Below are 144,179 nucleotides of genomic sequence, written 5' to 3'. Positions count from 1 at the left end.
TGAATGGACCGTGAACCAGTCAAGTGATTCATTCAGGAAATGAAGCAGTTGCTGGTTCGGACGTCACATGTCACGTGATTTGAAGCAGTTGCTGCTTCTGACGTCATATGTCACGTGATTTGAAGCAAGCTTCGAAGCACTGCTTCTATGAAATAGGAAGTCCAGGGTTGAAGCTCCATTCGAAGCTTCAGTGTCAAACTGCCATCACTACTGCTTCCTCCTCAATCTGCATTTGGCTCCTATTTTTCCCCAACCGTGACAGTCGCAATTAGCCTGCAAAAGTTAACTAGAGTAGCTCATATTTTTGCAGCACTTCTTCCCAAAAAACCAACGCTGGGCTTTATTTAAACATTGCATTGCAGCTTGCCAAAGCTCTGACACAGCTTAAAGGGCCCATGTCATGGCCATTTCTACTGATCATAATTCCATTGTTGAGGTATACTAAAATAGATTTATATTGTGCAATTTTCCAAACTCACATTGGTTTCTCAAAGTATCTGTATTCACCGGTATTCACTCTCTGTCCTAAACGGCTTGTTGGAGCTCCTGCCCCCCTCCCTGTGAGCCCAGTGTGCTCTGATTGGTCGGGACGTTGAGAGGCTCGTTGCTGCGATCTGCTGCGAGGAGCGGACAGGCTTCCGAGTCGGTGATAAAGCGAGAACAAGATAAACTCATCCTGACCACACACAAACACTCACAGCCGAAGTAAAAACAATAAGTGTGGCTTGATATTGAGTAAGAAAAAGGTTTATAACGCTGTGAGAATGGGTCTGCGGAGAGCATTTCTCCGCGATCCCAACTCAGCAGCCCGAAAAGCGTTTACCCATTTAAACAGTCGTGGTATATACCTTGTTTGTTTTAAACATCATAAATACACAAACAACAATGAATACTTACAGGTTGTGTACCCGAATCTCCCGCTGTTCCAAACAAAGTATGAACAGCATCGTTCTTCAGTGCCCTACGCTGTACATATCCGGCATGAATCGCTGAAAGGTTTGTGAAGTTTTGTTTCGTGAAAGGCTGGCAGAGGGTGTGGCCTCTGGGTATTCACACGGCACAGTACCCAGGAAGTAAACAATGGAAAATGATAAATCTCCAACGAGGCGTTTTGGGGCAGCATAGACTGGGTGTACTTTGAGGGTTTTTGACTCTGCAGACCGTTTACAAGGATAAAAACCTTCATAACACACAAGGGGACGGGTAATAACCGGAAAAGCATGACATGGGACCTTTAAGTTTTCTTTGGTGTAACTCTACAGTGTAGAGCAGGAGTGCCCAACCTTTTTTGAACCGAGAGCTACTTTTAAAGTTGGCAGTATTTAATGAAGTATTCATCGTACAAAGGTCAGTTTTATACAAGTAGAAGTGTGTATTTACCTGGCTGTCAGTAATGGCTACGCCTCTCTATTTGGACTGGTAGATCTCGGCAGATCCTTTATTTTACCTCTTTCTAATCTACACACATACAAGTATTTAACTGTTACACAAGTTACACAACAGTGTTGTTGATACAGAGTTGGAGTTTATTAACACGTCACATACTACAGTGGGTAATGTTTTCAAGACACATTGAACAGTGCTGCCACATATGACACAGGGAAAAAAGAAAATACTCTGAACCCTTTCTTTGCCATTATAATTAGGCTTACTAATAAGACAACTCAGATCTGAAACTACACAGGAATCTGCTGCCAAAGTGCAATAAAAAACACAAAATTAATAGAATTAAACCCTTTTTTGTTGCATTTTAGTAGATTATAAAAAGAAATGCCTTTTTAAAATAGGATGCAAGCAACACTAGTTTCTTAACCTGAATTGATAATAGACTATAATCAATTTAAGTTTGCATTCTTATACCATTTTGTACAATAATTATAATGAGGGCGGGCCGCGGTGCATTCAAAGACCTCAGTAGAGAGAAGAGTCACCGCAGCGCGCGCTCCTCCACAGGCTTTCCTGCAGACGAGGGAGCGCAGCACGACGGAGACGAAGGGAGATTGATTGATTGATTGATTGATTGAAAAGTTTATTAACAGCTTGTATATTGGGTACAGTACAGTACAGCTCAAAACATACAATTGTTAAGGGGATGCAGACCAGAGAAAGACTTTCGTCTTGTTTACATCAGGGTCCCCCATTTCCAATTCATCATATCATTTAAGACATATAAGACATATTTGACATACAGATGGCTTATTTACAATTTACATACAGGTGGTTTTTTACATACAGATTGCTTGTTTACAATTTTCATTTTAGATTTCGTTCTAATACATCCTAACCGGACATTTAAGACATACCAAGTCTACAGATATACAGTTAGTAACAGAGTCTAAAATGCGAGTATATACATAGATGGGGGGGGGGGAAGCTGTCCATTGAACGACAGGTTGAGATTTGTACCATTACCGGGGCCAGTTTTGCAATGCTCTCCCCCGAAGGTGCTCTTTAAGAGAGGTTTTGAAGGTAAGTATAGTTTTACTTTCCTTTACAGTTGTGGGAAGAGCGTTCCACCTTGATGTGGCATAATTGCGAAACGTGTATTCCCCCTTTTTTGTGCCAAATCTGGGTTTCACATGATTTGTGGAGCTCCCTCTGGTGTTATGATCATGGTATTCCTTGACCTTTGGGAAGAATTTTGACATGTACATGGGTACCATAGAGGTGTAGTGGATCTTGTAGACCAGGCCCATTGCAAGTAGCTGTACTCTGTCGTCTACTCTAAGCCATCCTAGGTTGTCAAAGTGGGCAGAGGTGAGGTGACTTTCTAGATGAAAGGTCAAGCAGTAGTCTGACCAGTTTATTTTGCGATGTTTGAAGTTTTATTTTTAGCGCCTTGGAGGTGCTATGGTACCATGACGTGCAAGCATAGTCATAGTACCCTTGAATGAGTGCTCCTGCCAGAGTTTTCAGGGTGTTTTTGTTTACCAGAGAGGAGATCCGGTATAGGAATCTAGTTCTTTGATTGACTTTTTTTATTACATTGGATGCCATTTTGTCACAGGAGAGCTTTGCCTCAAGAATAGATCCTAGGTATGTAATTTCCTTCTTACTTGTGACAATAATGTCGCCCACTGCAACTGAGAAGACGTCGGATTTGCTGAGATTATGTTTCGAACCGAAGACAATGGACTCTGTTTTACCCAGGTGTAATGATCATTTATTATCGGCGAGCCAGGTGCAGATTCTGCCGAGCTCGGAGCTGAGGGTTTTTTCAACCTGCAACCTGTTCCTGTCAGAGACCAGCAGGGCTGAGTCGTCCGCGAACAGGAACAAGTTGCAGTCATATGCTGATGACATGTCATTTACATAAATTAGGAACAGTAACGGACCTAATATGCTTCCTTGTGGAACACCACAGCTCACTGGGAGGGGGGGGACAGAGTACCGTTTACCTCCACCATCTGTTCTCTCCCCTCCAGGTAGGATTGCATCCAGCTCACCGATAGTTTATCAAAACCAATTGCTTTTAGCTTGTCAATCAGAATGGGGTGATTGACAGTGTCGAAAGCCTTTTGTAGGTCCAGCATCACCATGCCGCAGTACTTGCCCTCGTCCACCTCTTGTTTGATGTGGTCGCTCAAATAAAGAAGGCATGTGTCAGTGGAGTGGGATGTTCTAAAGCCAGATTGAAATTCATAGATTAGTTTCTTTTCCGCGAGGTACTTTTCGACCTGTTCATATACTATTTTTTCCATGACTTTCGAGATGGAGGTAAGTATAGAAACAGGGCGGTAGTTGCCTGGGTCCAATTTGCTGCCCTTTTTGTGCAGGGGGGTTACTCTTGCAATTTTGAAGTCTTTGGGTACTTTTCCCTGTTTTATGGAGATGTTAATTATGTGAGCTATGACTGGTGAGATGGCGGTTGCTGTGTCTCTGAGGAATTTGGAGGGGATATTGTCTTGGCCAGTGGCCTTGTTAGGTTGGAGGGCGCTCAGTTTAATGAGTACCTCTGCTGTTGTTACCCTTGCTAGACTGAAATCATCTTTGCGTACCCCTAGGTTTTTGTAGTAGGTCATGATGTGATCTACTCCAAAAAGCCCTGAGTGGGAGGGTAATTTATTTACAAGAGTTGTGGCTATGTTTGTGAAAAAAATGTTCAAGTACTTGGCCACATCCAGTTTGTCTGTGATGAGCCTGTTATCTGTCTTTATGTTTAAGTTAGAAAATCTCGTTTTGAGTTTTTTACTGCAGCCAAGCTGGTTATTGAGTAATTTCCAAAGTTCACGGGGTTTATTTTTGTTTTCCTCAGTTTTGACATTGATGGTGCCGGCACGGAGATCCCGCGCCCGCGGCGCCCTCCACCTCTTCGGCTCACCCCGTGGAACCGGCGTGCGGGCACTCACGGGGACGGGCTGCCCGTCTTCACGGATCTGACTGGGAGAAAATCTCTCCGCCCGGGACGAGAGGGCGAATCTCGCCTCTTCCCTGTATAATGCACAGATCACTACGTTTTGTAAAAAGAATGAGGTTGATCTGTATCCAAATCTAAGTGTCTTTTGTTTCCACAAATGCTACACTTACACACAATGTTAACCATACAAATTCCCCATTCGCTGCCTCAGCTGGAGGGCTAGTGGGCATGCGCAGATGAGAGGGATGAACCGCAGGGAGTGCTGTCTAAAGGAAAGCGCTATGCGGGTACAGGGGCATTATGGCCGGCGTATTACTGTATACAGATACCAGTGGCGAACCGTGGCTATCACAACTGGACCTTCTGTAGACACACCCACCCCCAATGTCCATCTTTTCACTGAATTGTCGTCTTGAAAAGGGTACTCACAACAATTCCGCAACAACTTCCTCTTCACCTGTTGCACTTGTCATTTCAACGTTAAAAACAATAAAACGGCATGAATTGCTTCGTCGCATTCATCTAGATCCTCTGTCTCGAGCCAGTTACTAGCGGGTCTTCTAGAGTACCCTGGAACCGAGGGAAACTGAAAGAACACGCCCATTGGCTACAAATCAATATATGATTGGTTGATCGCTTCAGCTGATTCAAAATGCTGCAGCTTGTGTACTAACCAGAGTTAGGAAAAGGGACCACATTACTCCTGTTCTGGCTGCCTTACACTGGCTCCCTATCGAACACAGGATAGAATTTAAAATTCTTCTTCTCGCCTACAAAGCCCTTAATGGGCAGGCGCCATCTTACCTTAAATAACTCATTATACCCTACTGTCCTATTAGGGCATTGCGTTCCAAGAATGCAGGGTTGTTGGTTGTTCCTAGAGTCTCTAAAAGTACAATGGGAGCCAGGGCCTTTTCTTATCAAGCTCCACATTTGTGGAATCAGCTTCCAGTTTGTGTTCGGGTGGCAGACACCCTATCCGTTTTTAAGAGTGCGCTTAAGACCTTCCTTTTTGATAAAGCTTATAGTTAGGGCTGATTAGATTCAGCCCCTAGTTTTGCTGATATAGGCTTAGTTTGTCGGGGGACATCTTACTTCTTCCTTCTCTCTGTCTATACCTGTGTACTCTCATGTTCCGATTAACCCAGCTTCCCCAAATGTCTTTCTTTTTGGTGTCTATATACGCCGGGATCCGGAGTCATGGATGATCCTGCGGTCCTGTGTCCTGGATCGCGAGCCCTGGATCTTGAGTCGTGGCTGTGGTCCTGGATCATAGGTCCTGGATGGATATCCTCGTGGATTCATCTTCCTATTATACACACCTGCATTTCCAAACATTTGGACTACCTATGTTGCAAATGTATTATCTTTTCAATTTACACACGGCATCTATTGCACGTCTGTCCGTCCTGGGAGAGGGATCCCTCCTCTGTTGCTCTCCCTGAGGTTTCTCCCATTTTTCCCTTTAAACTGTGGGTTTTCTCCGGAAGTTTTTCCTTGTACGATGTGAGGGTCTAAGGACAGAGGGTGTCGTATTGTCATACTGATATTCTGTACAAACTGTGAAGACCACTGAGACAAATGTAACATTTGTGATATTGGGCTATATAAATAAACATTGATTGATTGATTGATTGATCAAACTGTCAGTCCAAACGTACGCTCTCATTCAGTGTAACGGCCAGGGCATTCTATCAAGGATGTAGAATACCTTGGTTGAAGGATATTCTACCCAGAGACCCAGAACAAGATCTGATTGGTTGCTTTCTTTTCTAACACAAAACCCCTGAAATGCGTAGTGCATGGTCCGAGAAGGACAAACAAATCAACGTAACACTGTAATTACAGATCAACAACACGGATACGATTCTCATGTATTCATTTCATATACATTTTATTACATTTTATTTATATAATTAAATCGATTTTTTTGTTTGTTTTATCTGAGTGTTCCAGGGTATTCTCTGAATACCTTGAAGGCCCTGACGGTTCACCACTGACAGATACATACAGATCTATTCTAGATCTCAGCAGCTTGAATCGCTACATTGCCTGCAGAAAATTCTGCATGTTAACTATAAAACAGTTAATGGGGCTAGTGCAAACCGGGCGATTGGTTGACCACCTGAAAGACGCATACTTTCATGTCGAAATTGCTCCAGCAATCTGCGTTTTGCCTTCCAGGAGATAGCCTACGAGTACAACAGATTACCGTTCGGCTACTCCCTATTCCCACACACGTTCAGTAAATGTGTGGCCACTGCGCTTCAACCGCTGCGCGCCCACGGCATGAGAGTTTTTCTTTTACCTAGACGACCTCAGGGCGGTAGTGTTATTCCTCCAGCATTTCATGCCCCCAATTCAAGGGAGACATGTAATGGTCAGGAGCGACAACAGCACCACAGTGGCTTATATCAACAGGCAGGGCGGAGTCCGCTCCGCCGCCTTGTTGGCCACAGCGGTCAACAACGCCAGGCCCCTTCATAAAGTTTTATCTCTTGGATATGTCTGTCTCTTTCTCAGCGTCTGTGCTTGCTGGGGCAACACAGGACTGGTGAGGAGGGGGGGGGGGGGCTGTGGGTCAGTGGGCATCTGACCCCCTCCCCGGGTGTAAATGCGCTTACATTTCTCCGGACCCCTGGAGGGTCGCGGGGTGACGTAATACGCTTTGGGCCCTTACAGGGCCTCCGGTAAGGGCCCAAAGCACTTGTATACACACTATGGTCTGTACACACTCTGCACGGGGTCAGTGTCTGAGTGTGGGGACATAGGGGGCACTTGCGTTCTCCCCGTGTTCTTTAGGGACTCAGGAGAGAGGGTGCATAGTGAACCCATACAGGGCTGCGGACTTTCCCTGTCTGCCTATAGGCGGAGGCAGGGGAGCCCTCAGCCCTGTTTTCGAGCACACTTTTTTGCGTGGCAAGCGCGTCAGGGTGTGCTCTACCGGCCGTAGCCCAGACTTCTCCACGGTTACAACCGAGGGAGAGGTGAGTGAAGCGCAGCGGTTGCTAAAGAGTGGTGTAGGATGATGGTCAGGAGGCGGGGCCTCCTTTTATACAGAAGTGAGATGCGCGCGCATTCAGGTAGGCCCGCCCCGGGGCCGGCTACGTCTATAGAAATCTCAGTAGGTGAATGCTTGCATGATAAGGTAGTACCCATAGAGTCCAGTAGAGGGCTCTACCTGTGTTAATATAACAAGGGTTACAATACGTAACCCGGCATTATTAAGGATTTTAATATAGAGAGTTAAACTCAGACTCAAACAGCGTAACAATGTGGCCCTTGATGCTTTTTCAATAGCTTTTAATTGTTAAATAGGATGACAATTTAGCTCTATGGCGCAGTGGACATGTTGTAAAATGCTTTGAAATATACACAAAACTAAGAAGGTGCAGTTATTTTTGTTTTTGTTCTGCACATGTCTATGACAGTAAGCACAATATACAAGAACATTATTTCAACCAGCCATATACTTTAATCAGACATTGCAAAAATAACAGATAAATGCCAATTGATCACATACTATTCATATAGCCCAATATCACAAACGCATTTGCATCAAGGGGCTTGACAATCATTTTATTTTATTTTGACTTTTATCTTTGTAAAGTTTATTTGAGCGCCTATAAAAGCTCATGATAAATACGGTAACATGTAATATAATTATCCTACGGAGCATAGAGGAAAATTGTTTCTGTTTCAGATTGTGGTCAAACACCTTGGTAGTTAGTGAGGCAATGGTCTATCTTAATTATTTTCAGCAAAGCACCTTTTTATTGTTGTTTTCTTCTTCTCAGTCATTTATCTGCTATACTGTAAAAAAATTAAAACAGTTTTAAAGTCCTGAAGTAGCGGTAATTCAGGATTATTCAGTGCCATTATTCATTCGTTACAAGGCTTTTTAATTGGTTTGAAATCGGATATAGGGAATATAAATTGGCCTATGGACTTGATGTGGTACTCCTAGGCTAGTTTAGGTAATGATTGTTGATTATAGGAAAACTGTGGTAGGAAGTCTCTCCCACCATCTTGCTGCCTGTGAGCAAGATGTTATTATTACTGATGGATATTATTAGGCCGAGTTCAAGTTGTAATTAACTGGAATGTTCTTTTATATTCGGGATCAAATCCTCATCGGCAGTAAGAAGAGCTCTGACTAGGGCTATATTAAAGTCTGTGTATTGCTCGATTCTTATGAACAGGTATGCAGAAAAGCAAAAAGGAGCACAGATCTACATCATAAACAGATGGTGAGGAAATATAAACAGAATCCATCCATTACATTTGTCTGTTCTTGCTCATGTTTCTTCATCATCTGTGAGCACTTTTGCCCAGAACTGGAGTATATAGTGATTTATTTGTAACTGACCAAATGGGAAATCAGATAAAAGGTTGATGTAGGGAATAGAAAATAAAATAATTGGACTTATCTCTGCCTATCATCATGTGATCTGTTGGCTGTCATGTAAACAGTGCACATTCCTCTGCAAACACGTCAGTTAGAAATAGTCTCCGTTCCAACACACCACCCAAAAGCTACAGTAAGACCTTGAAAGCACAAACCAACACACATTTGCAAGTGAAACATAGATTTGTGATTCAACCATAACAAAGTATGATATTTGTATGATACAAAGTATGATATTGCCATTTTAAGAGGAAGGTGTCATTCCCATCGTTTTTGGGTGGGAGTGATTTTTTTCAGAACTGGTCCTGTGGATTCTCTACATGTCAGCTGTTTTGTCACTGACAAAGCCCATGTGGAATGAGCAGAGATGAGTGATGTAACAATGTAGTTTTTCTATTTTGCACCTCACAATAAGGACTCCTTCTTGCTTTATATCTGTACACCAGAGATGGCAAAAGTACACACATCCTTTACTCAAGTAGAAGTACTGACTAAACTTCGTTACTCAAGTAAAAGTAGAGAAGTATAGGCTTCGAAATGTACTTAAGTAAAAAGTACCCATAACTGTTTTAAAGAGTATACTGACCTCTGTTACGGTGTGCAGGAAGCCGGACCCAAATGCAGATTTAAGTGACAAAATAATTCCTTTATTTCAAGGCTACAATATTCAGAGACAGAACAGAACACTCACGTAGGCCACCAGGGTGGGTGGAGGGGGGACCGGAGGAGGGACACAAAACTAGGGCCAACAGGGTGGGTGGAGGGGGTCTGGAGGACGGGCTTGGGCTGACAGCCCAGGGGCAAGGCAGAGCTTGAAAAGGGGGTTATGGAGGGGCGAAGGTAGTGGCAGGAAGAGTCAGGGGGTCGGGCCCGAGGGCGAGGACCGCGGCACTCAGGGGGCAGGGCTCGAGGGCAAAGACCGCGGCTCTCAGGGGGCCGGGCTCGAGGGCGAAGACCGCGGCTCTCAGGGGGCCGGGCTCGAGGGCGAAGACCGCGGCTCTCAGGGGGCCGGGCAGAACCCGGTGTCGGCCGGACAGGAACCGGCGCTGGTGGGACAGGCCTCGGCAGGATCCCCCACGGAAGAGGACCAGGAGTTGGCAGGACCCCCGCCAGGAGGGCAGTCGGCGGGACCCCCAACGGGACAGGACACAGGATTGGCAGGACCCCCGGCAGAAGGGCAGTCGGCGGGACCCCCAACGGGACAGTACACAGGGCTGGCAGGACCCCCGGCAGGAGAGTAGTTCGCGGGACCTCCAACGGGACTTGACATGGAGCCGGAAGGACCCCCAGCGGAACCTCCATCGGCATAGGACATGGGATTGGCAGGACCCCTGGCAGGAGAGTAGACGGCGGGACCCCCAACGGGACAGGACATGGGATTGGCAGGACCCCCGGCAGGAGAGTAGACGGCGGGACCCCCAACAGGACAGGACATGGAGTTGGCAGGACCCCCAGCGGAACCTCCAACGGACCAGGACATTGGGTAGGGACTTGAGACGTGACTCAAGTAGGGACTCGAGAGGAGACTTGAGAGGAGACTCGAGAGGGGAACCAAGGGGGAACTCGAGAGGGGAACCAAGGGGGAACTCGAGAGGGGAACCAAGGGGGAACTCGAGAGGGGACTAGAGGAGAGACTAGAGGAGGGACTAGAGGAGGAACTAGAGAAGGGAACTTGAGAGGGGAACTAGAGAGGGGACTCGAGGAGGGACTAGAGGAGGGACTAGAGGAGGGAACTCGAGAGGGGACTCCAGAGGGGACGCTAGAGGAGGGACTAGAGAAGGGACTCGAGAAGGGACTCGAGGGGGAATTGGAGAGGGGACTGTGGCAGCTGGGGCCGGGACCATGGCTGCTCGGGCCAGAACTGGGGCTGAAACCATGGCTGCTGGGGACCGTACTAGGTCTGGAACCATGGCCGGAAATATGGCTGTATGATCCAGTTCTGACGCCGGAAACATGGCTGTATGGGCCGGCTCTGGAGCCGGAATTGAAGCCAGAATCATGGCTGTAAGTTCCGGTTCTGAAGCCGGAAACATGGCTGTAAGGTCCGGTTCTGAAGCCGGAAACATGGCTGTAAGGTCCGGTTCTGGAGCCGGAAACATGGCTGTAAGATCCCGTTCTGAAGCCGGAAACATGGCTGTATGGGCCGGCTCTGGAGCCGGAACCATGGCTGCTAGGACCGGTACCTGAGTACGAGCTGGCTTCCTGACCTTGCGTCTTTTAGAAGTCTTTTGGAGGCTCCGTGGACCTCCAAACGCCAGGCGGGATCCCAAGAAAGGGTCAGAGAATGGAGACTGGCACTCAGGGCTGCGTGAGAAAACTCTGAGAAACTCAGGCAATGAGCCTCTCAACCAAGGCATGTTGTCCACCTCCATTTGTGCCTTTTTGAGGACAGCCTCTTTGTCCCTTTTAGCCAAGGTTCTACTCCATTCAGCATAATGACACTGAAGAGTGTACTCTAGGGATAACAAGTCCAAATCAAAATTAAAATCCGCTGGGTCCATTGTTGGTCGGTTCGTAATGTTACGGTGTGCAGGAAGCAGGACCCAAATGCAGATTTAAGTGACAAAATAATTCCTTTATTTCAAGGCTACAATATTCAGAGACAGAACAGAACACTCACCGCAGTTTACTCACAACACAAGACGAACCGACATTGAACACAGGAAGAGACAAGACTAAATACAGGAAGGGGTAATCACAAGACGAGACACAGCCGAGCAGGGGAGAGAAACACAAGGGCCACAGGTGAAAACAATCAGACAACTAGACACACCAGGGAAACTAACGACGGGAGGAAAAACACAGGAAGAAGGACCAGACAACAACCTCCCTTTATATGAATAGAACAATAATGCACTCAAATATGTATAGGGCCCCTAATTTGTATTTAGTGTCTCTACTGTAACATGTCTCCATGCTTTAATGTTCAAAAAGCTCTTTATTCTTCTCATACTGCCTGTGCTGCAGCACCTCTTTTCACCCTCTGTCTGAAACCAGAGTCCAGTCCAATTGGTTAGCTAGCTTGCTGTTGCTGTTGTGATTGGTCAACTCCTAGAGATGTCCTGCCTATCATGTACAATGTGTTGGAGCGCTAGCCAATAGAAGTGCAAGTGTTACAAAGTGATTTCACTATGTCACATAAGAAACTCCTTCTGGAGGGAACTTTGGGATTTTAGCACTGCAGACCATTTGCACAAAAACACACTACAGGAAAATCACAACCCAAAAAAGCACAACAGGGCCCCTATAAAGATATCTGGAATATATATTAAAACTAATTATTTTAAAGTAAAACCAGCTTGTATTACAACCTACATTTGAAACACTGGATTTGGCAGCATCATCTTGTTCCACTATTGATTTAAAATGTGTTGTTGTTTTTTAAACGACTTATCACCTACATTGCATATTCAAACAAAGCTACCAGCTCTGAAACCAACTGCTGTTTTCGTTCAAACAAGAGGTGAATAACAAACATCAGAGGTGTTTTCCTCTACACAGTGAGTAAAAACCACATCCTCCATGCTGCAGTTTACTCAATCGTGCTTGCATAGATGAACTATAGCAACAATTTGCTCTGTGTGCCTCCCTGTGTGTAGATGGGTGTGCATTTTTTTTCTAAACTTACTTGATGCATAATGTTCAGGCTGACCAAACTTCTCACCAGCAAACCCCAGAAAAACCTCAGGGTGTATCACAAAGAGTTTCTGTCACATTGCTATGTGATGCCTGACTGCAGCTGTGAGCCCAACAACGTCCGGTATGAGGCACCTAGAGGCCCCAAAATTGTTATTTCATTATTCTGTGATTTGATCTATTGTATAATTTGTTCAAAAAGTGTTGATTTGATTAGATTAGATTTGTATTCTTCTTCTTCACTCCGTTCATTTTAAACTTATAAGGTACACTTTAGAGTCCCATGACAGGTGTGTGTGCGGCAACATGAAAGCATGTTGATTTTTGTTTTAATGCTTTAGGTAGTAGTGCATATTGTTTTAACACAGTAATGTGGTGTAACACTGAACAGAGCTAATGATAAGAGTTGGCAGTCACATAATGGTTAAGTTCTAAGTGTGTAAGCAAGGAGCATATCACTCAACAAAGTGTGTGTTATATTGCTGTGCTACGACTGTATGCAAATGTGTTTGCATGAAGCTGGTATCTTCCAAACAAAAGTATACTTAATGAATTGTGAGTATTAAGTCTTCGGAATTGGATCAGGAGTTGAGGATACTGTAAAGAAAAACCTGCAGATTTGTTTTTATCTATCATTTTTCTTTGAATGGATGAAACTCCTTACAGCTCTTTCATTTATTATAACCACCTACTGATTCTCATATCTAATTTTGTCTTTTTGCACTCTTCCAGTTTAATGATAATATTAAAGCACATGTTTTCGTGAATGTAGACGGAGGTTAAGTAGGTCACCGTTCAGTTATGAAATGCACCTTCTGCTGTGTGAAGTTTTTCTGGGCTGGACTGAGCAACAGCTGCAGTAAATAGGGTTATATAACAACATCCCAAATAACTGGTGTTGTGGTACAAAGTGGTACGTAGAGAGAGATATTTTAAATAGGAAAAAAGATAGAGAGAGACAGACAAAGGGCATTATTTGTAGATGGCTTTCACTGTTTAATAGCAAGAACTGGAATACAGGAGGCAAACGAATGCAGAAACTATAACATTCCCTTTAATATTAACTTTAGTTTATCTAAAATAATAAGAATAATAAGAGTCCTCATTTCTATTAGTTATCATCTAAGGCAGGGGTGTCCAAACTTTTTTCACCGAGGGCCACATACAGTAACATATACGAAGGGCTGGGGCCGCTCACTAGAGGTAATTGCCTCATAAGTTATAAGTTAGAAAAATCAATCAAATGTAGGTCAATTATGGTTGATATTGATAAAAAACAGACAGCTCTCCGTAGGGTTTCATTTATTGTGTTGGCAGCTCATTCCTTAAAACAGGAGGTTCAGATTGCTTATTTTAAGAGGAAATATGAAGGGTATATTTCAAGGTTTTTATGTAAATGTGTTATTGGGCTTTTTTCTTATCAACTAAGATTTGTTAGAAAATGTTTTCAACTTTAAATGACTGAATTTATTAAAACATTTGGCTTATTAACCTGTTAAGCCCCAAGCCTGTTTTTCAGGTCTCAGGCTCGAAAATGACATTCCCAGAACATTAATAATCTTTTTTCTCAAAGCAATGATAAACCTGTGAGTTGGATGTAGAAAAGTCAGAATTAATATAGATGTTTTATTTTAAAGTAAATTCAGATTTAACATAGTAAAAACATGTAAATGATAGTTTCTGTCCAAAAAAAAACCATTACTTATAGTGAAAACCACCCTTGAATGATGGGATAGTAGATTAAAAGCTTTAGGAATCCAAACTATAACATATAATAAGTACCCTGTATCAAGATTGATGCAAAACAAGTGACATTTGATATTTTTAGAGAGATTTTGAAAAAGAAAAACACTTCTGGGGTAATTTGGGTGGATTTGCCATATCTCTGGAACCCTTCGGTCAATTTTGGTGATTGACACCTCGTTTGAACCGTTAGAGCCAATAGTATCGAGGGGAAGTCCATCTTAAATCCATCTAAACATTACCATTGGTGAATGAGAGTGATGCGCAGCCAGCATGCCCAAAACCGGAAGCTGGGTTACGCTCTATCGAAAACTCCGTTATTGCCATAAATATGATGATGGTGGATTATCAGTAATCATTTCAAAGTGACACAGAGACATTGGATTAACCTTCAGCAGCGTTTATATGCGTTTTAATCCTTGATCACAACTTTTGATCAGAAAACAGCAAAGGTAAGACGTATTTGCTGTTTTGGCCCCGTAAAGTGAAGTTGTGTGTTGTCTTTGCTTGCCTTCGTTGCCGTGGGTTCTGGTTGCTCAGTGATGATACTTATACCATTGAAATCTGTGGAGTCTCAGCTTTCATATGATATCTTGTTTGTGCAGATCCGATGAAGTATAAAATATGTCTACCGTGAGTTATGTGCTAAGTGCGTTAGCACTATTTCGCTTAGTGCTTATTCAGACGCTCGGCTTTAGAGTTGTGTTTTGTTTAGGTAAAAATTGTTCATATCGTCGGTTTGCTGAGTTTCTTCCCGTTAAGTTGGTATGACACATTAATAGGTTGTTAAATGTTAAGAAGCCCTGAGACACAGTTTCGTGAATATTGTTGTGTTCCCACAGGGATTTTGGGCTTTTGGGCCCCATGAAAATATATCACATTGGTCCCCACCACCAGGCCCAGGCCACGCCAACCAAGCACAATGCTGTAACCACACCTCCAGAACCCAACCGACTCATTTATGCTTTAAATAACTACCTGTACAGGCTTGCATCTATCTTGTAGTCCAATACTAAGTGCACAATATTTACTGACACTGAGCTGTGAACATATAACACTGTGCAGACGTGCAACATTCTACTGCAGTAGAATTCACTATTTTATATAACACTAACATTCCTGACAATAGATCTCAATCTTTTATGGTGTACATGCCTTTTTAATAACATTTTTGAATGGAACATTAAAAAATCAAAATAAATATAACTTAAATATAAATGACCTCTTAAATTAAAATAAAGTGAACATTAACACCAATATTATCATTTATAAAATGCTATAACAAAAAAAAAAACATAAGCAGATTTTTTAATTAAATATACATACCAACTACAAAAGTGTAAACGGACAACAAAACGGAAATGGAAGTGAAAAGGCCGGATGGTGGTGAAAATCAGAGCCTATTACCTGTTCTCAGTCTTTTTCTCATCATGCATCTTGTGTGTAGTGATCCAATACTGTTACCATAGCCTTGCCCTTTAACAGTTATTACGAGCCCTGGCTCAGCCTTACTCACCAAGAGCCCAGCTCCTAGCCTTCTTACAGGCAAAGTCACTGATCAAGTCCTTGAAGTCCAGCTTTCTAGCCAACTGGCTTTCAATGGACAGCACGGCAAGACTGCAAAGCCTTATGGGGGGGACAGGGCTGCGGAACCTAAAGATGGATCTGTTGGTCCTGGCACCAGGGGGAGGGACAACTGATTTAGTATGAATAGCTGCTAAAAATGTACCTGCATTTATTAAATGTCAGCTAAAAGAGGAGTGAAATGAAAAAACCTTTGAATTTTCTGTGTAGATATTAACAGTACTTAAAGGTGGGGTAGGTAATTTTGGAGAAACCAGCTCGAGTGCGCTAGAATTTGAAAATACACAACCGGAAAAAATCTGCCACTTCCTTAGAGAGCCCCTCCTCCAACACACACGAACGCGCACATGACCAATGAGGGCACGAGATAAGTTTGTGCACAGATGGAAGGCTGACAGGCAGGTAGGCCATCCAGTTATTTTAGCAGGGCCGGCTAAAATGATTGGTCGTGCTGTTTACAGCGCGACGGCTTCCACAGATGACATTTTTTTATGGATTTTTTGTTAAAGCACTTAAGATATTCATTGCTATCGGGATGTTAAGAGCATTCCATGCAATATAACAAAAAGTGTATCTCGAGCCGGTTTCTCAAACTTACCTACCCCACCCACCTTTAATGTCAGCAAAACATTACAATTATTATTTACAATGGACTACGCTTAGCTAACAGACTAATTTCCACCACTCATGGACCACACCCACCTTTTCTTTTGAAAAACTGGGTGACATACTGTCGCCCTTTAGTCCCTTCTTGTCTTTCTCTCCTTTATTTTCTTTCTTGAAAGCCTGACTTTGTTAGTTGTTGAGACATCGTACACACGTAAGTACTAGCATCCCTGCTCACATGCTCTCACTCTCTGCTAGAAAGGGCCGGTGCCGCACAGCGTTTGAAGGCAGGACCAAACCATTACATGTAAATAGAGGGGGGTGTTTGATGCTTTGGAAAATCAACTTTTGGAAGAAAATAAGTTAAATGAATCGTAAGTTTAGTAAGTACATTATCAATATGATATTATATTAATGTTAATTATTGATGATTGATGAAAGGTTACTTACATTTTTTTTTCTTAATATTCTAAAAATGTTTGGGGCCCCTGTCAGTCACGGGCCCTTAGAATCGTCCTAACTTTTCACCCCCTTACGGGGGGCATGGCGTTTAACAGGTTAACACATTAATACTGTGTTAAAAAGTTCACTAGCAGATGTTGAATATGTGGGCCATATTTCATTATACTTTTTGAATTTGCTAAGGGCCGATTCAAAATGGTCCGCAGGCCGCATTTGGCCCCCGGGCTGTAGTTTGGACACCCATGCTCTAAGGTAATTTCTAATGTGACCAAGGTATGTCACAAGAACCGATACCTCGCAAAACTTGAAAGCACTTGCTTTTCTACAGTACCACAGTTACCACCAGGGCTCGGGACCAACAGCAAACAATGATCTTGGGTCAGTAAACTCTCTTTTGATGCATGCAAAATGCTGCCACATTTGTCTATATTGAGAACTAAAATCTGTGTTGAAGTGGGACGGAGGAGAGCCTGTTAACATTAGCTGCTAATAGTCTGACAGAGGTTCCATAGAGTTTTGTTATAATCTATTCAAGCTCTATTTGATGTCAATGACTATTCAGAGGAGTCCAAATGTAATTTTGTAGATTTAAGTAAGGAACTTGAATGAATTCAGTTGTTTAAAGGACATGTTTTCACAGCAATTAAATAGAGAGGGAATTATAAAAAAAAGTGGAATGCAAATGGTAAAAATTGAGAGTATGTTGAAGTGCATGGGATTTGTTGTTTTGTTTTATTACAGTGGTATCGAATTGTTATTGAGAATTGTGTAATTTTTTGGGTGTTGGTATCCATTATTAAATGAAACTGTTTTAGGGCAGCTTGATGGCTCAGTGGTTAGAGCTGGCGGCCCATACACAGTTTTCCATATGAGGTTTCCACTGCCCAGGAAGCGGGTTCAACTCTGACCAGGCAATGTCCTCCATCACTCCGCTTTCAACACTGCATCTTTCAATAAAGGCACTATCTGGCCCAAAAAACAAAACAGGTGGTTGTATGGTGGAAGAGATGGTAACCCCCGTCTCCATTCTCTCCTGGTCGATTAGGTTTGAATCCATTCCCACTCAATGCTGGTTCAATCTGGTTTAACATCTTGTTTAGGCAAAGATCAAATACAACCACGTTTTATCGAGTGACAAATGTTTCATTATTTGGTTGTGTAATTACAGTAAGTCATTTCAGACTGTGAGATGAGGTCGGAAGCTTTGGAAAAAGCTAGTAAGTTGACAAGCTCTGAGTTTAATAATGACTTTTGATGCTTAAGTTGTTATAATATGACTCCTATTAATTTAAACAAATCTCCCTGTGAAATTGACAGCTGGCCAAGTTTCTTTTTTAGAAGTCTATAGAATTTCAGAAAAAACAATAACATAAAAAGATACCAATATGAGCACAAGTCTGTTATCATCACAATCGGTTGGACCATCTACTACAGTGTTTTAGTGTATGTTCTTACGTGCTGCCACTTAGTGATCTCAATTATACTCTGACTTAGATTTGGTTGAATTAAGTCTAAACATGCTTTCAGCTGCTAATGAAAACTATCCAGACTGTTTAGAGGCTTGGCGTGTCTGTGTGTGTGTCCTGCATGTTCAAACATACTATGAGAACCACTTGACTGTATAGCTACAGGTGTTTCTTATCCGTTGAACACACTCTGAACACTCTGTGTGCATCTGCTGTATATGAGCCTGATGTGACTATAAACAAGCATGCTCAAAGTTTGTGGACCCATGAAAGCCTGAAACATATTTATGTTAGAGGATAAGCATCTGTCTGATGTTAAAGATCCTAAACGAATAGAACAAACTGACGAGATGGGAGCAGACAGAGTGTGTGTGAGAGAGACCGAGAATACATTGGCATATGCATGAGTTTGAATGGGTAAAAATGGAGCCAAAAAACTGATTAAAAAGACGTGATGTGCATAAACATTCCATTGCATTAACTTTTCAGAACATTGCTTAGTCCAAAATATATTACATTGATTCGGGTTACACATTTAATGCATGTCAATAATCTTCAGGAGATTTATATCGCTGCAAGAGTCAATAACCAACCAGTTAACAGCTTTTTTCCCCAGTTGTGATCGGTAAACATGGCTATCATGTCTTCATTTGGATACATCTCACAATACACTGCATGTTGTGCTCTGTGAACACAGTGCGTTAGTTTGGACCATATAGTGCAGTTTCAAATAGCAGATGGCTGCAAGGCCCTCATCGGCCATAATCGTAATGTATGCACATGTCATAATGCCTTTCATATTGACTTACATTGAATCATTAGCCCAGTACTTCTTTGCCAACTACCCCAGAGGTTAAAACATAATGCTACCCAGATCCAACCCTCTTTGTATTGGTCCCTTGACCAACCAGTTTCCACTGCAGGCCTCGCTCGGCCTCGCTCGGCCTCGCTCGGTTTGGTTAGGCCTTATTAGGCCCGGCTCACTAAATGTGTCCCAAGCCTATCGCGTACAATGGGTTGAAGCACAAGCAAATATTATATTATATTCTTATCAAGCTCCACATTTGTGGAATCAGCTTCCAGTTTGTGTTCGGGCGGCAGACACCCTATCCGTTTTTAAGAGTGCGCTTAAGACCTTCCTTTTTGATAAAGCTTATAGTTAGGGCTGATTAGATTCAGCCCCTAGTTTTGCTGATATAGACTTATGGCGCGTTTCCACTGCAGGCCTCGCTCGGTTTGGTTAGGCCTTATTAGGCCCGGCTCACTTTAATGCTGCGCTTCCATTACAGTTTAAAAGGGGTTTTCGCCTGCCGTCTGTCTGCAGACTTGTCAAAGCAATAATTCATGGTTTTTACTAACCGGTATCAGTATGTTGTTACTTCGGCATAATTTTGAAACGTGTATTGCAATTAAATCACGGTCAAATATGTTCATCTTGTTGTAGTTGTAGCCCCCTTGCCAGCGATTCTCTCTAGTTTAGCATACTCAGCCCGACTCAGCCTGGTTGTTCCTGGCCCTAGAACCACGATTTAGTCGGGCCAGAAAAAAGGTGAAAAAGTAGTCCCGGGCCAAAACTAGGCCAAGTGGAAACGCAACCAAAAACGGGCCCCGCACGGCTCGGCACGCTTAAAGCGAGCTATCCGCTGCAGTGGAAACGCGCCATTGTCCATAGTGAAGTGGAAAAGGATAATATCACTCCTGAATTCCCACCAACAAATATCATTAATTGAGCCCTTTCTTTGCAGGGGTTTTTGCTCCCTGCAACACCTGTATTTCCACGTTACCAGGAAATGCTGTACAGTGGTACCAAAATATACGTTTTGCGCTTTGTAAAGAGCTCCACAGAGTGTACAAAGTGAACTGAAAGAACCGTTTCGGGACTTTCAAAATGTTTTGGGGGGAAAGTGTAAGAGAGGGAAGAAGGAAGGGAAGGTAGCAATTGATGGAGAGCGGTTAATAAGAGTGGAGGAAGAGAAAGATGGGATACAGGTTTGCTTAGGGATTGTTAGTGGCACCAGTGAGTTTGAGGACATCTGCTTTATGTTAAAGAGTGAACTGGGCCTCTCACATGATGAAACCCAGCCTGGTGCTCCACAGCACAGTCAGATACTGCTATGTGTCTATCCCCCTCCTCCCCCTCTAACCAATAAGAAGCAAGCGGACCCTGAGGAGACGTTACACCAACCACGCAATCCGTCCTCCTCTGGACACTTCATACTTCAGGAACTCTCTCCTTTAGGGGAATAGCTGAATGTTCATACATTTAATGCACATAAAATAACATCACATCATGTCTTTTGACTGTCCATATGTTTTTTATTTTATTTTTAATCACACTTGACGTAGGCTAGTTGACTAGTTTGAATAATAGTAGAGGAGTAAATAATATATTGCATATATATTTACATATAGTTGTACAACAAGAAGTTTTTGTTCATGCCATTGTCCAAATATTTGATAACCTGTGCTTCTTTTTGTGCTTTTACAAAAAATTCCTGAAGTCGTATAAAATCAAGCAAGCAAGGTTTACTGCATGAGAGCAGGCTCAAACAGTATCTACAATTTCCTCATAGGACTTGAATGCAACATGAGCTGGGCAACAGCTGTGCGGGTTTCCCCCTCTATTGCCATGGCGACCAGAATCCCTCACAATAACAAAGGGTAACAATTTTTTTCTCCCTTGTTTTCCCTCCTTATGGAATCACTTTCTCTGCTTCACATTTATTCCATTTCAATGCATAGTTATGTGCATTATATACTAAGTTAAAAACTCAAACATAAGAACAGATGTTTAGGAACCTTGTTAAAACGGACAATTACTTGACATCTCTTATTACTGACTGCCTGTTTTACCTGACTACAAATTGTCACTAGTTGCACTGTTTGTTCTAGTTTGAGACACAAAGAAATGCATGTTTATTATGCAGATTTAGGCATAGTGTATAAGGTAATACAAAAAAAGCTGTACTAACTTTATCAATAGTTACATCACGTTTAAAGGGAGCCTTTATCATGGATGTCGATGGGAAAAACTAAAAGGGTGATATATAGAAACATATGCTTATCCTGTTAAAGCAGTTGTATAATGTCATCTATGATAATGTCATCTATGATAATGTCATCTATGGTCTGGGGAACCTTTGTCAAGTCAAATACCATGGATGATGTCATATTAGATGCTTTAATCAGGAAGGGAGGCAGCACAGAAACAAGCAATACAACTTTTGAGATATAGCATCATGGGGAGTGTAAAACTGTTAAATTCAAAGTTCAGAATATTTCTTCTTCTGCTACATCCCAATTGAAATGATTTGTCTATATATTTTTATTAAATAAAATATATCTGGACTTGCTAATTATTCCCAGGTGGTTTCGACACTTAAAGTGGCTGTTGGGAATATGCTATAGTGGGGTTAAGGGGTTCTTAACCGACTTTGAGAGTTTTTGTGTGGTTGCTTAGGAGTTATAAGGTGATTTCTGCGGAGATGCCTGGTGGTTTATTAGTATTTCTGTAAGGTTTATATGTGGTTCAGGGTATTGTGGTAAGTTTGTAGGATATTAAAAGATGGTTTCCATGGTGTTCTTGGTGTTTGCTGGTCAAAGCAACTTGCGAACTGAAGCCACCAGACTATCACAGAACACCGGAGTAGCTGATCTACTGCTTCCTGGGTTTTTAAAACAATCGCCAAATCTGACCAAACTGGCCTTTTTTGGGAGGGAGTTTAAATATATTTGGGTCTGCTCACGCCAACCACTTTGCTTCATTGCAGGGACTGACTGCTTCTCTAAACTAGGGACGGGCCGACCACTATCTCTCCCTATTGACATCCGCTCTGCTGTCTCTGTAGAAGCTTTTAAAAAACTATACTGAAGACCTATTTTTTTACATTGGCTTTTGTTTATACTTGAGATGGGTGTGATGTGTTCTGTTATGATGTTTTTTCTTTTTGGGAATTTACGTTGTCTGTGTTTTGTTTTTATGTTGACCTTACATTTCTGCCTCTTGTTGTTATTGTATTCATGTTTCTGTGGTCTTCATTTTAACTTTTGTTCTTTCCTGTGAGGCACTTTGTGAATTATATTTCTGTGAAAGGTGCTATACTAAATAAACATATTATTATTATTAATATTATTATTATTATTATTATTATTACATATCACTGAAATATCCCTTACGTTTGATTTGGGTAAGCTAACCAGCACTGCCAATGGACTTTATTGCTCTGTACTTGCTGACTGGAACTGCAGCTTTCTCGCCCTGCTCCTAATGAGAAAGAGTTGCGGGTCACTATGGCAATACACAAGTCTTTGTTACTCAGTAGTTATTGAGTCCCTTGATCACTTGATATTCACATGACTTGTTCGTAAATTAAGTTATTGTCAACTATGATATTTAGCTAATTAATTTTGTTGACTAATTCCTATGGTGCGCACCATTTTCCTAACCTTAACCAAGTTTATTTTATGACTAGACCTAAACTTCCACTCTCTATGATGAGAGAAGTTTATATCAAACGTATACATTTATAAAATGTGACGGTTACAAGAGAGGTTAATCGCTTGAAGATAAGTGCCACATTTACCATTTTGTTTTGTTTTACTTTATTGAATGCAGCCATCATTTTCCATTTCATACAGGTACAGTTCTTTTTACTAAACACAGCACTAACTAAATACAATTTCTGCAACTCATAAAACTCAAATTCATGTTGCGAAACCTTAACACCAAACATAAATTTGGCAGCAATATTTAGTACATGTGATTTGTTTATACTACAGCTGTTGGACATTGTGTTTTATTGCATCTCAGTCCTGACATTAGTTACGTTTTTATTATCTCTATTACTTTTTTCCTCTCCTTTTCCTTCTTTCCCACACTTTGCTCTGTCCATGTCTTGCTCTCGTTGTGTGCAGTGTTACATCATGTCATCGTTCAGTGTGACGCACTCACTTAGGTCAGAGCATTCGCAATTTTATCATCACATGCATACAAACACACAGCTGGGCCTGAGCTCATTCTCTCTAGTGGACTACATTGGGTCACTCCCCCTGTCTGTGTGCTTGAAGATATGTGTGTGTTATACTCCCTGCGTGGTTAAAGGCAGCATTTGACCAAACCCTGTTTATCTTAAACAAAACCTGTCTGTCCATCTATTCACAGATTTTCTACAGTTCCACCAAAAATGCTTGAATTTCTTGAAAAATGCAAGGCAGGCAACGTTTCATATTTGTATTTCTGCCCCATGTGCTTATAATGAAATGAACACTTGCAAACATATCAGGGTGTTAAGCTAACACTTAGGCAGCCATTGAGTTGGATGAAGTCATATTTTTATCTGCCAGATCAGTGAAGCTAAATAGAAACAACTGACAATCGTCCATAGGATTTGGAGGTATTTTGCTATTCGCAACTCATAAACGATTAAAAAGAAGACCAGAGTTTTATTTCTGGTCAGGTTAATGGGGCATTGAAGCTGAAACTAGCGTAAAGTATGTACAAGGCAGTTAAACACATGGACATTATAGTGGCCATTCAGGATCAGGTTCATCATCATTTAACCCTCCTATTGTCTTCGTTCCCCCCCCCCCCTTACTTTGGTGTTCGCGGTCAAATTTGACCGGTCCTGTTTTAACTGCTATTACATTAACACAAAAACCATTAATCATCACCAAATTTAATTTAACACCCTTTCAAACTGTAAATATTGTATAAGACTACTGGTATACATGAAAAACTGCAGTATATATACAAAGAATAGACACTGAACATGTATTGCATGTGCCAGGTGTGATCCATGTGGGGGGATGGGCACATAAGAGCGGGAAATGTATCAAATTGTTCTGTGTGTGTGTGTTTGTGTGTGCCAGGTGTGATTCACATGGGGGGATGGGCACATAAGGGGGGGAAGACATCTAGAGTATGTGTGTGTGTGTGTGTGTGTGTGTGTGTGTGTGTGTGTGTGTGGGGGTGTGTGTGTGTGTGTGTGTGTTTTATCTGATCCGGATGGTTACTTATTCCTTTTCTGTATGGCGGTCACGGGAACACCATGGGTGTTACAAAGTTGACTAAATCATCCAAAATGCAATGAAAGTGGTGATCAGCAATTTTACATGTCTACAAATGTACTGTGAAGGATATCATAACGCCTTAATGCAATCGAATGTAAAACTAAAAAGTTATGATTGATGAAAGTAGTAAATTGGTCAGATTTGACCCGAAGAGAACAGGAGGGTTAAATGGTGCATGTAAAAGTTAGACATTAACGTTTGAAGACTTAAAGGGGCCCTATTATGCTCATCTTCAGGTTCATACTTGTATTTAGTGTCTCTACTGTAACATGTTTCCATGCTTTAATCTTTATTGTTCTCATACTGCCTGTGCTGCAGCACCTGTTTTCACCCTCTGTCTGAAACCAGAGCCAAGTCTGCTCTGATTGGTTAGCTGGCTGGCTCTGTTGTGATTGGTTAACCACCCGCTTAGAGATGCCCGCTTAGAGATGAGCACTAGCTCATAGAAGGGTAAGTGTTACTATGTTACGGAAGTAAACAAAGGAAGGGGGGGAGTGTGTGAGAGAAACTCCTTCTGGAACTTTGGGATGTTATCCTTTGCAGAACATGTTATCCTTTGCAGAACATTAAATGCACTAAAACCTATATAACACAATACACAAAGGAAAACTCCCAAAAGCAGAATAGGGCCTCTTTAAAAGATGCTAAAACTCTCCACAACAGCGATCAAATCTACATGCTGCATGTTGTCCCCCTCCTATCTATCTCCTGCACAATCTAGCTCAGTAATGTGACAGGAATGTACGATTGCAACAAACGTTCAGTGAGATTAAACTTTTTGCCAGATGACCTCATTGTTTTTTTTCTCCAAACACAGCAGATGCCAACAAACTCCTGAGACTGATAAAGTACAGGTGCAAACATCTTCCAGCTGAGTCAGATGTTTGAATTTGAAGACTTAGACATTTGATGGCCTGAAATGGCAGCCTAAGACAGTATTAAAAAATGGTATATTAAGATTTACTAACAAATAATTAGACCTGCTTGATTCAAACCATCAACTGATAAATCAGAAAAAATCAGGGACCGGCGCTTGCATAAGTTACAGAGGTTATTTAACATGACAATCTGCGTAGCAATCTTACTGCATAGGTTAAAGGAGTCAGTGTGTGTCTATAGGTGCATTGTGCATCTGTATACGTGTGTCAGTGTACAGCCCCAGCTGCATCTGACCACAATGGTAGGCCACACCTGCTGCCGGTGCATCTCAGTCACACTGCGGTTTAGTAATGGGGACATGAACCAGTGCACTGCTGTGGTAGATGGCACCCATAGCACAAATCTGAAAATCCAGATGCTGTGACAGGTGTTGTTTAAAAGAGCTCTCACTCCTAGAAAAAGGTCTCTCTCTGACAGTATAGCACATTAAAACACACACTTTATATAAAATGTCTTTGCCCTAGTTTTGGAATACAGATTGTTTATACTTCTTTTTGTGTCAATGGGTTTGTATCTGCAACATGCCATGTGACATATTGGAGGTATCAAATGAGGGCAGTGCAGAATTTAGAGTGCAAAACTGAATTGTAATTACAGTAAATGCATTCACTTTCATATCTTCCCTGTATAAAATCTGTAATACAAAACGGTCTTAAAGTCACGCAGAATGTACTTAAAGGAAATGCTGAATTAGTGCTGATTCATCTTATGCATGTTTCTGTTTACACCCTGATCTGTAAACAGAAAGAAGGAAACCAGAGGCCGGTTCCAGAAGCATTCTATAAGTTACATTAGCACACAGGTTTTAGTTTAATCTTAGATGAGTGTATTTGACTGTTTCATGAACACCAAAAACTGTTTTCTTTGTGATTGTTACACACAAACACAACTCTTTTTGCCTGGTATCTACACACTTTCTTTGTGATCTTTCTTACTATGTTCTTCTGAGTGTCCTAGGGGGGGTTTGTTGTCCCTGAGTGCTACGGTAGTTCCCTGTCATACAGGAAAGGGAAAACCCCCAAAAGCATATAAGGGACCTTTTAAGCCATTAGAGTCTTGCACATCAATCTTATATTTATCGTAATACAAGGAAAAGCTGGTAGAGGAATAGTCCCGGTGTATGGAGAGTTAGTGCACATAATGTACTATAAAGGGGAAGAGTTTTGATTCTACACCTGATCTACACTGTCTTTCATACAATACGTGCTTCACAGGCAATAGTAAACACAAAAAAATACAACAGAAGAGCAGTTGGGTCATGTCATGGAAAACTCATCTAATCCCATTAAAGGCAAATGTTGCATAAAATGGTTCTAATGTGCTCATAGTGTGTGTTTACAGTTGTGCAGATGACTTGTAATAAGTAATCAGCAACACATGGGGTGCTTCTTTAAACCTCTTTGTTATGATCATGTGTTTCCACTGACACAAAGGTGCAGGAATGTAATTGTAACCCAAAAATTCTCAAGCATGAAAATGGACACATGTGGCCATTTTCAGAGAGGGATGAGAAGATATTTCAGGGGTGCTGAGGGGAATTTGTGTCCTCAATGAACTTTGTCCTGAGATATCTCATGTCTCTTTATGACACTAGGTACAATGTTTTTGCAGCATACAGCTACACAATGCACTGACTCTAATAGATACAGACAGGATTGTGATTGGTCGGTCTATTTTGTTATATTAGACTCTTTTGTACTCTATTTCTTATGCTCAGTCTCTTTGTAAGATGTTCCACATGGAGCCCTACCCCCCAAGTGTTGCTGCTCCAACAGGTGCCATTTAAAGACTCCTGACTACTATTCTATTCCCCCCCCCCCACACTCTTACACTCAACAAGCTGTGCACAAAAGCTATTTTACGAATGTAAATATCCCTGCACACTCCTGCAGAAAGACCATGGCATCCTGCCTGTGATACAGCTTAGAAGGGGTCAGGGTTGATGGTAGGGAGGGTTGAGGGTAGAAGAGCAGGCAAGCCTCCATGAGGGCATGCATTGTAGGCAAGGCAAGGCAAGGCAAGGCAAGGCAAGGCAAGGCAAGGCAAGGCAAGGCAAGGCAAGGCAAGGCAAGGCAAGGCAAGGCAAGGCAAGGCAAGGCAAGGCAAGGCAAGGCAAGGCAAGGCAAGGCAAGGCAAGGCAAGGCAAGGCAAGGCAAGGCAAGGCAAGGCAAGGCAAGGCAAGGCAAGGCAAGGCAAGGCAAGGCAAGGCAAGGCAAGGCAAGGCAAGGCAAGGCAAGGCAAGGCAAGGCAAGTTTATTTATATAGCACTTTTCAACACAAGGCAATTCAAAGTGCTTTACAAAAAATGAAAGACATTAAGAAAATGGCATTTAAAATCAGTCATTAAAAAGAAAAGCTAATAAAATAAACATTAAAAGAAAAAATACATGGATAAAAGTTACAGTGCAGTCTAAGATATGAATAGTTCAATTAAACATTAAAAGAAAAAGTACATGGATAAAAGTTACAGTTCAAGTAAAAGCAGCGACAAAAAGAAAAGTCTTCAGTCTGGATTTAAAAGTAATCAGAGTTGCAGCGGACCTGCAGGTTTCTGGGAGTTTGTTCCAGATATTTGGAGCATAATAACTGAACGCTGCTTTACCATGTTTAGTCCTGACTCTGGGGACAGAAAGCTGACCAGTCCCAGAGGACCTGAGAGATCTGGATGGTTCATAATTTAGCAGGAGGTCAGAAATGTATTTTGGGCCAAAACCATTCAGTGCTTTATAAACCAGCAGCAGTATTTTTGAAATCTATTCTTTGACACACAGGAAGCCAGTGTAAAGACTTCAGAACAGGAGTGATGTGATCCACTTTCTTAGTGTTAGTGAGTACTCGAGCAGCGGCGTTCTGAATCAGCTGCAGCTTCCTAATAGATTTTTTAGTGAGACCTGTGAAGACACCATTGCAGTAGTCGAGTCTACTGAAGATAAAAGCATGGACAAGTTTTTCCAAATCCTGCTGTGACATTAGTCTTTTAATCCTAGATATATTCTTTAGGTGATAGTAGGCTGATTTAGTAACTGTTTTAATGTGACTGTTGAAACTCAGGTCAGAGTCCATGACTACACCTAGATTTCTGGCTTTATCTGTTGTTTTGAACATTGCAGACTGAAGCTCAGCGCTAACTTTTATACGTTCTGCCTTGGCTCCAAAAACCATTACTTCAGTTTTATCTTTGTTTAATTGGAAAAAGTTCTGACACATCCAGTCATTGATTTGTTCAATGCACTTACTCAGTGTTTGAATTGGAGCATAGTCTCCTGGTGAAATTGTTACGTAAATTTGTGTGTCATCTGCATAGCTATGGTAACTTATTTTGTTGTTTTTCATTATCTGAGCCAGTGGTAGCATGTAGATGTTAAAGAGAAGAGGCTCCAAGATGGAGCCTTGAGGAACCCCACATGTCATATTTGTCAACTCAGATGTGTATTTACCTATAGAAACAATGTTTTTTCTGTCCTTTAAGTAGGATTCAAACCAATTTAGAACTGTTTCCGAAAGTCCCACCCAGTTTTCCAGTCGGTCTAGTAATATGCTGTGGTCAACAGTGTCAAACGCAGCACTGAGATCTAATAATACTAACACTGAAGTTCTGCCACTGTCTGTGTTTAAGTGGATGTCATTAAAGACCTTTACAAGAGCAGTCTCAGTGCTGTGGTTTGGACGAAAGCCTGACTGGAACACATCGAAACAGTTATTTAAATGCAAGAAATTACTCAACTGTTGAAAAACAACTTTTTCAATGATTTTACCTAGAAATGGGAGGTTTGATATGGGCCTGTAATTGTTCATTACTGAAGCATCTAGATTATTCTTTTTTAAGAGCGGTTTAATGACTGCAGTTTTCAGGGCCTGTGGAAAAATACCTGAGTGAAGAGATTTGTTTACTATATGAAGTAGATCTGAGGCTATGCAAGGCAAAACATCTTTAAAAAATCCTGTTGGAATAATATCAAGGCAGCAAGAGGAGGATTTCAGAAGTTGTATAATGTCCTCTAGGTTTTTATCATTAATCTGATGGAATTGTGTCATGGTGTTTGAATTGATTTTAAGTGGACACAGAGACAACACATTTGCTGTACCTGATGCAGAGGCACTGACTGCTTGTCTAATTTTCTGAATTTTGTCAGTGAAAGGAGGCAAAATCATTGCACGCCCCGGTGGATAGAAATTCAGAGGCTACTGACACTGGGGGGTTAGTTAGTCTGTCGACGGTAGCAAACAAGGCACGTGCGTTGTTTTTGTTTTTGGTAATGATGTCAGAGAAGAACGATTGTCGTGCGTTTTTCAATTCCAAATTATAAAGGCCAAGTCTCTCTTTATAGATTTCAAAGTGAACCTGGAGATTTGTTTTTCGCCACCTGCGTTCAGCTTTTCAACATTCTCTTTTTTCTGCTCTCACGCTCATGGCCTTTCTCCATGGAGATATTTTCTTGCCAGACACTTCCTTTACCTTAGTTGGAGCAATGGCATCTATAACATTTTAAATTTTTGAATTAAAATGATCTACTAGCTCATTTACTGAGATGTTAGCAGGGGCAAGTGTGGAAGAGAAATTCTGAGTAAACATTTCCCTAGTGTTTTCAGTTAAATATCGCTTTGTGGTTACCTCTTTTTGAACATTTTTGTGAACAGAAATAGAGCTCTCAAAGAAAACACAGGAATGGTCAGAGAGTGCAACATCAGTCACCACAACCTTAGAGATATTCAGACCCTTTGAGATAATTAAGTCCAGAGTGTGCCCCTTATTGTGCGTGGGCTCCGTCACATGCTGAGTCAGTCCATAGTTATCAAGAACACAAAACAGTTCTTTAGCCCCTCTGTCCTGGGGGTTGTCAACATGGATGTTAAAATCACCAACAATGACTAGACGGTCAAAGTCAATACACACTATAGACAGCAGTTCAGTAAAGTCATCAAAAAAGCTTGCACAGTATTTGGGTGGTCTCTAGATATTTAGGAACAGAGCTCGAGAGGAGCATTTCAGCTGATGGGCCACATATTCAAAATAATCAAAGTTTCCATACGATGTCTTCCTGCATTGAATGGAATCATTGAACAGAATAGCAACTCCACCCCCTTTCTTATGCATTCTTTCCTGACTCATAAAACTAAAGTTGGGAGGGGTTGATTCGATAAGAACAGCTGCACTGTTATTTTGTTCAATCCAAGTTTCTGTTAAAAACATAAAATCGAGATTGTGCTCAGTGATAAAATCATTGATTAAAAATGTTTTTCCTGCCAAAGACCTGACATTTAATAAAGCTAGTTTAAGTTTGTTAAACACACTATCAGTCATGTTTTTTGTAACAAGCTGTGGCTGACATGGAATCACATCAATTTGATAAACTCACACAAACTTTTGAGCGCTTCCTGTTTCTAAGATGATTCACCGCTCTTAATCTATTACCTATCAACACAGATATCGGCAAAGCTATAGGCAGGCAGGGCCCCGGCATGTCCTGGAAAGAGTTGAGAGTGCCATACGCCCTTGAGCCTGGACCCAGGCTTGTAAAAGAACATCTTAACACATCATGGAAGATCTGAAAGGTTTTACCATTATTTCCACTTGCATAAACCTCTGATTTCTCATAAAACAAAGAGGGATTTTTAAGTACTAATTATGTATAACTTCAAGTCTGATTATATTCTATATTTATCTTGTCAACAAATCCTACTTGCAGACTCAAACTGTGAACTAGTATCGTGTGAATAAAAAGCCTTGTATATCTCTTGTGTATGAAGATATTTCTCCATATTTAATGACAAATGCGTACTAACTGACTCCACATAACAAATAGGTTAAAACGTAATTTTGTAATCAGTTGGATATATGTTAAAACAGTTTCAAGACTGTTGTTGGACTGATGATGCATCGGGTAAACAAGAGTCCTAATATATGGTAATCTTCAGATTCACGGTTTTATATTCATAAAAAACCTGAAATATTAAACAGATTAACGGCCCAAGCTGACCGATGACATGCTAATATTGCTACATGGCAATTCATGGGATCCCAATCAAAAAGGCAACGGCAGTGCAAGATGCGGCTGCCAGAAGCTATTTTGCCACATCATTGGCAGAAATACACACATTAACATCAGAAAAGTGCAGAACATTTTGAATTGATCACAACCCACAAAATATTCTGCCCAACAGCCTGATGTGGCAGACCGAATGCCATTAAATGCAGTCCCATTTAAGGCAGCGGTAAGAGCTAAGCTAATACAGTTAGAACCAAAGGCTAATCCACTATGGAGCTCCCCAGGGCTTTGTGCTCAGCATTCCTCAGTTAAGAGAACTCTGTTGTAAAGTTTGTAATGACACTTTAATCATTGCCTGGACTACATAAATAAGGACACTTCATATAGAGAATAAATCAACCATCTTGCCACTCACCACCTGGTCAAAAATTGAGGTTTTCATCCGAAGAGGAGGTCTGGACACTGAAGCAGATCCTGCAAGAGAACCCAGTCCTCAGGCTAATGTATGATTTATTCACTGTTCATAGCCTTTCTGCAACAACATAAAAACGTTGTCCTGAGGCCTGATTACCTGAATTTCTCTAGCAATTTGATCTCCAGTTGAGTCTCACCCATGTTTCAACTAGCCAGTAGCACAACCACACCCCTCTGCTACAACTTTATATCTTAAACTTATTCCTTTTCCTGTATCTTGATTAGCACCTCAAGCATTTGCTCATGACCCAATTTAGCCAAAGTCATTGTGAGGGCCTACACACTCTACTGTGTGACTGGAGTTAGTGTTGAACATGTGTCAGGACTACTAAGGGAGCAGGTTGGTAAGGATGAGTCAGTCAACCAGTTAAAATTCCTGCGGGCCAGGTGGAACTCTATAAAGCATCACACAGTAACTTGTTAATGTGCGCTGTTTTCCACTCAGCTGACTTTCTGCAGCTCCCAACACACTGCTGGTCCCCTGCCAAACAATAAGAACATCTCCCCGTGTGCCCATATAACTCAGTCATTTTATACAGAGCAGGTTTGCAAGATTCAAGCCAAAAACAAGATGGAAATTCCCCGGATGTGGGTCCATATTAGGAGTTCTGCATTGACTACAAAGTATATATTCATAAGGACCTCTAAACCACAAGTTATCTTTAGAATTTCCTTATGCTCAAAATGGAGACTCATTTGAGGCTAAGGAGGGAAGTGTGTATATTTCAGGATCACTCGCCCCTTAAATCCAAACTATGAGTGAAGCGGTCATGGAAAACTTCAATTATAACCCACTGGGAACTACACTGATGTAGGTAACATTTTTAATGCATGCTCCGTAGGACTGAACAAAGCTTTTTAAAACCTATATTTGACTTTCTACCCAGAAACTTTGACGAGCTTGTGTAAAAGTTGTTGGAGAAACGGTAGGCTAATATCAGTCATTAATGGAGAAGCAACACATTACAATACAAACAATACAAAAACAGTACTTTAAAGTGAGGATGAATGAACTAGTCTTATTATAATATCCTGCTCCATCACAACTGTTTTATTAGTTGTGAAGCACAACGACTTCTCTACATCAAAGTACCAGCTTTCATATGTTAAGACGGGTTATACTGTAGGCTGCTGGTAGCTGCGAGCCTATTGTACGGTGGCCGACGGGTTCATTTTACAATGTGATCAGATGATTCCTTGCAACATTACAAGGCTAGGTCCTTGGGTAAGCTAGGTTAGCTGTCCACGAACATAAACAAGCGTCCCGGTTCCACACTCTAAAAAGTCATTCAGGGGACCTTTGACCACCACTTAATTAAATGCATGGTTGCAAGATACAAATTTGGATTAATTGATTTAGATAAACATTTTAAGTTGCAAACATTAATTTATAAGTTGTGTTGACGTAATAATGTTGGTAATTACATCAACTTAATATTGTGTGTAATTAATTTAAACTCTGATTTCTGCGTTAATTGACTTAAAACAAAATTCAAGTTGTAGTAAGTAATGCAATTGGCTTGATAACTTAATTGTTCTACACCTTCAGTTAAGGATTTCAAGTCCACTCCCACTTAACATGCCTGGACAAGTTCCGACAGTTAAGACAAATAGAAATATACAAAGGACATTTTAAGGTGAGTGTCATCTCTTGTCATTCAAATACAGTAGATAGCCTTGTAGTTGCACTGCATAGGCAAATTGCTGTTTGACCAAAATTAGCAGCCTTTGAACTGTGAATAGTTCTGTGAGAGGATACAAAGTAGTAGAGGCTACTGTGAGTGTAAAAATACTTTGGTTACTATTGTAATATCACTTTTTATTCAAAATGAATCTCGGTGAAGCAGATCAAGGACATGCTTCTTGAGGTAGGATCGTTATTTAGAGTTGTCATTGAAATGCAAGTTGTTGGCAGTCACCCATTCAGAATATATTCATTTAGGTCATTTCTCTTTTTTTCCTTTTTCAAAAATAGCACAATACAATTGAAGTGTGCAGAGAACTATAGCCATCCGCTGCCTTGTCGTGTACCTTGGAGAAAAGGAAGAGGACCTTTTCAAGGAGTTTAGCGACGTAATTAAAAATCTTGAAATAAAATAAAATCCACAGGACAAAAGCACTGCTCTCTGTCAGTTACATTTTGAAGCATATTGCACTTTTGGCCACACCCCAATCAATAATATCTTAGCAACGTTCAGCATGGATAGGTGTTGACAGCAATGGCATGGGAAAAGGATTGTGTAACATTTGAAAAGTGGCTTCTGCTCTTCACTTCTTCAAATATTGTATGGAACCTGCTAAAAAGATGAGAAGATACACTAAAACTTGCACGGTTGTGATTGACAAAATCTGTCCACATGAATTTAAACATTAGGCAAAGTACTCAAAACCACCTCTGTGTGTCTTCAGGACCACATTGCCATGACGACACACACATGCAGACTCAATTGGTGAAAACAATACCAGCGTTTCTTTAGCAGCTGGTAATAATGGCTCTGAATGAGCTAAGAGTGACAGTTTAAAAAGTATGCATTACCTAATTCATTATCTCTTATGCGCTAACCTATTATTTAATGTGCTTCAAAAGGACTTGAATATCGCCTTCATCAGTGACCGGTCCACCCAGGATCTGTCCATACGATGGCAACCATCGTGGTCGAGGGAAACAAATGAATGAGCAAGCATTCTGCGTTAAATGTGTTCATACTGTTTGAAATAATGACTGTCGGCAGTGTAAACATCTTTGTTACATCTTTTGTAAAGTTGATGTGTGTGATCTGCAGACTGGTGGCCATTGAGAGTTTGTTTCTGTAGTTTTACAAAAAACTTTACAGATTTTACATATTTGGCACTGGTTTTAAATATGCAAAGGCCTCTAACTTCGATGTGATGGCAGCATGTATTTGCTGTGTCCCCATGTCCCATGGTAATATGGCTCATGTGTTTATTTATTATTTGTGGGGCAATTTAAATTTGTGTTATTTATCTTTTTTTTCAAGATTTAAATGAAGCTCAGTGAAAGTTCTTCCAGGAAGACTGGGTGTAAATACATTCACTCCACAGCTACATATAATCAGCTCATCACAGGCGTTCTCTTTAACCTATTACATTTCACCTCATTCTCCAGCAGCCAATCACTGTGCTGCAGCCCAACTATAAAATGGTTCTCCTCTCTCCTGCAGTCAGCTGTGATTTCAGGTGTTCATGCACCTTATCATATGGCATGTGTCAATAAATGTTCAAACTAAATGAATTATTTCCTGATTGAAACATCATGTGTTGAAATAAACAACTGCAGTTCAAAATAAAAAGTGAATTGCCTAATATTTTTGTTGTGGAATCAATTGATTTCTTTCTTTAAAGGCAAAAACATGAAAAAGCTAAGAAAAAAAACTATTGAATACAATATATTTGGATCAACTTAATTTATAAATGGTTGTTCACAATGATGGTAATTAAGTACATACAACTTAAAATTCCTTTTAAATCATGCGGTAAAACAAGTTGGAACAATCAAGTTGAGTAATCAACTTCAAAACTTGTGTTTATGCTACCAATTATTAAGTAAGTGGTAATTACAAACACCTCTGATTGTAAAGGAAAAGCCTTCTCCCCTAACTCAAATACGTTTGTTGGTTTAACACAATTTCATAAGAAGTTGTCATAACTCCAAACATTGATGCAAACTGTTGCGTTGATTTTCTTTGTTGAGCCAAAGCATTTGTTTTTAGAGTGCAGCTTTGTGCATCACTTTTTAGTGTCCCAATTTTAGTCGTGTTTGGAGCTGCTTGCAGCGTTTTTTAATTTGTAGAATTTTGTATCTGCAGTGTTTTGTTAATGCAGCTCTTGAGTAAACGCTGTGCATGTGTTGTCAAGTTGGTGTTTGATGTTTCTTCATTTGCATGTGTTTTGGCACATTTGTGTTTTATTAGCATCGTTTCTGAACCTGCTGTGTGTTAGTTAGCCACCATACTGTTGGACTTTAGCAAGTTGTTATGGTCAATAGCGTCCGCTAAATACATGTTAAACGCATCTGGACATGTAAAGTTCGGCAACAGGTATGATGGTATTTGGAGTTTCCTTATAATAACTATGTTTCGTTTAACTTTTTTTATTTATTTTGGCACTCTATTCTGACCTGTCCAATTTTTTAAAGATATCTCACTGTGTTCATACATTTTTTAAACAATTGTCAACTGGGTGACAACAGCGTCATTGTCCCTGATATAAATAATGGGCAAATCTACAAAATAAGTCCCTTAAAAGGTCATATTTAAGGTCATATTTAAGGCCATATTTAAGGCCATATTTGAGAGCATTTTCTGCAAAAAAACACAAGGATTCGAAATAAACAAAGAATGGCATTCTATTCTCCAAACACCAGCTCTTTCTTTGACAGACAAACAGCCTTGTTCCAAGCTGTAGCATACATGGAAAACATTCCTGCAAAAGGTCTCCACCCATAAGCCATCAGTCATCTGTGAAAACAAAAAGCAAGAGGACAAAGCAAAACACACAGGCTTGAACACACTCCATAAATTAAACACTGTCTAATTACGCAAATTAGGCCTAAGGCAACAGAGCCCCCTCTTCTTATATACACAGGGTTTATGACACTCCCATTGGATAGGTTTATCTTTGTTTTGGCATGGAGGGACTCCTCTCCTCTTCCCTCTTATCTTTTCCTTTACTTTACAACCTTTCCTTTCTTATATTCTTTTTTGCTCCTCTTATTCATCCTTATACATCTCTCAATATAAAGGCTTAATTATACTTCCTTGACTTGCTAATAACAACTACACATGCACACAGATATTCATTATAGTAGAATTGTTTGACTTTTTGTGTCTACTTTGCAGTGTGTGTGTGTGTGTGTGTGTGTGTGTGTGTGTGTGTGTGTGTGTGTGTGTGATGTCATTTTATTACACGAGTTGAGTGCCAGCTTGCTCTCTCTCTATGCCAGTTACAGAGAGCTGTGACGCACATGTGATGAAAGCTTAAAACACACACACACACACACACACACACACACACACACACACACACACACACACACACACACACACACACACACACACACACACACACACACACACACACACACACACACACACACACACACACTGGATTTCCCCCTTTCTATAATTCTGTTGCCTGGGACGTGCAGTGATTTCTGAGTATAAATCACAGCAGACGAGCAATCAAAGTTGGAGTTTGTTGATGAGAGACGTGCATGGAGCAACTCTCCACTGTGACGCCTGCAGGTTTTAACACTTGCGAAAGCGAGCCAAGCATGGCTGGATTCCATCACATCCTTTCGGCTCTCATTGTTTTGTTAGATTACATCAAGCCAGCCAGCATTAGACGACCACACACACAAACCACTTGAGCAGAGGAATTCAAAAGTAAAGAGACATGGGAAGAAAATGGGATGTCATCTCAACTCAAGCTGGATGTTTCTTGTGAATCAGATTTTCAAGTTACTAGTGGCTGGTTTTTGAACATTGTGCACGTCACCTTTATTTTTACAAACTAAAAGCTGTTTGAATGAAAATGTTTTCAATACTTATTTTCCTGCTGTCACACCTGCTCTTTTATTTCAGCAACAGAGCTGGACCCATACACTGCGGCTCCGTGGCACAGATAGTGGTCATGTTCTTTACTTAAGTATATGAACTAATCCAACAGTCTAAATTACTCCATTACAAATACAAGTCTTGAGGTAAAAACGCTATTTAACTAAAAGTACACAAGTTATATCAGCTAAATGGGTATTGCCCACAGTACATGACCGTTACATGTATGATATGTGTGTAATGTGTATTTGTAAAGCGCTTTGAGCATCTGGAAAAGCGCTATAATAAATATAAGGAATTATTATTATTATTCATTAAATGTAATCAAGATCCAAAAGTTAAAGTACTGAATGTGCAGAATAGCTTTTCTAAAAGAGGTTTATTTGTATAGAATATTATTTTATTCTGTTTATAATATGAGAAAATACATATTAGAGTTTTTCGCTGTCATTTGTGGGACACATTTTGGATACATTGTGTACTACTGAGTAGATTAATAGTATTTAAATCATATAAACACAACATGTTATTTGTGTAAAAAGTACCTAATAACTACAATTGTAAAAATAAACTATTGGAGTAAAGTGTACGATATTTCCCTTTGAGATGTAGTGGAGTAGAAGTATAGAGTAGCATAAAATGGTACCCCAAAACTATAGTACAGTACATGAGTAAATGTACTTAGTTTCAACCCCCCATTGGTCAATGCAAAGATGGAAAAATACACAATTTTGCACGGGAAAACTCTAATGACGTAATTATCCAGTCAACATGAGTAAGACCAGAGATTGATTTTGAATTGTGCTGCATGAACAGGGCTGTTGACTCATAACCAAGCAGATACTTTCACATCACCATATGAAGTTAAATGAGAGTAAGCTGCATGGAGGTCTTGTTATAGAGGCCTTCACATTAAAGCATGTAAGCAGAGAATACAAAATAAATTATTCTGACTATGTCACATTTAATCTAAGAAAGAGTGTTAGGAAGACACAAAGGAAATATTGAGTAATTAAATCATCAGGGATCTCTCTCACACACACGTCACCCTCAGTCTGATCATCAGCAGAGCAGCTCTTCTCCTTTTATACCAAGCCCTGAAATAAGAGCTCCCTGATTGGCTGTGACCGTTCTCACCGAATCGCATGCAACCAATTAGAAAGTAGCACTTCCTGTTCTGCAAAAGATGTTTCCTGTTGATAGTAGAGTGGCGCTGTGTGTGCATGTCCCTGAAGTGTGTATGTACATTTGTGTGTACAGTTGGCTGTGTATTCTGGACTGGTGCTGGTGTGCGTGTTTCTGTGTGTGTGAACTCTGTGTTTTGGTCGGAAAGTAAACAGAGTAATGAGGAGTACGGCACATGAGGCACATCTCACTGTCCTGTAGTCCGCCTAACCCTAGCCTTTGTGTGACTGCATTATGATCACAATCCAAAATCTTTTGTCTCATCACAGGGAAATGTACATTGTTACAGCAAAGGGGACAGTGCAGATAATAAAGGTAAATACAATAAGAATAGTACATTTAGAGGTGAGCACATGTTTATAAAATCAAATATCACCGCGTATACTGTATAGTAAGAAGATTTTTTTAAAGAGGCCCGTATATGTTTTTTGGGTTATCCCTTTCCTACAGTGTATAATATAGGTTTTTGGGCATATGGCCTGCAAAGGCTAAAATCCAGAGGGGGTTTATGATACATATACAGTATATACATATTATTTCAAATATTCTTTATTTTCTTCGATGCATTCATCAAGAAGTTCAGAGAAGTAAAAGCTGCATCTATAAAATAACATGCAGGAGAAAGGTATATTATTTGTATGATGTTTTCCTTTCTCCAGATGGATAATTTTATAACTGAAAATGTCATACATGCCTATATCAAATGTGGACCTTTGATAACTAGCTGATAATACAGAAAACATGGTTGTATTTGCTAAACAAATTAGCTAATCTGGTATATCAATACACTTTGCTGATATAAACTCCATGACATACTTCAGCCTTTGATATCTTTGGTAAATAAAGGTGGGGAAATTCAAACGACTTATAGCATTAGCTGCGAAGTGACTGATATTTGAGATAGCGTTTACTAAGTAAGGTAGATGTAGAGGTTTATGGTTTGTCTATGTGATAGCGAAGTGACTCATAGTGAATGCATGTCGAATGCATTGTTCTTATCTGGTGCTAAAATGCCGTGGAAATTAGAAAAGGTATTTGTTAAACTGATTTCAGTGATGTTGTAATAATTAACCGTGGGTTTGTGGGTGAATGTGATCATGCATGTGTGTTACGTCTTTAATGGGACATACAGTAGAGAGTGATCACATTCACACAGCACAGGAACTGGTTAAATAAGCAATATCTTTTTTTTCTATTTGTGAACCCACTTGTTTTGGTTCCAATGTATCCAAACACACAGTAAAGGTGTTGTCAATAACATATTATTAAATTGAGGTTGAGGTCAAGGTTAATCACTGTAAATGAATCTGACTTTAGAGACACTGTCACCTGTCACAGCTGGCAAGAAATAACTGCATCACCAACTGCCACCAAAACCACCAGGTTTCATTTTCTATCTCTAAGCATGTTTAACTTACAAGAGTTGTTGTAAGGTCAATCGATTCCCTTTGGACAAAGTTAGGCTAGCATTATGCCTCTGACTCCAAACTGTGTGCTAAGCAGCTGAGTGGGTCCAAAACCCACCACAATCCTTTAGCAGTGTTTCCCCTAGGTTTACTGCTTTTGGGGGGGGGGGGGGGGGGGGGGGTAATTTTTAAATCCTCTGGAGCAGAGAGAGGAGCTGTGGATTATTGTTATTGATTAATGCATCAGTGTTTCTTAGGGTCAAAAACACTAAACTCACAACTTAAAATGAAAGTGTTTAGTTTATTTAATAAAAGAGCACATGTTCAATGTGAAAAGTGACAGTAGATATAGATTAGTTGCAATTTGGTGCTATATATATATATTAAAAATAATAATAATAATACAAAATAAAAATAAATATTTCTTTTTTTAAACACCTTGAATTTCAGGGGGGGCGCGGGGCTCCGTTAGCGGGGCACAGCGCCCCTCTAAGACAATGGTAGGGGAAACACTGCTTTAGAATAAATGATATCTGAGACCTGTTTGCAATTCACAAAGAAACTGTTGGATCTGATTCTCTCTGTTTTTCTCTTATTCTTGTGCAGACACACACACACACACACACACACACACACACACACACACACACACACACACACACACACACACAACACACACACACACACACACACACACACACACACACACACACACACACACATCACACACACACACACACACACACACACACACACACACACACACACACACACACACACACACACACACACACACACACACACACACACACATGGCATTTAGGTCACAGTGAACTCCTCTTGGCCTCAGTGGTTTTCACTGCACTTGTATTCAACTTTCAACTTCAAACCAAAAACAACTGCATGAACCTCAGAAGCACCAAACACACACACCACACACACACACACACACACACACACACACACACACACACACACACACACACACACACACACACACACCACACACACACACACACACACACATACATACATACATACACACACACACACACACACACACACACACACACATACATACATACATACACGCACACACACACACACACACACACACACACACACACACACACACACACACACACACACACACACACACACACACACACACACACACACACACACACACACACACACACACAAACACTACTTAAAATATCTCTCCTTCAACAAAAAAACAACAACAATATAATGTTTTTTTGATCATAAGTGTGATAATCCTCATGTTGAATTAACAATACAATACATTTAGCTAAACCCATGAGTGTATGTCTACCATGTAGAATTAAAGACACTTGTTGCCATCCAGCGATTTATGAATGAGAGATAGCCTGGCTTGAGGCTAATTGCAACTTGTTGGTCATCTTGCCTTTTTTCAGATGGTTTGAAGGTCTGCTGCTAAATGCAGCCCGTGCCAGTCCACTCAGACGTGATTGATGTTTGAGGCAGATATACTCAGTGTTGTGCAAATGCTTTGTTACTGAAGTGCAGTCTGTCAAAGGTCACCTATCAACTACTGCACACTGGGATTTTGGGTCCTTACCAACAAATAAATGGAATATTTAAATTAAGATATGGTGTTTTGTGTATTTACATACTGAAGAAACAACATTATCAATGACATTTAGGAGCATGACATGCAACAGGAACTTTCACAGACAAACACACTCAGAGGGACACAGTACTCAATCTCTTTCTGGAGGACATAGATAATGCTGTGGCAACCAAAGATGCTAGTTATTAATTAATCATAAAATAAATCTGCACCCCCATGTCTGTTTGTAGACTTGCTGCGTCACACATCACTTTCAATGTAGAGATCCAGTATCCCTGTATCACCCCGTCAGCCCCCAGACCAGGAATCCAAACCACTCAGACCACTTCTTCTGCAAATCACAAACAGTTGGACGATGACAGCAAGGAGAGCGAGGTACAGGGAGTAAGAGAAAGATGAGTTATATGTTGTTGCATTCTAGTATCAGCAAATAGTTGACATTTGAGAAGAGCAGGAGAAAAGTATAGAGATAAATGGTGATCTAAGGTAGAAAAAGTGAAAATAGGATCCTTCCTACGGTCGAAATTGTTCACGGTGAACAACATGCAGAGTACTAATGGAAGTATTCAAAGTATCAAAATTGAGACAAAGAACTGAAGTTAATTGGAGTCAGAAAGAAAAAGAGACAGACAAAGAGACAGGGTAAAAGATGGAGGAAAATGCAGGGAAACAGAGAGAGACATACGGAATGTAACAGCGGGAGAGAGACGCTGATTCAAACGAGAGTAAGATTGCAAACAGTCATAAATCAAGAATTGCCCCTAATGTTTTGATGGCAACGGGCGGATTATGAAATCCTTAGGCAATTATGTCTCCATAGATACGGTTTTGGCATCCTGCATGCTGCAAACGGCTGGAAAACACACACAGTGACGTTATTTGATGCGGGAGCATGGTGTTTCAGACCACAGTGAGGCACACAGAAAACAGAATGTTTTGATCAGAAACAGAAGGTTAAGAAACTGGGTGGTGGGAAAAGACTCCCACCAACTACATATCAAAACACAGACCTGCCATTAATGCATGTTACCTTAGCAGAGTGTATTATTTTGCATAACCTTAATCATACCTATACCTTTAGCTCATTCCAGACACTCACATCAAGGTGTTAAACATTCAAACTGTGGAAATGTTAAAAAACATTCATAATTCACATACACCAAAATGTTTATATAGACCTCTTATTGTTACCTGATGGACATATGGAGATCATTAGAGGATTTGGAACAAGTGATGACTTCCACGCCTGCAGGCTCTATTTAACATACCATCACCTCCATGTTTTCGTGCCGAACATACTGTTGTTGTTATTGTAAATGCCAAGAATCTTAAAAATGTCGACATTGAATGTGAAAAGAAACATTGTCATTGAACGTAATGCAGGGCTCAAATTACATAGACGCTTTTATCCAAAGCGACTTACATACTCAATACTGTGGGCAATCCCCACAGGAGCAATTTGGTATGAAGTGTCTTGCCCAGGGACACAACGACATGCTGACTGCAGTGGGGTTTGAACCTGTGACCTCCTGATCCGAATACCAACTCACAACCCACTGCACCACACGCCTCCTCCAAATCATCCAATGTCGATGTTCCTGTCTGGAAGAAGGTTTACGTTGAGACGGAGTTCTTGGAGAGAGATCAGAGAGGAGAGATACAGCAGGAGCCGGCTGAGAAAGCCGCTTATTCACCCGGACTTAGTGTGGACATTCAGATCAAGTAGAATTATATTATAATTATGTATTTCATTGTTTATCTTTTGACTTTAATCAAGTAACCAGATCATATGACAAAAAAAACAAATGCTTATCTTATCCACTGAAGATTCCACTGCAACCAAACATTGCCTTCTGATATCTTAAAAGTCTTCATCTTAGATACAAATACATTCTAATAACAAGGTTGTCAACAAGGTACCTTACTTTAACTTGTCCTGTTAAGGGGCAGTTGTCAAAATATTTTTTAAATCCCTCCAGTTTTTTTCTATATATTATTCATGCTTATGCAATTTTACATTAAGGCCACCTATAATAATACAAATGTAGGGAACGTGGCTGACCCAATCCAGTCTTGACAAATAATGTCTCATAATGCTTCAGGAGCAGTACTTTCAATGCATTCTTTAGTACAGAATTATTTCAATATGTGTCATTTCTCAGGATTAAGACACTTGCTCAATCCATCACCAACATACTAATTAAAAAGTGAAGGTTCAAAAACTACAATTTTCAATTGTTTTGCATTATGTAATAGGACATATTTATGCCGACTAAAGCAAGAATGAATGAATCTTAGCTGTGTGTGTGTGTGCGTGTGTGTGTGTGTGTGTGTGTGTGTGTGTGTGTGTGTGTGTGTGTGTGTGTGTGTGCGTGTGTGTGTGTGTGTGTGTGAGAGCGTTTATGCGCGTGGTGGCATCATTTACCCTCCTAAGCTTTATTTACAGTGCCTTAATGACAGGACCACAGGCATGATGATGCGTCACTGCCACACACACACACTCACACACACACACACACACACACACACACACACACACACACACACACACACACACACACACACACACACACACACACACACACACACACTTAGAGGGAGACTGGCAGAGGGTCAGTTTACATGCCTGTTGTGTCTGTGGTGTATTTAAGTATTTAAGCGTCATAAACAACAAAGCCCACAGCGGGGCCAATCTCTCAGATGAGAGGTAAAATTGCCCTTAATGGAGTGTAAAAGACTGCAGTTGCAAACAGTGAGTCTGCAGGCTAACGTCAGACACCGGCCTAAACACTGTTTTAGGGGTTGAAATTACAGTTTAGCTGCTGCTCTGTCTACCACCAACACACCAATTTCAGGAACCTGCAGCGTTGCGAGTTTATTCATTCATTCTCTGGGTCATTCATCTCGCATTTTAACAAGGAACAACACTTTACGAGTGGAGCCTGCAAATACTGCTGATTATAAGTCACATCAACAAAATGTCACGTTATGGTTATTTGAATATTTTCTTGGCTGATAAATGTTTAAAAATGAATAGTGTTATGAGCATAAGATCCTCTTACAGCTGAGAATAAGCATCATAGCTAATTAGGATGGGCGCATGAGAGAGTGGGTTTAAATGGAAAACCAGGAAGTAACTAAGGCGTGCTACAGAAGGTGTTGGTGTGGTTTAGACTTTATCCAGACGGGATATGAAGCTGGATATCAGTGAAAGTAAAAAAGTAAAATATTAAAAACTGTAAAAACGTGTTACAAGGTCAGAAGAACACAAAGGCTTGTTTTTAAATCATGATGAATCCAGGTACCCCTCCACTAACACACGCCTGCTTGCAATCCTGGCTCCAAAATAGTGGAATGAGCTTCCCATCGACAGAAGGACAGCAGAAAGTCTACATATCTTTCATCGCAAACTGAAAACCCACCTGTTGAAATCATGACCATGAAATCATGACCATGAAATCATGACCATGAAATAAAATTAAAAAAAGAAAAACAGAGAAAAAATCTGAGCACTTAATCCATTGTTGCCACTGATGCACCATCACTTAAATGGTTTGGCTTATTTGAAGGGAATATATCTGCATTTTTCAGTTTTTTCTGATTTTGTACCTTTATGTTTTATTTCACTTATAGTAAGTCGCTTTGGATAGTCTGCTAAACGTAATATGTTATGCATGTGTCTGCACACGGAAACTGGGACAGCATTGCGTGTGTGTCAGTATCTGTGCACCTGGGCCTTTGTATGCCATATCCTTCCACTATAGTTAATCTGTTTTCTTATCAACGACTACTCAACCACAATCAATGCCAATATGGGCTGCTATCTGCTTTACACTCCCTCCATAGGTCTAGACTGAGATAACATTGCTGCTCAGCTATCGTTAGTGCTATACCTACACACATTAGACTATTATTAGTGGTTAGCTAACAGCTATGTGTGGCCTTAGTTGAACTAGGAAAGCATTTGTTTTACACATAAAACAAACACCAAACCTGATGACTAATGAGCCAATGTCCCATAATGTCATGAAAGAGAGAGATTAGTGCATTTTACTATTGATTTTAAAATGAAATAATATTGACCAAATTATTATATTATATATATAAACTGCAATTCTGCTATTTCCAAGGTAATCAATCAAATAAATCAATACATTTACATAATGACGTATAATTGTACGGACACAGTGATAAAAGACTCAAGTCTATGGATGGCTTTATTTTAACAAAACAAATCATTTATTATTTTAGTATTGATTTATTTTAAATAAACTAACATAAAGAATAAGACAAAAAGAGGTAACAATATTCATATTTTCTAAATGTATTTATACAAAGCACATTATTTATCATGAGCTCTGGAGTGCATCATATAAATGTGCCAGATTTAGCTAAAGAGGTTAATTTTCATCCATGGCAGGTTGATGACATAACAAAAACTACATTAGCATATAAACACAAGCAGAAACATAAATATATAATACTGCACAGCTAATAACTAGATGATTTACGTTTTTTTTAAATGGTCCTACATTTGATGAAGCACAATTTGATGCGGTTTCCAATCTACCTGGACTTGTATCGACAGACTGAGCCGTCTGGAGGCCACACTGAGTGTTTGCTGTGTGCTAAGTGAATGTGATGGCAGCGTGTAGGAGCAGGGTAATTATGGTGATGTATTACCAGGAGCTGTTATGATTGGGGTTGACAGCTGAGGCCAAACATTTTCACGCAGACCTGTTTTGGGGAAGTGGAGACGCTGTCAGGTTTGTTTAAGCTGAAGGAGCTTTGTCGCAGTCTTTCATAATGTGTCTGTGCCTTCGTGCCCCCTCTGCTTCTCTCTGTCTCTCTCTCTGTCTCTCTCTCTCTGTCTCTGTTTCCTTTCTGGGCCCTCTCTGGATGCACTGCCTCCACCTAGGTGGGCTGTGGAAACGCTTCACCTCTGCTGCTTTTATTATTCTCTTCTTTCTTCCCTTTCTTTTCCTCCTATCACAGGTGTAGACACTTAATTATGGTATGAGCACGCCACGAGTCAGTCTTCAGCTTCCCCTAAAATGATGCCATTTAACTGTTCAACCATGTTTGCCCTAGCCATGTTTGTGTGTGTCTAAAAGTACTAATAATACACTGTAAAATACTCCATTACAAGTAAAAGTACTGCATTGAGAATGGTACTTGAGCATAATTATCTAAGTGTGATTATGAAAATGTACTTATGAGTCAAAAAAGTTATTTCAGAAAAAAAGTTTTTAAAGAAAATACTGAAATGATTAAAATGAAAAGCAGCAAATATTTACATGGAACTGTGAAATGTCTTTTATTACAAAACACTATATTTTCCTCTGAATTGTAGTGCAATAGAAGTATAATGTGATACAGAAAGAAAATACTCAAGTAAAGTACCTCAAATGTGTACTTAAGTACAGTACTTGCGTAAATGTATTTAGTTACTTTCAACCACTGTGTGTATTCATCACATTCACAGTTTTGTATTGGGATGAATGTATGAAGTGCATATGTCTGAGTCTCTGTAGTTGTAAACATCGAAATAACAGCAGATAAAAAGAAAAAATGACCCCTACCACTTACTCCTACTTACACACACAGCCACAAGCAAGTCCTTTAATGACAAAGAGGAAGCTAAAAAAAACAAAGAGCGACGCTAGATAGACACGTGTCCAGAAAACAAGGTGAAGTCTGCTCAGAAGTCAGAGTACATGCAGCTATTAGCGAGGTGGAATCCTCCCTCAGAAGAAGACAACACAGAGCCAGAGTTGGCAGAAATCTTGAAAATAAATCCAAACTAAGCAAAGAAAGTAGACTTAAAGGTCACCTAGCTTTCTGTCCCCAGAGTCAGAACTAAACATGGTAAAGCAGCGTTCAGTTATTATGCTCCAAATATCTGGAACAAACTCCCAGAAACCTGCAGGTCCGCTGCAACTCTGACTACTTTTAAATCCAGGCTGAAGACTTTTCTTTTTGTCGCTGCTTTTAATTGAACTATTCATATCTTAGACTGCACTGTAACTTTTATCCATGTATTTTTTCTTTAAATGTTTATTTTATTAGCTTTTCTTTTTAATGACTGATTTTAAATGCCATTTTCTTAATGTCTTTCATTTTTTGTAAAGCACTTTGAATTGCCTTGTGTTGAAAAGTGCTATATAAATAAACTTGCCTTGCCTTGCCTATCATGCTATTTCAGCAATAGCATACGTCTCAGATATATAAAAATATATAAAAAACATGTCTATGAAGTGTTTTGCTCAAAAATCCAAACAGATCACCCATTCTAGCCATGCCTCATATCCCTCTATTTCACTTCCTGTTTCAAAAGTGCTGATTTTGGGTATAAAAAAAACATTTGATCAAAAAGAGGGGCGGAGCTTATGCCTGCTCATGCGGGAGATTCTACCGGCAGACACTGCCCTGATGAAACGCCATATCATGGATTATTTCTGAAACAGTATGGAGCTCAAAGGCTTTCTCTCTTGCCGGTTATACACAAGGTGAGTTCCTTTTTATTTCCTGCTTCTTCACACACATGCTCTCCAGTACAGGTTAGCTCTGAGTGTTAGCGATGCTAATGTAAACACCGACTATATTACGTCCAAAACAGTCGGGCATTGTTTCTGATAGCAACATTTCTGATAGTGCTGTGGGTCTGCATTGCCGATATGACGTCATATCGGACGCAAATCTGGATCAGCGCCTCCGTACCCCCGTTTTTAGAGATTTGGGTACAGAGGTAAAGAGAGAGGGTTTTATTTTCTGACGCTGCGTGAGTTCCCTGACACACCAGGGACACATATTTATGTATAAAAGACATAAAAAAGTGCATTTTGCATGATAGCTCCCCTTTAAATGACGTGAGCCAGCAGGGCCAGCAGGTTGTGTTTAATACTTAATTTTCTCCAAAGAGTTTGTATTATATTTTATTTTGAAGGCAATTGGATTTCAAGTCGGCAGCAACATGCCTTTATTGAATTGTTATGAGCCAAATGGACTTCATGTATTTTGCTTTGTATAAAAACAGTTTTTATTATGTTCGATTCTATCTGAAAATATGTATGTCTGAAGCTGGGGAATATTTGTTGTGTTAAGAGTAACAGCGTGGGCTTGGGAAATGTTTATTACTTTAAAAAAAAAAAAAAAAAAAAAGGTGTCAGGCAATTCTATTGACTGGACTTACATTATTGGAAAAAGCCTACTTATCAATAAATCTAAATCTACATCCCTTGATGATGTAATTTGTTATGTGGCCTTACTATAATTTGTTAAAGCTTAATAATAATCACGGATAATATTTGAACCGAATTACTCCCATTTGTCCGGAAGATATCTCACCCAGGATACATTGACCAATACCTTTCTTACAGGATTTTGCCAACATTAACTATACAAGAAAAATAATATCCATCCACTCTTATTCAATGAATTGGTAACTTTGTACTTTGTAGTTTTATGGTGGATCAAAAGGTCTCCGTCCAACTGTAAAGAACGATTCTCTTAAACAAGTGAGCTGAAATAAGTGTTGTGTAATCTCACAGTCTCCCCTCTTCAGACAGTCTGTCACATTATGAGAGACTCAGTGGGCGGTTAAGTAGGGGCTGTTTTCCTACACTCAACTCATTTCTCCTCTCCCATGAGGGTCTCTCTTATCCTTTATCCTACTCCTTCCTCTTGCCCTCTGTGTATTCCGAAGATTTGACGGTAGTTCTGAGGTTAAGTTACAGCCATAGACTGTATAAAAACAGACGTAGTTTTCATGATGTCACCCTTAGGTTTTTCAAGAGCTGTTGTGAAAATCAAACAGGACAACTACGGCAATGCCACTGTTTATCTCACGGTTAGTGTCTGTGTGTGTGGTGTGTTGTGTGTGTGGTGTGTGAATGTGTGCCACAGTCGAAGGGATATTTAGGATAATCCAATGTGCCAAGCTCAGATGGCTCTATCAGTGGTGTTTGTTATAATGATGAAGAGGATAGTGTGAGAATTAAGGACCAGGACAGTTTAAAGGGGCCCTATTGTGCTTTTTGGATTTCCCCTTTCCTGTAATGCTAAAATCCCAAGTTCCCTCCCCCCCCGAAATGTCTTGATTAGACTCCTTTGTTTACTTCCGTGACATAGTGACATCACTATGTAACACTCACACTTCTATTAGATAGCACTCCAACACATTTTACGTGATAGGCTAAGGGGCGGGACATCTCGGAGCGGTTGAACGATCACAACAGAGCTGGCCAGCTAACCAATCAGAGCAGACTGGGCTCTGGTTTCAGACAGAGGGTGAAAAGAGGTGCTGCAGCACAGGCAGTAGGAGAAAAATAAAGACCTTTTTGAACATTGAAACATGTCAGAGATACATAGTAAAATGTCCGGATTGTTAAATTGTGTTAAATTAATACTTAAAGAGTCAATTTTAACACTAAGAGCCAGTGAACATATGGTCCTTATCTACAGTGTTAAATTAACACTCCAGATTTTAATGTGTACAAAATACAAATATGAACCTGAACATTTGCATAATAGGGCCCCTATAATTATTTTTTAATATTATGTTAATTTTGTTTCATATCAGGAAGAAGTTTGGTTTGATCATATTGATTAATATCGGATACCATAGGAATTGACCAGGTTACCATTGTGTTGTCTTGTGGTCACATGAGGCAACTCTTAAACTTTCTGAACTGTGTGTGTTTATCCAACATATCACTGGTTAGTGTAAATACAGACAAAGACATGTAAGTCATCATTTTGTAAATATATATTTGCTCACATTTGCCATGTATATATGAATGCAGGTGCAAAGTAGAGGAACGCTTTCATAATAAACACCTTAGTGAGGTTAGCTTACCGGCCATACTGTTGTGCTGGAAAATGTAATTGAATGTGTGACCTAAGAGGTCATGAATATAATAAGTCAACAAGCCTGAGGGAGAATAATGTGCTGGAAGAACACAGTGATCAGTTGCAACGTCAATTATTTTGTCCTAGGTAATAAAAAGTCTGTACATCCCGGTAACTACAAAGACAGAGATCTGAGAAAGCTGCCAATGATCTGTCAGTCGGTGTTAGGCTGAATACCCTTGTACTTATAACAGAATTCAAAGTGTGGGAAACCATGAACATCACTTGTGGTGTGTGTGGGGATGCGTGTGTGTACACCTTTTGAATATATCAATGTTGTTCTCCCTCAGGCTGACATGACTCATTGACTCATACAACTCATGTAAATTATGTAATTATGTGTATAAACCGTACCAATTACAAATAATTTCACTAGATTATGTTGCTACACCTTGACTGCGATCAGAAGAACAATAATAAAATATGTTATTGGAAGCCAGTAAGCAAAAGGACAGATTTCACTTGTCATCATCTTAAAGAGGAAATATATCTAAATTGAACATTTACTCTATTTTGCAGTTTAGAACATCAGGATCAATCACTACTTGTTTACATGAGAAATTATTTTTGATAATTTAGTTCCGCATTTTTGATACAAGTGCAGTGTTTATTCCACTAGAAGATAGAACATGAGATTAAGAAAATGCAGGGAACAGCTTATTACCTCAGGGCAAAAATCAGTGCTGCCTGAGCAAGGAGATAATTCTGACTAACCGTATAAAGAATTGATATGCCAGGGGCCATTTTACAATCAACTGAAAAGTATCAGGAGCTGAAAAAGAAAGTGACCGGATGATTTGCCAGTGAAATGTGAGGTTGGTCGCACAGACGGCCAACAATGGCCATCAGAAAATATCGATATGTAGCATTCAAGAGTCAACAGTCAAATTTGTTCAACATTCCTTCTAACAAACCCAAAATGTGATACAGGGGTCGTAAAATACTGGACTTAAGAATCATTTGGAGGATATGGCGAACGGGAAATTGGTTAAGGTATTTATCCCAAAGGGGGTATGCTTTACTGTGTTGGTAAGGAACCAGCTGGATGGTTTTATACTTTCTGAACTTCAAAATAATATCTCTTTCACATCATACCTAAGGGTCAGACCGGGATAATCTGACCCATGTTCAACCCTTCTTTTGTCATTTCAAACCATGCTCGTCGATGTCTTCATTTCTGGTCATGATAATTCAGATACAACATTGGTCACCTCCCGGAAATAAAATGCATATCACTTACCTCTCATGCTGGAAATGGGACCTGAACCACCAAGCCATTTGCAGGATGTTGGAGAGGTCGCTGAGAGTCTGGCGTCCATGTTTTGCAGCTTCCAACACTTCCCTTCACTTTAGCATGGTGTTGAATTGTCCAACCGCAGGCAGGATTTACAATGTGGCTAAAAGGAGAATGTAATAAAGTGGAGGAGAGAATAACTGAGAGGGACATGGAAAGACAGACAGCGAGATTTGTTGAAAGTCTTACTGCAGACGTCTGAGAAGCTGGCCAACATGGAACAATTCTGGCTAAACGGGAAGCTCTCAGGGTAGACCACTAAAACAAGACCTCACAAGAAAACCGATATGGTTAGATATAGAATTCAACAGAAACAATAATAGGATTGAAGGGGAAAAAAATCCATCCATCCATTTTTGATTATTCATTGCTTTTATTGTTTATTCCCCTCGAGGGTGTTTTGTGATCATTAATGTGGTTCACACCTTTTGAATATACATTTTAAATACAAATGTTTACATGTATTTTAGACTTTTCTTTTTATAAAGTAAAAAGGAGACAGTATATTGATGTGTTGGTAAAAGATGACACTTTTATCGAGTTTACATCTGTGATTTATTATTCCTGACAATATCAAGTTTTAGTAGTAATGATCACAAAGCCTTTTTCTTGCTAAACTCTTTCTGACAAGATAAACACACAGTTTAGTTCTTCATGACCTGGTGTCAGCCACCAATTGAATTTCTTTAATGCATATGTTGCAAAAGACAGTTACTGTACTGTCCATGACATGTGTATTCTCCTTGGTTTGTTTGTAAAAGGTCAATAGAAATAGAACCTATTATTTAAGTTCCAAAATACAATATGTTGTACAGAAATATAAAAGTAATATGTATAATTAGAAAATGACATGCCTCCCAAAAAGTGCAGATTGTAGACTTCATTTTATATTCTTCTAGAGTAAAGACCCCCCTCAGAATATCAAAAATGTAAACAAATATATACCTCCAAAATATGGGACTGTAATTCACAGTTAAACCAACCTTTGTTTGTCTTAATCTCTCTGTAATAATGACATTTGAAACACAATATACAGTATGAAAGTTCTCAATTCCCATGTCAATGTTTAAGTGATTCAAAACTCTTTAAATATAGTGGTACAAATGTAAAACCTAACCCGTGTCCAGCTCTATTTGCAGCTGTAATAACTCCCTACAGTGGAAATACCTTACTTTTTTATTTCTTGTCTCATACCACCCAAATAGTCACCAATAAACTTTACTTTGCCTCTTGGAATACGAGTCTTTGATAGTTCATGTGTAGCTAACCTTTAAAAGCTGCTTTCCTTTTTTAACATCTTATTTCTGGCACTAACGTGGCATTCTACATTATGTCAAGTTTGGGATCCAAACTACACAGAGAAAGCACATTTCACATGAGGAGTGTTTCTGCAAAATTATTGTATGTCATCTCGGAGACTTCCCAGGTTGAACAAAGCACAGCAGTCGTGCCAGACACAGAATTATTAGCAAAAATAAATTTTCTTGAGGCGGAAATCACCCCAAGAGGGAAAACTCTGCCGTGTGATGTGTATTGAAGAAGAAAATACATTGTTGCCAACTCTGCTGGCCGGTTATGTATTATAATGTAGAACAGTTAAAAAGCAAAGCGTAGTCATAAGAGAAATAAGTTGAGTCCATAATATACTTGGTATTTTCTGTTTTCTGTGAACTATGATGAAAACTGACCGGACCAAAATCTCAACTGCTGACCTCAACCTGCTGCTCACTCAAAAAATTGAAATGTTTGTCTTTGATTAAAATGTTATTTGGCAACAGGCTCACGTTATGTAAAAGGTAAGTTCAGAACAGAAAATATTAAAGGTAGGGTATGTAAGTTTGAGAAACCGGCTCGAGATACACTTTTTGTTATATTCCATGGAATGCTCTTAACACCCCGATAGCAATGAATATCTTAAGTGCTTTGACAAAAAATTCATAAAAAATGTCATCTGTGGAAGCCGTAGTACTGTAAAAAGCACCACCAATAATCTGAGCCGGCCCGGCTAAAGTAACTGGATGGCCTACCTGCCTGTCAGCCTTCCATCTGTGCATGAACTTATCTCGTGCCCTCATTGGTCATGTGCGCGTTTGTGTGTGTTGGAGGAGGGGCTCTGTAAGGAAGTGGCAGATTTTTTCCGGTCGTGTATTTTCAAATTCTTTAAGTTAAATATAAATTCAATGTAGTATTTTTGCTTAAAGAAGGGCGGGAGGCAGAGAAAGTCCCTCTGGGGGGAACTTTGGGATTTTAGCCTTTGCAGACCATTTACATGCACACAAACCTATATAACACACTACAGGAAAGGGAAAACCCCCAAAAGACATAATAGGGCCCCTTTAAAATATGCCTAATCATTATTTAATGTGTTCAACCTGTACTTTTTTTCAATGATAAATACCATGTCGTTTTTTGACACATTTTGTATTACTTTATTCATAGTTCTCTCAGTGTGACTTAGGCAAGGAAGCCGCAGATAAACAAAAATCGCTCAAGCATTTACTGCCCGTTTTAAAGAACTGACCTGTGTCTGTGTTGTTTTGAAGAGAGCTTAACATAGTATCTATTGGTATTTGTTAACGGATTGGTCTTAAGCTCCTGACGGGAAGTGAATTGGTTCAAACCATGTTGGATATCCAGTCCGTCTGTGTTGAGACCTCGGTGCACAACAACTCATTCTACATATACCTGGTTCTCTCCAACAACACACCATTCAGCAGCCGGTATTTAACAAGAACACCTGGCAAAGGCTGCTGGTCACCAACACAGCTGTGGTGTGGTGTGCCTGCACCTTCCTCCAGACCTATGACCCCTAAGTCTTGACCCTGACCTTGACCTGTCACCTTTGCTGTGCCTCTTGCTTCGTCATGTGACAGTAGATGATCACCTGTTTCCTGCACCTGTAGGAGACCTGCTGTATTCCCCCCATACTGTGGGCTGGAGGCTACAACCCTGAAGTATACAATTGAGCACTCACCCTGAGCTTTATAAACTGCCCTTGATCCAAGATAAACAGGGAATTGAAAGCTGGTGTTTTGGTTGAGGAAAATGATCTATGTGATTGCTTGTTCATTAAAGTGTATTCTTGACTTTGTGACAAAATCTTAACTCAAGTACAACTTCCCAGACTTTTCAACAGCATCTATATATCGGCAAATTAAGTTCCTGGCTGAGTAGTTTACTACGGGCCTATTCATGGTGGTAATTAGAAGGACACAATTATGATAGAGAGACAAGGAGGTTGGTGGGGAATTGTATAGAAAAAAGAAGAGGATCCATGATGGAGCCCTGAGGGACCCAAATTGGACTAAATTTGATTAAGGAACTAGACTATATGTAACCTTGATTTTGCCTTTGGAAAAAAAAAATGTGTTTGCTGCCATAACTCACTCAACCCCTAACCTTTAAAAGGAGAAATGTATGTTTGGGCTGCAGTGAGAGACTCTCTTCTTTTTGCTGGAGGACTGTGAGGGCATGGCAGTATGTCCTGTGATACAAGAGAACAGCCTCATTGCTAAAGGGTGTTAACCACTGCTGCTCATCACTTCAGCTGAGGCACTACTCAGTGCCTGACTGACTGTTCCCTGTTATGCATTTCATCATCTTCATTAACGTCATTCCTGTCATCACTGTAGAAGGACCATCAACTCAAGATGAGCTCACTGCTGTGCCTGCATATGACATATAAGAGGAACAACCACACTGTAAACTGATTGAACGATTCTCCCACACACACACACACACACACACACACACACACACACACACACACACACACACACACACACACACACACACACACACACACACACACACACACAATTCTTCTGCCCAGGGTATACTTGAAGACATAATAAAAAGGACTTTTAAGTTTGAAAAAGAAAGTATGCATGTGTTCCCTGTTGCCAAGGGAAATGAGGCAAAACACAGAGAGGAGAGGGAGGAGTTTGACACACAGTTAATTTTTCCCCTCTCAGCAACCACAAACATTCATTCATTCAACCCAGCTGTACATTCTACACATACACCAGCACATAGCACGAGCCAGGTCGGGCGCCCTCTCGGCTTCTCCGATCCCTGGAGAGGCGCAGGCGTGTCCAAGGAGGTTTTTCCAGCAAAACGGGGTATTTTCCAGAGCTGGCCTCCTCTCCATTAGCCTGGCTGTCTACAAAAAAGCTCTGGCAGTAAATCAACTGCTCAGCTTGTTATGGCGCAACAGCTCTGACAAGGAATACATGTCACATGGCCGTGCTGCCAGACCACAGCTATCGGCTGGCTAAAGAGGGGAATGAGAGCCAAGAGGGGATTCCTGCAACACGTCACCACAGCCAAGGTGGAGAACGGGGGAGTAATGGAGAGAATTGACAAAGGAATGTAGGAATGATTTAATCCCATGACCCGCCCCGAGTGATGAATAAATGAAATGGGTGATTCTTCTTTATTATAATTCGGATCTTCTATTTGTAATTTTGAATAAATGACATTTTACTGACCAAGTTGACAATGATGACCTCACTAAAGAGACATTTTAAAAACAAACACGATTAGTGAGAGGATAAGACAAGTTAAACCATCCCCAGCTGGCTCAATAAGGTAAAAAGGAGTAAACAAAAGCAAACATAATAATTGTTACACTTTGTGCTAGACTTTGAAGCTAAAAAAACTAATTATTTTCACAAGACCTAAATTGAAATAAACTGAAATCCTACTTTTTCTTTAGGGATTGAAGGATCATATATTGTCATAATAAAAGACAGGGCTGCACAACAAAATGCAGTTTAACTAACAGGAACCAAAACCAAATAAACATCTTAAGCACAATTGATATGTTATATGTAACCATACAACATATCAATTGTTTTGATACAACATATACAAATCAAACATTTCCAGAAGGTTAAAGTAAAAAAAACAACCTTTAAAATCTTCAGTTATTTTTAAATATATGACATTAAAAAAATTCTTAAACAATGTTGATCAAACTGGAGAAAATAGAGGCCCCCGTGGGACTATTTTCAACAGTGGATGAATTACGTCTGGGTCTCTGTGTTTCATTAAAGCTCGGGTCTGTGTGTGTGTGTGTGTGTGTGTGTGTGTGTGTGTGTGTGTGTGTGTGTGTGTGTGTGTGTGTGTGTGTGTGTGTGTGTGTGTGCGTGCGCGAGAGAGAGCGTACCGGTACCGGAGATCGTTGTTGTTAGTTTCTGGTGCTAGCGAGCTACGCTAACGGATATAAGGAGTTTTTTCAACAACAAAGTGGAGGAGAGTCCTCTCCTGTCAGACTGAGAGACTCAGTGAGCTATAGGACTCTGAGTGTTATCTCAGTGGATCTCAAACGTTTTGGTCACCATTAATGTAAACAATTATTTCCGAGGCACACGTTTATATGATCATTATAGTTATAAAATAATAAGAGAATAAATGAAAAACAGCTATGAAATACTATATGACAGTAAAAAAAGAATAAAGTTTAAAAGGGTGATTTGTAAAATATCCATAAAGAAAAAGTAAATCTGTTTACAGTTCTGTTTCATATGGGTGAGAGATGTATCCATAGATCTCTTCATGTTGCTCTCAAAGTGCACCAGATTGATGCTTTTAACTTCAATATTTAAAAATAAATCTTCCCGGGGGAGCTTGCCCCCGGACCCCCCTATGTGAGGTCCACACACCACCTATAAAAATAGCACTTTACCCCTGCTTACACCTATATGCCGTGAGCTGATTATCGAGCCTTCATTGTAACAGTCACGGGTACACTATATGCGTGGGGAGTGTTGCAGTAGAAAATTCAACTGTAGCGATCGGTACATTAATGGGAAACCCTAAATGTTTGAGCACCCTCTATGAAACATCAAGCTATTCCAAAGCACCCCCAAAATAAATCTCTGGCGCCGCCACTGAGCCTGACTATTTGTGTTGGGGGGACCCGACTTTTTTTTTTCTCCAAGTCAGGTCCCCCCACCTGACAGAAAAAGTTTGGGAATCACTGACTTACACTACAGCAGGTGTATTTTACATTGAGGGAACCTTACTCAGCCTAGCAGGGGGAGCAAGAGCCTGCCCCACCACTTTGCTGCATTGTTGTGATCGAATACAGAGCTTAGACGTCAGCATGAAGCCTCACTTAGCAGAGTATGGCATATGTCGTAGAGGAAGGTAATGTGAATCAATAAAGGCACATCTTATTTTAAACACTGTACTTATTTACGCCCAGGTGTATTTATCTTTTTCTTTTTCTTTGAGAATGCCTGGTAAGGTAACCTGTGGCCAGGGGCGGACTGGGGGGAAAAAGTGGCCCGGGGATTAATTGACGGACAGGCCCACTTAATGAGCGGCATGTATCGGCCGGCCGGCGACCAAAGTATGTTACTTAACAAAAAACCCTATGCATTTTATGTTATTTTCGACAATTATTCATATAGTAATCACATTACCTGAGCCCTTGAGTTGCCTAGAGCAAAATAGTTACAGCATATATTTAGTGATTTTAATGTTAACAGATCATTGATGCAATAACATTTTGACCCAATTTGCCCCCTCACTCCCATTGCTCCGCGGGCGCTGTACAATAGCTGCCCACTGCTCCTAGTACTAGACTCCTGGTACTAGGATGGGTTAAAAGCAGAGAACACATTTCACTGTGTGTGCTGTGTGCTCTGCATGTGTGACCATTAAAGAGGGTTTCATCCCTCCCATTCTTCTTCTTCTTCTTCTTCTTCTTCTTCTTCTTCTTCTTCTTCTTCTTCTTCTTCTTCTTCTTCTTCTTCTTCTTCTCTTCTTCTTTTTCTTCTTCTTCTTCTTCTTCTTCTCTCTTCTATTCTTCTTCTTCTTCTTCTTCTTCTTCTTCTTCTTCTTCTTCTTCTTCTTCTTCTTCTTCTTCTTCTTCTTCTTCTTCTTCTTCTTCTTCTTCTTCTTCTTGTTCTTCTTCTTCTTCTTCTTCTTCTTCTTCTTCTTCTTCATCACCCATATAAAACAGAACTGTAAACAGATTTACTTTTTCTTTCAACATTTATTTGAACAGCAAGTGGAGGCAAAAGTGACTGCACCCAAAACAATAAACCTGCTAGCTAACTAGCCTAAACTCAGTAACAGAATGTGGGCAACACGTTCTTCTCCACAGCCTCGCGACCTCTGAGTCAGACGTCACTTCCCCCTTTTCTATCCTTCGGGTACAGCCGTACAGCCACTCCCCCTGAACCCCGGTTCCCTGCCAAGCCCCCCCCTATGCAAGCCCCTCCCTCTGAACCCAGGGCTCGCGACAATACTATATACTGTATACACAAACTATACAAAAACGCCTTTACGCTTTGGAGCTTGTTTATCCATCTGTAAGCAACTGCCAGCTAGGTCTCTCAGTCCCTCACTCCTGATCGTTCACTGCGCAGTGACAGCTGCTACGGGCCTGATGTGTGAAATTGAAACTGATAGATAGAACAAAGGTAGCCTATCAAAACGGCCCAGCCCAGCCCAGTGGGCCACACCCCCCAGCCCAGTGGGCCACACCCCACTGGGCTGGGCTGGGCCAGAACACTTACAAATGTGGGCCGGTAGGATTCAGGCAAAAAAAAAAAGATTTTTTTTTTTTTTTTAATTAAGTTTTTTTTTTTGGCCCTCCGGCCCACACACAGCACCGGCCCACCGGGGAAACTCCCGGTATTCCCAATGGCCAGTCCGCCCCTGCCTGTGGCCTAAACTAGCCTGTGGTGAAAATCCTAGCATGTATTATACAGACAGTATATTAGATCTTTGGCGGTTATCTTGTTTGTCAGTTACTCTTGGTCCCACACGTGTGTTACTCTGTGTTTGTTTCTTGGTGTTTTTTTGCAACATGAGTGTGTCCCACAGACACTGGCTGCTGTCTAGACGACTGATCCCACTCATGTCCTCTCCCAGGATCCAAAAAACAAATATGTTGCATCGTTTTTCTCTAAAGTGACATGGTCTGGTTTAAAAATGTAGGGGCTCTTCATGAGCTATATATAAACTGTCACATGTCTACTGTGATATTTTTGCAGTTTCACAAAACAAACATCAAACATTAAAACAAACGTACCCCCTTAAACACTTTAATTCTGGTGCTGCCAATTCTATAGGCCCACCTTAATTGGTGAATACAAACCAGCATCAATGAGAACTCCACCTGCTCTTACCTCAAATAACACTGTTACAATAGGACATGCTGGTTGCTTACATGGAGAACACAATAGGCTGATGACATTTATAAAGCATAATGGTCTGAGTGACACACTATGAGAGCATTACAGGCTAAGCCACAGGCACGCTTGCTATGCAGACATCAGATGATTTGTAGCGGCTTTGTCCTGTCGCTCTGTGATAGAAACATCCTGCAGCTCGTGGGAATCTACTACTGACGGAATGCAGAAGAACTCAGGAATCCTAAGCATGCAGCTCACCTGAACAGCACAGCCAGACATAAAGAAGAGAAAAGAATAGCAATCTGTTTCACAGGCCCCCTGTCATCAAACACTCCATTAAGGTGGAAACACAAGAAACATGTTTCGCTGTCTATTGATTCTAGGGACCCAACAAGACCTCCGCAACTGATGGAGCTGTCAGGGGTTCCACTGCATACTACAGTGGCAACATGGAGAATATTGACTTTAATGGACGTATTAGTCCATGTGAGAGGAATAATATTTTCTCAACAGCCTTCAAAGGATTCAAAGGGAGTCCGGTTGCAGCGGTGCGACTAGGTGAGGTTGAGGCATCATGGGAGGCAAAGTGAGAGGATGGGGGGGAATGAGGATAGTGGGACAACCAGTTTTATTAAACAGAATCATCGCTAAGCAGTGCAAGATAATGACCGTAAAAAATACTGTAAGCTGGTGATTTTATTTAGTTATCCACGGCTAGTAATGAAATGCGGTGGCACTGTGTAACCTGATTTATAAGTGTGCTAGTCAGTAAGCAGTTAATGCAAGGTTGGCGGCCGCTACTGTAGCAGTGCAGGATGGTAGCCTTGAGCCCTGGTGTAAATAACCCTAAAAAGGGTTTATGATGAGGTGTAATGTTGGTTTTGTGTGTATTTTTCGGATTAAATTAATTGTATTGAATGTATAGCAACATATTGAGCCTGTGTAACAATTGTCCGTGCACACTGCAATAACAGTGCCTTTATCAATATAAGAATACAATATTTACAGCATGTATCGTACAGAGAAAACCAGGATTGGATAAAGGATGAATCCATGTGAGACAAAGAACACCACCCTGATTATTTTCCAGGGGTTCTTCACTCACACAGGTTAAGAATCACCAATCGACATCACCTTTGCTTAAGAATCTGGAGAAGAAAACGTATTAATCAGATTGCGAAAATAGAAATATGGGAGGAAAACGGAAAGGGCAGCGAAAAAGAGATACGAAGTAAAGATGGGAAGACACTGGATTTCTGTACTGTAAATACTCAAAGATATTTGCTTAGACGATTTAGTATGTGTGTATGGTGTGTGTGTGTGTGTGTGTGTGTGTGTGTGTGTGTGTGTGTGTGTGTGTGTGTGTGTGTGTGTGGTTTAGAAGAAGATCAATCATGTTTTATGCTCAAACATCAGAGCAACAGTCATCCCTCCCCCCCCCCCCCCCCCCCCCCCCCCCCCCCCTGTTGTGTGAACATGTTCACCAACTGCGTCATGCATGTCATACTTGTGCTAATAAATCAGAAGGGATTTACACGGACAGGAACATGGAGAAACTAAAGAGAGAAAACAAAAAACAGGATGTGTTTGGAATCCACTGTATACAGTTTTCATCCAATTACAGGGTTTCACCATGAGAGGGCGCTTACTGCACACAACACACACACACCAGGTGAAGTACACTGAAGAGGTTTTCGGTCTTTTTATAGGCCATGGTTGACAGCATCTTCCCCCTCAGTTGGATAGTTATAAATCACATATTAGCATTATCTTTGTCAGGATATGTCCTTAACCCCCACATTTCATAGTAATGCTATTGCTGTCTTTAATTTATATTTCATTATTCACTCTTTTGCTTTATTTTGTGATATTTCAATGTTTGATGTTATCATATGTCCCTTCCATAACCATAACCCTGTGTGTGTGTGTGTGTGTGTGTGTGTGTGTGTGTGTGTGTGTGTGTGTGTGTGTGTGTGTGTGTGTGTGCGTGCGTGCGTGCGTGCCCCAATGAATCAATGTTTCCTCCAAGGTTTAAATATATGGTGAACAATAAAAAGTAGTTTATAATGTAAAATTAGAGGTACAATTATATAATTTCGATTTTCAAAAGTACAGGCTAATTACAATTCCGTATTTAATATCTGGTCAACAGGTGCAAACGTGCTACAGTGTCCCAAAACATTTACATAAAGAGAAGCACGCTAAAGCTTCAGAAACAATGAAAATATGAAAACACAAATGTGCCAAAACACATGCAAATGAGGAGACATCTTGTCACTTGACAACACATTTACTAAAAGCACTGCACAAACAAAATGCTGCAAATACAAAACATTGCAAATAATAAAACACTACGCTTGTTTACGTTTAAAAGTTAGCGCTGAGCTTCAGTGTGCAATGTTCAAAACAACAGATAAAGCCAGAAATCTAGGTGTAGTCATGGACTCTGACCTGAGTTTCAACAGTCACATTAAAACAGTTACTAAATCAGCCTACTATCACCTAAAGAATATATCTAGGATTAAAAGACTAATGTCACAGCAGGATTTGGAAAAACTTGTCCATGCTTTTATCTTCAGTAGACTCGACTACTGCAATGGTGTCTTCACAGGTCTCACTAAAAAATCTATTAGAAAGCTGCAGCTGATTCAGAACGCTGCTGCTCGAGTCCTCACTAACACTAAGAAAGTGGATCACATCACTCCTGTTCTGAAGTCTTTACACTGGCTTCCTGTGTGTCAAAGAATAGATTTCAAAATACTGCTGCTGGTTTATAAAGCACTGAATGGTTTAGGCCCAAAATACATTTCTGACCTCCTGCTAAATGATGAACCATCCAGATCTCTCAGGTCTTCAGGGACTGGTCAGCTTTCTGTCCCCAGAGTCAGAACTAAACATGGAGAAGCAGCGTTCAGTTATTATGCTCCAAATATCTGGAACAAACTCCCAGAAACCTGCAGGTCCGCTGCAACTCTGACTACTTTTAAATCCAGGCTGAAGACTTTTCTTTTTGTCGCTGCTTTTAATTGAACTATTCACATCTTAAACTGCACTGTAACTTTTATTCATGTATTTTTTTCTTTAAATGTTTATTTTATTATCTTTGCTTTTTAATGACTGTTTTGAAATGCCATTTTCTCAATGTCTTTCATTTTTGTAAAGCACTTTGAATTCACTTTTGTTGAAAGGTGCTATATAAATAAACTTGCCTTTTTTAACATTGAAGTCAATGGGAGATGAGCCAATACTTTGACTCTCCATAACTCGTTTACTTTCAGCTACGTTCAGGGATTATAAAGTAGGTCAACTTGTAGTAGTAGTCAGTCTGTTTCATAGTTGTAAGGGTTTTGTCAGTGTATTTGATATGACTACGTTAGCTACGTTAGCTAGCTAGCATACAGCAGATCTGCAAGAACAGTCAACACAACTTACATTTTAGTACCTTTCTAACAACAGTGACAGTGGGCCAACCTCACAATCCCGAACGTCAACAAGCGCTCCGATCCCAGCTGTGTCCACCGGAGCTTATTTGTATTTTCATTTGACAATTCTACACTGGAATGGATTACTAAACTATGTTAAAGGCCAACAAAAACAAAAAGTACATATTTTTTGTATCATGCAACTTTACAGAAGTCCTGGCTAAAAGGCTACATGGGTCAGTGTTGTTTTCCCACCGCTGCTTGTATGTTCAGTAGGCCTGAAGAACAGTCAAAACAAACACATTCCTGTGCAGTTGTAACAGGTGTGTGCAGCTACTGTCAGCCTGGTAGGAGGAGCACAGCCACCAGTAAGCTACAAACACTGGAAGCCTGTGTGTTTTCCACCGGGAGGCTGTTTGATCAGGAGACGGTGGCTCTTTGATCTCAGCGCTGTCTCACTTTTTCTGTTTAGTTCGCCCTGAGAGCACAGGGAGAAGGAGTGGACTTTGCCCTTGTTTCTGTAACATAGTCAACATGTTTTTTGGCTACTTAAAAAAAATCTGTGTTTTTTATTTCTAAGTATTCTTCTTTGCTACATTGGCTGGCCAAATGTCAGGGGCATGAGGCGTCCTCTGGCAATTAGGCAAGGCTTAGCAGCAGAGGTGGAAGAAGTACTCAGATCTTGTACTTGTACTTACTGTAAGTAAACGTACCAGAGTGTATGAATACTCATGATTATTGATGCATTAAAATGTTCTCAAAGCTGGTAAAGGTGCAGCTAGTTGTAATGACTTTGTATAGCCTACTGCAGGGTAACTTGTGAATTTACTCCAGGTGGAACTAAAGTCTGATTTAAGTGTTGATTATATTTCACATTATCAATCCAAATCGGGGACTGAAAACCAGCCCTGGACTCTGGGAACACAACAATGGTGGCATGCCATGCAGGTGTGTAGTGTTTACTGGTATTTATTGTAGTAATTAACACTCACAAACCAGAACTGGCACAGCAGGAGTCAATAAAGCAGTCTGAATTCATTGATCTATGACTGAGTTTTGGTAATTCTCACAATGTCTGCGGGCCCACATCTGGTTTATAGTAAAAGCTGCTTCCCTTCCAGGGGCGGATCTAGACAAATATTCATGGGGTGGCAAGAGGGTGGCAGGAGATTTTGAGGGGTGGCATCCCCTGGCAGAAGTATATGCTGATTTAAATCGCAATCATATCAATCAATTAGGGGTGTAACGTTACACGTACCCATACTGAAATTATTCGGTACGGGCTCTTTGGTTCGGTACACGTGTGTACCGAACGAATATAGCGTTAAACGTAAAACATTGAGAACATGAACAACTTTCTAGAAGTAATCTCAGGTATATATCATAGAGCGAGCAAGTCATTTCATTGGACGAGAGGCATACTATGAGAGCTGGTCAGAGGGATACGTTCAAATGTAGTCAGTCATTTGAGGAACTGTCGAAATGGCGAACGCAGATATAGTTGAGCTCGAAAATCCTCCAGCATAATTGAAGTCTCCGGTTTGGGAACATTTTGGTTTCGCAGTTACGTACAAGGATGACGGGCAAAGACAGGTGGACCGAACCAAAGCTGTTTGTTGGCATTGTTCAACTAAAATTGGTTACGCGGCTGGCAATACATCAAACTTGCACACTAATTTCAAAAGGCATCACCCGAACGTGAATATCACCGGTACCAAAAGAAAAAAGACTGAAGTGCAAACCCAACTCCCACTAGCATTTAAGCCTCCACCACTCGCAAAAAGTTCAGACCGAGCCAAAGCTATTACAAACGCCAAATATCCTTATGTTGCCGTGTTAGCAAAGCGCTATCTGGCTGTATCTGCTACCTCTGTCCCTAGCGAGAGGGTGTTCTCCAGAGCAGGAGACATTGTTAGTGCCAGCAGATCTGCCCTTTCGGCAAGCAATGCGAAGTGGACAAGTTAACTTTTCTTTAAAAAAACATGAAAATACAATGACAAGCAAGTCCTAATGTCAAACTGGCTGCTTAGGTGCTAGTACAGTACAGTTCAAGTACAGATTATTTCAGTTCATCGAAATGCTGCACCTTAATGTTTATTTTATTATATTTTGTATTTATTTGAATACATTATTCACAGTTTAATAATAATTAAAAATATATATATATTTAATGTTTTGTGATAATTTTTTCTGCTGTACCGAAAACGTACCGAACCGAACCGTGACCTAAAAACCGAGGTACGTACCAAACCGAAATGTTTGTGAACCATTACACCCCTACAATCAATGTTAACTTGGAAAGCCACAATATTAATATTTTAACTCAATGACATAGGTGATATTATTGTGGCACATCAGTAAAGCCTTACATATATAAGGTGGCAGACGTAATTTAATGAATTTTAACTGAACAATAACTGAATGAGTTTGTATCACTCTTAGACCAGCAGGGGTACCAAATCTATGAAGACTGCTGCAATAAGTACATTAATTAATTGTCTCATCGATGTTTGTCTGTATGAATATGATAATATTAACAATCATATTATTCCTATCAGCTGTCAATCACTGTTAATAAATAATAATAATAATAATAGATTTAATTTGTTAGCGCTTTTACAGGTGCTCAAAGACGCTTTACAGATATAGTGAAGAACTGTTATGATTCACATATTCATTTAGTATTGAATAAACTATATTTTTTGGAGGAGTTAATGATGAATGTTCATCAAGATGCTTGCTCACCCTCCTTCAAATTTGAAAAACAAGTAATTATATCATTATTGATATACAGTTACAACCTTGACTTTACATCAGAAAGAACAAATATTAAAGAAGTGACTAACTGCATCAGTTAGGCTTAAAAAACGTGTATTCAGCTAAAACATCGCTGCAGTTATTATCCAGTGGAAGGTCCTTACCTACTGGCCTAGTTAAATCAAAGTGGTTACTTTTTTTTGGCTGGGCAGTGTAGTTTTACACACCGTCTTATTTTACTTTCTCAGGACTTAAAACTGTTTTTTGGGGGCAGAACCCCACAAAGAAAAAATATATATACACGCATACAAGGTCATCATCTTAACAATTTGTTATTCTCATCGAGTCATCCGTGAGCAGAGCATCAAGTTGGCATGCCTATTACAGCTGAATGCGGCGATTACTATTTTGTTCAGCAAAACGCCTCACAAACTTATTAAGATCAACAGCTGTAGTGCGTTTTGATTCAATGCTGAGTACAGCCAAACTTGACATTCTCTTCTCTGTCATTGTAGACCGCAAATACCTCATTCCTTCCGTCTACTTGAGTCCGAAAGGCTTCTCGTTTTGCGCCGTCCCCCCGTTCAAGTGAATTCGCCACCAATCATATTTCCACTCTCGCGCCTGGGCCGGAGGAGGGGTTACAAGACTCGCGTCTTGTGCTGCATTCACTTGCACTCGGACATTAGAGATTTTCTCTCATAAATGTCCGATGAGCCACAACTTTTCTTTCAAAACAAAGATGCCAACTGGGGTGGCAAGGCTATTGTTTAGGGTGGCAGTTGCCACCCCATGCCAACCCGGTAGATCCGCCCCTGTTCCCTTCACAGCCCTGCCGCATGTGAAGGCAGAAACAATGTCTGGCCACTGTAGGTTTTAGTGTGTGCGCTTTAAGTATCTAACTTTATATTCTGCTTTTTGATAAAGGAGACATGGAGGGTGGATCATAGCCTTTTTCCAAATTGAAAAAGTAACTTTTTTTTGCATAGTGGACAACGCGTGTGTACGGCCCCCTATGTGAGGTGAAATATAATCCCATACTATTATGTAAAATATCTTTACCTGGCATTAGCATTAGCCGCATCTCAGTGTCAAACACAAATGTTGATGTTAAATTAAAGGAAACAAATCTATATAAAATGTTGTGCTTCCCCAGAACACACAGGTGGCCAGTCCACCCCTGGTATCACATGTAATGGTTTAATCATCCACTAGGTGGAGTAATGATGGAAGCTGACTGTTGCAGATTCATTTGTTTATATCATATCTGACGTGAGGAAATGTGCTTGCATTTAATTATTAATAAATGATCATATCATAAAGCTTTTTTTGTCAAAATAAGGATACAGATTGTTATTGTTACAAATTAAATAGATGGGTGAATATGACACGCTGTAGGTTTAGATACTATTCATTATGTCTATATAAGCTCTAATAATGCTTTATTAAGCGAGATAATAAGATAATAAGATGTATTAAAGCAATTCCAGTGGGGAAATAAATCATTAACCGTAAAAACATGTGCAGGGACCCTCATTTAAACAGTTGATTTCAGTGTTACATGCAACAGGCCGGGGCTGACTAACAATGCCCCTTCCCCACAAAAAATCTCATTTGTAATGTTAATAGTTTACAATTCTTAAAACCTCTATTCACAAAGTACAAGTACAAAAAATGTTCTCAAGAGTGACATGAACAAAGGCCCTGGTGATTTATGGAGAAGAAGTGGGAGCCGTCTGAATTATGAAATAAGTATACTACAGCACTTTTGAATATTTAAGTCAAACATTGAGACTGTAACTTAACTGAGTCTAACAGTTAACTCTTTGTAATCTTTTTCTGTCAGCAATGGGCTTCTCCCATTAAGAGTAACGGCCCGTCCACACAGCGGTGTGCGTTGAAGCTTCCAACGCTTCTGCCCATTCACTTTGAATGGGGTGACGTCACTTTTAGCCGAACTGCATCGTGGGAAGCGACGCAGAGCGTCGCTGGCGTGGCTCGCTGCAAAAGTTGAGCAATGTTCAACTTTTGACGCCTCGGCAGAAGCGTCAGCCAATGAAATCATATGCCAGTACAAGCTCTAGCCAATCAAACCGCTGCTTGTGTCAGGGGCGGGAGATTCATGTGATTGGTTGTTGGTCGAGTGTCAGACACGCCCGCCGTCAAGCGTCAACGCACGCCGCTGTGTGGACGGGCCTTTTAAGACTTTTCTTATCCTATGAATGTCATTGATGTACTTTCTATAAATATTTAAGAAAGTGAAGGCACATTTGTAGTCATAGTTCTATTTATTAAGGTTATGTCTTTACAGTGTTTGTGGAGTAGAAAATACAACAGATTTCATATTTAGGGATTTGTGATGTGGGGTTTGTTTTAGAACTACGGAAAAGGGACAGACTAACAACTCCAAAGCATGATTTACACAAGAAAGTCACAATAACAGCATTGAAGAGCCAAAAAGATTGAAAAGTCACCATAGTTTTTATTTCGCGCTAGTTATATTTACTTTTATACATTTTATTTTAAAGAAGTTTTGAGGTATCTAGCAGTGAGAATTCTGACCCCACCCACAGTGAGCACTTTTGGTGGATCTGTGGATAATCAGTCGGGAATTATGTCTAAAAGAGCTGTTATTTTCAAAATTGTATTCAAATAATACAAAGCATTTATTGTATTTGTTTTATATTCTAAATGTGAGTTAACTGACGCAAAAGAAAATTCAGGGAAAGGAATGAAAACAATAGAATCCAAATACAAATTATTTGGAATATTTATTTCATTAACAGTTGACACTTTGAAAATCACTGCCTTAATACTAATATTGCTTATATTATCAAGGTTTAACCATGTGTCCTATGTTTTTCTGAAGCTATCCCACTGAGACTGCCTGAGCAGTTGTTATTACAAAATGAAGGAGGTCTGTTGCTCCTTTTAGAGACTGCTAAAACACTGATCATAAAACATTTCACAACATTGTCTGAAACATTGGGAGTGAAAGAGTGAGTGCTACAAACCATATTTTTTAATCGACTGTAATTCAAATTAACCCACGCTTTTTACTGTGAACCAAACGGCTTTTCAGGCTTCCTAAGTGTGGTGGCACTTTGTATCGTCCCTCTGAGGAGGGAGCCAGACTGCTGTCTCTGGATTGAAAACTGCAGTGAAACATTAGATCCTTGGTGGAGGTGTAACGAGGAAGATGAGGAGATGTCTGACGATGTTTGATGAAATCATTCTGTTGGAGGGGCCTCCGGAGTTTCCCGATTGACTGAATCAAAAAAAGAAAGAGAATATTAATGACCGTAATCCAAAGAGCACAGTAATGTTGTGTTTCACAAAAAGTACATTGATTCAAAAAGCATAATCCAATCATTTGAACCAATTCTTGCTCGATTAAAGAGGACATTATGCTCATTTTCAGGTTCATATTAGTATTTTGTGCCTCTACTGTGACATGTTTCCATGCTTTAATGTTCATAAAGCTCAGACTGCCTGTGCTGCAGCACCTCTTTTCACCCTCTATCTGAAACCAGAGCCCAGTCTGCTCTGATTGGTTAGCTGGCCGGCACTTGTGACTGGTCAACCGCTTAGAGATGTCCCGCCCCTTAGCTTATCATGTACTATGGTTGCAGTCCAATAGTCCGTTTAGCTTAGGAACCTTCCTAACGGAGTGAAATGACCCGGAAGTCCCTCAGTGGCAGCCATGATAAGTGCCGTTTGAATTCTCTAGATCAGCGGTTCTCAAACTGTGGTCCGCGGACCTACTGCAGGTGGTCCGTGGAAAAAAGCTAAATAAAATCCACTTTTTTTCGGGGACCACCTCATATGTAACTAGCTCTATCAAAATCAGTCGCATTGACCCGAAGACACATTTTGAGCTGTATACACTGTCGGAAAGAGGAGATTCCTAGCTTTCTAATGATATCAGGCAATGGGGTAGTGGTCGTTGGGCTCATCGGACATTTATGAGAGAAAATCTCTAATGTCCGAGTGCAAGTGAATGCACCACAAGACACGAGCCTTGTAACCCCTCCCCCGGACCTGGCGCAAGCGTGGAAATATGATTGGCGGCGATTTCATTTGAACAGGACGGCGCAAAACGAGAAGCATCCGGACCCAAGTACTGTAGACGGAAGGAACGAGGTATTTGCGGTCTACAATGACAGAGAAGAGACTGTCAAGTTTGGCTGTACTCAGCATTGAATCAAAACGCACTAAAGCTTTGGATCTGAATCAGTTTGTGAGGCGTTTTGCTGAACAGAACAGCGGTAATCGCCGCATCATAACAGTGATTGACAGCTGATAGGAATAATATGATTGTTAATATTATCATATTAATTCAGACAAACATCGATGAGACACTTAATTAATGTACTTATTGCAGCAGTCTGCATACATTTGGTACCCCTGGTCTAAGAGTGAAACAAACTCATTCAGTTATTGTCCAGTTAAAATGCATTCAATTGCTGATTAAATCAGCATATACTTCTGCCAGGGGATGCCACCCCTCAAAATCTCCTGCCACCCTCTTGCCACCCCATGAATATTTTTCTAGATCCACCCCTGAGTAGGCTATATTTTTCGTTTCGTTTAATAAGTTAATTTCAGGACAACTTTGGGAATTTGGGAGTTTGTTTTGAGATTTAAATAGATTTTGAAAGTGGAGAGAGAGAGAGAGAGAGAGAGAGAGAGAGAGAGAGAGAGAGAGAGAGACGAGAGACGGAGAGCTGAGTGAGCTCGGACGAGAGAGCGAGACGATCGATATCGAGATCTCTCGAGAGTAGAGCTCCTCTCTCTCTCCTCATCTAGGAGATCTCTCTCTCCTCTCTCTCTCTCTGAGTACGAGGTTCTCTCCTCTGAGAGAGAGAGGAGAGAGAGACAGCGCTGTCTGCTTAGTAGCAATAATGTAGCTCAAGCCTTTATGCAACTTAGGCCGATACATTGTTTATGTTACTTATGTGTGTCCATGGTTTTGAGTCTGTGTGTGTTGAGCGCAGCGCCGTCTGCTTTTTGCAGCACAGTAACTAAAGCATACCGGTAGTTTTTTGTAGACCTGTCTGCCCGTTTTGTGAGTGCACTGCACGCGTGCGCACTTGTGGCATTGTTTGGGATGACCTAATTAAAATGCCGTCCTCTTTGAGAAACATACACAACGCAGACAGACACCGGTCACAAAAGTATCAGATAGGCTTCAATTTACTTTTGATTGTCTATAATTAACTATAAAAAAATATCTGCGTTTTAACACTACGTTTATATATGTACTTATTTGTATGGTTTGCATATGAGGTGGTCCGCGAAAACCCTTGATAATAAATAGTGGTCCGCATAAACAAAAAGTTTGAGAACCCCTGCTCTAGATGAAAGGAAAGGAGGTTTCAAACTTCCTTTATAACCTCCTTTAGCTTAGGAACCACTGGACCTCCCTAACCGAAAGGAGAGGAGAAAATGCTGCCCCACAATGCATTGCAGCCGCAGCATTTACCGTCGCACAACATTCGGCCGTTCACGGAAACAACCGATTATGACCGAGAAATGATATCATGAACGTTATGGTGCTTATTAAGCATTTTAAAACGTATGTGGTAAGTTGCCAAAGTGCTTTGTTTTAAACGTTCATCAGTATTATAATCAAAAAGAGAAATATGAATGTTAGTTTTTACTGAAATGATCAAATAAAGTCAACATTTCACAGTCTTTACTGAGCTGTGTGGGGTTTGTTCAACTTTTAAAAGATGTTTGAATGGTGATATACACAGTGATAGGTGTTAAGGACTAACGTTTATAATAAATACATTTGTATTGATTTTAAGATATTTTCATAGTTCATACAATCATACGTATTGGGATCGTTTGTATTAATGTGGACCGGAGGGAGAGGGTGACGAGCATAAGTTTCACTTTCCTTTTTTATTTCAATTCCAACTTTGGTCATGAAGAATATGTTTCTCTGTTGTCCACGTTCATAAAGCATAAAGCAACAGCACCAGAGCACGGTGCAGAGTCTCTAGATGAGTTTACAGTAGTCCCTCGTTCTTATTGAACATCCATGTTGTAGTCTGCTGTATAGAAAACTGTAGTTTCCATAGTTTCCCCACAGCAGCAGACGCACATTCATGACGTCCGCTGGGGCATCATAAACACGTCGGATAGTGAAAGTGCATTCGGATTCTCTAAAGTACCGCGGTCTCTTCTCCTAAATCCTTTTGAATTCTCCTATCCACTATCCCTTAACCCCGTGACGTTTCACTCAGAGGTCAAGGAATAGACGATAGGGATAGACGTTAGGAGCTGATTTTTTGACTATTCGACCGCAAGTGTTGGAGCGCTAGCCCATAGAAACACGAATGCTACATAGTGATGCCACTAAGGAGTCCAATGGAGGCAGGGGAGGTGTGTGTGAAAGAGAAACTCAATCACTTTGGGATTTAAGCCTTTGCAGACCATTTACATGCACTAAAACCTTTATAACACACTACAGGAAAGAGAAACCCCCCAAAAAGCACAATAGGACCCCTTTAAACAGTAAGATTTAAACATATCATTTGCCCCTTTTCTTTTTTTATGCATAGTTTTTGAAAACACCATCCTTACCAACAAATCTAAATTTTAAAAAGATTGATCTTATATTCATCTAAGGGGAACAGCGGTGTGTTTTATTTAAGCATCCCCTATTGTAATTTGTACCTTTTATAAAAAAAAATGTAAAGTCTTGGTACCTTCTTCTCGCGCCTTCATTCGCGCAACAAAGTTGTAGCTCTTGTTCCTGCGATAGTTCTCGTAAGGGTCGTCCAGTGACACCCCGACACCTTTATACTGGTCCCACTTATCCCTGATGTCTCCTCCTTTGATGGGGTCCTGGATGCCCTGCTCTTTGGCCCCCAATCCACCTGAACCACTCCAGCCTGCAGCAGAACAAAAGGAGAAAAGCTAGAAATCAGTAGAAGGTATGGTTTCCTTTATCCCAAGTGCCCTTAAACATCCTGTACATTTCAGGATTGAATAAACCTTCAAGCACCTGTATTATTCTTGTTCATTAGGAAATAAAAGCAAGAGCATACCCATCTTCATCAGCAGCTGATGGCCCTTGTTCTCTTCCCCTAGCCTGCTATCTGCAGGCAGTTTGGAGGGAGCGCCTGCCACCACTGATGTGGAGCTGTTAAGAGAAGGAGAGAAAGCCATCTTTAATGCAGTAAGCATAACAGGGGTCTTTTTAAAAAAGATGTACTAAAATAACAGAAAAGGGGGCTTACGGAGGGGAATCGCTCTGGGTTTTGGGGCCATGGCGTGTCTTGGAGGGTGAATGTGAACGGGATCTGGATCTGGAGCGAGAGCGACTACGGGATGACCTGGATCTGCTCCTGGACCTGAAGAGAGGTAGGCAGAGGCACACTCGTAAGAAAAATAGACAGAAATATTTAAAAAAAACATGTCCAACAAATGCTTGCTTTACTTTCTAGCCAACAGTGAGAAAAGCCCCTTGTCGTGTACACATATTTACACATCAACAGACAAATATCCGTGTGAGGGGGGTGTAGTTACAGACCTGGAGCGTGAGTAGGAGCGGGAGCGGCTCTGAGAGTGGGACCCAGACGAGCGGGGACCGTGATCTGGACGACTTAGAGGAGCGGGAGCTGGAGCGCGATGAAGATCTGCCTCTGCTGTGGGACGGACTCCTGGAGCGGCTATCTCCCTGAACACTGAAAATATATAAGTGAGCCATAGAGGGTGGGGGGTTAAAATAAACATCATAAACATGTGGGTTAGGTGTCTCTTAATTCACCAACAGTGACATGTTCCCTATGGATGCCTTCTGGAATCTTTAATTGTCATAACGTCACCAAAATGCTGATACAAAATGTAGCTGGTAAATGAATACAAGTGGCCGGTAACATTTGGAACAAAAGTTCAGTATTAATGGTATTGGAGACAAAAATCGCCATTAATCGCAATAAACCTATTTCTTGGACTTCTACACTTTCTCCTTAGAAAAAACGAAGGACATGGATTGCTGTATATTAGGGCTGTCAATTTAACGCAAAAAAAAATTAACGCCACTAATTATTTTAACTCGATTAACACATGTGTATTTTTTTTTTCTCGGCCGCCCCGTAGTTTCAGAGCGCATCGAGTTTAAAATACCATCTACAAGCTGATGCTGACAGCCCCGCTCCTGCCGCCCGCTTGTGGCAGACCACACTTCCACGCTCACCGGCAGGCACCGACTGGCCATCTGGAGGACCGGGAGGGTGTGTGTATGTGTGGCCCGAGCGAGCGAGAGAGAGACCTTAGGTGCATTGTTGTTGTTAGCATCTGGTGCTAGCTAGCTGCGCTAACGGATATAAGGAGCTGTTTAAATGAAAACAGAGGAGAGACATTTCGCCACAACTGCGCTGAGCACTTGACTTTATGCAGGAAGCCAGACAGTGGGACATTGTACGAACAGTCAGCACACTCAGCACGGATAGTGCAACATGATTGCAGCGTCCAGGCAGCTCCCGTTCGAGCATATATATGCCTGGAGTTGCACATAGCTCCAACGATCCATCACACACACACACACACACACACACACACACACACACACACACACACACACACACACACACACACACACACACACACACACACACACACACACACACACACACACCACACACACACACACACACACACACACACACACACACCACACACACACACACACACACACACACACACACACACACACACAACACACACACACACACCACACACACACACACACACACACACACACACACACACACACACCACACACACACACACACACACACACACACACACACACACACACACACACACACACACACACACACACACACACACACACACACACACACACACACACAGGTTGTTGTGTTTAATGTTTAATATTCATGAGAATATTTGTCATTGTTCAAATGATAATAAACATTAGCATAAAGCATATTTGTCCACTCATATGTTGATAAGAGTATTAAAAACTTGAAAAACATTCCTCTAAGGTACATTTAGAACAGATAAAAAATGTGCGATTAATTTGCGATTAATCGCGATTAACTATTTTAATCGACTGACAGCCCTAGTTTATATATATCGAACTGTGATTATGCAAACTTTAATATAAATACTATGCGACTCAAAAAGTAAATTTCCAACACTGCTACAATACTACCACTGCCAAACCGCATAGAATCGGAGGATGAAACCCTCTTTATTTGTCACACATACATGCACACAGCGCACAGTGACATTTGGTCTCTGCTTTTAACCCATCCTAGTACTAGGAGCAGTGGGCAGCTATTGTACAGCGATGCAATGGGAGGTGGGGGGGGGGGGGTTGGGTGTCCAGTGGCCTTGCTCAAGGTCAACTGGGATCTCTCCAAGTAGCAGTACACACTCCATATTTTAAGTATGTTCAGGGACTTGAACCAGCGACCCGACGGCTCCCAGCCCCTACTGACTGAGCCACTGCAGCATTCTTGGTAGAGCTCGCTCTCTGTTGATGTTTGTGTTAGCTTTGGCACCCAAATGACGCCTTTACTCTAGCATTACTAGGAGATGCAAATGTCATGGCAGGTGCATTGCTGAGGACCCAAGGAAGGGCATTTTCCACAGGATACACATTTTGTGTCTTTGTCAACCACAAAGCCAGAAAATTCCAAATGAAGAGGAACTCACCTGTTGCGTTTCTCGTGTCCCTTTTTCCTCTTGGCTCTCATCTTGGCCCTGAAGAACTCGTACAAGCCATTCTGCTCCCAGCCTTCACTGTAGGACAGCGAAACAGTCAGCTGTAGAATAAGACCTTTGACTACAGCGATGGCTATCAGAAGCTAGCAGTGAAACTAACTTGAGGATTTCAGGGTGCGCCATAGCAAAACGTATACATTGTTCATGTGAAATTTTTTTTTTTAATCCTTAAATATAAACACAGAACTGAAAAAAGCCTTAATCTGAGTGGGCATAATTGATAACAACAACATCATTTGTTGAACAAGATCTGTCACACAAAAAAAACACCATTGAACACCACTTGTTAAACATTTCAATGAAAAATGTTGCTTGTGATAGAATAAATCAGCTGAATTTTTATTTTTTTTCTAAGCAATGTCAATAATGAATTGGAAACATTTCTTAATTCAATATGGTTTAAAATTCAGCCAAATAAATAAATCTAACACTCTTTATGTGTGCATTTATCTCTGCACCGAAACTTACAGAAATGACAGAAAAGTGCTTGCATCTGTTTGGCTAATATCTGAGGTGTGTTTGTACCTGTTCCGTGGCCGATCATGGGATGGAGGGCTGTAGAAAGCTTCCACAGCAGCAAGCAGGCGATCGCTAGGTGGCATGGGAGGGGGCAGCCGGATGTCTTTAGGATCCAGGGGTTTATAATCAGAGTCCTCAAGCTGATCAAAAGACATTCAAAGGATGGTGTTATTGGAATCATAGACATATAATAAAGTGCTCCAAGTCATGCCATGAGTTTATCCTTTAGTTTTCTGAGAAGGGGCCAACTACAGTGCATCCGGAAAGTATTCATACCCCTTCACCTTTTCCACATTTTGTTATGTTACAGCCATATTTCAAAATTGATTAAATTCATTTGTTTGTCAACATTCGAGACACAATACCCCATAATGACAAAGTGAAAAATGCTTTAAAATAATTTTTGCAAATTAATTAAAAATAAAACAGTCAAATTTCACATAAACATAAGTATTCACACCCTTAACTCAATACTTTGTTGAAGCACCTTTGGCAGCAATTACAGCCTCAAGTCTTCTTGAGTATGATGCTTGGCACACCTAACTTTGGGCAGTTTCTCCCATTCTTCTTTGCAGATTGTCTCAAGTTCCATCAGGTTGGATGGGGAGCGTCGGTGCACAGCCATTTTCAGATCCCTCCAGAGATATGCAATCGGGTTCAAGTCTGGGCTTTTGCTGGGCCACTCAAGGACATTCACAGACTTGTCCTGAAGCCACTCCTTTGTTATCTTGGCGGTGTGCTTAGGGTCGTTGTCCTGTTGAAAGGTGAACCTTCACCCCAGTCTGAGGTCCAGAGCGCTCTGGAGCAGGTTTTCATCAAGGATCTCCCTGTACAATGCTGTATTCATCGTTCCCTTGATCCTGACTGGTCTCCAAGTTCCTGCTGCTGAAAAACATCCCCACAGCATGATGCTGCCACCACCATGCTTCACTGTAGGGATGGTGTTGGCCAGGTCTGGTTTCCTCCAGACATGATGCTTGGCATTCAGGCCAAAGAGATACATGTTGGTTTCATCAGACCAGACAATTTGTTTTTCTCGTGGTCTGAGAGTCCTCTAGGTACTCCATGTGGGCTTTCATGTGCCTTTTGCTGAGGAGTTAGGGCTGCTCGATTATGGCAAAAATCATAATCTCGATTATTTGGGTCAATAATTGATATCACGATTATTAAAAAACGATTATCCATTTACTTACTTGGAGAAAAAAAACATGAACAGTATGTTTTTAACAGTTGATTACCCTGAACTTTAAGTATAATTCAACTGAAAAACCAAAAAAAGATTATAATTAGAAAAAAAATATATAATAATAATAAATAAATAATCGTTTTATTTCGATTACGTTGTTTTCGTAATCGTTGCAAGCCATAATCGTAATTGCGATTAAAATACGATTAATTGAGCAGCCCTATGAGGAGTGGCTTCCTTCAGGCCACTCTACCATAAAGGCCTGATTTGTGTGCTGCAGAGATGGTTGTCCTTCTGGAAGGTTCTCCCATCTCTACAGAGGAACACTGGAGCTCTGTCAGAGTGACCATTGGTCACCTCTCTGACTAAGGCCCTTCTCCCCCCCCCATTGCTCAGTTTGGTTTGGGCAGCAAGCTCTAGGAAGAGCCCTGGTGGTTTCAAACATCTTCCATTTGCAAATGATGGAGACCACTGTGCTCGTTGGGACGTTCAATGCTGCAGACATTTTTCTGTACCCTTCCCCAGATCTGTGCCTTGATACAACCCTGTCTCTGAGGTCTACCGTCAATTCCCTGGACCTCATGACTTGGTTTGTGCTCTGATATGCACTGTCAACTGTGGGACCTCATATAGACAGGTGTGTTCCTTTCCAAGTCATGTCAAATCTATTTAATTTGCCACAGGTGGACTCCAGTCGTTATAGAAACATCTCAAGGATGATCAGTGGAAACGGGATGCACTTGAGCGCAATTTTCAGTGTCATAGCAAAGGGTGTGAATACTTATGTACATGTGACATTTTATTTGATTATCTTTAACACGTTTGCAAAAAAATCTTTAAAAACGTTTTGACTTTGTCATTATGGGGTATTAAGTGTGGAATATTGAGGAACAAAATGAATTTAATCCATTTTGAAATAAGGCTATAACATAACAAAGTGAACAAAGTTAAGGGGTATGAATACTTTCCGGATGCACTGTATACTCATGGTACACAAAGTCTCCCCATGCAAGGTCATGTGTAGATGATCACACCATGTCAAAAGGTACATTGTTGTGTTACATATCATTGTGTAATGGTGCATTTCCACTGCAGCGCGTAGCACGGTTTAAGCGTGCCGTGCCAAACCCGGCCCGTTTTTTATTGCGTTTCCAGTTTTCACTAGGGTAGTTCCGGCTAACGGGTACTTTTTCACGATTTTTCTGGCCCTCCAAAATCATGGTTCTTTCCGGGCCAACAACCGGGCTGAATATGCTAAACTAGTGAGAGAATCGCTTGCAAGGGGGCTACAACTACAATAAAAGGAACATATTTGACCGTGATTTAATTGTAATACACGTTTCTAAATGATGCCGAAGTAACAACATACCGGTTAGTAAAAACAATGAATTCATGCTTTGACAAGTCTGCAGACAGACGGCAGGCGAAAAACCTTTTAAAATGCTTGTTTTCTGAATGGAGATCGACTAAGCTAACGCAGTATATGCTCCGACCGTCCACACTCACAACAACGGCCTATACAGACATAAATAAACCAGCGACTGTATTCGCCATGACACAGACAGTCTGTGGTTTGTACTTGTTTAACTTTTGTCCAGTTTCTGAACAGATATGAGGAGCTGTGAGCTCTGAGTGCTAACAGCTAACGGCTGATGTTGGTTTTCTGTGGTTCGCATTGAAGATGACGTCACGGCTCCGCCTACACTGCGTTACTATAGTTACTGCCCCAGTTCCTAAACTGTAATGGAAATGCGCCATAAGATCCAATGGTGTAGTTCCACTCATGTTCAAAAGGTGTATAAATACTGTAATATTCTCTCCTTCTGTAGACATGTTCTCTGCTCATGTCATGCAAGGGTAATCTGTCTCTTATACTGTTGTACAACAATATAATATTTTAACTTCAACCACTTCTGTGTCTGTGTTTTAATGTGTTTCTATTTGGTTATTTGGTTATGTTGTGAGTGTTTAAGATATCGGATCCACGACAATGGTCAAAAGAAATGCAAGTGATTGGCCTTTCCCATTATTATTGTTTTTCATTTCTGTCTACCCACTCTGTCTGTTTCCTAAGATCTCTTAAAAAGAGTTCTGTAAAGGACTTCTTCAGTCTCCTGTGGTAGTATTCAATCACATGGCTGTCTTCTAGCAACAACACTCTTACTTGATGTCATGCTCTTGTCGTTAAAGAAGAATCAGGTGGCTTACTTTGACGAGAGGAGCCATGAGACCAGCAGGCAGGTCAAAGTAGGGGACGTTAGGCACCAGACTGGGGTCGTCCTGCACTGGATGTTGCCGATGACGTACGTGTGGGGAATGGCCGTTGAAGCCGTGTGGGGGTGGGCCAAAGTCCTGGTGCTGGCTTCCACCCCAGGGAGGATGTTCTGGCCCCATGCCTGGTGGAGGGAGCCTCTGATTTTGATGGTGGTGGGGAGGAGGACCTGGCATCTCTACAACAGGGAAAAAGAAAAGTGTCAGAGTGTCACAATACCAGACATTTCAAAAAACATTATGTATTTAAGTTTCCTGAAAAACGACATTGTACAAAATAAAATGTTAACACACCATGATAACAGTTTAATTAGCCTTTGTCCAATACTTCATTTACTTATTAAAGCATGAATGCATCATAATTCAACTCAACAAAAGCTTGCATCATTAACATTAGCTTTTGACTTCAGGACTGTGTTGCCCAGGAGATGCTAACAGCTAATGCTAACCGGCTCTCTTCCTCTTCCACAGATTTTAAGGCGGATTGTGATATCGCTGATTCAAAAAGCAGAACTCTTTCCAGATGCATTTGAAGCGCAGGACTGTAATGACACTTTCTGTCTGTCTACTTACACACACTATGATCATGCACCCCTTGCACATCACAGCAACAAGCAGCTAGCTTGATAGTTGTGAAGACTTCAAATTGCTTTTTTTATATTCAATATGATATGTTTACATTGATAAGGATTAATGTAGGGGAGGGGCTTTGGGGGGATGTGAGGGGCTGTCATTCTTGCCAACTTGGCAACAGTTTTTTGATCTAATGCTGCTAGCTTCTTTCCTTGGAAGGAGCAGGCAACATTGGTTTGGGGTTTTTCAGTCGACTAATTGTAAAGGTCTGGCTTTATTATGCTGGCTTCTCCAATCTCTTATCCAGCCTCGCATTAAAGGTCTCCTATTATGCTATTTTTAGGCATATATTATGGGTCTCAGATATATAAAAACATGTCTATGATGTGTTTTGCTCAAAATACCAAACAGATCATGCATTTTAGACATCCCTCATATCCCTCTATTCCAGGCCTGTTATGGCGCATTTCCACTACAGCGTGGAGCGCGATTTAAGCGTGCCGTGCCCGGCCCATTTTTGGTTGCGTTTCCACTAGGCGTAGTTCCGGCTAGCAGGTACTTTTTCACAGTTTTCTGGCTCTCCAAAATCGAGATTCTTTCCGGGCCAACAACCGGGCTGAGTATGCTAAACTAGAGAGAGAATCGCTGGCAACTACAACAAAATGAACATTTTAATTTAATTGTAATACACATTTCAAAATGATGCCGAAGTAACAACATACCGGTTAGCAAAAACCATGAATTAATGCTTTGACAAGTCTGCAGACAGACGGCAGGCGAAAAACCTTTTAAAATGTGTGTTTTCTGAATGGAGATCGGCTAAGCTAATGCAGTATATGCTCCGACCATCCACACTCACAACAACGGCCTATACAGACATAAATAAACCAGCGACTGTATTCGCTATGACACAGACAGTCTGTGGTTTGTAGTGTTGCACGGTGTACCGATACTTGAAAGGTACCACGATACCCTGCCGTTAAAAACGGTACGATTCCTCAGTTTCATTAGTATCGGTACTTTAAGAATGACGGGGAAAAGTACTCCGGTGAGAAAGCGCCGTTTTAATAAGAGCCGTGTGTGTTCAGCGCTCTGCTTCCACTCCCTGCACTGCAGCCGTGCCTGCAGTCCCGCCCCTCTCAACCACGCTCTAAGTGCCTCCCCTCTCTCGTGCACGCGGCCACGCTCGAGCTGCCAGAGCATGTGAGAAAACGAGAAGCATGGCTGCAAGTGGGAGTGCAACTGCCGCTGCGCCTCGGCTTGTTGACAAAAAAGACGCCAGAAGCGAAAAACAAAAAAGTTGTTTATAGATGATGCTTAATTGTATTTAATACAAATTCTAGTCATTTATTTTATTTATTGTTCTCATTGTTTAAAAGTTTTGGTTTTGGTTATGGTGTGAAATAAAGCACAATAATTACATTTAAGACTGTTTCCCTTTTTTTAAGAAAAGTATCGAAAAATAATCAGAATCGCAATGCTTGACTTGGCATCGGTATCGAAACCAAAATGTTGGTATCGTGACAACACTAGTGGTTTGTACTTGTTTAACTTTTGTCCAGTTTCTGAACAGATATGAGGAGCTGTGAGCTTGAGTGCTAACAGCTAACGGCTGATGTTGGTTTTGTGGTTTGCATTGAAGATGATGCCATGGCTCCACCTACACTGCGTTACTATAGTTACTACCCCAGTTCCTAAACTGTAATGGAAACGCAGCATAAAGTGAGCCTGGCCTACCAAGGCCTAACTATACCGTACTAAGCCGTGCGAGGCCCTGCAGTGGAAAAGCGCCATTAGAGAATGGCTGATGGGTCCTTAGCTTGAAAAAACAAACAAAGAGGAGGGGGAGCTAATGCCTGCTCAGAATTCTACCGGCAGTTACTCAGTTAAATTCTGCCGTGATTAAACACCATCCTGTTCCAAACCACATCAAGGATTATTTTTTGAAACAGTATGGAGCTCAAATGCTTTTTCTCTTGCAGGTTTATCACAAGGTGAGTACCTTTTATTATTTCCTGCTTTTTTTTACACATACTCTCTCCAGTACAGGTTAGCTCTGAGTGTTAGCAATGCTTGCTAATGTAAACAAAGACCATGTTACTTCCAAAACACGCCAGGCATTGTTTCTGATAGCAATTTTCTGATAGTGCCGTGGGTCCACATTTCCGATATGACACCGTTGTACCCCCGTTTTAGTTTTTTTTGGGAACGGAGGAAAAGAGAGAGGGTATTATTTTCTGACACTGACCGGTGTGACAGTTCCCTGACACACCGGGGACACATATGTATGTATAAAAGACATCAAAAAGTGCATTTTGCATGATAGGTCCCCTTTAAGTGAAACTCCCGATGAATAACTTTGTGCCTTATAACTCACCTCCGGGAAATTCTCCCTGAGCGTAGTCAAAGCGGTGGGGGGTGTACGGCGGCCTGTCATAGTGGTGTCTGGGGGGAAAGTCGTCCTGCATGAAGCGCGGCGGAAAGCGTCCGAAACTGTGTGGAGGTGGGGGCTGGTTGAAAGGAGGTGGTTGCTGGTGTGGAGGGAAAGGCCCTCTGAAATGAGGAGGTCGCTGTAAAAATTGGGCAACGAGATACAATCATCAATCAGCAACAAAACCATGTCTTTGAGGCAAATACAAATAAAATCAGGTTAAATAAATGCAAAGCCAATGATCATCTACCACAAACCTGCATGCGTGGAGGAAAAGGGGGCTCCCTTTGGCCCCATGGAGGCTGGTCAGGCTGGTTCCCCCATGGTGGCTGCTGGTCATATGAGTTCCAAGATGGAGGGCCTTGGTCAGACCCACCTGGCCCGCTCCAGGGGCCTCCTTCTCTGGGAGGACCTCCGCTCCAGTTTTCTTGGTTCCTTTGCTCGTTCCACATCCCCTCGTGGCTGTTCCAGGGCGGGCAGGGAGGGGGGGGCTGGTTTGGGTCGAAAGGAGGCTGGTGAAGCACAGAAGAGTCAGAAATAGCATGAGTACTAGAAAAACCTCTGAAGTTGGGCCGGATGTCTTCGAGATCTTCACAACACTATGTTTACTGAAGATTTAGCAGAGCACAGCAAACACAAGTCGTTCCATGGAGTGACTGCCTTCACAATTTTCAGGCTTCTTTTATTTTAATCAGTTGTTATGCCTTTTTTTAATGTGTAGGAGGGTCTCAGGACACTAGGAGGCTCTCAGGCCCTCCTTCTTGACCTTGACTTTCTCTATCACATAGACACCATTGTTTCTTCCACCATCCTGAATTCCCCTATTCAATCATACTTTTGTTTGATCATTTTTAATGGTGTTCTGACCATGCTATCTTTATCTGCCAACTCCCTTCCTAACTTAACAGGTGCAAGGATTCCCATAATGAGAACACTCCACAGATGAACAGTTAACGTATGCGTTTCTGAGCATGTATGTTTTCAATGCTTAGGGTTGTTATTAGGGATGGGTATCGTTAAGAATTTTAACGGTACTGCTACTTTAATCGATACCGCTTATCGATTCGGTCTTTTAGTTTAACGGTACTCTTATCGGTTCTTTTGGAGAGAAAAAATAAGGTAAATTAACTAAACAAATTGTGAACAAAACTATTTAAATTAAATAAATAATATTTCACATCAAAATAAATAACAATGTTTTAACAAATCGTATTAAATAATCTGATGACAGAACTGTACACAGAATAGCTGAAACATTAACAATAAATAACTGTTACCTCTAATCATTAACCCATGTTTGAATAATGAGTTAACTCTGTGTTGCTGCTAGCATATATAACACCTGACGTGGAAACGTTACTCGTGGATGGAGCTACAGAGCTGCTAGAAAGACAGTGGAACCCGGTGCATTCCTCCGTCTGAATGTGGAGCACTTTTGCTAAATGTTTAGACACATTGCTCGTGTTACCGCCCTTACATGCTAAACTCTTATTGCACTTTGGCAACGAGCATTCTCCACATCGAGACGGGTAAAGTTTAACCACACCTTGGAGCGCGTTCTCTCCGCCATCTCGTCCGTGTGTGTGTGTTGCTGAATGTAGCAGCTGCGTGTGTGTAAACAGCCCCGCCCCCTCGCACACAGACAGGGGAGAGAGAGAGATCTCTCGTCTGGATTGAAAAGATCGAAAATACTAAAAATAATCATAGACGCATTTTGCATGCTTTTTGGAGAAACAGAGTTTGCGACACTAAAACTGCAATATAATGTTTGTGTAGCAGTAATATATACAACATCTTTTTTTAGATGTCTCCAGTACCGATAAAAAGACCAATAACGTTGGAGCTTAACGGTACCACGGTCTTTAATAATTCAGCCCCGGGGCCCGTTTAATACCGGGGCTCGGTACCCACCCCTAGTTGTTATATAATATATCCCATACACACAACAAAATATATCCCACAGTACTGCCTTAAATCACACATCTGCGGGGCTGGGGCTTCCCACTAAACATTGAGCCGAACCATCAGTCGAGGGTCTAACCCTGGAGACTAGCACAGCACAAACTCATGTCTCTGAACTCATGAACTTTCAGTTTTTTTACTTTTTTGTTCCCTATAAATCAGCAAATGCACACACTAACACACATACACAAATACACATATTTACCGGCTGGTTGGGGTTCCAGGGGCCCATGTGTTGGGGATCATACCACCCAGCCTTGTTCGAGGAGATATCTGAGGGTCCACTTGGGTTGCTGGGGTCCTGTGGCCTGGATGGAGCCCCATCAAAGTCCCCTTGTGGAGGACCCGAAATGGGCGGCTTCACATCCCCTTCACAAAAAACACACAGCAACACATTACAGCGCGAACACACATGCACTGGAGCAGGTCTTAAACGTATACAGCAAAACTTAACAAGACAAGATAAAAAAAAAAGTCCATACATTGAATATTTTTCTTTAAATATAGCAAATTACATAAAAAAAATTCAGAAATGTTCTTATAATCCCCCATTCTTATATGAGCGAATTCTAGTATTATTATCTAAACAATCAGTCTGTCGTCATGTATCATTGTGTGTCTTCTCACCAGCTTTTGTGGTCATAGGCAGGGTCTTTTCAGGCTCAGCGGGGGTTCCTAGCTGTGCTACAGACGAGGGCTGTGGCTGCTGCTTTAGGCTGGAAACAAACTCTTCATGTTGGGCCTTTAAAGCCTGGATCTGCTGTTGGAAGGCCAGCTGGATCGGCTGCACCACCGCAGCATACTCTGTGATCAGAGACGCCTGAGAGAGAGGGCAAGGGATTGAGATTAACCACTATCACAGGAGTATCATTCAATACAAAAACACACTAGTGCTTTTATTTTCCAGGAAAGCTAAATCTCCAGGTGCAAAACAACAAAACAAAACAGTAACAAAATAAATTAGGATAATATAACTATAACAGAGTTCCTCCCATTTCTGGCTTTGCACAGGCAATAGAGAAGAGCCTTGAATCTTATTCCACTCACTTGGTACTGGCCGAGGCCCAGTGTAGGATTCTGGAGCATCTGGATGGTCTCATCGTTAAAGTACCCGTTCTTTTCCCACAGCTGCAACAACTTGAATGGAGCAGAATGGGAATACAAAAAAAAAAATAAGTTCAGGGTTAATAATATTCAATGAATAAATAGCATTACAGGCAGGAAGTCCTGAGCCTTTTTTTAACAAACGCTGTATAATTAGATATTTATATAATAGAAGTTGGTTGACATTGTACGATCAAAATCAAGACATACACAACTGACATACCACTACAACATTAACTAACAAAAGCAAGCCCTACATTTAAACTGCCTTGAACTAAAAACTGGACAGAATATTATTCATTCAATTACATTTTATGCAAGTATTATTTTTAATTATGAAGGTGTTGATTAGTGTTCCATAATTGTACTGCCAATAATAATAAAAGCTCCTGCAATCTGTTAAGGTTCCTAGTGGACACAAAGCTGTCCATGTGCTTGATGTTTACCCTGGTGATCTTCTGCTGCTTGTCTTCCTCTACAGCCAGAAAGCTGGTGCAGTAGATGGGAACCACGACTTTCTGCAGCGCTGCCAACAAATCCTTCTGCTGCTTCCGCTGGCTGTGAGAACACATTTAAACATGTTACAGATGAAATACACTGAAAGCTGCTTAACACCAACCTCTCATCTAATCTGTTATAATGCTCTTTTACCCATTTTAATGCAAGATTTGTTCAAAATGTAACCAAGGCTGGCCTGGAACAGGTGTTTATATTCACTTTTGTTCAATGCGGTTCATTATACAGTCTATTAAATTAAAAAAACTGAATTTAAATTCACATGGTAATTAATCATCAATTGGTTCCTGTAACTCAAAATGAATGCTTGTTCAATACGTGTACAGTGGAATCAGACATAAATGAAAATGTAAGTGGTTTTACACATTTAACATCATAAGAGATCATGTTAATTATAGGCTTATTGGAGCTATATTACACTCCCTAAATCAGGGGTCTCAAACTCAAGGCCCGGGGGCCAAATCCGGCCCGCGACTTCATTTTCTGTGGCCCTGCAAGAGCTTGCAAAGAATATAATATGTTTATTATACGGTTACATGCCACTTTACATAAGCAGGTTTCCCATAAACTAGATGTCCCACAATGCATCTCGTTTTGTGACATGCACACTGAAGAGACTTGCAATTATTTGCCCTGGACTTCTGCTTTCAGACGTAGTTAATTACTAAGTTATTACCCTATCCGATAATAATCCAATTCAGAGGCAATAATGTAATATAATACATTATTTGATATATATATTATATAGTTACAACCGGCCCTTTGAGTGCAACCTTTATGCGAATGTGGCCCGCGATGAAATTGAGTTTGACACCCCTGCCCTAAGTGTAGTAGTAAAGTGGTATTTGGGTTTGTGTACCAGTGATGGAGAACGTCATTGGTTAAATAGATGAGATGCAGGCAGAGCTCAAAATGCGCTCCATCGGCAGTGATGCGGTTGCGGAGATGTGATGTCATCAGTTCACAGTGCTGCGGAGTCTTGGCGTTGTTGAACATCCAGTTTTTACCACCCTGACAGAAAAAAGGACACATGTACATCCGTTTTAAAATGAATTTAGGAATCTACGAACATAAGCATATCTAAAAAAAAAAATCTCTACTTGACAAGCTTACAGAGATGGCGTCTTTGGTGCAGGTGTCTATGATGGGCTGCAGCAGGTTGTCAAACTCTGTGATGTCCAACTGGGTTTCAAGCAGCAGTTTCTGGGTCTGCTGCTCCATAGCCAGAGCAATGGCTGCAGTCACTTGTTCCTACATTGAGAAGACATTAATAAAAATGCTATTAACCATTGTTCCTTTTCTGTTGTCATTAAGTGTAACAGGAGCTTAACAGGAAGGAAATAAAACAGAAGATGCAAATTCTTGTCAGGGAAGACCAGTGGGCGAAAATAATTTTGACCTAAGTATAGTAGTTAAATACATTGTTCAGGTACTTAACTTAATTTCAATCTTATGCTACTTTATACTTCATTTTATACTGTTAGTACTACACTACAATTTGGAAGTAGATATCTTACTTTTTACTCAACACATTTTTTGTATATATATATGAAGAGAGTGAGAGGGACCCTCCCTCTGACCATTTACATTACATGCACAAAAACCTATACAACACACAACAGGAGGCAAAACCCCCACAAGCATAAAAGGGTCTCTTTAAGATGACAGACACATTAATGGATCACTTATTATAAATCTGTTATATAATATTTATATAGCAAAAAATGCCATTCTGCAAAATCAGTTATTTTAGCTTTGGTAATTTGAGTGTATTGATGCTAACATTTTGGTAATTATAATTAAGTTACATTTTAATGACACATTTTTACTTGCAACAGAGCATTTCTAAACTGCAGTATTATTACGTATACTCAAGTAAAATTGCGGAATACTTCTTCCACCACTAGGGACATTTAGAACAGACAGAAAGATGTAACCTAAATAACTCACTTTAATGATTTATCTTGCCACGTTAATATCGATTATTTGGCTTCAATGACTTTCTTGCTGTTACCTGTCTGAGTGTGTGCATATGCTGCTCCTGCTGCTGCAGATTCCATTGGCTCTGTTGGATTAGGTCCTCCATTGAAGGTGCAGCAGGTGGAGGATTCGGAAGCGGGGCAATCATTGCCATTGGTGGAGGAAGGATATCAACCACGTCTTTGGAGCCTTGGTACATCTCTGCAATAATAAATAAAAAGGCAGGGAATATGAAAATGTGAAGTCTTGGTGTTGGTAATTCTTTGATTTTGGGGTTGAGGCTGGAGAGATGGAGATGCCCTGCAGAGAAAGAGTATACAAAAAAAACACAACAGGCAAAGATTGGCTGGTTTGTTTACAGAAAATGTAAAACGAAGAAAGAAAATGCTGAAAAGAAAACACGTTAGCAGCTTGTGATTATAGAATATGGTTAGAACCTGAAGAAAATCAGATTCACCAAGGTTTGTAAACAAAGAACAGAAATGTTGGATCACTAGGCCTACTTCTGTTTGTCTTATGATACCAGCTTCAAAAGGAAGGATGAAGCACATTTTGATGAGCACCATCAATGAAACATATCTGACACATTAAAAAGGAAAACACGAATCAAGAACATAAAGGAAACGGAAAACAAACCTAATAAACTTTCAAGCATCAATATGATCATGTCCAGCAGAAATGTGCAAAATAAAAATAAGAATGTCACTTTCCGAATAGAACTCTGAATTTGTCTGGCACATCTGGTTCCAAATAAATACCTTCAGATGTATATTCCTCCCCATCGTGGGCAGAGGGATCTAAGTGGAGAAAGCAAACTTTAATACATTTCAGTGTTATTACATTACTGACAGAAGAACTCCATGCAACCCTACACAACACCGTGCTGTAGTATTACCAGGCAGTGTATCAGCTGTACATCATTAAACAAATGTTATGTAACCTTCATTATTAATCTGTGGATTTCTGACTTTGACCAAGGGAGCATTTTCCCTTCCCTTGGAGTATTGTTGCGTGTTTCGAAGTATATGTAGGACAAGAACTGGTGTGTGTCGCTCAGTTTAAATGTAAAACAGGCAAAATATAAAGAGGCTGGTCCCAAGTTGAATCACCATCAGCTGCGGGTGGTAGAGATGGTTTGGTAAAATGGTGTGCCTTTACTTTGACATGTTCACATGCTTTAATGTTCAAAATGCGCTTTATTACTGCCTGTGCTGCAGCACCTCTTTTCAACCTCTCACGCACAGTGTGTTAGAGTGCTAGCCAATGGAAGCGTGAGTGTTACATAGTGATGTCACTATGTTTGGGAAGTAAACAACGGAGTCCAATGGAGGCGTTTCAGTCGGGGGGGATAGAGTGTGGTGTGAGGGAACTTTGTGATTTAAGCCTTTGCCGACCATTTACATGCACAAAAACCAACTGCACTACAGGAAAGGGAAACCCCCCAAAAGCATAATAGGGCCCCTTTAAAAACCTGTGGTAATTATAAAATACAAAGGGGATGTTGTTTTTGCACTGGTCTGGGTGGAACTTGGTAAAAAAAACATCTATAGAATAAATGATTTAGAAAAATAATTGCATTTTCTGTGCTACCCTGTTTGCAGAATGACAATATATTTTCCTTGATCCCTTAAATTTGAACTATTACAAGTTACATTTCAATTAAATTCCATTGATCCTTTACATTAAGATCTCAATAGCAATTGAAAATACTTAGTATCTAGAACACTAAATTAACTAAACATTCCAACATCATACAGACAGATACGTGACTGTGGACTTTTACATTAACTACATACGCTGCTGATGCTCGATTGCAAGCTTGCACTTGTAGTAGCTGAAGTAGTCTCCCCCAAAGAGGAAGGAGAACTTGGGGTTGTCCTTCTGTTTCTCCATTGTCATCTTCTCAAACTCTGGCCCATTACGAGCGACAAACTGGGCCAGCTTGTCTATTACATTCTTCAGTTCTTGATCTACAAAAGAAACAAAGAAAATAAGTAAAGAGTCAGAACTGTTGGTGAAATGTCTTAAAATGCTAAGCAAAAGACAGGAAGAACTTATCATAACGTGTGCTTTACTACACGTTATGAACATTTATCCTGACAGCACGTGCCTTGTCATCATTATATTACAGTTATAAAACAAACAAGCCTTTTTACTAGATAAATATCCAGGAATCCTTGAATGAAAACAACTATTTTTTACAGTTAGCCGTTTTAAAAGGTGTTTACAGAATCCTCAAAGCCATCAATGTCAATCTGAATGAAATCCTGAAGTCCTTGTCTGTGTTCATAACCCGATACAGTTTGCATTACTTTTTCGCACTGAGAAAAAGCAACATCTACGTACTTAAAGTGGACCATTTGTTGGTTTTCTGTTCATTTTGTTTAATAACAAGGCAATGTGTCACTTAAAGACTGCAATATGTATCATGTTTGGATTAGGAAACACGTTGTAATTTTGGAAAATGCATGCAGCAGCAAAATAGTATTCATCCAGATTGTATGATGAGTCTTTAAGAATACTAAAGTTGTGTCAAGTGTAGGTAAGCTATCATTTAAATAATTGTTTACTGGATATTAAGCTTTCAGAAAATCATAAGAGGCATTAACCAATGCTTATTCAAGTGATATTCATCTAAGCAGATTTATGATGTACATGTTAAACACCACATTAATGTTAAAGACCCACAGATTAAAAATGTGTAACAACACCGTTAGCTGCTGGTGTTAGATGCTAAATGCAGCTAATGTGTTGTGTTTAATAGCAGTAGCGTAGCTCCAGGTAGCATGTGTGCTAGCTAGCGTTCATACATAGCAGCGTTACGTTTCTGCTCACCTTCGGGGGAATTGGGGATATCCATGTTTGGCTTCACTTACAGCGAACCCGCTGCAGCTTAATAGATAGTCCAAAACTGTATAATTGTGTAATGTTTCCCTAAATGGTTTATAAAATCGACAAAGAAGACAGGCATTGCCCATGTATCGTAAACCGGAAGTATTATTGCACACATAGAAACAGCGCCTCGGAACATTGCTGTCTGATTTGCCAACAGCGCCCCTCCGGGTTTAGTGGAAGAAGAAAGCATTGCAAAAATCCTCAGATGTAACCATAGCCTGTAAACTTAAAGGATGTGTCGGAGCTCATGATGTACTGAGATTTGTGGCAATACTCAATTTGAAAAGTACTTTGTTACAAGTTAAAGTCCTGCATTCAAAATATAAAACGTATAAAAGTATCGGCATCAAAATATACTTTAAAGTACCAAACGTAAAAGTACTCCTTATCAGAAATCAGAAATCCTGTATTAGTCCCACGGCAGGGACATTTATATTGTAGTACACTTAATATACTGTCTCCTGCTGGATATTATGACCAAATATATACAGTATGTCAGCATGTATTTAATCATTGTTTCATAATTGTGTAAAAGCTAATTATCTAAACCCAAACTTAGTAACTAACTAAAAGCAGTCAAATAAATGTAGTGGAGTCAAACATATTATATTGGTTTCTAAAATGTAGTAAAGTAGAAGTGTAAAGTGGCATAAACTGAGAATACTCAGCTAAAGTACAAATATCTCAAAATTGTAGTACAGTACTTGAGTAAATGTACTTTCTTACGATCCAGCTCTGGGACTAGTACAGTATTTTATGTCCTTGCCTATCTATTCAAATTATAATTTAAATACAATCAAATTAAAACAGGATGGAATAAATCTTTATTAAGAAGAGCCAGGATTCTGCTTTTTTTCTGTTTTCAAAATTCCTACCAATTGACACCCAGTTCAATCTAAACCAAGGTCTTATTTCATGTATAAAGATTTTTAACAGCAGACAACAGAGTCTTAGGAAATAGCAGTTTATTAGAAAAATTGTACACACACATGCTCACCACAGGGGATCATCCTTCCCTTCTGCCTGTTCATTCAGATGACTGCATATACCAAAGGTCTGAGAAGGGACACGGCCCTGCCCTCCATGCTTCGAGCGCTTTGGCAATGCGCTGCTGGAGTTTAGCACTCAGAATTACCATTGTAAATTAATTTGGGTGAACTGAAAAAAAATCCAAGCTTTTGTAATAAATCCCGGTTGTTTTCCACTTGTCACCTCATTGATTTGGTTTGGCCCTTAATCAAATTCCAGGTAGTGTTTATGGACCAAACCCTCCTAGATGATGTTGATAGGCCTATATATAAAAATGGTTTCTTAAATTAGAACCTCTTTTATTTTGTTATAGAGTTTGAAATTGCACATGGACATGTTCCTATAGACTAGCTCCTTCAAGGATGCGTGACATCATTCTTCCTCGGCTTCACGTTTCCAGCTTTCAATTTTTTTTAAACAGGGAGAGAATCTGTATTGTGTTTGTTTATGGTTCTGTTAAAGTGAAACATTCCTCTTGGGATTAGGAAGGTCAATTTTTCAAAAAAAATCAAGTTCCTGAGAACTGAAAGTGAAATTGTTCAAATATATTTGAATGCATTTGCTGTTTCCTAATCCTACAGTGGTGTATGATTGACAGTCAGCTTACAGTTTTTCTCGATTGCTAACACACTTTTTTTTTTTAAATCGCTCAGTTTCTCAGAACACTAAACACAATTCACAAAACCACACACCCAAAGTGCAAAACTCCTAATTTCTCCTGCTAAGTGAAGAACTGCACTCAAAACTACATAAACACTTTCCAAATGCAAACTTTAGCACCAAATATAACTTCATTTATAATACTAGATTGTTTGACCACCCAGCTACACACTGCTGAGCATACTCTAAAGCACTTTCATCTGTTATGGGCTATGCTCTGTACAGAGAGGTTTCAGAGAAAGATTGCTTGAGTTTACAGAAATACAGTAAATGAGTTGTTGAAAAATAAATCACATTTTATCCAAAGATAACATTGTGCAACATGCATCTCAGCACATAGTTACTATGCTTCGGATCTCTCTAAGTGTGATGCATTGTTTTCCAAAACCCAGTTTGTAACTGCTGCTTCCTGTGCCTCATTGGAAATCCTTAGCCTTCCACCTCTTTGTTTCTCAGTCCTTCAGATAAACAACAAAGATATAGTGGTCGGTCAGTGTCTGTGTTGCATAAAAGTAAGTTTACCACAGTACATTGTGCAGGATTTCTGTAAAGTTATAGTATACAACATGCCAACAATTCAATTACAGTAATGAAGTAAATACGTTTCACACAACAGATATAAGCACTGATATATCATGAACTATGCAGAGCTACAAACTGGTAACTAACCTGTTTTCAAGTCTTGGTGTCCGGATTACAGAGGCGACAGTACATCGGCTTAGATTAGGCTGAACCCTCTGTCCAGCCTCTCTCATCGTCAAACCATGGTTGATAACATTTCATTTCATTAGAGAGTATTCTTCTTTGTCCACGTCCTATCCCTCCACCTCTACCTCTCATTCTTCCTCCTCTCACTCCTCTCACTCTCACTCTCAGCCCAGCTCTTGCTCTTGCTCTTGCTCTTGCTCTTGCTCTTGCTCTTGCTCTTGCTCTTGCTCTTGCTCTTGCTCTTGCTCTTGCTCTTGCTCTTGCTCTTGCTCTTGCTCTTGCTCTTGCTCTTGCTCTTGCTCTTGCTCTTGCTCTTGCTCTTGCTCTTGCTCTTGCTCTTGCTCTTGCTCTTGCTCTTGCTCTTGCTCTTGCTCTTGCTCTTGCTCTTGCTCTTGCTCTTGCTCTTGCTCTTGCTCTTGCTCTTGCTCTTGCTCTTGCTCTTGCTCTTGCTCTTGCTTTTGCTCTTGCTCTTGCTCTTGCTCTTGCTTCCATGTTGGCTTCCATTGTTACTGTAAGAAAGTACTCAGCTGTGGTCTTTTTATAGTGCTAACATCCTGATTGATGAGCCAACAATGATGCTATCAGGTGTTTGGTCAGGTGGAACGTGTTTCTTGATCATTGGTCCATGTGTGAGGCATTTTGAATATCAGTGTTTTAAACCTGCTAACACGTGACTTCATGTCAGATTCCTGTGTCTTACGTGGAGAAACGTGTGCAGTGGTTTGCAAAAAGTGCCATGTTGATTTGAAAATTGTGTGAAAAGCTGAAAACGTGTTTAGAGTTTTGGAGATTTGAGCCGATGTTTTGCTCTTTGAGTGTCAGTTAAAATAATTGTGCTTTATGTATAATTTTAGTGTGTTAGCAATCGAGAAAAACTGTAAAATGTGATTTTTGTTCAACAACTCATTTGTATTTCTTCATTTACTGTATTTCTGTAAACTCAAGCAATCTTTCTCTGCAGAAACCTCTCTGTACAGAGCACAGCCCATAACAGATGAAAGTGCTTTAGAGTATGCTCAGCAGTGTGTTGTTGGGTGGTCAAACAATCTAGTATTATAAATGAAGTGTGTTATATTTGGTGCAAAAGTTTGCATTTGGAAAGTGTTTATGTAGTTTTGAGTGCAGATCTCTTCCTCCGCAGGAAGACGATGGGAAGGCCATCATGCACACCTATCGCAGAGTCCACAGATGAAGCTCCAGCTCCTTCAACCCTGCGTGATGCACCGAGGATGGGCTCCAACAATGCCACACGCAGATCCATCCAACTGAGGGAGACCTTCAGCTCCTACTTCAATGAGGAGGGTGCAGTGCGATGGCAGAAGAATGTGGTGTAGGGTGAGGGTCACCATTGTCTACAAACCAAAAGCTCTTTTAAGAGCTACCCATATTTTCTTTAAAAAGCAAATATTCCAAATGAGCCATTTTAAAATAAAACATTCCTAATAAACATGTTTCTTGAATTGATATTATTATATTATGATATGACTAACAACCTTTTTCCTTCAGCCCTGTTTTTACTGATAAACCACCCATGATTACAAAAGGTTTTCACCTGAACAATTACAGAAGACGGCACATTATATATCGACATACATGAAGCTTCTGGTATGTTGCAACTGACAAACTACATGAACAAGTGAAGACACAGTAGAGCCATAACATACTTTAAATAACTTTTATTTATGTAATGTTGTCAGTGAAGTGTGTGATGAGTGTAAAAACATGTAATGTGGATCAGTATCAGTAATACATTTTCCTCCTGGTCTGCCTCTAAAACCACCTTGTGAATGTCAAATCTGACTCTTAACTTCTTCTGTCTTGACATCACTCTCATGGTGGGCAAGAGACTCTTGAAGAATGACAGGTCCTCGTCCTCCTCCACCACCACTGGTGGGTGTGGTGGTGGCATGGCCAGAATAGGACCGACGGCAGACAGCAAACTTTGCTGAAAGGAGGACATCTCACTTCCCCTTTTCCCCCGGATCGCAACACTCGCCTCCTCCTGTCCTGTCTGCTCTGCTTGCTGGCTGTTAGCTGGCTGACTAGCTGACTGACTGACTGGCTGGCTGGCTGGCTGACTGGCTGGACTGGCTGGCTGGCTTTCCTGGCTCTCTTCCTCTGGCACCAGGGTGGATGGAGGAAGGGTTTGCCGGGAGACATTGCTGGACGTCTCACGGTCAATCATGAATGGGTTTAAAAAAGTCATGACTGCCGCGAGATGCCAGGGCTTATGTCCCCCCGAAGACCCTGCACCGCTTCTTTTCCCCTCCTTTTCAATTTGTTTCTCCTTCCTGTACTTGTCCCTCAGTGTCTTCCATTTCTTTCTGCACACTTCGTCTAATAAAATGAAATGAAAGAATACAGTTAATTTCTTTAATTTACGAAAATTATTCCTCCATTAATGAAAACCTAATCCCTTTATCACTGTCAATTGCATAAAAGGTTTTGTCACACTTTATCAGAATCAAAATCAGAAACAGGTTTATTGCCAGGTAGGTTGCACATACTAGGAATTTGACTTGATGTCATGGTGCATATATAAAAAACAAGAAATCTAATATAAAACACAATGTTTTACACCGTAATAAAATACAGTTAAATTGCAATAAGATAACAATTACATAAAGCAGTAATTTACATGGAAATAGAATGCTATGAATGCATTTTTGCATATAAACTAAGAAATGTGAAATCAGAATATGTGCATAAAGGAATATGACATTGTGTGCATTAATGTGATGCAGATATAGTCTATGATGTGGCAGAGGTAAAGTGTGGGAAGGGCTATGATGAACATTTATTTTTTGAACATTTTGAACATTTATGAGATTAATGTCTATGGTGCTATTTTATGCTACATTCCATGCTGGCTAATGATACTGTCTGCTTGCTAGCAACGAAGTAAACTAGCAACGAAGTAAACTGGATATAAAATCCCCAAACAAGCGAAAACCTACCAGTTTCACCCACTGCCTCTGCCACCTCCCTCCATGCCTGGTTCCTCCGGTTTGTATCCCGGTAAGTAAATAGGGACTGGTCATAAAGAACCGGGTGATTTGCTACCGCAATAACTAAGTTCTCCTCCATTTTTGTGGAATATAGAAATGAACTGCGGGTCTGGTTCTCCCAGCTTGCACGCGGTTTGATTGGCTAGCGCTTGAACTGTCAGATTTGCATAAACGGATCTGATTGGCTGTCGCTTCCAGCTCAGCCTCAAAAGTTGAACATTGTTCAACTTTGGAATCCTGAACATCCTGGAAATCCTGGAAATCTTCGCCTCGCCCCCCCCACAATGCAGTTCGGCGACAAGCGAGGGAAAGTGATGTCATCCCCATTCAAAGTCAATGGGCGGAGACGCGCTAGAAGCGGTGGACAAATCGCCAAAAGCTGCTGTGTGTACGGGCCGTAACGGCTCGTCCACACAGCAGCTTTGAACAAATCTTGAAAATCTTGGAGCTGGGCGTGTCTGACAGCTTGGGGATTTTTTGCGAGCAACACGACCAACAACCAATCACATGAATCTCCCGGCCCCGACATACAAAGCAAAAAAAAACGGGGATTTTATGCGAGCAATATATATATATATATAAACTCCCCAAACAGGCGAAAACCTACCAGTTTCACCCACTGTCTCTGGCACCTCCCTCCATGCCCGGTTCCTCCGGTTTGTATCCCGGTAAATAGTCTGGTCGTAAAGAACCTGGTGATTTGCTACCGTAATTTCTCGTTTGGAATATGAGGAAATGAACTGCGGTCTGGCTCTCCCTGCTTCCACACGGTTTGATTGGCTAGAGCTTCTACTGTCAGATTTGCATAAACGGATCTGATTGGCTGTCGCTTCCAGCTCAGCCTCAAAAGTTGAACATTGTTCAACTTTGGAATCCTGAACATCCTGGAAATCCTGGAAATCTTCGCCTCGCCCCCCCACAATGCAGTTCGGCGACAAGCGAGGGAAAGTGACGTCATCCCCATTCAAAGTCAATGGGCGGAGACGCGCTGGAAGCGGTGGACAAATCGCCAAAAGCTGCTGTGTGTACGGGCCGTAACTGTTTGCAATCAGCTGTACCTCCATTTCCTGCTAAACCAGTGTCTGCTCCTTGTGATTCTTCTGATGTGGATTTATCTGGCGTACCTGAGGTTTACCACAAGCTGAGGGAAGTTTTCTGCAAGGATAAGGCTCTTTCTCTCCCTCCTCACCGTCCATATGACTGCCCCGTCGATTTGCTTCCTGGAGCGCAGTTACCAACAAGCAAACTCTATAATCTGTCCCGGCCTGAGAGAGAGGCCATGGAGAAATATATCAGTGATTCTCTGGCTTCTGGAATAATCCGTCCTTCTTCCTCCCCTCTGGGTGCGGGGTCTTTCTTCGTGGACAAGAAGGATAAATCACTACGTCCCTGTATTGACTCCCGTGGATTGAATAACATCACTGTGAAGAACAGTTACCCACTTCCCCTGATTAACTCTGCTTTTGAGCCTCTCCAAGGTGCCACCATCTTCTCAAAGCTGGATCTCAGAAACGCTTACCACTTGGTTCGGATCCGCCAAGGTGATGAGTGGAAGACCGCCTTTAACACTCCCCTTGGCCACTTTGAGTACCTCGTCATGCCCTTCGGACTCTCAAATGCCCCAGCAGTTTTTCAGTCCCTGGTGAATGATGTTTTACGGGATTTCCTCAACCGGTTTGTTTTTGTTTACATCGACGATATCTTGATCTTTTCCAAGAGCCTGGAGGAACACCAGAATCACGTCAGCCAGGTTCTACAGAGACTGCTAGAGAACAAGCTGTACGTCAAGGCTGAGAAGTGTGAGTTTAACCAGGAACGTGTCAGCTTCCTTGGATTTATCATCAGACAAGGCAGGCTGGAGGCGGATCCTGGAAAGATTCTTGCTGTCTCCGAGTGGCCAGTCCCCATGACGCGGAAGGAATTACAGAGGTTCCTGGGTTTCGCCAATTTTTATCGCCGGTTCATTAAAGACTTCAGCATGATCGCAGCTCCACTCTCCAGTCTCACTTCCATCAAGGTCAAGTTCTCCTGGACCTCTGAGGCTAACGAGGCCTTTCTCAGACTCAAGTCTCTGTTCACTTCTGCCCCCATCCTCATCCAGCCGGACTCCAGCAGACAATTTGTTGTTGAGGTTGACGCATCTGACATCGGAGTCGGCGCTGTCCTGTCTCAGACTGCAGGGCCAAACAACAAGCTTCACCCGTGTGCTTTTTTCTCTCGCCGTCTCTGCCCTGCGGAGAGAAACTATGATGTGGGCAACAAGGAACTGCTGGCAGTGAAGATGGCTTTGGAGGAGTGGAGACACTGGCTCGAGGGCAGCGAGCAGCCATTTCTGGTTTGGACGGACCATACAAATTTGGAATACATCCAGTCAGCCAAGCGGCTGAACTCCCGACAAGCTAGGTGGGCTCTCTTCTTCGGCCGCTTCAACTTCTCCCTCACCTATCGCCCTGGTTCCAAAAATACCAAGCCCGATGCTCTGTCCAGATCGTTCTCGTCTGTGAGTCCAGCAACCTCTGCTGACTCAATACTCCCCCTGAGTTGTGTTGTGGGGGCCATCACCTGGGAGATTAGTAATTCCATTCAAGAGGCCCTTTTGGAACAACCCGACCCAGGAAGAGGTCCGCCTAACCGTCAGTTTGTTCCCGACTCTGTTCGTTCCCAAGTCCTGCAGTGGGTCCACAGTTCCCGTTTCTCTAATCATCCCGGTGCCAATCGAACACTTTCTCTCCTCCGAAGACACTTCTGGTGGCCTAGAGTCAACAGAGACACAAGGGAGTTTGTGTCAGCTTGCACAACCTGTGCTAGGAACAAGGCCTCCCATCAGAAACCCGCTGGGCTGCTCCAACCCCTTCCAATCCCTAGTCGACCCTGGTCACATATAGCCCTGGACTTTGTCACCGGTCTGCCTCCCTCTCAGGGGAACACAACCATTCTGACAGTCGTCGATCGCTTCTCTAAGTGCGCACACTTTGTTGCTCTACCCAAGCTCCCTTCAGCCCTGGAGACCTCCAAGCATCTAACCCAGCATGTTTTCCGTCTACACGGTATTCCAGCTGACATTGTCTCCGTCCACAATTCACATCTCAGGTTTGGAAGGCTTTTTGTCAATCTCTTGGAGCTTCAGTTAGTCTAACATCTGGCTTTCATCCCCAGTCCAACGGCCAAACTGAGAGGGCAAATCAGGACCTGGAATCTGCTCTCCGCTGTGTGGCCAACAGTAATCAGAGGACCTGGAGCTCCCATCTACCGTGGGTGGAATACTCTCATAATTCCCTCACCTCATCTGCCACGGGACTCTCACCCTTTGAAGCCTCTCTGGGATACCAGCCACCCCTGTTCCCCGAAGAGGAGAGTGAGTTGGCTGTTCCTTCTGTCCAGCAACATGTCCAACGTTGCCGCAAGATCTGGAAGGACACCCGCTTGGCTCTCCTCCAAGCTTCCGCCAGGAGTCAACAGTCGGCCAACCGCCGTCGAAAGGTTGCTCCCCCTTACGCCCTTGGCCAATCGGTGTGGTTGTCCGCCAAGAACATCCCCCTCCTCACCGAGTCCAATAAACTGTCCCCTCGGTTTATTGGTCCCTTTCCCATTGTGCGACTCATCAATCCCTCTGCTGTCCGTTTAAGGCTCCCCAGAAATATGAGAATCCATCCCACTTTCCATGTCTCTCAAATCAAGCCAGCTCTCATCAGCGACCTGTGCCCTCCGGCCGTTCCCCCTCCTCACCCCTGTGTCATCGATAACCATCCAGCCTACTCCGTGCGGCGTCTCCTGGATGTTAGACGCTGGGGTAGGGGTCTACAATACTTAGTGGACTGGGAGGGCTACAACTTGGAGGAACGTTGTTGGGTTCCTCGTTCTCGAATCATGGACCCAGTCATGGTCAGAGAATTCCACAGGGCCCATCCTGACAGGCCTGGTGGTCGCCAGGAGGCTCCCGTTGAGGTGGGGGGGGGGGGTACTGTAAGGATTTGCAGTACTCCCTCCTTCTGCTTCCCTTTTTGTTTGTTGTCTGTTGTTGTCAGTCTGTCTGTGTTTGTCTCCCGGGCTGGGCGTGGCTGACCTACTTCTGATTCCCGCCAATTCATCTCCGCAGCTGCTTCTCATTCATCCTGATCATCTACTCATCCACACCTGTTTATTAACCCGGTCTCCTCATCCAGTCTTCACCAGTTCGTCGTCAAGATTACACTGAATCCATCATCACCTCCTCCGCTTGCCACGTCCAGCCACTTCCTCGTCGGATTCATCCGCTCTCCACGCTACCTGATCCAGCCTGCTCGCTCCCCTCGGCTCTGAAACCCCTGCTCGCCACACTCCAGTCTGGTAGGACAAACACAACTCCAACTCCAACCAACTCACTCTCGGGAGCATAAAGACGCAGGCTCAAGCCACCTTTCGTCTGCCTGGCGATATCCCCAGCTCACTCCGGAGCCTCGGCTGAGGATCTCCATTCCCTCGCTGACTTATTCCCTTTCCTGGAATATATCAACACAGTTAGTTTCCCCTGTCACCATTGGAAATAAAACCTTTTGCTGCAAACTCCTGTTTTCTGTCCGTGTTTGTATTGTGGGTTCAGTTCTGAAAAGCAATTACGGAGCTTAACAGTTACAGGCAAAATGTATCAATAAACACTTTTTTAGTAAAGAGCATTTGATTTCGATTACATTTTTGCTTCTTTAAAAGTATCCACATGTTAAGCTTGTAGCTTACAAGGTTTGAGTTTACAAAGAGTTTATTAGCAAACATTATGTATATTTAGTTTTTGTATTTAACAATTAAGATACAGCCTAAAAACAGTGCTAAGCTCATTTGTATTTTTAAAAAGCGTTTGTCTGCTACTAAAGTGTAAAGCACAGTTGAAACCAGCAAATGAGACAGTTCAAAATATAACACATTTAGGTCAGTTTTAACGATGAAAGTCTAAAACCAATATAGAAAAATGTACGTTTCAGAGTATGGGTGTTGCTGCCTTGTGTACTACCCGACCAATAGAAGAAAAACATGTGTGTTCTTATTTGCAGCCAATCAAATTTATGAGGATATACAGATTATTTTTGCTAATACAATATATTTTTCCTGGATTTCAAACCATTGCTGTTTAGAACACTACGGCTCATTCAGGTTTACCAGAAAATCCCTTATTTCTCGGCACATGCTGTCCCTGCCTCTGTCTCTACTCTTCTCCAGTTCTTTGATGCTGTTCTTACGAAAGAAGGATTGATGCGGTATCTCTGCTGCCTTCATGTGATATCGTATTGACATGTTGCTATTGTGTTTTTCGAAATATAAATATTTTGCATGTTGTTGTAAAGTATTTGTTTGTCTGCAAGTTCCAAATCACATTCTAGCAGTTCCTGATATATCTGATCAGCTTTAGCCTGACCATCATATGGCAGTGCGTATATCTGAGCTAGGTCTATTTTCTTCCTAAGTGAGGAATCAGGGTAAAGATCAATCACCTTCTCAAGGAGAAGGATTGCTCTGGCTATTATGTCTTGCTTTGGACGACTGTACTTGTCACCGAAGATCTTCCAATGGTAGCAGCGTGCAGCACATCTCTTCAGATAACGCTCATCTGGATGGTTCTTCAGAGCCTTCTCTGCCAAAACAATGGCCTCATCAACAGATATATACTTTGTGTAAACCCTGAGCAATGGTTTTAAACCACTGTAGCTGCTGACAGGACTTCTCAAAACCTTTGTGGCTAACTCACATGCTTCAGCTTCTATTCTTTCTCCTCTCTGAGCACGTTGATCAAGGTATTGAGCAGCAAGGTACAAGTTCTCTGGATCCTGTTCTTGGGCAATTCTCATTTTCTCCAAGATGTCATCTTCCAGCCCTGTGCTGCTGTGCTTAGAAGCATACATTAAGGCTAAGGCATGGCTAGTGTTCCACTCTCGTATGCCTGGCTGCATCTCGATGGCTCTCTGGAAGTTATCTACAACAAGTGTTTTGTCTCCACTGACCGTCATCAGCGCATAGGCTTTTTCAGCGTAGGTCTCCGGGTGGAGCTCCTCCTGGGATGGAGAAGGGTATTTTTTAATCAGGGTGTCGATCTTAGACAGGTAGGCCTCACTTCCTGCTTGGTCTCCCAGGTGGTGGTGCAGCCAAGCCAGGTTCCCGTAGTTCACCACTAACCAGGGGCCCTCACCTGCACTTGTTATCTGGCTGAAGGCCTCTGTAGCCTTGTTGAAGAACTTCTGGGCTTCTAAATTGGATCTCAGCTTGTACTGAATGAACCCCCGCAGGTTGTAGATGTGACCCAGCATGGGGTTTCCATCATTGGTGCCAATGTCCTCCAGGTTGTCCTTGCGATGATTAAGTAAGGACGTACTGATGTCAAGATCCCAGGTGAAGTGGCACTGCTGGGCTTCAAGTTTGGACACCAGTGTTGGACTCTGGGCAGCACTGATGGAGAATAGAAATAACAAATATTGAATATTTGGGTTATTGTAATATCCCTTAATGTCTGCTAATGTGTGATATAACCACAAACCACTCAGTGATATATGTAATAGACTGCTTAGAGCCCAACATGTTTAAAGACAGCACCTATTGAAGCCACATTGTGTTCATCCTGCTGCCATCTGGCAACGATACTGAATAATTAGAACAAACTACAGGCGAGCTTCTCTCCTCGCTGTGAGACTCTTGAACTCATCCTCCATGCAGCACAGATAAAGAGTTGTTGATCTTTTTTGTAGGAAAACGTCACTACAACTTACATTTACCATAACCCACACCCTGAGTTGTAGAATGAGAATATATGAACTTTAAACGTTGAACCTTTGATCTCATTGAAAGAAAAATAACAAGAATTACAGAAAATAAGGTCAATGTAGAAAGAAGGGAGGGAGTGAACATCTTGTTGTTGACTAGTATGATTCATAATGCTAATATTTTGCGCTCAGACTCAATAAAACATTAAATAAATCCGTTTTGGGTTTGTGTGCTCTTAAATTACTCATACAATGAAATTAAATTGAGAAGCAGCTTCTCACCTCATCATTCAGCTGTTTATTCAACACATCCTCACTCCCAGGTCGGCCTATGTTGACGTTATGTCAAGTCCCCTGTCGGCTTTCTCCAACGCAAGGGGGGGGCCTTAGCGTCCATTTTCAACGCAAGGGGGGGGGGGGCCCTTAGCGTCTATTTTCAGCTTTCCGGGATGTCCATATGCTTCTATAGACGCTCATGGAAGCACAGCATTCGTTTGTGTCGGCTGCCCTTAAAGGCAATGTGAGCGTCCATTCTCATTGGATAACGGAGAATTGTACACCCGGAAGTAAGTATTCCCCTTACTTTCGATTGATTTTACAGTGATATCTGCACTACTCATCGACTAAAAAACACCATATTATCCTTGTTAATTACACAACATTGATTGGTTTAAATTGTGTGCAATGCTTTTGTATTTTTCCCCTTCGATTCGGAGAAACAAATGTGTTTTCGGAGTAAAGGATGGCAGAAGACACTACACTACCCAGAATCCCCAGCTATCATTTGGACTACACCATGTGCTCTGTTTGACGTCACGTGATCTTCAAATTTCTCCCTCAAGAAAAAAAAACATGGCCGAACTTCGTTTGATTCTCGATGGAAAATGCCTATTTTAAAGTTAGTTTGGCCATTAAAATGCGTTTTGATGTCATTTGATGCGAGAAATATGAGTTGTTATTTCAGATTATGTGTGCAGTGGATGTACATGATCTTTAGTTTGCTAGTTATTACGAAGATTACTTCAGGAAATTGCGTCCATAACGTTTTCATTGTTACCAAGGTGGTTGCTAGGGACGCTGCTATCGATATTATTTCTGTTATGTTGTGTAACTGTTTAATGGTGTTATCTTTATTGCTACCCCCTTCCCCGTCAATGTATAGTGTTCGTCCACAGCGAAAACATATTAGTTTAACAAAATCCGCATCTAAAGATAGCCTACGTTATTTCCCCCTGTGCAATTCCAGTCTCACATCTCACAGCACATCGTCATTAACAAATAACGGAAACAGACCGAAAACATTGAAAAAAAATACAATAATACTTTATTCCGAGTGTGCTTGCTTTTCTCTTTGGAAGTCACATAACGGCATTGTAATACACGGTTCGGCTGCATTAAATATTACATATCTGCCGTAGTTCTGTATTTATAGAGCCCTGATGAGAAGACTTCTAGACAAACATGAGGAACTGAAAACGTGACGTGGATCATAAATATATCAGCCATTAAACAACATCTTACATTTCTTTTCACACTTGGATCAAATATAAAAGTCAGCCGAATTAGTGTTAATACTGCAAGGAGACGTAATACGTCTCCTTGCAGTATTAACACTAATTCGGCTGACTTTTATATTTGATCCAATTGGTAGATAGGCTGTATTTACACCATAAAGGTGCACACCTGATATAAAGGGACACCTAGTGGTTAAAGCATGTTATTGAATTTCATTATTTTTATCATTAGATATTAATAGGATCCCTATAAAGTATATTAATTACTCGTTATTCTCTACTAATAGTTCATTAAAGACTGTATATAATGACTATTTTGCACATCCCTTTCAAGATTTCAAGATTTTCTAAGGTTTATTGACATATCATATAGGCCTACACAACTATGGTGTAGTTATGCATTGAATGAAAAACTTGGGTCGCAGGTTCCTCAATAGTGCATTACAAGACATCTATCAATATTTGTGCGTACCTCCAGCAATGTTAACTATGTTGAAGCACTTATTTTAACTGATATTATACATAATGTATTATACTCTTATAAGATGTATGTAGATATTTCATCTCCGACCTTGTCAGGTATTGAACAATCAATAAATAAAGAACACAGAATTGTTGAATATAAAACACAGAATTTGTGTGATTATACTAAATGATTTACAAATAAACACCACTGCATATTTAACCGTTACACATGCTGATGTAACGCAAATGTTCCAACTTGAGATCAATAAAGTATATCTTATCTTAAGCTGATCGATGGCTATACTGCCATATTTGCTAAATGTGCCTCTGAACCTTAACAAGTGCATGTTTCAGGCTTATCAATTAATGTAATTGATGTAATGTTATCAATTAACAACAGGGGTCACAAACATAAGACCAGCTGTTAAATAAAGCTCTTCTGACCTTAGCTGGCATGTGTGTATATATATATTAATGCTGCCCATTATGGGCACAAGCAATTTTCACCCATTTATTAATTATATGTTTTAAATGTGAGTGTTTCCTATCCCCTAAACCTCCAGGGATGTACACAGTTTAATACTGGCAACTTCTTATTATGGGAAATACGAAAACGTCTTTTAAAACTACAACTCCCAGTAGAGACGTGCCATAGATACAGAACATGTTGCGAAACAGAATAGCCAGCATTTGTAGTTCTGGGGACAGGGTGGGGGAGGGGGGACGCGGTGGACCCGTTCAAATCCAGTTTTGGACAGTCTGAGTGGTTCCATCCCATTTCAAGTGCTGTTCGAGGCTCCGCGTAACCCTCGGGGCACACTCTCCAATCACAGAGCTTGAGGACTATCACGGGGTTTGTCAAACAGAGCACATGGTGTAGTCCAAACGATAGCTGGGGATTCTGGGTAGTGTAGTGTCTTCTGCCATCCTTTACTCCGAAAACATATTTGTTTCTCCGAATCGAAGGGGAAAAATACAAAAGCATTGCACACAATTTAAACCAATCAATGTTGTGTAATTAACAAGGATAATCTGGTGTTTTTTAGTCGATGAGTAGTGCAGATATCACTGTAAAATCAATCGACAGTAAGGGGAATACTTACTTCCGGGTGTACAATTCTCCGTTATCCAATGAGAATGGACGCTCACATTGCCTTTAAGGGCAGTCGACACAAACGAACGCCGTGCTTCCATGAGCGTCCATAGAAGCATATGGACATCCCGGAAAGCTGAAAATGGACGCTAAGGCCCCCCCCCCCTTGCGTTGGAAAAAGCCGACAGGGAACTTGACATAACGTCAACATAGGCCGACCTGGGAGTGAGGATGTATTGCCCTGTCACACACCAGCCCTGCAGAGACAGAAAGACAGAGTAGTGAGGGGTAAAAGGAGCACACAACAAGTAAAACACAAAAACCCCATGCAAAACATAACATTACCCCCCCCTCAACGGACGCCTCCTGGCGGCCTACCAGGACTATCCGGGAAACGGACATAAAAGTCTCAAGAGTTTTGGGTCCAAAATGAGCGAGCGAGAAACCCATTGTCGCTCCTCTGGCCCATACCCCACCCAATCCACTAAATACTGGTATCCACGGCCCCACCTACGAACCTTCAACAACCTCCGTACAGTGAAGGCCGGGTGGTTGTCGATGAGCCGGGGGGGTGGAGGGGGTCTGGTCGGAGGGCAAAGAGGGCTGCAGGAAACTCTCTTAAGGAGTGACACATGAAAAGTGGGGTGCACCTTCAAGGCAAGAGGCAACTTAAGCCTAACCACACTAGGATTGATGACCCGTTCTATCTCATAAGGTCCAATGTATCTGGGAGTGAGTTTCCGAGAATCCGTTAGAAGAGGGATGTCACGGGAGGAAAGCCAAACCTTCTGGCCCGGTTGGTAATCCGGAGCTGGTCGTCGATGACGATCCGCCATCCTCTGGTTCCGGGCGGAGGTGCGGGTAAGAGCTGCCCGGGCTTCACGCCAGACTCTGCGGACTCGCCGAAGATGCCCCTGTACCGAGGGAACTGCCACCTCTCTCTCTTGAACCGGGAAAAGGGGAGGTTGGAAGCCGTTGGAAGCCATAAAGGGTGACATACCCGTGGCAGAGCACACCAGGGAGTTGTGGGCGTACTCAACCCATGGCAGATGAAGAGACCATGAGGCTGGGTTTCGAGAGGCAACACAACGAAGAGCCGTTCCTAGATCCTGATTTGCCCGCTCCGTCTGGCCATTGGTCTGGGGATGGTACCCAGAGGACAAACTGGCCGACGCCCCCAATGCCCGACAAAAGGCCTTCCAAACTTGGGAGGAAAACTGCGGACCCCTGTCTGAAACAATATCCTGAGGGATACCATGCAGCCTAAAAACATGCTGGGTGAGAAGAGTGGCAGTCTCGAGGGTAGAAGGTAGTTTAGGCAGGGGGACGAAGTGCACAGCCTTAGAGAAACAGTCAACGATGGTCAGAATAGTGACGTTCCCGTCTGATGGTGGGAGACCAGTCACAAAATCCACCGCAATGTGGGACCAGGGCCGGTGGGGAATGGGAAGTGGGCGAAGAAGGCCAGCGGGGGCCTGATGTGAGGCCTTGCTGTGGGCACAGACGGAACAAGCTGAGACATACTCCTTTGTGTCTGCGGACATAGTGGACCACCAGAAGCGTTGTCGAATAAGGGCCAGGGTCCGATGAAAACCTGCATGGCAGTCAACTTTGGACGTGTGTCCCCACTGGAGCACTGGAGATCTAATATCGGGGGAAACGAACAACCGGTCTGGTGGACAATCCTGAGCCGCTGGATGGTCCTCCTGGGCCTCCTGGACCACCCTTTCAATCTCCCATCTAGCTGCTCCCACGACACAGGAAGATGGCAGAATGGTTGCATCTCTTGAGTCCTCCACTGGGGAAGCGAACTGCCAGGACAAGGCGTCGGCCTTCACATTCCTGGAGCCAGGCCGGTAGGTCAAGGTGAAGTTGAACCGTCCCAGGAAGAGAGCCCACCGAGCCTGGCGTGAGTTGAGCCTGCGTGCAGAGCGAAGGTAAGACAAATTCTTATGGTCCGTCCATACTATAAAAGGATGGTTGGCTCCCTCCAGCCAGTGCCTGCATTCTTGAAGGGCCAGAACCACTGCCAGCAACTCCCGATTACCAACGTCGTAATTCCTCTCAGCAGGGGTCAGCCGACAAGAGAAGAACGCACAAGGGTGGAGCTTCTGGTCTGCGGGGGAACGTTGGGATAAAACTGACCCCACTCCAGAATCAGAGGCATCCACCTCCACCACAAACTGGACCCCTGGATCAGAATGAGAGAGCACAGGAGCAGTGGAAAACAAACATTTCAGTCTTACAAAAGCTGCCTCAGCTGCAGGAGACCACTCAAAAGGCAACTTGACAGAGGTGAGTTTAGTCAGAGGCACTGCTACCCTACTATAGTCCCGAATAAACCTTCTATAAAAGTTTGCAAAGCCCAGAAACCTTTGCAACTGCTTCCTGTTAGAGGGAGTGGGCCACTCGGTCACTGCTTGGACCTTGGCGGGGTCAGTCCTTAATTGTCCCTTGTCGACGATAAAACCCAGGAAACTCACAGAAGAGGCATGAAACTCGCACTTCTCAGCCTTAACGTACAGTCTGTTCTCAAGAAGTCTCTGCAGTACCAGCCTAACATGCTGGACATGCTCCTGAAGAGTGCGAGAGAAGATAAGGATGTCATCAAGGTACACAAAAACAAACCTGTTTAACATGTAAAGCACCCAGATATTGTTCTAAACTGTATTAAAGTAAACAGGTATTATCTTGAACTGTTTTGAAGTGAACATGTATTATTTGGGACTGTTTAAAGTAATCCTATATATATATATATAAACCTTCTTACTTACACTCCATGACCCAGAGACCCTGACACACACACCTCCTGTCTCCATGCAGCACACACACATAAACTCCTTAACCCAGATATCAACACACACACACATACGCCTCCGCTTATCAGCACACACACACACACACATGTTCTTTTTCCAAGGTTCTTTCTGGGGAGAATAATCCCAAGCACCAATATATCTGTGTACAATGTTTGATTGTTTTAAAAGAATAGTTTGTGTGAAACCTTCCCTGGGAAATTAAAGGAGTTGGGTCCGGTGGAAGATAAGAAGTGGCTCTCCACCTCAAAATATATCCATATATACTGTTGTTTCTTCATGCAAAATGCCCCCTGTTTCTGACTGGCTGGTCCCGATACCTGTATCGCACGGCAGTAGAGCGGGGAGCCCGGAGTGTTCTGTTTCAGGGCACTCTGTATTTCGTATTGTGTTTTTTTACTGTATTAAAATCAGATTATTGTTATAATTTTTATGCCGGTGTGTTGAATTCCCTCTTTTATCAATCTGACCAGGCTCATCTAAAGGACGGCGCGGAGCAGAGGTGGGCTTTAAGCCACCACTATTGTGTTTGCTCCTACAATCTGGTGACCCGCCGACGTGATGAGTTCTGGTCTATAGGAGGACCACCGACAGCCAGCGGACGAATTTCAGTCCAGGGAAGGACACCTGCACACCGTTGACAACTAAACCAGGACGTCCAGATACAAAGGTGAGCAGACACCTGTTGATTGTCAAAGTCTGTGATTGGCTATACTACAAAATGTTTAGAGTTGTCAGCGGCGTTCTCAGAGTCCTTAGTCATGGTAAAAAATACAATACTGTAGAAAGTGTTTGTAGAGTCAGGTAGATCAGTCCTGTACCTAAGGCACTAAGTGTTGGTAAAGAGTCTGGTATTGCAGTCCAGTACCTTAAACTCACTAAAGTAAGAAGGTGCTTAGAGTCAGGTAGAACAGTCCGGACCTAAGGCACCGAGTTATATTTAAGTAAGTGCTTAGAGTCAGGTATGCAGTCCTGTACCTAAGGCACTGAGTGTTTGTAAGAGTCGGGTAAATAGCTATAAGTCCCGTACCTTAATTCACTAAAAAAAAGAAAAGTGAACCAGCGAGAGCGTGAGGTAGTTTAGTCCAGCACGGCTGACTCGCTGAAGTCAATATTATATGTGGGTATTCAAGAGGAGATACGCAACTTTCAAAATCAATTTGAAATGACCGGATCTCGCAAACTCTTGCTGTGGGGTTGATCTGAACGGCTAAACGTGACGTTAAAGGATTTTTTTGGTTTGGGTTAATCTCCGTGTGACGGTCACATCTCTATATAGAGGTGTCGAAGCACCGTCAAAAACCAGAATTATCTGTTGAAATAATACATCGCACAAAAAAGCCGGACAGAATGTATAAGGGAATAAACTCTGTGTGATCTTTTTACGTCGAATCTGTGTAATAATTGAGAAAATAGAGCATAGCAGTAGAGACAGGAGACAGTTGAGAGCTGAGAGCTTCATCAGACAGAGGAAGCTCATTTGTGGTCACCTGCTGCACTCTGGTGGCGAACAGGGTGTAACAATATTCTGGGATTGGAACTCTGAATTCAGAATAGAATAAAGGACGACAAGATTTGTCCAGTGTATTAATGAATACAAGTAATCTAGTCAGATAATAGATATGAAGTCAATTATGGAAGAAGAGTAGACCCTTTGTTTCAACCAGAAAAAGAGCAAGCTATTCATCACAATTGTATTTTTAGGTTATGAATAAAACAAAAAGAAGTAGCCTAAGTGAAAAGCAGAAGGGTTTTTGAACGCTTGTCAGTCAGAAGGAATCTATTAATGTGTATATGACAGGGGTGCTTATGCCCGCTTCGGTTTTCAATGTCCGCCATCACGTTAAAACAGAGGATTGGTGGCATTTTCAGTTCATTGCTTACTTCCACACGCCTTTCCCCCTCCTTGTCTCTTTCATGACTTTATTTAATGCATTAGAACGATTGCTATCGTAACTTTCCGTGTTTCTGGAAGTCAAACTCACTGTTCACATTACGGAGTATATTTCCGGAACGGCCTTTCAAAATAAAAGCCACAGGCCGCTGTTCACCAGAGATGCCTTCACAATAAAACAGTAATTAGTTTAACAATATATTTAACTTATATTACGTCCTTAAACATTGATTTTAATTCATTACAGTTTTCAAATACGGCGCGGATTGAATACAGTTATTTGTGTATTCTGTTACAACCTCACCATGCTTGTAACACAACTTAGATAAACAATTTGAAAATGAATAAGAATAACCAAGTAGGCTAGATAAAAGATTAGTATAGTGGTTAAGGAGGGTGTCCTTGTTTTGCATATTAACTTAGAACTGAAGTAATAAAGACTAGGCAGACTACTACCATTAGTTTGTTTTAACATTCACATGTTTCAGCATTCCTGACCTCAGCCGTTTTATTTTGTAACCCGTTGGGAGAGAGATTTAAATTGAGTTTTTCTCAGTAGCTGAATGTGATTACAGCAGCATTGGACAGTCCTGCACCACCTTTTGGGTTCTCTGAATCAGTGTGTTGGTGAAGAGTTGCTCACTGCAAACTGAAGAAGTGTGCAAAGAACGCATCTCTGAGGAGATATTGACATTTTGCTTGTGCCTCGTTGCCAAGGCAACAGTGGTGTGAAGAGGTACTGCGGTTTTGGGGGATTTCTGCTGTACAGAGGACAACGTGTGTCTGCCAAGTGATTCCTTCCCTCATCCCAATGCCAGGGAGAGTTTCCTTGGAGCCCACTGACCAGGGCCGGTCCTAGCTTTTTTGGGGACCCTGCCACTGACTACAGCTGCATCACTGACTGTGCTCATTATGACAGGATCTTGAGACATGCTTGCCTCAGATTGTTCAGACTCTGAAGGAATTATGCAATGATTTTACAATATAATTGTGCAAGAGTTTCCCAGGGGGTGGTGTAGAAACCTTAATGCTTAGTGTTTAGATAAGAGGCTGCTTGTTTAAATGATGGTCTGGAATACTGAAAAGATTAATATTCTTGGTTAGCAAACAAGACATCTGATTATTATGTCACACATAATCTTGTTATAGAAACTAGCTATATGTAAAACGTGTGGTTGTTATACCATTGTTATCATGAACAAAAGATAAATAAGGAAATAGTATCTGCTTAAAGATGAACAGATTTCATACCCTAGAGAGGATTAGTTATTGTGAATACTCCACAAGGTATCTACTAATGTATTTTAAAGAAACAAATTTAAAGAACTTGAATTGACTTGATAAATAAGTGAAGATAAGAAGATGTATTAACCATGAATCAATCAATTGGTAAATTAAAAATAGCGGTAAAGAGGAAAACTATTAAAGTGAAGTGAAAAATCATCCAAAAACACACTGATGGAGAGGGGGGGGGGGGCATGATGGAAGTATGCACTAGACTTTAAGTAGTGGGTGTTTTGGAGTTAGGAGTACAGTGTAGAACCATATTTACAAATTATTCTTTTAGAGTTTTTATTCATGTGTGAATTTGGTAGTGTTTTAATTTGTTACAGTATTGATCAGTTCAAAGGGAGAGTTTTAGTAACATCTCTATAAGATCAGACAAATATTTATTTATATAGGTCATGTTGAAGGGAAAGCTAGTTCTAAACAAAATATAGTATTTCAATTTGAGGTACTGGTTTCACCATTGTGGCATAGTTATTACCATAGGAGGGCTTTCGGATGGACATACGAAATGACTTCTGTTTGTAAATCCTTGATAAAGTAGGGAGTAATTGTTGCATGTTCGGACACCCAAGGTTCCACGCACTGTTAAAGAGGGTAACATTGTTCTTTAAGTGCACCAGAATTTAAGATAAATTAATATAATGAGTTATGAAATACATAGAGCTTTACAGATCCTAATAATGTTTTGACTCAAGAAAATAATTATATGCACAAGTTTCTGATCTATTAGACATTTTAATATAGATTAGGTGTTAATGAACTGCAGTAGTAGTACTATAAGGAAGTGAGTTTTGTACCAAGTTGCAGGAAATGTGGGAAACAGTTGTTCCGATGAAAAGTTAGAGATATCTGGAAAATTATAGTTGTAATCGTGAATTAATAAATGATGGCGCTCCATATATGACTGATTTTTGTAGACAAAGGATACTGGCCTAAGCTGAAATATCAAAGTCTCTGCAGAGCACGAAACATGGCCAAAAAGACTGAGACCAAATTACCGTTGACCCTGGACAGTGTGACTTGAGAAGGCACTGTCAAGGACTGACTCTGGGGTGTACCTGACCAAACTTGACTTTACAACCAGAAAAGTTAGAGAATGTGAGTGTATGTCTGCATGTGATCAGTGCAACTGAATGATTTAAAACAATGACTAATCAAGCATGCTTTTGGCCTAACACATTATTCTGGGGCTCTGTGGAAATGAGAGGTTTCCTAAAAATGTGTGACCCGTTTCTAATCTACTTGATATTTCACTCCCACAGGCAGTGGCTGTTTGCAGAATGTGAAACTCAAACTAAAACATGAAGATTCTGTTTCTTTTAGGACTGAAAGATGGAGAGAAACACTTCATTTCACTGAAGTGTTTACTGTGGAAAATGATGGATGTACAGTACATTTGGGAATGATGTTTGGTATTTTCTTATAATCAATTATTACCTGAAGGTTTTCTTCCCATACAGGATTTTGTTACACATGAGTTCATGTGTAAAAAAGGGGGAGTGTCTGACCATTGATTGACAGTTTTAGAATGAACCTGCTCCATATCTGGGGATAAGATACTGTTTGATGGATGTTGACATATCTCTAATATTGATTGAGTTATAACAGGTAACACAGATGCAGAATCAGTGGCCAAGGGGCTACTGTGAGAGATGTAATTCCAGAATGGAATACTGAAGAAGTTGACCTCGTGATAATATCTAAGCACTGACAGGTAAAAGCAGTATCACCAGGAAATCATTCACTTTGTTAGTATCATGATTTTGGTTGTTTTTGAATCCATAACATTAGTGTGTTTCTTTACCAGAAACATTAGCAGTTCATATTATATTTAGATTTTAAATGGGATCTCAAGGATTTCATTAAGAATAACACAGATGCTTGTCAGAAATTCAGAGCTATTGAAATATGTTATTTAGTTTACTTAAAGATGTTGGGGTTCTTATTTAGTTGGCACAGTCCAAGTATTAAGATTCTGAAGCTGCACTGGCAGATAGGAGGTCTACAATTAATTTAGAAAACCTGTTCACAAACGTCTGTTGTTTCAAGACACCCCACCAACAAGCTCCAAGCGGCCTACGAAGTGGTTGGTCAAACAGCTGAGGGCCCCGGAGCCCTGAGCGTAGGCTTGAGGGATTTGTATCAGATTTCTCCACACAGGTTGCTGGCGCCAAAAGAGGGACCCAGGAGGCCGAGACAGCGGAGTTCGTCTGGCTGAAGGTCATCAGGACAAAGTGGCTCAACCCCAGGCTCTCCGGCCCCGACCGAGTGACCCAGCGGATCTCTCATGCCGTCCGTCTAGGAGGAAAGGGGGACAGCTGGAGCCAGTGTGCGGCGGGGAAATCACCTGCTACCGTGGACGACATCAGGATGGATCTGGCTCTCGACGAGGAGGTCGACTCGGAAACAGTCATCAGCGGGCCGGAGGATCGGGAGGACATCTCTCCAGCAGTCGACTCGGGAGGCATCATTAGCAGGCCAGAGAAGGAGGATCCAGAAGACATCTCTCTAGCAGGCAGCCCAGAAGCCGCCGTCAGCGGATCGGGGGGACAAAGACACGGCAAGCCAAGACGGCACAGTGGACTCCACTCTCCGCTGAAACAGGTTGATATAGCCGGTGTGGACTTTGTTCTAATATCCCATTTTTTGAGGAACTCTGTTTCAATATCCCATTTTTTGAGGGAGAAGCTGCCCCTTCCCCTTCGTACCAAATGCTCTTGCTGGCTTACGCGTCGGAGGAGGACGAGCACGATGACTCAGCCGACAAGGACAATTTTTTAACATATTTTGGTCTCCCTCCACTGTCATAAAAAGTTGTTATGATGGACTGTTCCTAAAGTTTTAAAGTGCTCTAAATCCCAGCTTCTGATGGATTTATATAAATGTTGGGGAACAGACAGTAGAAAAGAATGACAGTAGGTTATGTTTCAAATGCTGTGTATAAATTGATCTCTGAAGGAGAGATCAAAAGAGGGGTTAAAGCACCCAGATATTGTTCAAAACTGTATTAAAGTAAACAGGTATTATCTTGAACTGTATTGAAGTGAACATGTATTATTTGGGACTGTTTAAAGTAATCCTATATATATATATATATATATATAAACCTTCTTACTTACACTCCATGACCCAGAGACCCTGACACACACACACCTCCTGTCTCCATGCAGCACACACACATAAACTCCTTAACCCAGATAACACACACACATACGCCTCCGCTTATCAGCACACACACACACACACATACACTTCCCCTCACTAAACACACACACACATGGTCTTTTTCCAAGGTTCTTTCTGGGGAGAATCCTAAGCACCAATATATCTGTGTACAATGTTTGATTGTTTTAAAAGAATAGTTTGTGTGAAATCTTCCCTGGGAAATTAAAGGAGTTGGGTCCGGTGGAAGATAAGAAGTGGATCTCCACCCCAAATATATCCATATATACTGTTGTTTCTTCATGCAAAATGCCCCCTGTTTCTGACTGGCTGGTCCCGATATCTGTATCGCACGGCAGTAGAGCGGGGAGCCCGGAGTGTTCTGTTTCAGGGCACTCTGTATTTCGTATTGTGTTTTTTACTGTATTAAAATCAGATTATTGTTATAACTTTTATGCCGGTGTGTTGAACTCCCTCTTTTATCAATCTGACCAGGCTCATCTAAAGGACGGCGCGGAGCAGAGGTGGGCTTTAAGCCACCACTATTGTGTTTGCTCCTACGCATGTCACGCAAAACATCATTAATCATAGCTTGAAAAACCCCAGGTGCGTTCGTTAACCCAAAAGGCATTACTAAATACTCAAAATGTCCCCTGGGAGTATTGAATGCAGTCTTCCACTCATCCCCCTCCCTTATTCTCACCAAGTGGTACGCATTGCGAAGATCCAACTTAGTGAAGATGGTGGCTTCATGAAGGGGAACAAAGGCTGAGTCTATGAGTGGAAGGGGGTACTTGTTCTTGACTGTGATCTCATTAAGCCCTCTGTAGTCTATGCAAGGGCGTAGGGTCTTATCCTTCTTGTCCACAAAAAAGAAACCGGCGCCCATAGGCGATGAAGAGGGGCGAATAAGCCCAGCAGCGAGTGAGTCAGAGGTGTAACTCTCCATGGCCTCCTTCTCTGGCCTAGAGATATTGTACAGTTTACTAGACGGAAAGGGGGTGCCAGGGAGCAAAACTATGGCACAATCGTAGGGCCGGTGAGGCGGCAAGGATAGTGCGTGGTCCTTGCTGAAAACCTCCTTGACACTGATATTCAGGGGGTATAGAGGCGAGATCAATGGGTTTGAGGGGGTCTGGTGCTCTAGTAACTGTGGGGGGTACAGCAGAGTGTAAGCAATGAGAGTGACAGAATAAACTCCAGTTAATGATAGACGAGTTGGCCCAATCTATGTGGGGGTTATGGAGCTTCAACCACGGAAAACCTAAAACGAGTGGCGACATGGGTGAGGGGATAAGGTACAGGGAGATTATCTCGTGATGGTTGCCAGAGATCTTGAGGGAAACTGGAGCAGTACGGTGAGTGACTTGGGCTAGGAGTCTCCCATCTAAGGCAAACACATCCTTAGGTTCTGGAAGAGGCTCAAAAGGGAGTTTAGACTGCATCACAAAGTCAGAGTCAATGAAATTGTCATCCGCACCAGAATCAATCAAGACCTGCAGCGGAACAGAGTTCTGAGACCAGGAAATAGTACCTTTGACTGGGATGCGGTTGGAGGAGGCTGAGTTGATAGAAGTGTGGCTCATCAGTGCTCCCCCTGTCGCTGATGAGCCATGTCTTTTGGCAGAGACAACAGTCCCTTCCGGGAGCCAGGCTCTTAAAGAGCAGGGCTACTTCTCAGGTCGACTATTTTCATTTCCTCGCTCCTCGGTCTCACCGGAAGTTGATTTGCCTGCGCCATCTTGAGTACCGTCCCATGGCTCTTATTTCTGCCGGAGGACTGAGGATCGAGGAGCGAGGAGCGATCATGGAGGAGCGATAACCGAGGAACCACCAGACCAGAGCCATATAATAGAAGAGTTATGACAACGGAAGTCCAAAAACGGTTATCGTCACGTGGTTCATGTAGAAGAGGATCGTTCCCCGGAAGTTCATGGCGGGCAATGTGAATGCATTGATAACAGGAGATAGAACTACGATTTTTGGTAATTATTAGTGAATAAAGGTTTTGATTTGCAATATTTATACAACAAATCGATATGTGTATGTATTTACATCAATATGTTTAAAAAAATTAAATAGAATTTGCTAATATTAAGTGATAATATTAGGATTAGTGTGAACAACTAGTTTACATGTTAGGCTAACAGTGCCTTGGTTAAAGAGCCTGTTGCTGTTTATTTATAGCTTTGAATTCTTTAAAACCAATATTATCTTCTTAAACTTGTATGGTAGTCAGGAGCATCACTTTCTAATGTTTATTGATATATTTAGAGGGAGGGGATCTAAAGTAATGCTTTAAAATTCAGATTAGATTCATGTCTACCATTTTCTTAAATTCATGGTAGTTTCAGTAATCCCATGGTAATTGAGGACACAAGTTATCTAAATGACTAATGTCATCTTTATGGCTTTCAGAAAGGACAGGAGACCGACAGGTGACTATCAAAGGACTAGCAGCAGCAGCAGCAGCATGATGATGATGATGTTAAATGTGTTGTTTTAGGAACATCCATTGCAAATACATGGAATTCAATAAACATTGAATAGCATATCATGCAGTTTGTCTGTGCCTTTTCCTCCTTGTTGTCCTGGTTTGCTGTGCTGCCTCCTAGTCGCCACCATGGTTTGCTGTGCTGCCTGGGGATGCTCCAATCGCTCAGAGAAAGGAGTACGAATGTACGGCTTCCCCACTGACACAGAGCGGAGGAAGCAGGAGCTATTTCACAACCAACAGCAAAAAAATATGTGATTTATATACAAACACTGCATTTGCACTTTTTCACAAAACGAAAACCACACCATTGGGAAAGCTTAATGTTTTGTTTAATACAAAAAACAGGAAAAGGCTTGAAAAACACTGAGAGTTGAGACTCAGGGTGCAGGGTGAGGGTCTCAGTGCAGGTATTCAGGCTCCATTGAATCCCCCTCTGGTTCTTGTGCTGAAAGAGGGAGTAACAGACAGGAGAAAGGGTTATACACACCTATATAGCACACCTATTGGATGGGAAATTGCCTTGGGGAGATAAGGTGTGGTCTTTGTTCCCAACTGAAGTTATGGAACTTTATTATTTGTGAGTTTAACAAAGTATGACAAATGGCATCAGTGAATTTCTATAAAGTTGTCTCACATTCTTGGTCATATTGTATATACAGTATGTAATGAGTATAACATGTCCAGTAAGTATAAAGTGTTTCCTAATACTGTGTATTCAACCACTATGTATGTGGGCAGACAAAACTGAGTTGTTCTGTGTGTGAAGTAACCTCAAGTCACTCCGCAGGCACATTTTGATGCAGATAAGTTTGTCAAGACAAAAAAGGGCAAGACTAGGCTGAGAGCAGAGGCTATACCCACCATCTTCGTGCATCGCCCTGTGGTCAAAAAGAGAAGGGCCCCTGCACCACGATTCACCCCGGGACCTGTATCTACAAAGCCCATAGCTCATGATCACAGCTATAGTGTGAAAGGTGACACAGGTATAATAAGTATGAACTCTTAGTAACAAAAGTAATATTTCTTATTTTTAAGTGGTATCATATTTTAATTGTTCGAACATTTACAGTGCCATGTCTTCTACTTACATTAGTCTCAAAGATTGAGGGAAGAAGGGAAGGGATCACTGCCCTCCACCTGCCAGAGGAGCGCAAACAACAAAAACAAGCAAGGTGTCCCGTCATGTACCTGGAAGTTTGGGTTGGCAAAATGGAGTAAGAGAGGGACTTGAAAAACCTTGGTGGCTCTCTACTCATGTTGTTACAGTTGTCTTGGTTACAGCTCTCAAGTTTTTTTTGTGCCATTTCCACATCTTTAGAAAATATGAAAAAATTGAAGTGAAATCAACCTCATCTCTGGAGAACAAACTTCGATTTCTCTGTCTTGTGAGTTTGCAGTCTTGCAGTTTTGCTCCTCCACCTGTAACATCACTGCCCCTCCACCTGCCATACAGTAGGTTACTAACAAGATTACTTATATAATACAGTGATAGAATACATGTTTAGTATGCTTACTTATATAAAACAGTAGTATTAAACTTACCTTGTGTTTTCACTCTCACTTAAGTTCCTCTCCCTTTGCCATCAATCCAAAATCAGCTGAGCTGCAACATTATACACACAGGTAATAATCAACATAATCACAAGGACATAATATGGCTCTGCTAAAAACACTCACTCTTACACGCACCAAAGTTATATTTATCTAATATTTAACTCCCTCCACCCCCGCATACAATCCCGTTTAGAAGCCCCTCTTCTCTAATTCAACAACGTTGGACCAAATGACATTAAGAGAACGGAATTTACAATTAAAAGGCTGTTCAACGTCTGTTGCTAACTTGCTTCGGTATCCTAGCTTGATCTGTTATCTGTAAACGTTCCCTAAATCTACTAATTTAGGGATAATCCACTGACATCCTTTAATACACATGTTCAATTGAATCAGATGTACTGATAATATCCGCAATATAAATCTTTAAACTTCTTCTTACCTTTAAAAGTCCGTCACGAACGGTCTATTATGCTGCAACTCTACCGCTCTGCTAGCCTTGGCGCTAACTTCCGGGGAACGATTGAGAGGCTCCACGATCCGCCATTGCTGTAAAAAAGTGGTCCATTGGAGTGAACGGAGATGTCATAACTCTTCTATTATATGGCTCTGCACCAGACCATCCTCCGATGAAATCCTCAGATACTCACCCCGCCCCCTTACTGTGTATCGCTCACTGATTGGACGAGGCAGTGCATGCTTCTTGACATGAGAGCAATACCCCAGCGGAGTGAAGAAAATACATGAACCTCACGGGACTCACTCCTCAGTTTATACTGTGTTTTGTTTCAATTCATGTATCATTTAGTTACAAATATGTGATATATCTGAACAACAAAGTGGTCAAACATTTTTTTATTCATTTATTGGAAACATTTTCATGATTGCTTTTTTCGTTTATACATTTTAAGAATGGTGTTTATCTTTTTTGAGAATGACTTCTTATTTTATTTCATGTATTTGGATCTACAACAGATGATACTAATGTTTATGTCAGTAAATGTGCACTAACAGAGGCGGGGGTGTTTGTGGAAATAACGGGTACAGAGCTGGCTGCTGCCAGACGAACAGCTGTGCAGCGTCATCACAAACGGACGTCGCTTCACGTGACGCTCCGGAGGAAAGGACGTCCCATTGCTCTTAAAACTCATTTCCCTGCTTCTCGTGGTTTCCTTGCGTCCCTCCATGCTTCCCTGGTGGGAGGGACTATACGCAGGGAAACGACGCAAGTGAGGGAAGCAAGGATTTAATTTAATCGACCTGAGAAGCAGCCCAGGTAATCAAGTGAGTGGGGACATGTGTGCCTCATCTGCAGCCAGGATTAACCAGCCACGCCCCCCTGTCACACACCAGCCCTGCAGTGCAGAGACAGAAAGACAGAGTAGTGAGGGGTAAAAGGAGCACACAACAAGTAAAACACAAAAACAACAAAAGCCCCATGCAAAACATAACATGACCAGAACCACAAACTGCTTCATTGTTGACTCAGTAGTCAGGATGTAAGCACCAGAAGAAGCCTACACCTAAGAACTTTTGGAACAAACATGGATATATGGACAGCAGCAAGAGGAAGAGGTAGAGGAACGATAAGAGAGAGGGAGGATGAACTGAAGTCAGTTGAAGAGTTATTTGCAGCATCACGGTTGAAGATATGACCGTCAGGCCTATAGAGTAATGCTTTTTCTTCATGTTGATGAGGAGCTGTGGTCAGACCCAGCTAGGTGGTAAAATGAAGCCTGAGTATATATCTGTCATCTGTTTTAAAACATATATTTGTATTTATTTTTCCTCAAAGGGTCCCTTTCCAATGACTGTATTTGAGGCATCCTTTTTTACACAACTGTAACTATGGGTTGTGCATGAATGTTGCACCAATTAGTTTTGGAGAAAATTAAAAGTATAACAACTGTATATTTGTTTTTCTGCACATATTTCTTAGACTTGAACAATCTTTATACGCTGAATTCTCTACATACAGAACGCCATAAAAGCTGAGTGTGCTTTAGATGGAGCACCACAGTGTGTAGTTGGTAGGACAAAGTGTCTTGTGCTATACATGAAGTGTGTGCCATTTGGTGCAAAGGTTTGGTTTTGGTAAGTGTTTATGTAGTTTTGGGTGCAGTGCTTCATTTTGCAAGATATATGAGGTGTTTCGCACTTTGGGTGTATGGATGTGAGTTGTGTTTAGTGTTTTGAGAAAATAAGCCCTGCTTTCAAAAAATGTGTTTTATCAATTGAAAAAAACTGTAATATCATGTTTATCAGTTCCTCTGTCATGCATGAACTAAGATTACTTTAATGATCTAGATTACTCATGTGCCAACAGGACAGGCGACGTGTCATCTGGAGTACAAGGGTACATCCTGTAGCACTTTTGCATTTTAAGAAATGATTTGGTTACAGGGCATACATAACAAAATCAGCACTTAAATACATTAGATAACTACACAACAATCCAACAATTAGAAAAAAGGGATTAACAAAAACTTAGATATAGCTAACACAGAATGGATATACCATTTATACTTTCATTCTTCCCACATTTCATCAAAGATATGAACGTGGCTTCTTATTCTCATGGTTATTTTTTCCATTCCATACATTTCATTTACTAGATTATTCCACTGTGAGTTACACAATGGTGTTTAGTTGGTTCGACAAAGTGTATTGTCCGATAAATGAAGTGTGTGCCATTTGGTGCAAAGGTTTGGTTTTGTTAAGTGTTTATGAGTGCAGTGCTATATTTTGCAAGACATATGAGGGGTTTTGCACTTTGGGTGTGTGGTTTTGTGAATCGTGTTTAAAAGTGTTTTGAGAGAACGAGCCATGTATAGACAGTATACTTTTACTCAGTCCATCTGCAGCCTTTCAGCCTCATTCTGTGGTTCACACACAACACTCTGACATGTTAGAAATAAAGACCCTGATTTAATTAGTCGTGTGTTTTTAGAAGTTGGAAGAAAACAAGGACCAAAGTCATGATTGATGCTTCGGGATTTTATTTACAGTAAAGTTAAGATAAAACAAGACATAATACAAGTACAGTTGTGATTTCAGTTTTCACCGCTCACCATATAACTAGAAGGACATGTGCAAATCTAAAGAAATACATTTGATAATAATATATTATTTACATATGCATCCAATACAATTTTCAATAACAAGGAAATTAATTAATAATTGTGTTTAAACGTTTTAAATTCAAAACACAAATCTTGGAAATAATTTAAAGTTACAGGCAAAATGTATCAATAAACACTTTTTTAATAAAGAGCATTTGATTTTGATTACATTTTTGCTTCTTTAAAAGTATCCACATGTTAAGCTTGTAGCTTACAAGGTTTGAGTTTACAAAGAGTTTATTAGCAAACATTATGTATATTTAGTTTTTGTATTTAACAATTAAGACACAGCCTAATAACAGTGCGAAGCTCATTTGTATTTTTAAATAGCGTTTGTCTGCTACTAAAGTGTAAAGCACAGTTGAAACCAGCAAATGAGACAGTTCAAAATATAACACATTTAGGTCAGTTTTAACGATGAAAGTCTAAAACCAATATAGAAAAATGTACGTTACAGTTTCAGAGTATGGGTGTTGCTGCCTTGTGTATTACCCGACCAATAGAAGAAAAACATGTGTGTTCTTATTTGCAGCCAATCAAATTTATGAGGATGTACACATTATTTTTGCTAATACAATATATTTTTCCTGGATTTCAAACCATTGCTGTTTAGAACACTACGGCTCTTTCAGGTTTGCCAGAAAATCCCTTATTTCTCGGCACATGCTGTCCCTGCCTCTGTCTCTACTCTTCTCCAGTTCTTTGATGCTGTTCTTACGAAAGAAGGATTGATGCGGTATCTCTGCTGCCTTCATGTGATATCGTATTGACATGTTGCTATTGTGTTTGTGGAAATATAAATATTTTGCATAGTTGTTGTAAAGCATTTGTTTGTCTGCAAGTTCCAGATCACTTTCTAGCAGTTCCTGATATATCTGATCAGATTTAGCCTTACCATCATGTGACAGTGCGTATACCTGAGCAAGGTCTATTTTCTTCCTAAATGATGAATCAGGGTAACGATCAATCACCTCCTCAAGGAGAAGGATTGCTCTGGCTATTATGTCTTGCTTTGGACGACTGTACTTGTCACCGAAGATCTTCCAATTGTAGCAGCGTGCAGCGCATTTCTTCAGATAACGCTCATCTGGATGGTTCTTCAGAGCCTTCTCTGCCAAAACGATGGCCTCATCAACAGATATATACTTTGTGTAAACCCTGAGCAATGGTTTTAAACCACTGTAGCTGCTGACAGGACTTCTCAAAACCTTTGTGGCTAACTCACGTGCTTCAGCTTCTATTCTTTCTCCTCTCTGAGCACGTTGATCAAGGTAGAGAACGGCAAAGTACAAGTTCTCTGGATCCTGTTCTTGGGCAATTCTCATTTTCTCCAAGATGTAATCTTCCAGCCCTGTGCTGCTGTGCTTAGAAGCATACATTAAGGCTAAGGCATGGCTAGTGTTCCACTCTCGTATGCCTGGCTGCATCTCGATGGCTCTCTGGAAGTTATGTACAACAAGTGTTATGTCTCCACTGACCGTCATCAGCGCATAGCCTTTTTCAGCGTAGGTCTCCGGGTGGAGCTCCTCCTGGGATGGAGAAGGGTATTTCTTAATCAGGGTGTCAATCTTAGACAGGTAGGCCTCACTTCCTGCTTGGTCTCCCAGGTGGTGGTGCAGCCAAGCCAGGTTCCCGTAGTTCACCACTAACCAGGGGCCCTCACCTGCACTTCTTATCCGGCTGAAGGCCTCTGTAGCCTTGTTGAAGAACTTCTGGGCTTCTTCATTGGATCCCAGCTTGTACTGAATGAACCCTCGCAGGTTGTAGATGTGACCCAGCCAGGGGTTTCCATCATTGGTGCCAATGTCCTCCAGGTTGTCCTTGCGATGATTAAGTAAGGACGTACTGATGTCAAGATCCCATTTGAAGTGGCACTGCAGGGCTTCAAGTTTGGACACCAGTGTTGGACTCTGGGCAGCACTGATGGAGAATAGAAATAACAAATATTGAATATTTGGGTTATTGTAATATCCCTTAATGTCTGCTAATGTGTGATATAACCACAAACCACTCAGTGATATATGTAATAGACTGCTTAGAGCCCAACATGTTTAAAGACAGCACCTATTGAAGCCACATTGTGTTCATCCTGCTGCCATCTGGCAACGATACTGAATAATCCGAACAAACTACAGGCGAGCTTCTCTCCTCGCTGTGAGACTCTTGAACTCATCCTCCATGCAGCACAGATAAAGAGTTGTTGATCTTTTTTGTAGGAAAACGTCACTACAACTTACATTTACCATAACCCACACCCTGAGTTGTAGAATGAGAATATATGAACTTTAAACGTTCAACCTTTGACGTCATTGAAAGAAAAATAACAAGAATTACAGAAAAGAAGGTCAATGTAGAAAGAAGGGAGGGAGTGAACATCTTGTTGTTGACTAGTATGATTCATAATGCTAATATGTTGCGCTCAGACTCAATAAAACATTAAATAAATCCGTTTTGGGTTTGTGTGCTCTTAAATTACTCATACAATGAAATTAAATTGAGAAGCAGCTTCTCACCTCATCATTCAGCTGTTTATTCGACGCAGTAGTTCTGTAAATGTTAGGATGGTTCTGGTCTTGATGCTTTGTGTTCGCTGCTATAAAGGCAGTGATGTGTAGCTTCTGCTTATAGCTGTGAATGATAGGATGCTAAGGAGCACGCAGTTTTAAATGGTTTTACTGCTGACAAAGCAAACATAAGAGGCGAGGCAGGTCCATATCAAATGTGATGATTATATGATCTTATTACACCTTGACTTTTATTTCCTTAGAAGGAAACTAAAGCCACATATCTCTCATGACTTATCATTTGTTCTGATTATATTACCTCTCAACTTGGTTTAAAGTTCAAATGTACATGAAGGCGATACTGAGTAAAAAATACAAACCCAAGATGCCACTGTCTTTATGGCTGCACCCTCACAATCAGAACCCGTATTATTGGCCAACCATGTGAGCACACGCCGTTTAACAGCTTAGCAAAGACATCAAAGCTGGACAAATAATGGTTTGCAGTTTACATGACGATTATCCACACCAGTAGGTGACAATTATATAAGTATACAAAAATATATATCAAAAATAAGAAATAAATAGTTAACAGGTGAACAATCCTTCATATTTAAACACGTCTATAGTCTGTGGGATATATAGAAATAGTGACAGTGCTTGATGATATGTAAATTAGTTTAAATCAAATGGAAATATGCAGGTGTCATTTGCATTGTTTCTTACACATTTGCATTATGTTTTCACTTTGATTAGCAGCTGTCTGCAGAGTGTCAGAACGAAGAGCTGTAGGAGACACCTGCACCATGACGCTCTGCTGCTGCCATCTACTGCTGTAACCAGGTTACTGTTTGGATACCAAACCTGTTCATATATCGCCTTGGACATATTGTTATACAGCTGTATGAGTTTAATGCTCATGTGGACTTCAAAGATGGAAGTTGAAAAAAAGCTTTAAAAGGTTGTAGTTTAACGTCCATCAGTGCCCGGTGTACAGTACTGCAAACTGTATACATTGAGAAGATGCTTTTTGAAAAACACTGCACACAGTTCGTTAAGTAAGACACAGGAATCTGACATATTCACTTGTTTGCCTTTTTCAAAACACTGCCATTAAAAATGCTACACACATGAACCAATAAACAAATACACATGCCACATGACCAGAACCACAAACTGCTTCATTGTTGACTCATAAATCAGGATGTAAGCACCAGAAGAAGCCTAAGAACTTTTGGAACAAACATGGATATATGGACAGCAGCAAGAGGAAGAGGTAGAGGAAGGATAAGAGAGAGGGAGGATGAACTGAAGTCAGTTGAAGAGTTATTTGCAGCATCACGGTTGAAGATATGACCGTCAGGCCTATAGAGTAATGCTTTTTCTTCATGTTGATGAGGAGCTGTGGTCAGACCCAGCTAGGTGGTAAAATGAAGCCTGAGTATATATCTGTCATCTGTTTTAAAAAATATATTTGTATTTATTTTTCCTCAAAGGGTCCCTTTCCAATGACTGTATTTGAGGCATCCTTTTTTACACAACTGTAACTATGGGTTGTGCATGAATGTTGCACCAATTAGTTTTGGAGAAGATTAAAAGTATAACAACTGTATATTTGTTTTTCTGCACATATTTCTTAGACTTGAACAATCTTTATACGCTGAATTCTCTACATACAGAATGCCATAAAAGCTGAGTGTGCTTTAGATGGAGCACCACAGTGTGTAGTTGGTAGGACAAAGTGTCTTGTGCTATACATGAAGTGTGTGCCATTTGGTGCAAAGGTTTGGTTTTGGTAAGTGTTTATGTAGTTTTGGGTGCAGTGCTTCATTTTGCAAGATATATGAGGTGTTTCGCACTTTGGGTGTATGGATGTGAGTTGTGTTTAGTGTTTTGAGAAAATAAGCCCTGCTTTAAAAAAATGTGTTCTATCAATTGAAAAAAACTGTAATATCATGTTTATCAGTTCCTCTGTTATGCATGAACTAAGATTACTTTAATGATCTAGATTACTCATGTGCCAACAGGACGGGCGACGTGTCATCTGGAGTACAAGGGTACATCCTGTAGCACTTTTGCATTTTAAGAAATGATTTGGTTACAGGGCATACATAACAAAATCAGCACTTAAATACATTAGATAACTACACAACAATCCAACAATTAGAAAAAAGGGATTAACAAAAACGTAGATATAGCTAACACAGAATGGATATACCATTTATACTTTCATTCTTCCCACATTTCATCAAAGATATGAACGTGGCTTCTTATTCTCATGGTTATTTTTTCCATTCCATACATTTCATTTACTAGATTATTCCACTGTGAGTTACACAATGGTGTTTAGTTGGTTCGACAAAGTGTATTGTCCGATAAATGAAGTGTGTGCCATTTGGTGAAAAGGTTTGGTTTTGTTAAGTGTTTATGAGTGCAGTGCTATATTTTGCAAGACATATGAGGGGTTTTGCACTTTGGGTGTGTGGTTTTGTGAATCGTGTTTAAAAGTGTTTTGAGAGAACGAGCCATGTATAGACAGTATACTTTTACTCAGTCCATCTGCAGCCTTTCAGCCTCATTCTGTGGTTCACACACAACACTCTGACATGTTAGAAATAAAGACCTGATTTAATTAGTCGTGTGTTTTTGGAAGTTGGAAGAAAACAAGGACCAAAGTCATGATTGATGCTTCGGGATTTTATTTACAGTAAAGTTAAGATAAAACAAGACATAATACAAGTACAGTTGTGATTTCAGTTTTCACCGCTCACCATATAAATAGAAGGACATGTGCAAATCTAAAGAAATACATTTGATAATAATATATTATTTACATATGCACCAATACAATTTTCAATAACAAGGAAATTAATTAATAATTGTGTTTAAACGTTTTAATTCCAAAACACAAATCTTGGAAATAATTTAAAGTTACAGGCAAAATGTATCAATAAACACTTTTTTAATAAAGAGCATTTGATTTTGATTACATTTTTGCTTCTTTAAAAGTATCCACATGTTAAGCTTGTAGCTTACAAGGTTTGAGTTTACAAAGAGTTTATTAGCAAACATTATGTATATTTAGTTTTTGTATTTAACAATTAAGACACAGCCTAAAAACAGTGCGAAGCTCATTTGTATTTTTAAATAGCGTTTGTCTGCTACTAAAGTGTAAAGCACAGTTGAAACCAGCAAATGAGACAGTTCAAAATATAACACATTTAGGTCAGTTTTAACGATGAAAGTCTAAAACCAATATAGAAAAATGTACGTTACAGTTTCAGAGTATGGGTGTTGCTGCCTTGTGTATTACCCGACCAATAGAAGAAAAACATGTGTGTTCTTATTTGCAGCCAATCAAATTTATGAGGATGAACAGATTATTTTTGCTAATACAATATATTTTTCCTGGATTTCAAACCATTGCTGTTTAGAACACTACGGCTCTTTCAGGTTTGCCAGAAAATCCCTTATTTCTCCGCACATGCTGTCCCTGCCTCTGTCTCTACTCTTCTCCAGTTCTTTGATGCTGTTCTTACGAAAGAAGGATTGGTGCGGTATCTCTGCTGCCTTCATGTGATATTGTATTGACATGTTGATATTGTGTTTGTGGAAATATAAATATTTTGCATAGTTGTTGTAAAGCATTTGTTTGTCTGCAAGTTCCAGATCACTTTCTAGCAGTACCTGATAGATCTGATCAGCTTTAGCCTGACCATCATGTGGCAGTGCGTATATCTGAGCAAGGTCTATTTTCTTCCTAAATGAGGAATCAGGGTAAAGATCAATCACCTCCTCAAGGAGAAGGATTGCTCTGGCTATTATGTCTTGCTTTGGACGACTGTACTTGTCACCAAAGATCTTCCAATTGTAGCAGCGTGCAGCACATCTCTTCAGATAACGCTCATCTGGATGGTTCTTCAGAGCCTTCTCTGCCAAAACGATGGCCTCATCAACAGATATATACTTTGTGTAAAGCCTGAGCAATGGTTTTAAACCACTGTAGCTGCTGACAGGACTTCTCAAAACCTTTGTGGCTAACTCACGTGCTTCAGCTTCTATTCTTTCTCCTCTCTGAGCACGTTGATCAAGGTATTGAGCAGCAAGGTACAAGTTCTCTGGATCCTGTTCTTGGGCAATTCTCATTTTCTCCAAGATGTCATCTTCCAGCCCTGTCCTGTTGTGCTTAGAAGCATACATTAAGGCTAAGGCATGGCTAGTGTTCCACTCTCGTATGCCTGGCTGCATCTCGATGGCTCTCTGGAAGTTATCTCCAACAAGTGTTTTGTCTCCACTGACCGTCATCAGCGCATAGGCTTTTTGAGCGTAGGTCTCCGGGTGGAGCTCCTCCTGGGATGGAGAAGGGTATTTTTTAATCAGGGTGTCGATCTTAGACAGGTAGGCCTCACTTCCTGCTTGGTCTCCCAGGTGGTGGTGCAGCCAAGCCAGGTTCCCGTAGTTCACCACTAACCAGGGGCCCTCACCTGCACTTCTTATCCGGCTGAAGGCCTCTGTAGCCTTGTTGAAGAACTTCTGGGCTTCTTCATTGGATCCCAGCTTGTACTGAATGAACCCTAGCAGGTTGTAGATGTGACCCAGCCAGGGGTTTCCATCATTGGTGCCAATGTCCTCCAGGTAGTACTTGCGATGACTAAGTAAGGACGTACTGATGTCAAGATCCCATTTGAAGTGGCACTGCAGGGCTTCAAGTTTGGACACCAGTGTTGGACTCTGGGCAGCACTGATGGAGAATAGAAATAACAAATATTGAAACACATAATATTTGGGTTATTGTAATATCCCTTAATGTCTGCTAATGTGTGATATAACCACAAACCATCCATCCATCCATCCATCCATCCATCTTCTCCCGCTTATCCGTGGTCGGGTCGCGGGGGTAGCAGTTCCAGCAGAGAGCCCAAAACTTTCTTTTCCCTGGCGACATCAACCAGCTCTGACTGGGGGATCCCAAGGCGCTCCCAGGCCAGCGAAGAGATATAATCCCTCCACCTGGTCCTAGGTCTACCCCTTGGTCTCTTCCCAGCTGGACGTGCCTGGAACACCTCCCTAGGGAGGCGCCCAGGTGGCATCCTAACTAGGTGCCCGAACCACCTCAACTGGCTCCTTTCGACGCGAAGGAGGAGCGGCTCAACTCCGAGTCCCTCCCTGATGACCGAACTTCTCACCTTATCCCTAAGGGAGACACCAGCCACCCTGCGGAGAAAACCCATCTCGGCCGCTTGTATCCGCGATCTCGTTCTTTCGGTCATGACCCATCCTTCATGACCATAGGTGAGGGTAGGAACGAAAATGGCCCGGAAGACAGAGAGCTTTGCCTTCTGGCTCAGCTCCCTTTTCGTCACAACGGTGCGGTAAAGCGACTGCAGTACCGCTCCCGCTGCTCCGATTCTCCGGCCCATCTCACGCTCCATTGTTCCCTCACTCGAGAACAAGACCCCGAGATACTTGAACTCCTTCACTTGGGGTAAGAACTCATTCCCTACTTGGAGTGGACAGTCCATCGGTTTCCTGCTGAGAACCATGGCCTCAGATTTGGAGGTGCTGATCCTCATCCCAGCCGCTTCACACTCGGTTGCGAACCGATCCAGTGAGTGCTGAAGGTCGCAGACCGATGAAGCCATTAGAACCACATCATCTGCAAAAAGCAGTGGTGCAATCCTTAGTCCACCGAACTGCAGACCCCCTCCCCCATGACTACGCCTCGAAATCCGATCCATGTATATTACAAACAGGATTGGTGACAAAGCGCAGCCCTGGCAGAGGCCAACCCTCACCGGAAATGGGTCCGACTTACTGCCGAGGACCCGGACACAGCTCTCGCTTTGGGAGTACAGAGATTGGATGGCCCTGAGTAGAGACCCCCCTCACCCCATACTCCCGCAGCACCTCCCACAGTAACTCCCTGGGAACTCGGTCATACGCCTTCTCCAAGTCTACAAAACACATGTAGACCGGATAAGCGTACTCCCAGGCCCCCTCCAGGATCCTTGCGAGAGTAAAAAGCTGATCCGTCGTTCCACGACCAGGACGGAATCCGCATTGTTCCTCCTCAATCTGAGGTTCGACAATCGGCCTGACCCTCCTTTCGAGTACCTTAGAGTAAACTTTCCCGGGGAGGCTGAGTAGTGTGATGCCTCTGTAATTGGCACACACCCTCTGATCCCCCTTTTTAAAAAGGGGAACCACCACCCCGGTCTGCCACTCCTTCTGTACTGTTTCCGACTTCCACGCAACGTTGATGAGACGTGTCAACCATGACAGTCCCTCAACACCCAGAGCCTTCAGCATTTCCGGGCGGATCTCATCCACCCCCGGGGCTTTGCCACTGTGGAGTTGTTTGACGACCTCAGTGACCTCCCCCCGGGAGATTGGTGTTGATCCCCCGTCATACTCCAGCTCTGCCTCTAACATAGAGGGCGGAGTTGTCGGGTTCAGGAGTTCCTCAAAGTGTTCCTTCCAACGCCCTAACACTCCATCAGTTGAGGTCAACAACGTCCCATCCTTACTGTACACAGCTTGGATGGTCCCCTGCTTCCCCCTCCTGAGGTGTCGGACAGTTTTCCAGAACAACTTTGGTGCCGCCCGAAAGTCCTTCTCCATGTCTTCTCCGAACTTCTCCCACACCCGCTGCTTTGCCTCGGCAACGGATGAGGCTGCTGCCCTTCGGGCCTGTCGGTACCTTGCAACTGCCTCGGGAGTCCCCCGGGATAACAAATCCCTGAAGGCCTCCTTCTTCAGTCGGACGGCTTCCCTGACCACCGGTGTCCACCAGGAGGTTCGAGGGTTACCGCCCCTTGAGGCACCTAGGACCTTGAGACCACAAACCACTCAGTGATATATGTAATAGACTGCTTAGAGCCCAACATGTTTAAAGACAGCACCTATTGAAGCCACATTGTGTTCATCCTGCTGCCATCTGGCAACGATACTGAATAATCCGAACAAACTACAGGCGAGCTTCTCTCCTCGCTGTGAGACTCTTGAACTCATCCTCCATGCAGCACAGATAGAGTTGTTGATCTTTTTTGTAGGAAAACGTCACTACAACTTACATTTACCATAACCCACACCCTGAGTTGTAGAATGAGAATATATGAACTTTAAACGTTCAACCTTTGACGTCATTGAAAGAAAAATAACAAGAATTACAGAAAAGAAGGTCAATGTAGAAAGAAGGGAGGGAGTGAACATCTTGTTGTTGACTAGTATGATTCATAATGCTAATATGTTGCGCTCAGACTCAATAAAACATTAAATAAATCCGTTTTGGGTTTGTGTGCTGTTAAATTACTCATACAATGAAATTAAATTGAGAAGCAAATGTAAATGTTAGGATGATTCTGGTCTTGATGCTTTGTGTTCGCTGCTATAAAGGCAGTGATGTGTAGCTCCTGCTTATAGCTGTGAATGATAGGATGCTAAGGAGCACACAGTTTTAAATGGTTTTACTGCTGACAAAGCAAACATAAGAGGCGAGGCAGGTCCATATCAAATGTGATGATTATATGGTCTTATTACACCTTGACTTTTATTTCCTTAGAAGGAAACTAAAGCCACATATCTCTCATGACTTATCATTTGTTCTGATTATATTACCTCTCAACTTGGTTTAAAGTTCAAATGTACATGAAGGCGATACTGAGTAAAAAATACAAACCCAAGATGCCACTGTCTTTATGGCTGCACCCTCACAATCAGAACCCGTATTATTGGCCAACCATGTGAGCACACGCCGTTTAACAGCTTAGCAAAGACATCAAAGCTGGACAAATAATGGTTTGCAGTTTACATGACGATTATCCACACCAGTAGGTGACAATTATATAAGTATACAAAAATATATATCAAAAATAAGAAATAAATAGTTAACAGGTGAACAATCCTTCATATTTAAACACGTCTATAGTCTGTGGGATATATAGAAATAGTGACAGTGCTTGATGATATGTAAATTAGTTTAAATCAAATGGAAATATGCAGGTGTCATTTGCATTGTTTCTTATACATTTGCATTATGTTTTCACTTTGAGCAGCAGCTGTCTGCAGAGTGTCAGAACGAAGAGCTGTAGGAGACACCTGCACCATGACGCTCTGCTGCTGCCATCTACTGCTGTAACCAGGTTACTGTTTGGATACCAAACCTGTTCATATATCGCCTTGGACATATTGTTATACAGCTGTATGAGTTTAATGCTCATGTGGACTTCAAAGATGGAAGTTGAAAAAAAGCTTTAAAAGGTTGTAGTTTAACGTCCATCAGTGCCCGGTGTACAGTACTGCAAACTGTATACATTGAGAAGATGCTTTTTGAAAAACACTGCACACAGTTCGTTAAGTAAGACACAGGAATCTGACATATTCACTTGTTTGCCTTTTTCAAAACACTGCCATTAAAAATGCTACACACATGAACCAATAAACAAATACACATGCCACATGACCAGAACCACAAACTGCTTCATTGTTGACTCATAAATCAGGATGTAAGTGTTAATGGCCTCAGGCCTAGTGGTACCTGGGCCAGCAGCAGACTCTACCTCTGTATATGAAAAACACACAAGGCAGAAATGTTAGCTTGTTTGTTGCTCAACTGCAGGATTTAATCTCCTCATTTGGAAACAATCCACAACAAAAGCATTTATCCATGCTCATTTCCATGAGGCAACAACACCAGAGATCAATAAGGCAACAGCATCCACATAACAACGATGACATCATGGTAAAAATACAGAAATGTACAATAAAATCATCACACTCAGAACTCACTGTTATCCTCACACTCAAATTCCAATACAATACACACACTTCAAAGAAACATATACAACCTATATGCATAAACACAATCTACCTCTCATAGTAATTTACATCATACACCAAGCAACACGTGTCTACATAGTACTGTTTCACCTTAGCGTTAGCTCCGCTAGCCGTTAGCGTCACATTGCACATAACTATACATAACTGCCTAAAACAACAATTAGACATATCACACTCAATCACAACACTTATACCCCTTATACTGGGACACTATGGTGTCAATTGAAGGACTTAGAACCCACCTGTATATGAAAAACACACAAGGCAGAAATGTTAGCAATGCGATCAGGCAAACATCCCTTGAACTCCTCCAACATGATCAGTTCCCTCAGAGCAGCATAATCCACCGCTATACATGAAGCAACCCACAAACGGCCCGTCCACACTACAGCGTCGACAGCTTCAATCTGCCCATTCACTTTGAATTGGGTGACGTCACGTTGCCTCGCTTTTTCGCCGAACTGAATTGTGGGTAGCATAGCGGTCCGTCTCCGCCGTCTCCGGCGTCAGAAGTTGAATAATGTTCAACTTCTGACGCCGGAGACGCCGGAGTAGCCAGCGCCAGCCAATCAAATCCCGTTTCGGAAAATCTGACAGCTCAAGCTGTAGCCAATCAAACCCCGTCTAAGCTGGGAGAGATATCCTGCCGTTAATTTCTATATTTCAAAAAAAGATGGAGGAGAAACTAATTATCGCCGTAGCAAATCACCCGGTTTTGTATGACCAGACCCTCTTCACCTACCGGGATACAAACCGGAGGAACCAGGCATGGAGGGAGGTGGCAGAGACAGTGGGTGAAACTGCTAGGTTTTCGCCTGTTTGGGGAGTTTATATATATATTGCTCCCATAAAATCCCCGGAGGTTTTTGCTTTGTATGTCGGGGGCGGGAGATTCATGTGATTGGTTGTTGGTCGCGTTGCTTGAATAAAATCCCCAAGCTTCAGACACGCCCAGCTCCAAGCTTTTTTTGAAGCTGTAGTGTGGACGCTCCGTAATAGCGCGTTTCCACTGCAGCGGGTAGCTCGCTTTAAGCGTGCCGAGCCGTGCGGGGCCCGTTTTTGGTTGCATTTCCACTTGGCCTAGTTTTGGCCCGGGGCTACTTTTTCACCTTTTTTCTGGCCCGACTTATGGCACATTTCCACTGCAGCGGGGTAGCCCCGTTTAAGCGTCCCTAAGCGTCCTCGCTCAGGCCTCGGGCTGCCTCGCTGGCCGTCCGAGGCCGTGGCGCATTTCCATTACAGTTTAGGACCTGGGTTAGCAACGCAGTGTAGGCGGGGCGATCGGCTTTGTTGTTCCGTCGAGCTCCCGCTGGATTTTATCATCCCCAATGAGATGTAGGAACGTCGTCACCTCCTCGGTCGACCACGGTGTGCTTTTCTTTGACGTTGCCATTTTTGTAGCTCCTCCGTTTACAAAAATGCTGTGTATAAAAATGCTGCAAGCTTGCTTCTAGATATATATGCGACGCTAGGGATGATCTTGTGCGCGATCTTGTGACGATTCTCTCTGGCCAATCAGCAGTCGAGAGTGTTGACGTCACTAGTTCAGCCCTGGCCCTGGCCTGATAGAACCACGATTTTATGGGGCCGGAAAAAGAGGGAAAAAGTACCCGCTAGCCGGTGCTATGCTATATGGAAAGGCCACCAAAAACTGGCCTGGCCGCTTGAGGACGATTAAGGACGCTTAAACGGGGCTACCCGCTGCAGTGGAAATGCGCCATAAATCGTGGTTCTAGGGCCAGGAACAACCAGGCTGAGTCGGGCTGAGTATGCTAAACTAGAGAGAGAATCGCTGGCAAGGGGGCTATAACTACAACAAGATGAACATATTTGACCGTGATTTAATTGTAATACACGTTTCAAAATGATGCCGAAGTAACAACATACTGATACCGGTTAGTAAAAACCATGAATTCATGCTTTGACAAGTCTACAGACAGACGGCAGACGAAAACCCCTTTTAAAATGCGTGCTTTCTAAATGGAGTTTGGCTAAGCTAATGTTATATGCTCCGACCGTCCACACTCACAACAACGGCCTATACAGACATAAATAAACCAGCGACTGTATTCGCCATGACACAGGCAGTCTGTGGTTTGTACTTGTTTAACTTTTGTCTAGTTTCTGAACAGATATGAAGAGCTGTGAGCTCTGAGTGCTAAGAGCTAACGGCTGTGTTGTTTTTCTGGGGCTCTCATTGAAGATGACGTCACGGCTCCGCCTACACTGCGTTACTATAGTAACTACCCCAATTCCTAAACTGTAATGGAAGCGCAGCATTAAAGTGAGCCGGGCCTAATAAGGCCTAACCAAACCGAGCGAGGCCTGCAGTGGAAACGAGCCATTAGTGAACATCATTCCCCTTTTCTCTGGCGAACTCCACATGAGTTTGATCAGGACCCTTCCTATGGTGTCTAAACTTTTGCCGGTAAGCTTCAGGGACTAACTCATACACTCTGAGGATGGCAACCTTCACTGAGTCGTAATTTAGACTGTCCTCTAGCGAAAGAGCAGCAACCGCTTCCTGAGCTCACCCATGTAATTTACACGTTACCATCAGACCCCAAACATCAGCCGGCCACCGCAACGCTGTAGCAATGCGCTCGAAGGCACCAAAATAGGCATCCACCTCATTCTCACGGAAGGTTGGCACTAGTGAAATGTTTTTACTCACGTCAAAGGCAGGTGAATGAGAAGGAGATGATAGGCTTCCTCCGGCATGGTCAAAAGCACCGGATGCAGCAGTCGTGAGTCTAGCTCCAGCTGACGCATCCTGACTTCCTTGCCGATTTCCAGCTTTCTTAGTTCCAACTGATACTACCTGTCTTGCTCCTTGTCTTTTGCCTCTAACTGAAGCCGTGCGAGACGGACTTTGAGTCTACTCCCTTCCCCGGAATCTGGACTACCAGGAGACGGTGGACTATAGTGAGGCGGCGCGGACGGTGCTTTACACTGCTCTCTCCCCTCGCTGTCACTCCCCTCTCCTTTACCAAGGACATTAGGCACAGTGAGCTCAGCTTGTGCAGGCAGCACCAGAAAACCCCTTTCCACCAACTCATCCACCACCAGAGCCTTTAATTCTTTTTTTCCTTACTGTTTTGCCACTGTGAGACCGAAATATGGTGCAATTTCAAATAAGTCGTCTTTACGACACTGATCCAACTGCCCATATGAAGGACAGACTAAAAACGACTCCAAATTAAAAGTTGCCATACTCAGCTAAAACTGCACACAACCTTACCAAATGTTTTTAGCTATACAAAACCACTTATAACCCCAGGAATTTAGTTATTGATCCCGGACGAGACCCCATGTAAGTTACGTCCCCCACTAGGGATGAGGAAGTGCAACACACACCAGTTGGAGTTGGTAATAATTATAAATGGTTTTATTGTAACAGGGTGAAACAAAATGGCAGGCAGGAAGCCTGAAACAAACAAAGTGGCCACAAGGGCGCAAGTTTAAATGAACAACCAAACAAAGGGAGGACTCTAAAAAGGGAGCCTGTTTACATACAAAGAAATAGAGAATAACGGAACTAAATAGAAACTAAAACCCTCACTATAAAAGTGGTACAGCTAATACAAAGAGTCTATACAAAAACACTGCAAAACTAAAGGCAACAATCGCAGAATCCAAAACTACTCTAACCACTAACTAATCACACACCACACAAGTTAACCACAGAACCAAGAGCAAGTAGCGAGAGGCGTCTGTTGACTCAACAGAGCTTCCAGAATGATGATTGTCCCCCAGGCTTTGTATTCATCTCCAGCAGGTGTGCACCGGCTGTGTGCTGCGATTGGAGTGCGTCGGGCCCGGCGTGCTCCAATCGCAATCTTCAGGAGCGGACCAGGAGATGGCAGCCAATGACGGGAGGGCAACCGCACAGATCATTTACATAGAACACACACAGCTGAAAACACTCAGACGACTAGGAAAGCAGCAGCCGTAACAGTAGCTCAACTGCAGGATTTAATCTGCAGGTTTCTGCCCTTGCAGGGTTCTAGATCCTCCCGAGTGGTATCACCCTCTAGTGATCAGTCCGCCACACAGTTGCAATGTAATACAGTTTAATGACTTCTAAAGAGACATCAACAATAACAAATATGGGGGTGACACTTTTTTGACTTAACTCGTTTTTTTTAACAATGAACTGGTTTAACCCTTTACACTCTCCCCTGCTTTTTTTTTTTTTGAATGTCTCCTGACATTTGACCAAATCTGAAAAAGTACAAGTGCAGTCTATTATATGTCAATATGCCTGTGTAGATGTAAGGGTGTGAATGTGTGAAGTATGGAAGGGGAACAGCACTGAGTTGACTTGGGAGAGGGTACATTGGCAGAAGTGAGTTAACACCAGCATTCCACTGCTGGTAAGATGGCTTTCCCATTGTGCCATAGGTGAACATTTCTCTTGGACGTGCTGTCCGTTGAGATCTTCTGACTATCTCCGTCTCCACTTGATGTCCCTCCTCATCCGCTACCATTCCTTCCATATGTCTGTCCTGTGGTTCTTCCTCCACTGCAACATCCTCAGCAGCTCCTTCCTGTGTCTGTGGTGGATTTTCCTCCTGAACGTATGTTTCCTCTCTGACAGCGGGGTGCAACTCACAGGCTCTGGCTCTCAACTGTGTCTCAGGGCGGTGCACTGCTTGTCTATGCTCCGTCTGTCGAGGTCTCACTAACCTGTAGCATGGACCTGGCTGAACAGTGTACTCATCATCCGTAGTGCTGTAGCCAGTGTTGCCAACTCCATAGTAAGGAAAGTAGCTATTGGCTGTCCGAAAAGTCGCCAGAAGTCGCTAAATGACGTCATCGCCTAATTTGCATATCATGTAATGGCGGCTGTAGGAGAGAGCATGGTAGAGGGGAGTACAAAAAACGTTCCCAACCCTTCAAGGATCAAAACTTGAAACCACCGGAGTTAAATCCAGACGACAGTAGATCAGAAATGTCTCTATTCTGCAAGGTAAAATTACTTTGTTGCTTCCCCGTCTTAAGCAGAACATAACTTTATTATAGTGTGAAAGTGAGTGAAGAAACATTTACATTTAAATCCCGCTCAATACCAGGACGGCTTGGCAGTTGGCGCATGCGCAATTCATTTGCAGTCTGGACGCGGGGGAGTGTGGTTGTCTCCTCTCTGCTCTGACTGCAGCAGCAGCTCTGCTGCGGCCAGGCAACTGTCAGTCTGAGCGCCTGTGAGTACTATGGGAGGGAGGCGGGGCTCACGGCAGCACCCGCGGCTCGTTAACTGCAGAACAATACGTGAGTCTCCAAACACCAGAAAAGTCCCTAATAACACCATTATAAATCGTTAGATTAGTCGTTAGTCGCTTTTGACACAAATAAGTAGCCGGAGGGTTTGGAAAGCCGCCAAATTTAACGAGAAAATCGCCAAGTTGGCCAAACTGGCTGTAGCGACGCGTCGACACGTCGACTTCAAAATATCGTCGACGACATATTTCCACGTCGACGCGTCGCTACACACACGTGGCCACCCAAAGCAAAGCTGCATAACCTAGACCGGAAGCAGCAGCTAGCTGTGGTGGCTACCATTAGCAGCTAGCATTTGCTCTCCGATTTTTACATAAAAATGGAATTATGGATTATAAATCATTTTTTTATACATAGCCGTTAAAAACCTATGGATTAACCAATTCAGCCGCGTTTTTTCTCATTTTAATGCCATTGAACACGTCTTTTGATCAGATTGACAGCTACGGTGGTGAGACGATCTCCCTAGAAGCTCTGTAAAGGTACGTGTTGTGATGACTGTATTTGCTTCCCCTGTCGCGAGTCCGGATCACTTAGTGATGATACTATATACCTACATAATCTGTGGAGTCTCAGCTTTAATCGGATATATTGTATGTGCAGCTACGATAAGTAATAAGGGTACTTTTATCTTGAGTTCTGTGCCAATGTCCGTTAGCATTTTTCGCTCAGGGGTAATTTAGATGCTTCTTATGAGACTTGTGTTTTGTTTTGGTAAACATGGTTTGTATCGTCAATTAGCTGAGATTATTTCCGTTAATCTGGTATAACACATTAATAGGTTCTTAAATATTAAGATCCCCTGAGACACAGTATCGTGAAAATTTTTTGTTTTACATTACGTTTTTTTTACATTACGTTTTTTATGAATTGAACAACAGAAAAATAATCATTAGATTAGTCGACTAATCGATCAAATAATCGCCCGATTAATCGTTTTCAAAATAATCGTTTCCCCCCAGCACTAGTCATCCGAGCTGTCTGAGTCGTCCTCATCTACCTCGGCAATGTGGGTCTGTGTCTTTTTTTCCAACCTTGGCTCCTCTTTCCGATGTTGAGCAGGACTCACTTCATCCAGGGGCAGCTCATTCACTGGCAAGAGCAGGTTCCTGTGAAGAACACGCAGCGTCTTTGATCCCTTCTCAGGTTGCACCTTATAAACTGGTCCGTTGTCAACTCTCTCCACAACACGGTGAACAACCTGCTCCCAGTATGACCTTAACTTGCCAGGTCCACCTCTTTCTGACAGATTTTTCACCAACACTCGGTCACCTGGCTGAAGGATAATACCCCTGACTGCTCTGTCATACTGTTTCTTGCCTCTGACTGAAGATCTTTCACTGTTCTGTGCAGCAATCTCATACGGGTCGGTGCAGTGGCCTGTGCATCTGATCATCAGATCAAGGGGGGTGCTGGGGAACTCCAGTTCGAAACCCGCTCCTGCCGCCACTGCGTCAGGCCGTTGTGTCCTTGGGCAAGACACTTCACCCGGATTTGCTCCTGTGGGTATTGTCCACAGTACATGTATGATACTAATGTGTACTTGTAAAAGCGCCTCGATGACTTCGAGGCGTGAAGATGGACGGTGTGGCGCAGTGCGCTGTGCAATGATCATCAGATCAAGGGGTGAAACCCGCCGCTGCTGCGTCTGTAAAGCCGTTGTGTGCTTGGGCAAGACACTTCACCTGAACTCGCTCCTGTGGGTATTGTCCACAGTACATGACCATTGCATGTATGATATGTGTAATGTGTATTTGTAAAGCGCTTTGAGCATCTGGAAAAGCGCTATAATAAATGTAAGGAATTATTAATTATTATTATACGCGGAGCGCATCCTTTTTGCCCATTTTTCTGCATATGTCGTCTGATTGGTAGATTCAGGTTGTCTTTTTGGTGGGAACAGTAAGTCAACAGGTAAACGTGGAGGATGACCATATAAGAGGAAGAATGGTGAAAAGCCAGTGGAATCATGCCTTGTGCAGTTGTAGGCGTGCACAACATGTGGAAGATGGTCTTTCTACTGACTCTTTTTTTCCCTCTTCCAGGGTGCGCAACATCTGAAGGAGTGTGCGGTTTAGTCTCTCCACAGGGTTACCCTGTGGATGGTAGGGTGTCTTTCTTGAATGACCAATACCAGCCAGCTGCTGTAACCTGTTGAACAAATTGTTCTCGAATTCCTTCCCCTGATCGTGGTGGAGCCTCTCAGGATATCCGAAGCGAGGAATAAAGTCCTTAAATATCTTGTCTGCTGCTGTTTTTCCAGATGTATTCCTTGTTGGATACGCCTGAGCAAAGCGTGTGAAGTGGTCAACCACGACGAGGATGTACTCATAACATTAACTTTTTTCCAAATGGAGGTAATCGATGCACACTAACTCGAATGGACTGCTTGTGGAGATGTGTCCCATAGGTGCTCTCTGTTGGAGATTAGGACATTTCTGTTTAATACAGGCACACCTTTTGGTGACATAGTCCTCTATCTCAAGCTGCATGTTGGGCCAATAAAATCTTTCTCGGGCAAGATGGATTACCTTTTCGGCGCCAACATGACCCATGTCGTTGTGTAGAGTCTTTAGCACCAGTGGTTTCAGCTTCTCAGTGAGAACGAGCTGCCTGTGTTGTTCTGTCTGTCGGCAGAGGATCCCGTCATCAACCTCAAGCTTATTCCATTCATACAGGAGTCTCTTTGTCTCTTTCCTCATGTTTCTTTTGACCCTTTCATTTGGAGTCCAGTTTTTAATCTTTAAAGAGACAACTTCTGTGATGGCTGGGTCCTCTCGCTGTGCTGCAAAGATGTTTTCAGGGGTAACTGTTGAAACATTTTCAGGTGACAAAATATCTGCATTTCCACCATCAAGCTGTAAGGCTGCTACCCAAGGCACGTCACTCTCCTGAACAGCTTTGTGTCCTTGCCATATTGCAGACACAGCCTCAGGTGACATCATCTCTGTGTGCTCTTTCATGCCATCCTGCAAGTTAACAGGGTACCTTGACAGAGTATCTGCATCTGCGTTCATCCTCCCTGGCCTGTACTTAATGTCGAAGTGAAAGTCAGCAAGCTCATCAACCCATCTGTGTCCAACGGCATGTAGTCTGGCTGTGCTGAGGACATAAGTCAAAGGGTTGTTATCTGTGAATACTGTAAATGTCGGGGCATAATACAAGTAGTCACGAAACTTGTCACAAATGGCCCACTTGAGAGCCAAGAACTCAAGTTTACCGGAGTGCAGATGGTAGTTTCTCTCGGCAGGCGTTAGAGTTCTTGACAATGACACGCAACTTGTTGTCCTGACGCTGGTATAGCACTGCTCCTAAACCTTCATTGGACGCATCAGTGTGCAGTACGAATGGGAGATCAAAGTTTGGATAAGCTAGGATAGGTTGATGTGTTAGTTTGTCTCCTAGCTTAGCTACAACATCCTGGTGTTCTGCTTTCCATATGATGGGTGTTTTTGATGGAAGCTGCCCTTTATCCCCTTTCCTAGCTATGCCTGTTCTTTTAGTGGTCTGGCTTTGGGTGTTTATTTTCCCTGTTTCGGTGGGATTCTGCAACAGTTCGAACAGAGGCTTAGCAATCCGAGAGAAGTCTTGGATGAAGGAGCGGTAATATCCCAAAAACCCCAACTTGACGTCTCCAACTGTGTGAGGCTCTTTCTCTTCAAGCGCTCTCACTGCTGCCAAATCCTGTGGGTCGATATTGACTCCTTCTCCAGACACCAGTCGGCCAAGGTAACGAACCTCTCGTTTAAACAAGTCGCACTTTGCTGGTCTCAGTTTGAGGCCATGTTCTCTCATGCGACTGAGAACCTTTCTGAGGTGCTGAATGTGATCCTCAAAGGACGATGAGTAACACAGCACATCATCAAGGTATGGAGCACAGCATTCATCTCGGGTCCCTTCCAGCACACCCTCCATACACCGCTGAAAAGCTGCAGGTGCATTTGTCAAGCCAAATGGGATTCTGATCCATTCATACAACCCCATGTGTACTGAAAGCTGTGAGGTGTCTGGATTCTTCACTCATGAAACCTTGGTGATAAGCGCTGCCTTGATCCAGTATGGAGAACCATGTGTTGCCCCCCAAACTGTCAAGCAGGTCTTGGATTCGTGGCAACAGATGTCGATCAGGAACAGTCTTTTGGTTCAGTCCTCTGAAGTCCACACACAGCCGCAGACTCTGGTCCTGTTTCCGGACACAAACAACTGGGGAGGAATAAGAAGACACATATTTGCGGATCTAACCTCTGTCCAGGAGATTCTGCACATAGTCCTTCACCTCCTTGTACAAGGGCTTGGGTATGAAGTTGTAGTTCTTTTTAACAGGTTTGTTGTCCACAACATTGATTTTCAGCTGTAAGTCAGGTATACAGCCTATGTCTCCCTCTCCTCTTGCAAACACATCCGACTCCTCGAAAAGCATTTGTTGCGCAATCTCTTGCTGCTGTTGTGTAAGATGCTCTAAATTGACTGGAGGATGCCATTTTTCTTGTGTGTGGGACTTTGCTGAGCTGCCCATTCTGTCACTGGTGTCGTCGTTTGGTTCAACCTGTGCGACGCACAGGTACGTGTCACTGTTTGGCTGCTCTGAAGGTGAACAGAGATCAACCGCTGTGCTGTCAATGATTACTTCTATACAGCCTAAGACGGTTCTTGGTGACAGGAATATGTCATGCTTGGTGGAGTTGCATACTGGAATCTTAACAACTTTGGAAGCACCAGTGGGCACATCAACCAATGCAGGAAACAGTTCTAACCCCTCTGGTAGGACA

At 41.7% G+C, this 144,179-nt stretch overlaps 4 protein-coding genes across 4 annotated transcripts; all 4 read right to left on the bottom strand.

Annotated features, from left to right (window-relative positions):
• Positions 1-68,511: 68,511 nt before the first annotated feature.
• Positions 68,512-91,374, bottom strand: cherp (calcium homeostasis endoplasmic reticulum protein). The gene is given in 21 exon segments (XM_034237531.1): positions 68,512-69,317; positions 72,769-72,954; positions 73,111-73,205; positions 73,303-73,416; positions 73,596-73,654; positions 73,656-73,749; positions 75,752-75,838; positions 76,346-76,479; positions 79,734-79,975; positions 82,747-82,939; positions 83,058-83,312; positions 84,968-85,131; positions 85,390-85,582; positions 85,810-85,899; positions 86,313-86,424; positions 87,242-87,393; positions 87,496-87,633; positions 88,397-88,563; positions 89,073-89,159; positions 90,159-90,332; positions 91,198-91,374. Coding segments are annotated over 21 exon segments (2,799 nt in total). The 5' UTR covers positions 91,223-91,374; the 3' UTR covers positions 68,512-69,279.
• A 10,397-nt stretch (positions 91,375-101,771) lies between these two features.
• Positions 101,772-103,671, bottom strand: LOC117560617 (interferon-induced protein with tetratricopeptide repeats 1-like). Its single transcript, XM_034237548.1, is given in 3 exon segments — positions 101,772-101,965; positions 101,968-103,073; positions 103,667-103,671. Coding segments are annotated over 3 exon segments (1,305 nt in total).
• A 19,734-nt stretch (positions 103,672-123,405) lies between these two features.
• LOC117560616 (interferon-induced protein with tetratricopeptide repeats 1-like) lies at positions 123,406-125,306 on the bottom strand. The gene is made up of 2 exons (XM_034237547.1): positions 125,302-125,306; positions 123,406-124,708 (listed from the first exon to the last, which is right to left on the bottom strand). Exons 1-2 carry the CDS (start codon positions 125,304-125,306, stop codon positions 123,406-123,408), a joined length of 1,308 nt encoding a protein of 435 aa, XP_034093438.1.
• A 3,424-nt stretch (positions 125,307-128,730) lies between these two features.
• Positions 128,731-130,948, bottom strand: LOC117560577 (interferon-induced protein with tetratricopeptide repeats 1-like). The gene is made up of 2 exons (XM_034237498.1): positions 130,941-130,948; positions 128,731-130,033 (listed from the first exon to the last, which is right to left on the bottom strand). The coding sequence occupies exons 1-2, from the start codon at positions 130,946-130,948 to the stop codon at positions 128,731-128,733; spliced, it is 1,311 nt and encodes a 436-aa protein (XP_034093389.1).
• Positions 130,949-144,179: the final 13,231 nt, after the last annotated feature.

This window comes from Gymnodraco acuticeps, unplaced genomic scaffold (assembly GCF_902827175.1).
Source record: "Gymnodraco acuticeps unplaced genomic scaffold, fGymAcu1.1, whole genome shotgun sequence".
NCBI lineage: Eukaryota > Metazoa > Chordata > Actinopteri > Perciformes > Bathydraconidae > Gymnodraco > Gymnodraco acuticeps.
Note: the sequence above shows the minus strand (reverse complement) of the source record. Positions and strands in the feature narration are given on the sequence as shown.